At 38.3% G+C, this 113,240-nt stretch overlaps 7 protein-coding genes across 17 annotated transcripts; 3 read left to right on the forward strand and 4 right to left on the reverse strand.

Annotated features, from left to right (window-relative positions):
- Positions 1-9,096: 9,096 nt before the first annotated feature.
- Positions 9,097-19,551, reverse strand: bag5 (BCL2 associated athanogene 5). Of its 3 annotated transcripts, XM_079472494.1 has the most exons (6): positions 19,452-19,508; positions 16,165-16,314; positions 13,898-14,171; positions 13,267-13,695; positions 12,819-13,042; positions 9,097-12,414 (listed from the first exon to the last, which is right to left on the reverse strand). In XM_079472494.1, the coding sequence occupies exons 3-6, from the start codon at positions 14,132-14,134 to the stop codon at positions 11,889-11,891; spliced, it is 1,416 nt and encodes a 471-aa protein (XP_079328620.1). In that variant the 5' UTR covers positions 14,135-14,171; positions 16,165-16,314; positions 19,452-19,508; the 3' UTR covers positions 9,097-11,888. The 3 variants fall into 3 exon arrangements, with proteins under 3 accessions (XP_079328620.1, XP_079328619.1, XP_079328618.1); XM_079472493.1 differs by lacking the exon at positions 16,165-16,314 and having other exon boundaries at positions 19,452-19,551; XM_079472492.1 differs by lacking the exons at positions 16,165-16,314; positions 19,452-19,508 and adding an exon at positions 18,759-18,932.
- A 375-nt stretch (positions 19,552-19,926) lies between these two features.
- Positions 19,927-21,804, forward strand: coa8 (cytochrome c oxidase assembly factor 8). The gene is made up of 5 exons (XM_079472495.1): positions 19,927-20,355; positions 20,567-20,764; positions 20,958-21,021; positions 21,139-21,229; positions 21,319-21,804. The coding sequence occupies exons 1-5, from the start codon at positions 20,215-20,217 to the stop codon at positions 21,440-21,442; spliced, it is 618 nt and encodes a 205-aa protein (XP_079328621.1). The 5' UTR covers positions 19,927-20,214; the 3' UTR covers positions 21,443-21,804.
- A 640-nt stretch (positions 21,805-22,444) lies between these two features.
- klc1a (kinesin light chain 1a) lies at positions 22,445-48,830 on the forward strand. Of its 9 annotated transcripts, none has more exons than XM_079472987.1 (17): positions 22,446-22,825; positions 28,734-29,010; positions 29,132-29,197; positions 29,438-29,602; positions 29,685-29,763; positions 30,945-31,170; positions 32,427-32,514; positions 33,439-33,540; positions 35,571-35,744; positions 36,105-36,204; positions 36,759-36,811; positions 37,024-37,091; positions 37,211-37,319; positions 37,582-37,716; positions 43,862-43,992; positions 45,860-45,923; positions 46,668-48,824. In XM_079472987.1, the coding sequence occupies exons 2-17, from the start codon at positions 28,735-28,737 to the stop codon at positions 46,731-46,733; spliced, it is 1,902 nt and encodes a 633-aa protein (XP_079329113.1). In that variant the 5' UTR covers positions 22,446-22,825; position 28,734; the 3' UTR covers positions 46,734-48,824. The 9 variants fall into 9 exon arrangements, with proteins under 9 accessions (XP_079329117.1, XP_079329113.1, XP_079329112.1 ...); XM_079472986.1 differs by having other exon boundaries at positions 22,448-22,825; positions 37,582-37,743; XM_079472984.1 differs by lacking the exon at positions 46,668-48,824 and having other exon boundaries at positions 22,455-22,825; positions 37,582-37,743; positions 45,860-46,247.
- Positions 48,831-49,388: 558 nt separating this feature from the next.
- On the reverse strand, positions 49,389-54,898 carry ttl (tubulin tyrosine ligase). Its single transcript, XM_079473286.1, has 7 exons — positions 54,157-54,898; positions 53,594-53,672; positions 53,274-53,506; positions 53,067-53,202; positions 52,666-52,935; positions 51,901-52,044; positions 49,389-51,658 (listed from the first exon to the last, which is right to left on the reverse strand). The coding sequence occupies exons 1-7, from the start codon at positions 54,323-54,325 to the stop codon at positions 51,475-51,477; spliced, it is 1,215 nt and encodes a 404-aa protein (XP_079329412.1). The 5' UTR covers positions 54,326-54,898; the 3' UTR covers positions 49,389-51,474.
- A 420-nt stretch (positions 54,899-55,318) lies between these two features.
- On the forward strand, positions 55,319-58,562 carry fignl1 (fidgetin-like 1). The gene is made up of 2 exons (XM_079472489.1): positions 55,319-55,453; positions 56,441-58,562. The coding sequence occupies exon 2, from the start codon at positions 56,443-56,445 to the stop codon at positions 58,390-58,392; it is 1,950 nt and encodes a 649-aa protein (XP_079328615.1). The 5' UTR covers positions 55,319-55,453; positions 56,441-56,442; the 3' UTR covers positions 58,393-58,562.
- A 4,835-nt stretch (positions 58,563-63,397) lies between these two features.
- ikzf1 (IKAROS family zinc finger 1 (Ikaros)) lies at positions 63,398-83,824 on the reverse strand (the record flags this gene model as incomplete). The annotated part of the gene is given in 9 exon segments (XM_079472490.1): positions 63,398-64,868; positions 65,244-65,369; positions 65,911-66,036; positions 66,273-66,440; positions 68,647-68,922; positions 76,271-76,387; positions 78,785-78,838; positions 83,528-83,743; positions 83,746-83,824. Coding segments are annotated over 9 exon segments (1,863 nt in total). The 3' UTR covers positions 63,398-64,167.
- Positions 83,825-90,018: 6,194 nt separating this feature from the next.
- On the reverse strand, positions 90,019-94,631 carry spmip7 (sperm microtubule inner protein 7; the record flags this gene model as incomplete). The annotated part of the gene is made up of 9 exons (XM_079473463.1): positions 90,019-90,151; positions 92,385-92,486; positions 92,572-92,679; positions 92,799-92,840; positions 92,957-93,024; positions 93,098-93,236; positions 93,755-93,831; positions 94,197-94,243; positions 94,346-94,631. 9 exons carry the CDS (start codon positions 94,629-94,631, stop codon positions 90,019-90,021), a joined length of 1,002 nt encoding a protein of 333 aa, XP_079329589.1.
- Between the last annotated feature and the right edge of the window lie 18,609 nt (positions 94,632-113,240).

The raw sequence follows: 113,240 nt of genomic DNA on the forward strand, positions 1-113,240 counted from the left end.
AGACCCGCCTCCCAACACGGACACTTAAGTCAACAGCTTACACTATTCTTAGACCGGCAATTTAAAGAATATTAAAGAAAACCCTTGAGCTTGTTTTTGTGGGAACAGTGTGTGGAGATATGCTGTTGTGTTACTGTATGCAGGAAAGACAAAGAGCTAGAGACGGCCATATATACATCAGTGCCTTTGCATTGTCTCAAAAAGCGCACAAGTGTTTTAGGAAGTAATGTTTGTTAAAACTAATTCAATTTGCTTATTAAATGAAAGCCTAGTCCTGGTTTAAGCTAATCCCCATCCGGGAAACTGCCCACTATTGTGTGTGTGTGATTCATGTATTGTTGAGCTCCTCATGAGGAAGTGTGCTGCTCTGTGAAAAGGAAGATACACAAAGCTTAAGTTATGCATAGGGAAATGGAAATAAGAATCTTATTGCATATAGTTGCATGCAAAGTTTCTGAGTTTTATGCTTTGGTGCAATCATTAAAGGGATACTTCACCCAAAAAGGAAAATTCTGTCATCAGTTACTTTCCCTCAAGTTGTTCCAAATCTATATAAATGTCTTTCTTCTGATGAACACAGTAAAAGATATTTGGAAGTATTGCATAACCAGACATATTTTGCCCCCCGTTGACTACCAAAATAGGGAAAAATACAAATGTAGTCAAAAGTAATTGTCCCTACTATGGGAGTCAATAGGGAGTCAAGCATTCTTCCGAACAACCCGGTGAGTAAATGTTGATAGAATTTTCATTCACGTTAAAATGAGACTAAGTCTAAAATTGTGATTCCAAATGTGTGATAACCTCACTGTTCAATGTACTACGGTTATATCTGGTCGAGCGAATTCCGATCCCGATGCTAAATAGAAACAGATATGTTGAGTCTGATTCACACGTTTCTAAGGTGACACCGGAGCTAAAAATCTTTGCAGACAGAATGACTTCCATTAGGTTCCCCCTTTGCATTGAATCATCTCTGGTCCTCTGCATCATGCTCACAACACCATTTCTATTTGTATTCCTAAGCTTCCCTTTTATTGTATAATAATTGTATCCAATTCAGTTAAAACTACTCAACAGTTGATTCTTTGAAGAGGTCTACCTGAAGTTGTTTGGGCATAATAATGTTTGTTTGTTGTTACCGCTGAAACAGTCCATATATGGGTCTATGTTGTTTGTTGACTATTCTTTTATGATTATTTTATTTTGCATTCACATTTAACAATTTATTTGGCAATATCTGTGTAGTTAGTTGCCAACAGAAACACAAAAAAAATCCACTCTCTGTGTTGCAAAGAGACTATTGTCAAATGTGTGTTCATTTGTTATGCATGTGTTTGAGAGTGCTTAAGCTGTTTATTTGTCTTTTCACCTGTTTCAGGAATACTTTATCAACTCTCTAACATGGCACCGAGTTTGTCTTATCTGAGTCCGTGGAGCAGGACAGAAGAGGTACAGGCCTTTTATTGGCTGTTTTGAGATGTCACATTGACCTTAGATGTGGAGCGCTGCCCTGCTATCCAGCACAAAGACTCTCATCAGAGCTAATGCACCAACTGAAGTTCCTTTACAAGTGTCTCTTGTGTCTAACAAACAAACCCATTCTCATCAATAGCGTATACATGCCACAGCGTGTGTAATACCTGTATGCGTGCCAAAGTTCAATTGTGCGTGCATACAATACGCCTATTTTTGCATGCATATGATACGCCAATTGTAGCGTGCGTGCATATTAAACAGCAATTTATTATTAACTCTTAAATTATTAACCCTATTAACCTGCACCCAAACCCTAAACATAACAGTATTATTTTAATTCATTCAGTGTATCATATGCACGCACGATGGAACTTTGGCAAACGTACTACAAGATGTTGCAACAGCGTGTTATTTATATGCAGATCGATGAGAACGTTCAGAGCCAACATTCCGACCCATGATGTTCACATAATAACAGCTGGCTCGAACGTGGGAATTCTGATTATAGATCACAGTTCCTTTTCATTCCTCCCTATTCTGATTAGAAATGTATAAAATGCAACATAATGCAATTTCTTGCATTTCACTGCTTCCTTGAAGGTGTGTTGATGCTCTTTCATTCTGATTCTGTTTATAAGTTCTAGTTCCTTGCCAATGCTACCATAGATTGTGTATATGCAACTAAAATTGTAGGTTTGGTGTAGTGATAACCTTTACAATCTGTCTCTTCCTGTCTAAAAGAACGATAAGATTTGCTCATACATGAGACTGAGGTACAGTCCGTGGAATAATGGCGACACAGTTTTAGTTCTCAGTTTAGTTCTTCTTTTTTAGTCTGAGGAGAGAAGTCATGCTCATAAGTCTATGAATAACAATATGTACTGAAAATATATTGGAAACAAATGAGGGCCTGCTGGAATGACTGAACAATGTCTATGTCCACATTTTAAGGCTTATTTGGTCAAAATGTACAGCTACCAAAGACACTGTGTCATATCTCAATGTACTTTAACTCTCTGTGTGTTCGTTGTGATTCAGTGCAGATACTTAAGCAAATAAGATAAGAGTTATAAATGTGTGCAAATATAAAGCTTTGTGGCACAACCGGTTTGAGCCGTGTGACTCTTTATGGTATGATCTCATCCTGAATGATTTGAGCGAATTATGAAAAAGAGTGACTACGGATATAAAGTTTCAGCTGACTGACATTAAGATCATTGACTGTAAACGTCTGCTCGTGTAAAAGCACAATGAAATAACTGTATGTGTGCTTTACTGGGTTGGTGTGATATGTCTTGTGGTGTGTGTGCAGGAGTGCACGTAAACTTGCTGAGGCTAAAGTTCATGAGAACACAAAAACCCGCTGTTGCTTTTACAGTTTTGTTTTGTGTCGTAACTGTCATTTTGGTTTACAGGCACAATGCACTGCATGCAAAACGAATACAGGAACATTAGCTCTGTTCAGACAAATATACAAACACATAGTACAAATACCACTTAAGTTCACAACTAAAACAGTTGACCACATTTCAGAACTGTGTCACTTCCTTCTATTGGAGACGGGCATGCGGATCTCCATGACTTAAAGTCATTTTGCACATACTTTTAAACAGACTTAAAGACAAACATCAAAGGCCATTTATCATACAAGTTCCATCAACAAGACCCGTGAACATTCATATTACAATAATGCCAATGTCACAGTATGTCCATAGATATAAGCAGGGGTGTGGTTGTATTTCTGTGATTTTAATCCTGGGTCACTGCACAGTGAGTCATGGCACTAATTCTTTTCACATATTTCAACATATGCAGACCACATGCAGAAATGTGGAATGAGTCCTTGCTTTAACCTGCCCGCCCTGTCTGACTGCCTGTATTTACCCAAATTTGTGGGAGGCATGAGTCAAATGGTCCATGGCCGGATGAATCATAAATAACAACTGTTACACGTTTTCCACGCTTTCCCCCCTCTGTTATGTTGGGAGTCTTCTGTCAGGGATGCTCATTTTAATGATATTGTTTTATGTGCTCACTGAACATTCTCTTCATTTGTTGTTTAGCATGTTTTCTGCGTGTTGTTGTTGGCTGGATGAGAGAAAGAGGCAGACCGCCCTCTTCTGGACACATGAGGTACAATAAACCTGCTGGTAATGGAAACCCGGTGATGTTGTTCCCCATCAGCTGTTTGGTGACAAACATGTTTATTAGGTTCTGAATCAACCAACTTAAATATTCATTTAAGTTTTATTTCATATATTTTCAAACACGTTTTTAATCTTATATTAGTTGTCGTTTGGACACAAAACACAAGAGTGAGTCTTTAATACACAAGCAAAAACTTTTGTGAAGCGAAATCGAGGATGGAAGACAATAATGGGGTGTTATATGTTTTAATATGCATACTGGGCGGGGCGATGACGTACTTCTGCTAAAATCTTAGCCAGCTAAACCACTTCCGCTCTCAGAGCGCTGGGGTAATTTGTCATTAAGCGATAACGTTGTGTTTAGACAGAAAACGTTAATATTTGGTTGTCGATTTATGATCTATGATCTAGTGTTTGGGTTACTTGTCTCACGTCCTTGACTGTAATCGCATGTGAATCTTTAAACGCCATTGTTTCCAATGAACACTACGTGCACCGGATGTAACAAAGCTGGCTCCGTGTGCATATACCCCATTGCTTTTCCCAGCATTTTGAGTTTCATTTTATGAAAGTAAGCTATTTGATTTTCCCCATATATAGACACATTTTAGTCAAATTAAACAGAATACGTTTTAAAGCATTTAGGTCTCACAAACAGGCACAGATGTGCTTTCAAACAATGTAGGTAGTTTCTATACTGTACAACCAACAATGTAATCTTATTAACACATTGTAATGACTGTTAAAAGGTAATTACGAATTATTTGTTATTTATGAATAAATAACTGGTGTGAAAGTTTCATACGTTTTAATAAATGATTAAACATTATCAGATTTTTTTAATTTGATCATCTATTTAATTTGTATTTAGGGTGTAGGGCATAATCTAAAATCTCGCCATAGGCACCAACTGAACATGGGACGGCCTGTACATTTACATTTACAATTAGTCATTTAACAGACGCTTTAAAGAGTTCGGGCGGGGAGCAATCTGCGATATGTCATAATATCATAGGTTGTAGATAGGTTGTATATTTTGAAGTAGGCCTATAGTCTCTGGTTTGAGCGGGTCAAGCAGGTCATGTGCTGGTCCTAAGCTTGTCCTAAGCAACTAGCTGCTGCTCAGGACCATCACATGACCAGCTTAACCCATCTCAAACCAGCTACCATGCTTCAAAAAATACCTAACCAGCATATGCGTTTTTTTGTACAGGGAGCGATTCTGACTTTATAACTGTGTGTTGTAGGCTACACCTGTTAAACTCCGCGGACCCGCCGACGGGTCGAAATTACGTCATAAAAGTTTCCTCTTAACGTTTACAGGTAGGCCTATTTCTGTAACTCTAAACATGAGCAGTGGTGTAAAGTCACGAATTACAAACACTCAAATTACTTTAATTGAGTAACTGTTTTCAGGAAATGAACTAGTAGTAGTCTAAAAAGTATTTAAAAAACAATATACTTTTAGCTGAGTACATTTTAGTGCTGTATGGGCACTTTCACTGCTATTTTCCTCACATATCAATCAGAGGTTTGGCGTACTTGAAAGTCCAAAATACGAAGGTTTGTCCGAGCTATAGAGAAATATTGCGTTTCTGTGTCACTCCGTTCGCCAAGTGTCATCCAAACGGCTGTATCATGAGATAATATTGTCCATCTCTCTCCATAGGCTCTACATCAAGTGCTCTGCCTTTATAAGTGAGTAGGGAACATATACGATTTCGCAAACTGTTTAATTTCTTGCACAGATCAGATTCGCTTAAACAAGACGTCATTAATACATCGAAAGAAACCGCAGGGATTACTTTTATGCTGCCTTTATCTGTATTTTTAACTTTAAAAGACATGAACCTGTGGACTTTTTGTGAACCTGTGGCATTTTATGTAAAACCGTGGACCACAACTCCAGGTAAAAATCTTTATTGTTCTTCCTAAGAAATAATGTCCCATACATCTTGGGTGGCTTGAGGTTAAGTAATTGCTCAACCAGTTTCTCTACAGATATGACTGTTAATGCTAATCCAATGCAATTTAGGTAACAAATGTTTTGCATTTTTTGCATGCAGTATTTGGGGCTCTTATTTGTTTAGTTTCTGCTTTACCTGGAAAACATGATAGACTGACAGACAGATAGAACAACACATTGAATGGTTCTTTGTCTGAGTTGTATGTAATATGCTTTATCAGTAAGGTAAAGATGTGTTTGGTTAAAAGTAGCTATATTTACTATATTAATCTCCAAATTTGATTATTAATAATTATTCATTATTTATTAAATAACACTACTTAAAAAGCAATGAGTAACTAGGACTCTGAGTAGTTTTTGAGAGGACTCATTTTACTTTTACTTTTCGTAGTTATAGTTTGTGAAAATTTAAAAAATTATCAAATGTTGTTATAGTTTGTTATCTTGTAATTTCATTGTTTTTATTTGTAATAATGTTTCGATCAGTTTGTTATTTGCCGTAGTACATATTTAATAATAATCAAAAGTATGTCAGAAGAAATACTGAGACTGTGCATAGACATAATATTATTTATTATGTCTATGAGAATGTGTAGCTGACGTCATGCCACGCTGTGTAATATATCATTTTATATTTAATTATATTTTATTTACGATTATATGGCAACTCAATTACCTTACAATTGTAATAAAGTACTTTACAACATAAGTCAATGACATCGCATGACTTGAATGTGAGCTAAATGTTTATTTCATTTGATCAAGTTTACAGGTAGACATTAGAGGACTTTGTTAGTAAATGCCTTTTCCTTGTGAAGTCCTTGAATTCCCATTCAACACATGCTTTTTTTAATCTGTTGACTTCTCCATTGTCTTTTTCTCTTAAACATTTCCTCTTTAAATGAGGGCTCCCCCGGGGGGCAAAAATGCTTAAGGAAAAGGATTTCTTGCAACAAGCAACAAATACCGTAAAAGGACAGATCACCCAAAAATGTAAGTTCTGGTGTACAGTGCATATAATATAACCTGTACGACTTTATTTCTTCTCTAGAACACAAAATAAGCTAATTGTCTCAGACTTGGTTTAGTTTTTATACTTTAAAAGTCGATGGGGTCCAACACTGTTTTGTTACAAACGTTCCTCAAAAAATATTTTTGGTGCTCTGAAGAAAGAAAATCATACAGGTGTGGAAAGACATTAAGTAAGTTATGAAAAACTATCCCTCTAACCATCAGTGTTTATATATACACTTACTTATTTAAGATAATACTGTATTTGTTTCAGTGTCTTGTTATTCTGAAAACACAAGTACATTCATAAAAGCACATTTACTACTTTCTCAAAGTCAAAGTGCAGGAACAAACTGACTTGTTTCTGTCTTTTCTGTTGCAGGTTTTCTTTATTTCCTTAAATTATATATAGCCGTGTAAAAGATTAAGAGACCATTTATCATCATCATAATTATTTCAGTTTTTCAGAATTTACTATTTTTTGGTATTTGTTTGTAAAATCATTATTTTTGTTTATTCTGTGAACTACTTACAACATTTCTCCCAAATTTAAAATAAAAAGGTTGTTTCTTACAGAAAACGAAAACTGGAGAAACGGGCCAAAATAACAGAAAATATGCTTTTTTTTTGTCAGACCACAAATACTGCAAAGTTCATATGAAGAGCTTGGCTCCAAAATTAGATAACTCAAGTTTAAGAAAGATTAAAACTCATGATTTTATTAGGTTATCGTGTATTTTTTGTGTTTTATTGTGTAAGTTAGCTTTATTTTTTAGTTGTTATGGCTTATATCAAAACAAACCAACTGCAGTTGTATTGATAGCAACTAAAAAGTCATGATTTATGAACCATTTTGGAACCAAACTCTTCATATTCACTTTTAAGTATTAGAACAGTATTATTTGTACATGCATTTAGAAAAGTTACGTGATAACCTGGATTTTATCAAAGTTTTCATTTTGTCTTGTCAAGCTGTCAGTCTTTTACATTGCTGCAGTATATATACAGTGGGTACAGAAAGTATTCAGACCCCCTTACATTTTTCACTCTTTGTTATATTGCAGCCATTTGCTAAAATCATTTAAGTTCATTTTTTTCTCATTAACCCCATATTGACAGAAAACAGAGTGAAAAATGTAAGGGGGTCTGAATTCTTTCCGTACCCCCTATATATATATATACACATACAGTATGTGTGTGTGTATAATCCTATATAATATGCTCCCATTAACACATTTTTAAGTGGATTCTGATGATGAATTGGGATGTTACAGATAACATTTTTTACAAATATCTGCCATTTTAAGCTCATAGCTGCCGTATACTGTAAATATTTCCGATTTATGCAACACTGCACAAGCTATACTGACAAGTGTGTTAACTATGTTCAGCGGATATATTTAGAAAGCAATATACATGTGCTTGGATATTTCCTGTGTTCTGCGATGTGTGTGTTTCAGGCGAACCCAAATCTTTTATCACAGCACCTTCTATTTTGTGAGCATCGTGTCAGTAAGGGGTTTCCATGGAAACAGGTTGAAAGATCCCAGGCCATTAAAACTACCTCGGCGCAAACATGTGTTATTTTCAGATCAACAACTTTTATTTAACAATGTAGACATGTAAAAATCAAACAACCCCACCAATTAAAGCATTCACACGTCAGCGATAACAATCCGCAGAATCCAACATATAAACAGCATGACACATTTAGACAATCTCACAAGTCACCACAAAAACATCCTTGCAGACGTGTAGTCAGATAAGGAAAATGAAAAGCTTTATTTTGTTAAGTATTCCTTTCTTCTGGTTTGTAGTTACGGAGTTGCAGTGTTTATAAAGGTAACAGCAGTTCAAAACAGGAAAGAAGAGGCAAGTATTAACTTTGGTATTAAAAAAAGGTGGACATTGAAATTACATTTTTAATCTTGCAGATATTGTATAATGGGTTGGATTTTTATTGTGCGATAAACTTGAATTTGCATTCATAAAAACAGGTGCTTTAGCAACATGGGTTGCCAAGTCAAAACTAAGAGATTACTATTATCATGAAGTAGAAAAAGGACATGTGCAATGCTTTTAATGTGTTTTCAATGCCAACACTAACATTTAAAAAGCTGATCCTTTAATACAATCAAGGTAATATTCATATCAAAACAAAGAATCGCTTGTTGAGTATCATCCAACAACAGGAATGGATTTGATTTATGATTGTAACTATGGAGATGAGTATGACTCATACATCTGACAGATCAATGTATCTAACACATGTAAGCACAGCAGTGGAGGAATAAGTACTCTGGGAAGTCATGTCATCTGGAAATGTACTGACATAGATTTACACTGCATGGTAAATGTAAAAAAGGATCTTTATTTTATGCCAGAAAATCGAATAATGTAATGTTATAAAACCTCCGTTCACAAATTAAACTGAAGCTCTACGTGCGAGCAAAATATAGACATTTTAAAGCTATTTTGAACCAAGTTACCAAAGAATCTAAAATTGTTGTTCTCTGTAAAACATGGATGGCAAGAAACAGCTGGGAGCGTTTGCTGTTAGCTCTTTTAGAAAGAAATTCAGAATTATCAGCAGTTGACAGAAGCATGTATCGTTCATCCCAATGAAGTGATTTTAAACCGCATACTCTCTCTGAACCATAACGCGTCAGTCGCTGCTAGACCACAGGCCTGCAGGGGACAACAATCTTAAAATCTGTCACTGTGAGAAACTGCTTATAATAGCGCATATCTTACCTGTCGTCTCTATATGGATTCGGAACATGCTTACAAAACAAAACTACACCGACGCTTAGTGCAAGGTTGCTTGAAAGTGCTGTTAGTGTGTTTTCACCTTGACTGATGTAGAAGTCGCTGTAGGGGATTTCCACACAAAGCCATCTGATGACAGATTCGGGATTGATCTGTTCTGACCACGACCTCTCTACCCTCACTGCTCTCTGTATGCTTTCCAGCACACATCGCTTCTGGAGCCTCATCTTTCCATCTGATAACGGTGTTTGCTTCTGCTCCGAGTGCAACTCGTATTCTTTGTTGATAATTGTAGTGCTGCTTCATGATTGACAGTTGGGCTAACTTGATGTGCCCTTATTTAGAGCAGGCTAGTGACAATTGGGACATGGGCAAAAAAAAACCCACCAACATAAAAGGCCAACACTGTTCCACTTTCAGTAATTGAGGTTTATCATAAAGCCAGATTCACAAGAGCAGAGCTTGATATATAAATAACAGAATATCATATTATGCCTGAATACGTCCTTCTTTAAGAGAGTTATGCTGTTAGCTGTTATATGGCAGACATTTGGCCTCTGATTAACTATTAAACAATAGCACTTGATAATGTCGCCGTTCGTACCACAGACAAGCTTGGCCCGCACTTCTCACATAGTCTCTGAGGGATCTTTTAACAGGGACCACAAATCAAGCCAAAACCCTAATTCAGATTCTCATCAATTAAATTTTCTTTGTAAGAACTATCCCACATCCTCATTGTCCTAATGTAGCCCATACACAGTAAGATACCCTACATAAAAGATTTTGTATATCATATGATCAACACGCAAAAGTGATGTTGTGTAATAACAGATTTTGTTGTCAGGTGCTATTAAAATAATTTACATTCTTAATATATAAACTGGCAGATCGAACATCATTTGGCGATTTTGAGATCATCAGCACTGGCCAAAAAAGCTCACCTGGCAGATTAACAAAAGCCACATGCACTTCTGTTTTCAAACTAACTTAAAAGTAAACGGAGTAAATATGGTGTAATCAAAATATTAGTTCACTGTATTTGTATAGGTACAGGGACGTACAATATAACATGGTCTGTTCTGTTTGCTTTGGGGCAGGGTTCATGCATGAGCACCAGATTCAGTTTTAACTTGATATGTATAATTAGCTTTATATATTGGGGTCACGTTTCTCTTTGGAAGGTAGTCACTGTACGGTTTAATATTTTAAAAAGAAACACAGCTCTGATTTGTTGTTTAATCAAACGTCAAAAAATGGAAAACGTCTTGTGACATAAGGCAAAGTGAAGTCAACCTCAACAATGGGCCTGGACTGGGAGCATTTGCATTCATTCCTTGTTGTAGTGCAATTCCTTAATTCGTAACTGAAAATTTATCGTATCATATTCAAGCAATTTTTTGCTGTTCGCGTTATATTGAAAAACAGAACGGTCACATTTGAGAAAAATATATTTGGGTATATATATTCAACAGTGACGTACGTGAAGCCGGTTCTTGAGCACTCGATTGATAGTTTACCGCTCTTCTGTGCCACTCCAATGTTTTAGAATCCTCCTCTCCATTTTAATCACTCTCACAACCAAAACAGCACACACACGACTTTTTTCAACAACAAACACACTCACACACTCTGTTCCCTTGTGGTTTGCAGAAATACTTTTTGCGTATAACTAAAAGAAAAGAAACCCTGTGAACTAGTTTCTATTTTTGTCCTATATAGCGATACTAACAGGAAATGTCTCCACGGACAATACCTCTCATCAATAAAATCCAAAAGAACAGCAGAATGGGCTCAGTCATTTGAGTTTTCCATTCCTTTTGTTAAAAACATATTTTACGTCAATGTTTATTCTATGCCTCATCAGCCAAATACTCTTTTTATAACGTAAACTGGATCAGCTATTGTGGATGATGCAGGAAGTTGAATTGTTTAGGTCTGTAGCTGGAGGATCTGACTCAAAGTGCAATTTAAAGAAAATGATCCTAGAAACACTTTGTCACTGTGTGTAAAATAGTTTGTGGTACTACCTGTTGTGATCATAACAGAAGCCTCCAACAGTATAGCTGGACAGCGATGAAGAGTTCCCAATGTAATAAAGACTGCAGTTCTTAACACTGTGCTCCAACCAAGCATGTGGCATAGCAGGAAACAGACTTTGGCAGCACAACAGGGTTCAGCACCACAACACACCAATCAATAGCATAGATTCAACTAAAAAAATGGAATTATGATGAAAACAATGCTTCGTGTGCAGTAGAAAATAGGATTTCCTCTGCTTGAAAAAAGGCTGTTTTCAGGGACCTATAATGGACCAACAAAAGCAGCAGGTGCATCATGGGTAACAGTCTTGCTGCCCACAGCAATACACAAAGTCTTCTATATACACATAAAAAATCCCACATATGGCCTCCTGCACTGCAATATTTCGTCCTGATATGTCACACAGAGCATTTGCCTTTTCTTGCAGCTCTTTATTCAGTAAATCTCTCAAATACTGCAGTGTTTTACGTCCCTCAATACTCCCACTCATCTGTCTTCATATCCAGATAACTAAGGATATTCTGGGCGTGTTTAACCGCTTGTTTCCGAGCAACTTTCGTGCCCTGGTCCCCCTGAGGGTCCACGGCATCGAGAGCTAGAAGCTGTTTGGTCAGTAGCTCTTCCAAAACCATGTAGCTCTTGTCAGCTCTCTTCCCGTCAAAGCCAAACACTTGAGCTTGCAGGTCGGACAGGCTGGCTAAGACCCGCCAGACAGCTGCGTGAGACGGGGGCTCGTCTGGTATGGGGTTACGTTGCCCTAGTGCTTCCCGGAGGTCTAGGTAGGTTATGAGCGCCTGGACTTCCAACACAGCTCTGCGCCGTGCCTCTCGTATGCAGGGATTACGGCCCGTGTCTACCTGATCCAAGTGGGTAAGGAGACCTTGCAGCTCTGAGCCTTGTCTTATGGCGCCATACCGGAGGACCTCCTCCCGTAGAACTGAGACACGCCCCCTGATTGCCTCGATTTCACGAATCGAGTCGTTCTGTCCAAGATCATACCTGGAAATATACAAAAATGTATATCATTTTTTGTTATTTACGGTTTTCGACATTAAATCATTCTACATAATGTAATGTACATTCTATGAAAGTATGATCTTCATGTCTTTAATACTGACTGAGTAAGCCATGTCAAAGATGTGAAATTGAAGTCAAATTAGTTGTGGATATCAAAATTGGATGTAAACATTGTAGGATTTTAAGATTAGAATAGCAACACAAAAATACTAAAGAAATCAGAAGACTGGAAATAAGTGCACACATTTAGTATTTTATGTTGATTTCTGACTTTAACCGCTATGAACTAGGAAATGGAATAAATATTATTTTAAAATTCTCTTAACATGATAACAGCTTGTGGATTTAACATGAAAGTGATAAAACATTTACACTTATTTATTTACCTGCGAGTGTCATCTCCCTCTCCTTCTAAGTCAAGATGCTTCAACAGGCCAGTGATCTCCTCCACCACTTGTTTCCTGTAATTCCTGACAGCAGCGTTGCTTGACACATCCAGGGCATCCAATTCGACCAGCAGCTCTGTAAGGATCCTTGCCAGGTGGGCGCAGCTGTCACGCCCCCTGAGACCCATCAGCAGAGCCACTTCCTGGCACCGTGCACCACTAACCTACATAGAATCAATATTTTAGCAATTTTTATGTTCAAAATAATTTAGATTACAGTTAAACAACTGAAACACAGAAAATGATTTTTCCTTAGAATGAAGCCATTCAGTTATATTGATGTGCCTTGCCCGAACGCCCTGTTCTCAGCAGTCCAGAACATGTTGCTTTTGCGATATATTTTCATTGAACACCAAGAAAAGAAAATATGTTTCAAAACACCACTCACCTGTGCCATGACTTGATTAATACGCTGAACAGCCTCATGCGTGTCATCAGACAGCGGCAGCGCCAGCGCGTGAGTGCGCACACGACCCTCCAGTATTTCCTGTACGGCACAGACCCGTGTCAACGCCTTGTACCGGGCCTTCCTGAGCGGTACGCTCCCACCTGTCTTCACCTGAGCCATCCGCATGGCTACGTCCTGGACAGCCTCCACCAGTTCCTCGCTGATCTCAAATGCATCCAAAGCCTGGCCCTGCCGGAATGGCTGCACAACCCCTTCGTTCAGTAACCTCTGTGCCTCCTGGGTTAACTCCTCAATGGCCAGTCGAGATGGATGTGTAGCGTTTGCCTCAAGGTACCGAAGCAGACCCTCCACCTCTCCTGCCGCACGCTTCCGAGGCTGCTGGAGCTCGGGACGGCCCTCCGTCTCCACCTGGATCAGGGAAACAAAACAAGGCCACTTATTACCTTAAAGTTCCTTAAGGCAATACTTACAGTACAAAGCTGAAAAAAAACATGTTTAACTTTATATTAAACACATATCCAAACATTTGCTGAATCTTTTGTGTAGTGCAAGACATGTGCAACACTATGAATAGATTCTGCCCTTTACAGTCCATCTACTGTTTACTGACCTGATCAACCTCCAGCTGTAATCTGGTCAGCTCTCGCTCCAGTCGTTTGTATTCTCGGTCGTTCTGCAGGCCGCTGAAAGAGCACACCTGAGGACCCAGGGTGGCGATCTCCTTCTGCACTTCACTCAGCCGGAGCAGGGCTGGGTGCTGGCCAGTGAACGGACCCTGGGGCCCTCCATAACCTGGAAAGGGTCCTGGCATCTGCTGTGTCTGTGGCGACTGACTGCCATGATCCATTGTCCTCTTCCCACCATCAAAGGGTTTCCCAAACAGGCTGAGGGAGAGGGAGAGATGTAGGAAATACATTTTAGTACTTTTTTGGTTCTGTTTAACACAAAAGATGATGGAGGAATGTAGGAAAACAAACAGTTCTGGGGCACTTTTGACTATCATTTACACTTTTCCTACCACAGCAGTCAATGGTGCTTCAGAACTGTTGGTTGCTATTATTAATCCAAAATACTTCTCTTTGTGTTGAACCAAACAAAGACATTTACACATGTTTGGAAAAACTGGAGGGTGAGTAATTCATTACAGAATTTTCATTTTTGGGTGGAGTTTCACTTTAAGAGCACATTAACACTTCTGCAAGTTAATGTCCTTGGTTGTGACATCCATATGAAACTACTACACATTTTACACTGCATTGCTAATTCTTGTATAATAATTATTCAGTTTTTATTAAAACTATAACATTACTATGATTGTGATGTTGTTCAATAACAAAACCTTATGAGGGCTGGGCATCGTTTCAATTTTCGCAATTTCGATTCTGCTTATCGATTCCAATTCTTATCGATTCCTAGTGTCCATAGTTGAAGTAAAACATTTAGATATCAACTTGTATGGTCATTTAGCCTGCTTATTGACTGCTTTGCAATAATATATACATTTATGATGAGCAGCGTTTCGTGTATAATACACATAGCAACAATTTTTTTGTCTCATTTATTACAATTTGTATCACCATAGTTGAAAACATCATTGTATCATTAACTGTGACTATAATGAAACTATGGTAAACTTGTGGTTACTGTCCTTTAGTAAGCAAAGTGTTAACTATAGTATTTGCAGTATAGTAAAATTATGGTTAATTTTCATAAGGGCTTTTCTTGAGATATCAGACCACAAGTTAACATGTACATTTCAGACAGGAATTGATCAGAGGAATCCGATTCCTATTGTTTTTCGATTCTGATCCGATTCCTAACCTTTCGATTCCGAACTGTGATAGATTTTTGATTCCCAATGTCATTCTTATACAGCGGACCAAAAAAACTTGGGACACCTATTAATGAACTAAAATGCATTAAATAACATTATTTCAAACTAAGTGGTTACTTTTCTTAAACAAACGGTCCTTTTCTTTGACATTTTTGCACTTAAAACCAAGTGGTCCAAATATTATTTTTATACTCTTAAACAGTATGTATTATTTATTAACACATTGTGTTATATTAACACATTGGGTGTTAATTTTTCGTGAAATAAATAAAAGGGAAAATACACGTTCCGTTAAAAGGAACAACATTTTGTGTGTTGTTGTCCCTAACTGAACACAAAATGTGTTGTTTTCACACAATGCTTCATATGTCTGAAGCATGTCCCTGCAGTGTAACCTTAAACAAAAGCAACCTGGTTTGCGATCTAATGACATTTATACCCGGTTCAATCCTCATTTGGATTGTAGAATGCAAGTGAGTACAGGTTCTCTGTGTCGATGACAGGCAGACCAACCCTTTTTAACACCACCCATTATGGAAAACAAAAAACAAACATGGCACATGGTGTGCCATTAGGGGATTAAGCTTGACAGATCACAGGAAGGGAAACAAACCAGCAAAAAAAGTAGAAAAAATGAATCACATTTTAAGAGAATAACTGACAATACAAGCACTGTACCTGAATTAATAATCAAATCAATAACTGGAACTCAAGTATTTATCCATAAATGCCTCAATTTACCAAATCTGTCTTTCAGTAATGAACTCGCTGCTTGTTTGTCTGATCTAGAGGGCAAGATCCTGGTTTCCATCGACTTGAGTGTGGTCTTGTTTTGAATTACACATATGAATATCACAACTTACATACTACCTGGTGGTGTAGTGAGTCGTGACTCCATGTTGTTAAGTTGGAAAACAAACTATCCCACACTGCGATCTAAAGGTGATTAATCATCAACATCGTTGTGGCCCAACCCGTTGCCATGATGTCTGAAAAATCGGACTAGTAGATATAAAATAAACGTTTAGTCCAACAGTACTTACAAACCCAACTGCAGACTCTCTTCATAGACCACAGCCGACACCTCTGCACACTCAGCGTCCTAAGACAATATTGTTTTGGCAGTCAACTGCCGCTACTGCTATTCCCCAGGGAGGTGTCTGTGATGTCACAGAGAGGTCATATTCAAGGCCCTTAAAGAGACAGCGAGACATTTGCATCCTGTGTTTGATATATTACATTTCTTTATGTCAATGAACATGAGTAACCTTGTGGAAAATTTTCATGAACTGTAGGGTTTTCACATCCAGGTTTGTTATTTGTAGATTGGGCTGAATAATGTAATAAGAAGTGCACATGTCCTGTCCTGTCTTGTCATGGTCACTTTAAAGTAGGGATATTTTTTTACTTTTTACTCATATTTGACTTAACATTAAACATTTCTTTATTAAACTTAAAGTCTGTGCTGTTGCTATTGAATTATTTTGCTCAGAGAAGAACGTTGGGTTAGTCAGACATGCAACTCATTGCCTCCATGCAGATAATTAATAAACCATCGGTATCAGCATTTTTCATGCTATTGCAGATGGTGTTAAATTAATCAAATAGCGGCCAATTAATATCGGTGGCCCATACATCAGTGCATCCCTACTTTATAGTGATTTCTTTTAAGTTTTACATAATTTTAACAAAAAATTTGGTGCAATGATCCAATTTTGACAAATTCTAATAAACGAAGCAAAAAGATAATAAATAAACCTCTAAAACTAAAAAAAGATTCACCAACATGCAGGTATATACTACACAATTAATAGTCATACGAAATTTTAACTTAAGAGTTCAAATAAATATATCAAACAACAAATAAACATTCTGCCTACAATGTATATCTTCCCATAAACTTGCCCCGTCGTCTATTGCAAGTGTAGTATTTTTATTTATTACAAAGACACAAAGTTAATTTCTGATATGCCACATGTGCTGATGATAGCTCTTAAAGAAATAGTTCACCCAATAACTTAACTACACACATAAAACTTTGCTATTATGATGGTGAGTAAATTACGGATTCATATTTGGGTGAACTATTCCTTTAAGATCCATTTAATGCCTAGTAAAGGTTGAGTAAGAATGCAGTCACATAGAATTAAAGATATTATACAAATTCTAGAATTTCTTTTTGAGTTTTTATATAGGGGATAATGTACATAGAGCTGATTGTTATCACAGGAATAAACCCTGGTACACTGAAGGGGCTTCTTTTGCGATAACTACTGGCCGGCTGTACATTCCACAGCTACAGTACTAATGAGTAAATTATTGGCCACATAATTCTTCTGATATGAAATATTTTATTTGTCAATTCCGCAAAACGGAAGTTGCAATACACTGCTTTGCGAAAGTTGAATGATGTCATTGTGAAAAGGGTCTATTGTAAGAGAGAGCGGAGGCAGCCAGGGTCACCTGAGGATGAGTCAGAGCCATCGTCATTCCAGATGCCCCACCAGCACAACAACTGTAACCTCCTCAAATCACCCTGACAGCAGGGCTTTCGATTATAATTTGGGAGTGGTGAAGATGTCAACATGCCATCCATGCCAGAGCTTATCAGTGTGTACTGCTAAATGCGTCAATGGTTCTTTCACAGTTCAAAGATTGGTAAACAGTCAAATAAACACAGCTGAAGAATTAAATTATTATAAAATTCCTCATGGTCGTCCAAGGAATACACTATACCATAGTGACATGTTTCCCAATTATACTGAATATTATTCATCACTAACATGTTAAAATCATATGAATAAAATAAAAAACTATTTCTGTAATTTACCTATTCTGTAATTGTATTATAGATTCAACAAAGCTAAATCGAAATCTTTTTAATTTGACCTCTGGTTGGAACTCGATGCCATTAAGAACCTTTGCAGTTGCACTGTGTGGGAAAACTGGTGGTCTTAAAACTTCATCATCATCATCAACATTAAATGATGAAGAAAGCCGATATTCTGGAACTGTCCACTGTCCTGTGCATGCCAACACAGGTGCATTTGCACATCTCATCATCATCATCATAATCACCACAACACGGTATGTATGAGTGTCTGATTATCTCTGTCATATACTAAAGAATTAAACAGTCAGACTAATGTGACAGCTAGCCTTAAAACTTCAGCATCACCATTGCAAGAAGAGAGTAAAGATTCTGGAAAAGTCCACAGCAGCTATGATGCTGAGGACATGCTCAAATAAAACAGCAGCGCACGCGTCTCATCACCATTTGCACCATCGGGAAGAAGAGCGTCTTAAACATGTGTGCTGTAAAACAAAAGGTCGTATCCATGACAGACATAAACATCGGGATGAGTAGTTGACTCATGTTTTTCAGTCGATGATTCCTAAAAAAACTACACCGTTTTGTACCCGTGGTTATGTGCCTCGTGCAGCTATGCAATACAAATGGACTTGTATACATGCTCTTCCCGTCCTCTCACCACGCATCTCCCGTCATTTAAATGCATGAAGCGATGCCCACATATTAAGATTTGTATCGATGCTGAACAGCAGCCAACGCTATTTGACACGATTCAAGCACGCCTGGCAACCTCCGACGGGCGTAGTTACGCATGTTCTCGCTCACCTTTTCAACGCGCCGAATACGTTCGCGCACATGTTGAACGGGCTCCGTTTCCATCAGCTAATCCACTGAACCGTTTATTGCACTCCAGTGATGTCTGGATGGCAATGCTATGTTGCAGTGACACTGGCTGAGATTGGGATTAAGAGCGGCGGCAGCAGCTTCACATCGGTATGGACCGCATTCCAGCCCCTCCCCTCTCTTAATACACTGGGGAGACCATTCCTCACAAAAGGAGAGGATCCCCCTACCGTACCGTCTTCCACCTGGCTGTGTACACCCGATCAATGACACTTTCTTGCCGAGAGACTGACAGCAGTCACGTGAATAAAGCACGAAATCGACTGTTCCACATCGTGTCGCACTTCAAATAAGCGGATTTAAGTGGGAAGTCAAATCGTGAACTCCCTTACAGAACACAAAGTGGTTTCATCTTTAATGCACAGAAACGTCAACGAATTTGCTGTATACGTAGTCGCCGAGTTGTGCAAAAGAATTGAAAACTACACAATTGCTTGAAATGATCTGCCTAGCCTAGCCGGGTGTAACTAACTGTGCCCCTTAAAAGCGCACAAGACCGCCCTGGCTCTCTTTAAGAGCACACAGCAGTGGACGGTGATGTTATATATAACAAGGGCAAAATCATATAAAGACATTTCTTACTAAATATTATGTTTAACGGGCTGCCCATCCTACCTGCATAACCACCGGACAGCCATTGGTGCGCCTGTGTTTACAGATGTAACACAACGCAATTTTCCTTACCGCCGGCGAACATGTCTAACGACACAAACCTGCTGGCCAAACATAAACGCGTGTTAGGGTTCGAATGTCAAAAATACACATAAACGCTTTTACAATTAACATTGTGTCTAATCTGTGCATTATGTAACAACAAATAATATACATTCTTGTTAACATTTATTTGCCAATAGAATATAACAATGTCCAATGATTCATGTAAAATGTATTTAGCACAAATATATATATATAAATATGTATTTATTGTTAAACACTGTGAGAAACAACATTTATAAACACGTTTTATTTAATTACTTTTATGTGCTAAATAGTAAACAAACATTAAGACATATTTAAAGGACAAAATGCTTTCTATAACCTTTGTTGTTGTTGTTGTTTCGTAACTCGTGAAATGCTTTGGTCGTCCAATATGTTAAAAAGCGGAAGTGGGGAAATGTGTGCGTCCTTAGTAGTTTACTATTTTAATTGTGCATATTGTTTCGTAAAACAAAACGACTCACTTATACAACACGAAATTGTAACGATGTTTGTTTTCAAATATATACCATCTTCTGCCCAAAATGCTAATACATAAGTGCCAAGACTTTTAACTTGTTATCGTCCACCATGTTGAAACATACATAGATCATGCTGCATAGACCTCGCTGTATTAATCGTTCATGTGTGTCGCCAAGGTACATAACTTAGTAAATCGAAGATGAATAGAAAGACGGTAGGTTGTGTATTGTTTAGGTCCTTAAGTCCGTGGTACATACCCGCTCCCCTGTCATTAAGGAGAGAATGTCTAGGTCATCGACAAAGATCAAGCAAGGCAGCAAAAAATGAAACGCGAGCAGAGGTTGGTAGTTTGGTTCCTTTCTCAAATTGACTTTTTTACTTAACTATGCATTTTCATAATCTTAAATGTTTATGACATCTGTTAATGCCGTCTATTGTGTTGTGATGTCATATTCATCATACAATGCAAGGGCAAAAATAGTTTTCATGTTTTGAAATTGTCTACAGCTACCATGTGTTAATTTTAGATGACTGTTGTGATTTTTATGTAGAGGTCTGGATTCAGTCCAGCAGCAACATCAAAATATGACTGGATCGGTCCACCAGACAGACTGTCAAACCTGAGGCCGATAATATATCACATCCCAGAAAATGAGACTCCACTGGAAAGGAAATTAAGGCATCTGAGACAGGGGACAGAGGACTGGAACCATATTTTTTGGGCCAACCAGAACATTACCTTTATTAAGGTATGAACCACAAATAAATGGTTACATTTGTTCAATTTAAGGCAACAAATGCTTTTTCACCATTGTCACCGGTAGGGGGCAGCATTGTATTTAAGTTTTTTCTTCAAAACAATATGACTGTATCATGGTCATAATTGCAACAAGGTTTTAATGGTCTGTTTGAATTAATTAATTTTATACTATTTTATCTTAGGAAAGAGAAGAATATGTACAGTCACAACTGAATGCAAAAGGATTGTCCGAAAGAGATGAAGCAGGTTAGAGGGATGACCTATGCCCATATTCATTTGTGTTACTAGTTTGCATATATCAAAGTGATATACTGAATGTCTAATATGTACTCGGGTATAATTTGTCATTTATTTCTGATCCAGGAAGAAAAAGGACTTTAAGCAGTGAGGAAATGGCAGTGTTCTACAAATATTTCTTAGACGAAAACATTAAAAGGCATACCATTTATAACAGGTAGAAGTCAAACAATTTACAACACTATTTTATGTCCTTTAACTATTAAGTCAATTCTTTTGATTCTCTCCAAACACTTTCTTTATTAGGGAGTGGTATAGACGGAATTTCACCATAACCCTTCTAATGGCTAGAGTAGCTGTACACAACATATGGAGGACTCTGGCTGGACGGAGGAGGGGAATTGGGCGAGACAAGTGCAAACCTGGATAAAACTCAAATAAAGACTCTGTCACTGTGGACAAAAAACAGTTACACCGGACGCGACCGGCACAATGTAATGAGACACGACAAAAGACAATAGAAACGCATTAGAACCCATTATAATTGTACATTTTGTCCACACTGGAAGCGGCATGATGCGACAAACCCATTAAGAACAAGCAGGTTGACGTTAGTGTTTAGACACGGTGTTAGACCGAAAATTGCATCAAAACCTGGAAATGTTATGAGATCCAAATTATGAAGATGATTGTATTCCTGTACCTCGACAGGGTGTCAATAAATCAATGTAATATATTATTATATATTATCTTTTTTCTCTGCTGTCAATAAACTTTATTATTTTATGAATTTTCTGACAATGAGCCAAACCTGATTTAACCCATACGGTGTGTGAAGCGATGCGATGGACTATAGCAGCTTTGTAAATCCCAACAAGTTCCAATGAAAGCTATAGCTATCTCTTAGGTAATCCTATTATAACCATGACATTCATACAACTGTAGTACATTTATTTTTAAAGTTTAAAACCTTATTCCTTCTAGAGAAATGTCTTCTGTTTAGGGGGTATTAAGGGAAGGGAAAACAAACAACACGAGATAACACTTTTTTCAACTGTATATGCTTTTGTTGGAATCACAATAGTACACATAAAACTATACATTTCAACGTTTTTATTAAATATGAGGAACATAGAAACCAAAGATTTCTATATAGAGATACAAAAATGTATAAACTTTCAACTGTTTTGCATATACAATAGTCTAGATTATCAATTATTTTAGGTAGGCAATAAACTCGTTGTCTTTTTAGCTTTTGTTTATGAAAATAACTAATATAATGATATGCAAGTAAATTAACTGACATTCACACACAGACTGGTGCCACATCTCTGCAGCTAATATTAACAGAAAAACCAGAGATGAAAGAAAAATAATCCGATGTAGCAGTAAACTTTAAACCAATATTGTCTTTCATTCCCTGGATGACATCATCACGAGGAGGAGTGAACCTGCTGGAGCAAGATCAACACAACGCCATTTTCACCGTCTACAGCCCCGGACACATGCCTCTGGCCTGAGATGCAACTCCTGTCCTAAAGTCTCTTATATATATATATTATTATAATAATGTGATAACATTTTTGCGTTGGGCTGCTCTGTGCTTTGTGATCCTGCTCTTGAAATCAGACCGCCACTGGCAGGAACTTCCCCCGTCGCGCGCCGGAAGACACAACCGGTCAGACTGTCCGATCAGAGTCTCGAATCATCGCGATAAGTTCGATAAACATTATATTAACGTTGAGTGTGGTGGTGGGAGACGAAGAAACAAACCCTCTTACGCTTGTGAGTGATCTGGATGTTCCGCAGAACGGTAAGATTTGCTTATCATGCTAACCAGCTAACTGGCACGCTTAGCATACTGGGAGTGTCAGTCTACCTGTCACCTTACAATGTTTACATCGCTTTTAAACGGGACGGATGGTGTTCCCTCTGGTCTATGGGGTTGACGGATGTTTAGAGGTTCGATGTTGATATTCAGATGTGTGATATTAAGAGGATGTCAGAGGACACACAAGCCCAAGCAGGCCATGACATGCTGCAGACCAGTGTTACTCACTGCACCAAAGAGCTGTTAGTCATTCCACCAGAGATCTGTTTGTGATATAGCCCTAAACTGACCAGAACGTCCGGGTTAGATCAGTATGATTTCATTGTAAGAGAGAGCTGTCTGTGATGTAGGTTTAACTCGGGACATCTGTGTTAGATCAGTGTTAGTAACTGCATCAGTATATAACACACAATCTATATAGTAATTGAGTGTTAAACTCAGATGTGATTATAAACTAGACATGACAGCCCTAAAATATCAAATAAGCCAAATCCATAAATGAAAATGATTAGAAATGTGAAAAAAAGATTGAGATGGATTGATGTCATCGATAGATGCGTTGTGGTCTTCTCTATTCTTTTCAAATGAATGAAAGTGGTGAAAACGACATAATATGAGCTTGTCAGACCTGTTATGTGATGAATAGCATCAACCCAAACTATGTGCCGTACGGAATTTAGTGTTATTATTGTAAATTATACATAGTTTTATCATTACTTGCCTTTATGCACTTTTTTCACTAGCTTTCCTGAGTGTCGCATTAGGGTTTGGTGTCATCTGTGGCCAGGAGGTGTCTGGTGTTGTAGCTTTTGAGATTTGTATGCAGATGGTTCCCTCTGCTCCGCTGACGTACCGTTTGTCTTTGCTCACTGAAAGCTTTCTGTTTTGGTGGAGGGGACGCAGTCTCTGAGCAGCGAGTGTCTGGATGTGCCGCCAGCTGCGAGCTCGGGGTCCACTGCAGTAGCCTCTCAGCGAGAAGGTGGCTCGTTCCCCTGTGATGAATCAATGGGACGGTTATAAATTTGACTCCACACATGAACACAAGCACGATTTATAGCATAGGCTTGTGCTGTAGCGAAACTGTCAATAAACTTATGATTGCGCTCTGGCATGTTATGCTGAATGCTGGGATAGACTCGGGGGAATGGATTGATATTATGCTAAACACGCCACTCTGTATAAAACTGTGGCATCTGACGTCTTCGTGATGTAAGTGAGACAGTGTCTTGTTGTATTGGCCTATCGGGTATATATTTTCATCTACATAAAGAACTGTTGTGGTTCAGGTTGGCTGGTATAGATTTTACATTAGATATAGATGTAATAACGTGGTTGATATAATGCTTAATAATACAGTAAATTGACAAGAAGCTGAAGTTGAACGTGTCTAAAGGCTTTTTTTCATTTAATTTACCAAAACATTTAATTTAATCCATTTTACTGAAATTCATACCGAATTCAAATAGAGGCATTAGTGGAGACAGACCTTGTTTTCTAGCAAACTAGACAGTCGTAGCATTGTGACTGTTATTTATTCATTTTTACTTGCATACACAGGTTGTTTCTCTTCCTCGTTATGCTTTTGCTTAAAAATACACATATTAAAGATACTTCCTTAAAATGACAGAGGAACAGAGGAAAGTTTAATGGTAACATCATAACATTAACAGTGAAGTTAAGTGGGTTTGACTGGAGCGTCAGAATTATCAGAGCTCATTGGAATGAAGCACTACACAATTCTATTTCTCATGGCTGAATCTATCCCACTGCAAAACAACACACCGAATGCAGTGAAAGACACGGACACGAGTTGCTCAGTTTTAAGATCAATGATTACAGTTGTGCCATCTTAGATTGAAACTTTGAAAGAAGTTAAACAGTGCATAATAGAGTCTAGAGAATAAAGACGCTATTCTGAAATATCTTACTGCAATACCATACTACTATTACCTGTTTAATTTAGTTTATTTTGTGTCTACTAGGGGTATCACAATATTCAGGGGTGTCGGTAGCCGTGATATTTATAACCGTGATTATTAACATCAGGTTGTAATGCACATTTATAATTTCATAAATCATTTAGCTCTAGTATTTTCTTGTAGCTGTTTAACATTTTGTTTTTTAGCCACGGTAATTGAGTCTGTTTTGGCAAAATCTGATATTGAGACATGTCTTGTGTACCGAGCACAGTATGCAAATGTATTGTTATGCATGAATTATTATTTGGATGGCCTACTACATTTGCCCAAATATGCAAAGTTCAAAAATAGGATCACTGGGTTCTCTATCCCACAAAGCAGAGAATTAAACTTATTTTATTGCCTATATTTTTGTTTTTATAACTTACATTTTTTGTCAAGATGAGATCTAAGTTAAACATGCCCTTGTGAGTAGAGTACAGCCTCCTACAATTTGAAAAGACTATTTGTCTTATTTACCAAAAAGTAGACATTAATTATGCTTTACATTCTAAACTTAACCGGAAGTTAAGCAGATAAATTCCATTACGATGTGTTGTCAGCATGATCACTTCCTGTGACTTGACAGCATGAATGTTGTTATAGTTACATGCATGATGAGTTCGACCCTTTTTCCTCTTGAGGTCACAGGAGAATATTTTCACTTTGACAGGGTCATGACTCATAAATTCTGTTCAATCTCTTCATCTCACTCTTTTTAAATCAGACTTCATTCTTTACAGAATTCAGATTTGAGTGTTGAGGATTCATTTGAGTATTTAGGATTCCGTGTTTGCATTGATTTCAGATGATGAAATCGGATCCATTCTTTCAAGCCTTTATTTTCGTAAAAGTTATTTTCATAAATATTTAATGAACACAATTGATAGGAGCTCCGATTTGCACTGTACACTTCAAACCTTTCAATTGGCGATGCACTAGTATCGGGCCCGATGCTAAGCTCGTGTACTTGCACCGATACAACAGACCGATACCTCGTGACAGAACAGAAATTTCTTGTTCATTGTAACTATGAAGCTATTCCTAGTCTCACTGTGTTTTAAAAAGTTACGGGCATCAATACAGGCATCGGTATCGGTACTTGTACTCGGTCTTGAAAAAATTGGTATCTGTGCATCCCTACTTTCAAGCCTCAATTCCTCTGTTCATAACCACTGCTGTTTCCATAATATCTTCACTTGTGGTTTTTGTGGATAGATAGCAGGAATAATGTATAGCCTTCTCCCATAAGCTTAGTGCTCAGTGCTCTCCACTTCCATCAGCTCAGCAACATCAGTGCTCTCTACTTCCATTATTCGCCAGTTATTATTACTGAACGCAGATTAGATTACCTGTTACCTTCTAATATACAGTTGTAAGTGTTTAAGGGGTTTCTGTGCGCTTTGAAGAGAGATAACATAATCCCAGAGCCAAGCTTTAAAGCAGACATTTACACTTCAAACAGAAGCATGAAATCTGCATATTCAGCTCCGCTTTCCTGCTCTCTCTCTCTCTCTCTAAATCATCTGACAGCACATCATCATAAAGAATAGGATCTCAACAAGCTTGAGATTAGGGCCTTACATTACACTGTTTAACTAGGACAGTTTATAAGTGTGGTTGTTGGCTGTTTTATTTAAATATGGACATGGCTCATCCATTTCAAATGCTCTGTTTTTGGAGCAGTTAGCGTTTCACTTCCCAGCATGCAGTATTGTTTCCTGCCAGGTGGTTGTCACATGACCGACGACTAGCTGCTTTATAGGTCACATGAATCTCCGTCGTCCACTTCCTATCCTCCCTCACAGGAATACAGCACAGGTCCGCCCATTCTTGACATTAGGATCGCATGCTTGCTTGCACCAGAGCCAGTACTCTGACCGGAACAAGAACCTTTGAACATTCATTCCAATGGATAGACTTTCCCATCCTCTTACCTCTACCCTGGATATATTGCATTTGAAAGGACAATAATACCAGGTTCTCTATTCTTTTTTTGTTTTCCTAACTCCCTGGGGGCGTGTTTCATCATCTGTTTTAGCAACTGAGATCTGTCTTACCAGGTGAGGTGTGTCTTGGCAACAACAAGGACAATTTGCTTTGCGTCATATAAGCTATTCTGTGTTATACTTGTTGTCCTGTTCTTGACGCAGGTTTGCATTGCATTGTCAAATTCATAGTAAATCATACTTAACTAATAAGAAAATTCTGATTAATGTTTGCAAATGTGAATCTGATAGCTGGTCGCGGAGACATACGCTGTTTTTGTTACACTATTTGTTATTTGTTGACTTAAAAAATCATCGACTTAGACTTGAAGATGCAAGAGACTTGATAGCGGTCTCTGTTGAATGCTTTTAATGCTTTAGTAACCACTCAGATCACCCCTACAGTCACAAAACAACACATTAAAAACAAGCAATCTAGTTATCTATGTCTGAGATAACACCGTCCTCAATGATGTCCATTCATTGGCGAATACAGTTAAGTGAAGTGGTCATTGTTACAGGCTTTGCAAGTGGACTAAGTAAGCAGATTTACTTCATACAAGCCATGCTAGAAGGTCTCACACTCATTATCCTGTTTCATACAGGTAGATAGACACAGTCTTAAAATCTTCTTATATTCATTATATTTAGTTTCGGGATATACACTAACAGTATTAAAGGTTTTATGTAGCATTTGAACTTTTAAAAATGAATCCACAAATAAATGAATTTACTGACTTCATTTGACTTGACACTGTTATATGTGTCTGCTGTTGAATTGGATGTCTCCACTGGAAGCTTCAAATACCAGATAGAAAATTACATTTGCTAGCAAAGCTCTTTGTGATTTATAGATGACGTATTATGCAGTGGATTTACATTTCTTTCCCGTGTTGTCAATAAATATAGCAACACTGTTTCATACAAATGCAATTGGTGTCATGTACCTTTTCATTTATTGATTGCATTGAAAAAGGTATAAATTCTTCTCGTTTTAGATTGAGAAATTGTGCCCCAAATATATTGCTTGAAATTTGCATTTTGAATTGGTAACAATATTTTGGAAATAAACCAAAATGTATTTTTGAATACCAGCATTAGTCTACATACGTGTGTGAATGCAACATTAAAGCTTGGGACAGGGAGCATATGTATTAAAGCGAATGAAAGAGTTTGAAAAGATATATAGATGTATGGTCCAGTTGAAATGGTCACAGTGCGTGTTAGGTCCAGTTCACCATGGTGTTTTATGGTAGTTGGTCGGGAATTCATTCTCTTGCCCAGAGCATTGGACGATTTGTCAAGTTATTTCTTTAGCTCACATTTAGTGTGACTTTTTCTTCAAAGCATGAGAAGAAGAAAGAGAATAAAGGTCGATGGAGAATGGAGTTACTGATACATTATATAGACATTATAAATGACTATTGTGAATGTGTAAATTCAGGTAGGCGTATAACTGTTATGTGTACAGCCAGTCAGCTATTATACTGTTGCACTGACTTCTAAGTTAATTTTATACATGAATAAAAGTTATGGTGATTTATTGACAAACCATCAGTAAATGGGTCCAAACTCATAATTTATTTAGAATGTGCATCGTTTGAATGGATAGTTCCCAAAACATGAGATTTTCTTACCTTCATGTCATTTCAAGCTATGAATTTCTTTCTTCTACAGAACACAAAAGAAGATATTTAGAAGAATTTTGGTAACCAAACAACACTGACCCCCATTGACTTCCATTGTATGACGCAAAACCACTTCTCACTTTTGTTCGACAGAAGAAAAAGTCATATACAGGTTTTAAATGACATGAGGATGAATACATGATGACAGAATTGATATTTTATCTTGAACCATCCCTTAAATTCATATCGCTTCAGTTGAGCATGATCATATTTCAGACTTCACTGTTCTCAATCGGATTGTTTCTGTGTTGGTTAGGATGCGTGAGGACATGTCGAGCGTGGTGTGTGTGAAGGAGACGGAGGGTCAAGGGGACCCCGGTGAGAAGCTGTCCCAGGATGAGCTCCTGTGTCGGACCCGGGAGGTCATGCAAGGGCTGGAGGCTCTACGAGCAGAGCATCAGGTCATCCTGGACGGTCTGATGGGGACCCTGCGCTGCCTCAAACAGAGTCAGGAGGGTCGTGCTGTGGAGGAGAAGACGACTATGATCCAACGCTCACTGGAGATGCTGGAGCTGGGTCTCAGTGAGGCACAGGTGCATTGTGGGAAATATTTTAATGGTTCCCAATTAGATTGAATGGTGGAGGTAAATGCTTTTTATTAAGAGGTGAAATTAATGGCCATACCTTTTGTTGTCTTTAATATCCATTGCGCAGGTGATGATGGCTCTGTCAGGGCACTTGAGCGCAGTGGAGGCAGAGAAACAGAAGCTTCGAGCACAGGTACACACATGCACACCTCACCACATTCAAATTTAAACATGCTCTCAGGTTCATTGTGTCAAATTCCAGATAACACGCGTGAATAAAATGTATACCTTGAAAGGGCGGGACAAAAGTGTCAAATGTGTAAATGTAAATAAAAATGATTTGGCCATAGTTTATTTGATTTATGCATCAAATGCCTTTGGGTCTGCACCAAGAGCTTCATGCCCTAAAGCTTCTAGGTTTTGTGCTGTTTAGGTGCGGAGACTGTGTCAGGAGAACCAGTGGTTGAGGGATGAGCTTGCAGGTACCCAGCAGCGGCTGCAGAAGAGCGAGCAGAGCGTCGCCCAGCTGGAAGAGGAGAAGAAGCATCTGGAGTTCATGAACCAGCTTAAGAAATATGACCAGGACCTCAGCCCATCTGTAAGACTTGCTGCAAAGTTTTTCCCTCTGTGGGATGTTTTTTTCTGTTCGTCTCACTCTGCTCTTCTCAATCTCTCATCAGGATGATAAGGACTCTGATTCCAGCAGGGAGACACTGGATGATCTTTTCCCAGATGAGCAGGATGAGCCGGGGCCTGGCAGTAAGTCATTCGCCCAAAAATCTTTAATATGTCTTAAGTGTTTAATATGGCAAATTAAGAGCAAAGAAGTTTGATATAAAAGTCATATTCATGTCCAGTAACAAGATACATTTTTACAACGGTATTTTAATGCCACGAAAAAATATTAATGGACCGTTTCAAAATCATATTTGTCCAAAATTCTAATTAAACTATTGTTTCTGTTTGCATTTATTATCAGAAAAAAACCGTAATATTTTTACATGTATTTACGGAAAGGTTCAATTATGTGGCTTTTATTACAGTTTTCATGCATCTTGTCATTCTGTCAGTCTTTCACATTGCTGTTGGATCACTTTGTCACATTGCAATTGCAGCAATTTTCACACATTTTATGTCACAAATTAGCTTTCATTAGATTAGTGATTTAGCGAAAATTGAGAAAGTGGAAGGAAGGAAACAAAGGAACGTCTAGCAAAAGAAAATATCAGAAGGAACTGTCATTCTATTAGCGTTTTCCATGGCGTCTTTAAAATAATAAAAATTTGAAGCACATTTTAGCCAAGGAAAAACAGTGGAAACTAAAGGTTCGGTGGGTTGCTGAAAGAAGAAAATGACAGTTCCTTCCGATATTTTCTGCTAGATGCTGTTCCTGTCTTTTATTTAGTTTCCTTCCTTCCACTTTCTCAATTTTTCTGTCAGATAATTGCTGCGTTCACTGCGGTGCAGGATCAAAGGCTAGCGTGGATTGTGTCATGGCTAAAAGTGTCTGTTTCAGCATCGTGTGTCTCGGGCTGAATTCCAAATCTGCTTAGATTAGCTCTCACACTGACACACGAATGCCAGACTACTGTTTCACTGTCAGTGATGAATCCCTACAGAAAAATCATCTCCAGCAGGGGTTTTCAAAAAGAAAAGATGGAATTAATATCTTCTCCACATTCCTAAAGTGGTCGGGACATGATCCTCTCACTGTCTTCGCTTTGCTCTGCTGCTTTGATTAATTCTTGGTGGTTTATTTATTGAAGTTTCAAATCAGAGTTTCTGGAATTGTCCAGTGAAATGATAATGCCTCATTTGAAATAATGAAATAATAGTGCCAGAAAGTTGGGTTTTGGAACATACTATAGCAAAGTTCAGTTTTGACCATGTAATTTGAATTGTTGAATATAAATAAAAGTAATCATACTTCCCCTCTTCAGTCCAGCCTCCTCACAGCAGTGCAGTAGCAGCGGCGCAGCAGGGTGGGTACGAGATCCCCGCTCGTCTCAGGACCCTCCACAACCTGGTGATCCAGTACGCCTCACAGGGGCGCTACGAAGTGGCCGTCCCTCTCTGCAAACAGGCTCTGGAGGATCTGGAGAAAACCTCTGGCCATGACCATCCAGATGTAGCCACCATGCTCAACATTCTCGCCCTCGTTTACAGGTCAGTATTATGCTATAAATATGTCATATAAAATGATATGTAATTTTAAAAAGGTTAGGTAAAAGTGTCTGATTGTAGAGACATTTATTTTTTTATGAACACCATGTTAGACATAATTTTGACAGGATAGTAGTGTACTGACAGTGTACTTAACCCCCAAATTACTTCAGGGTTAGGTTCTGGTGTGTCTGGAACACAGTAAGTACTTGTAGAACAAGACTGTAAAATATACAGTAGGTTATGAACGATATGAAGGTGAATAAATGATGACAGATTTTTTTGGGTGTACTGTCCCTTCATAGGCTAGTAAGGCACTGTTAATTCAATTCGATTTCACGTTATTCTTGGAATGTCTTCCAAAATTTGTCTTGCGTCCCACAGCGCTTGCCGTCCTACAGTAAATCATGTCCATACATTAATACACATCCCCATCACAACACAATAACATAGACAAAACCCATAGACCCATATTCAGCCTAGTGTATGGTACTCAAAATTTTCTATTTGAAAGAAGTTGGTATTCCTTGTACAGAATATGGGAAGGATCATCCATGATTTAATTTATCCCACATGAAATCTTTTTTTTCTCATACAACTAAGTAACACTTACATTTGACCCACAATTCTAGATCAATCTGACCAGTCTAGTTTAAGTTCGGACAGAAAGACAACTAAACCATGCACAACAACACTGTATGACACTTTGTATCACCAATTGAAAAAACAAAAGAAGGATTTTTTTGCTTGCGCCAGAGGCTCATTAAAATATATTTTCCTAGTTTAGTGCGTAGAGACAAATTTCAGTATGTCGTTTGTAGATTTAGTCCTCAGAAAATTGTGGAACTGTCAAAGCATTGCTATATTTGTTTAAGCCTTCCACACAACCTGACATAGCAACATTTGCTCAACCAGTGGTGTAAGTTAGGGACAGCGCTATTTGTTTGACAAATGAATGGTGAGGGAGTGTTTGGAAACCTGTTCGAAAACAGTCATGATATGATGGCATTTGGTGATGCAAGTGGTGTAGAAAATGACTTAATACCTCAATACTGTAGGTATCTTAAACTAAATTATGGTGGTGTCACAAAATGCTTTAAACCACAGCTTGCTTTGTTTCATGTCCTGTTTGCAAACTGTGTTATGCCACCACCCTGTTCCCATGGAAGCAGGTTTTTGTAAGAAGGACCTTAGCAACTACCCTTTGTTGCATAACAAGTACCAATAGTTTTACGTCAGAGTATTTTTCTGCTCTTCAGGGACCAGAATAAATACAAAGAGGCTGCAAACCTCCTCAACGATGCTCTGGCTATCAGAGAGAAGACATTGGGCAGAGACCACCCTGCGGTAAGAACCAGTCCCACCCACATCAGCAGTTTGTCTGCTGTGGTGTGTATGTGTGTATTCTGTCTATAGTTTGTATTGTAGTTTGCTTGAGTAGTTCTTAAGCTGTGTTTGCTATCATGTGAAGCTTGTGTCTCACCCTCTCATCAGGACCAGCGTCCCACAATTCTCTGCAGAGGTTAGATGCTAAACAGCTCTTGAAGAGCAACACACCTCCCGTTCTTTTTCTTTCTAGCTTTTTCTTAGGGTTGGGTCATATATTGGATATTTGACAGATATTTGGTATACTATTCAAATATTATTGAATATATTAAAATTAGCAACATTGTAAGTCAATTAATGCCCTTTTTTGGGGCCATTCTGTTTCCTAAAGATCCTTGAGCATTAAGACTGAGATTTTAATAGTGTACCAATAAAATTTTGTAGCGTTACTGTAAAGACATTTCTGTAAATTGTGTCAATTCTGAATCATAGATGAATTTCCATCAACACTCAAAAATGTTTTCAGAAGTCTCAGTGTGGCATTTTGCATAATTATGTTAAAACTAAATACAGTATAAACGTTTTTTTTGTCTAAAGCAGCAGATAAATGCGGGGATATATATTAAATATCATTAAAAGGGAAAATAGTGAGATGCTATATTGCCCAACCCCTTTCCACTTTCTGTCCATCTGTCACATGCATGTGGCTAAGATGCACAAAGATCAATCAGAGTTCAATCAAACACAGGGTGCTTATATGTATTAGTCCGATCATACAGGAACATTCTGAATCTTAAGCAGATTTCCAGTACGTAATCGGTTTCATTTTGCTGATTGTAAATATGGACGATTAAACCAAGAATCTTCAACCGATTTGTCTGATTGTTATGGAAAGTTTGTATGATTTAAATGATGTATGTGTGCATCTGTGCATGTCTTCTGCAGGTGGCTGCCACACTGAACAACCTGGCCGTTCTTTATGGCAAGCGTGGAAAGTACAAAGAAGCAGAGCCTTTGTGTAAAAGGGCGCTGGAGATACGAGAGAAGGTGGGTCAGACCGTCGATGTCATCCTGAAGCATCGTTGCAGTTTTCCAAACGGGGCTGAATATAATCACTGCGTTTCTATTGTACAACATTACTCTCTTTCTGTGTTCTGTACATCACTGAGGACATAGTGTACTAGTGTAACATCTCCACGCTTCCTCCCTGTGTCCTTCAGAGACTGCAGCCGGAATAAACCAGCCTCAGTACCTCTGATTTATCCCACCCTTTGTTAATCTCTCTCCTCCTCGCTGTGTCACAGTTTGATACAGACCTACAGTAGAGACTGTGTGATAAAGCTTTTACTGAAAGTCTTGTAGTTCTGCCGCTCATGCAGCGCTGAGGAAAAGAGCTTAGACAATCTGCTGAATCCAAACTCAACTTTTCTACAAACTTATGATAAAGTGAAAATTGTTATGATTGTGATGGCACTTATTTGTGCATCGTGGTGTTTTTGCTCTACAGAGCGCATTTCGTAAAAATGTTAGCGCCTTCAGCAAAGAAGTGAAAATGTAACGACACCTTGGTTCTGCTTCAGCCACCGTAGCGCTTCCAAGGAGAGGGGTGGGATGAACCGTTGGTTGCAATTCACAACCTCGCTGCTAGATGCCGCTAAATTTCATACACTTGATCTTTTAAGTCTTGCGAGTTTAAAGAACACGTATGTGTATTCAAACTGTTTTAAATTACGTTTACTGTAAATCAAAGGGACTTTTTAACAACAATGGCGTGACGATAAGTGCAGTCTACAGAGTCATGTTTACCAGTAGGACTAGCTAAAGCCAGGGAAAGCTAGAAGAACGACAAAGAAGAATTTAATATACTGTAAAGAAACAGTGTTAGATTTTAGAAAAGCTGACAGTTAGGGATTAGTCACTAAACATTTTAATCCCTATATAATTAGATCGTAATGATGTTAAGGGAGTTATCTAGTTTCTTTATACACTGTTTTGCTTTGAAATTTGCGCTTGATGAGACATTAGCCCGTTGCCCCCATAACGTGTACTGCTTCTTTTGAGATCGGTGTACTTTTCTTGACTAAAACATGCAGACCCCTGGCAGAGCAGTCTAGACACCCGCAGAGACGGAGAGAAGTATAAACAGGGAGTGATGTTATGGGTAGGTGGTAAAGAGACATCAATGAAAAAGATCAGGACCAACCTCTCCTCCACCCAAGCGTTCTTTCGGTGCCTACAAGACTGGAGGCTCTTCGCTAATGGTGTGCCTGCAGTCAGAGGAGAAGAGAAAGAGGAGAGAGATGTGTGGTGTCTTCCTGTTGGATAATAAGCACATTTTTGTGCACAATATGTGTTTGATTATTTTTAAGGAATAATGTAATGCAATACTGTAACAATAGCATTCCACACAATGTTTTATGTGATTCAAATTAATCTAGTGAGGGAAAAACCCGTAATGACTCCTGCTTCTTTGTGGCTTAAGGTTTTTCCTTCAGACTTAGTCTTAAAGAATATTTCTTAAAGGAATAGTTGACCCAAAAATGTTTATTCCGTCACCATTTACTCACCCTCTTGTCAAACCTGTATTTCTTTCTTGTGCAGAACAGAAAGAAGATTTTTTTCAAGAAATTTGGTAACAACACAGCAGCAAAACGCCCATTCACATCTATTGTGTGGACACAAAACCAAAGCAAGTCAATGAGTGCCGGTTGACAACATTCTACAAAATATCTTAAGTGTTCTGTGGAAGAAAGAAATTTCAGGTTTGAAATGACAGAAGGGAAAATAAATGATGACAGAATATTCATTTTTGGGAGAAAAATATCCCTTAAAATTAAATCCGGTAGGAAACAGAGAAACAAAATGTTTTTCAGGTCACAAGCTGTTGACAAGTTTGATAGAGGGTTAACTATAAACCCATAAATGCATGCCTCAAAATAACGTAAAAAATCAATTTAATCTCTCAAAACAGTTGAACAATCTGAATTTTGTGGCTGGGTTGGTGTGTACTGCCATAATCATTGTTGTTTCCTAAGCAGATAAATTACACGGTCTGTGTTTTTGTGTATGTGCTGTAGGTGTTAGGAAAGGACCACCCTGATGTTGCGAAGCAGCTGAATAATCTGGCGCTGCTGTGTCAGAATCAGGGCAAGTATGAAGAGGTAGAATACTACTATCAGAGAGCCCTGGAGATCTACCAGACCAAACTGGGCCCTGATGACCCCAACGTGGCCAAGACCAAAAACAACCTGGTATGATCAGTTTGTATCATTCACTCATTTTTCAAACAATCATTGATTTTTAATTCTCATAGATATCTACATGCGTCTGCTTTAATAGATTAGATAAAAGATGAATTTATCAAATATGCTAAAATCCTTTTTTTGTGTGTCGCCACAGTTTCCAATGTACTATATCTTGTGCTGTAATGCATCTGTGTGGTGTTTTTAGTAATGTTATTTACTGCAACATTTCTGCTCCCTCAGCAAATTATACACAGCAGATGAATCATAAAGCTTTTAGTGTAATAGAAGAAGCTTATAGAGTGAAGGCTCCTGCTCGGGCTTACACACATAACAGCAGCCTGAACCCCTACCCTCTCTCTCTCTCAGGCATCATGCTATCTGAAGCAGGGGAAGTTTAAACAGGCAGAGACTCTATATAAAGAGATCCTCACCAGAGCCCACGAGAGGGAATTCGGCTCTGTAGATGGTAGGTTTTCAAGACCCATATGATTCATTATTTAAGTATCTTTGGAAATGTACTTGTTCTGTTCTTGTACTCAAGCAGCAGTACACTGGATTTCGACCAAAACACAAAGTCAAATTAGCTTTGAATTGGCATCATTTGGTCACCCCACTGTTGTTCCAAACCTGTAAACATTTCTTTCTGTATACGTTCTGTTCTGGCTTCCAAAAGAAGATATTTTAAAGCGTGTGGCAACCCAAATAGTTCTGGGGCACTATTGACCGCCATAGTTTTCATTCCTACAATGGTTGTCAATGGTGTCCCAGAACGGTTTGGTTACAAACATTCTTCCGAATATCATTCTCTGTGCTCAGCAGAGCAACACAATTTATACGCGTTTGGAACAACTTTAGGTTAACTACGATTTTTCACTTTTTTGAGTGGTGAACTATCTGTTTAACATAAACCATAGATAAAACATTATTGGTGCATACAAATTTGTCACTTAAAATGTTATGTGCATGTCCGAGCTATAAAGGCAAGTGCATTTATTTATTCATTCGCGTGCTCTGTTCCAGATGAGAACAAACCTATCTGGATGCACGCAGAGGAAAGAGAAGAACAGAGCAAGGTGTGTGACGCTCAACAAGTGTAACAATGAGCACTTAAACCATTCCCCTATCAGTCAAACAACTTTGGGGATTTACTTAGAAACACTGATATCACTGCATTGCTTATTGTAGTGGTGTCTTGGCTTTGAACATCTTTAAGTGATTATAATAGTATCATTCATTCTTTGGTAGTATTTTGAGTGTTTCTGAGATTGTGATTGTTTTGTTTAAGGGCAAGCAGAAGGATGGCTCTCCATTCGGAGAGTATGGTGGCTGGTACAAGGCCTGTAAAGTAGACAGGTCAGATATTCCCTCACCTAGACGTATATCACAATCTTCCCAAGAGTGTAATTCGTTACGTAACTTGAATGCAATACAGGATTACAAGTGTTTTCCTGTCTGACCTTTAACCCCTGCAGCCCCACAGTGACGACCACACTGAAGAACCTGGGAGCTCTGTACAAGCGACAGGGAAAGTTTGAGGCTGCTGAGACTCTGGAGGAAGCGGCTCTGCGCTCCAGAAAACAAGTGCGTGTGTCTTGTAGGGAACATAATCAGGTTAACTGTTCATTGAAAGTTGCTGCTCAAAACACAGTTTTACAAGGTTTGCAAAAGGTTTAACATTAATATTGACAAATGCCATTGGCTGCGCCTTGTCACATGATCCATCGCAACACAAGCGACTTATGAGCGTTTTTAAAATAGATTTGTTAGCCGCTGCTAAATTACTGATTTAGATCTTATTCGTGATGTTCCATGCATCAGTCAGGGGTCTTTACTTTGTCTGCAGGGTCTGGACACGGCACATAAGCAGCGGGTGGCAGACGTTCTCGTAGATCCTGACGTACGAGAGAAGCAGCGTAGCCGCGAGAGCTTGAACTCTGATACGGTCAAGTATGAAAGCGGTCCAGACGGAGGGGAGGAAGTGAGTATGAGCGTGGAGTGGAACGGGGTAAGTGCAGCACACACCGCCCAGGCCCTCACACAGTATTTTACTCATGAGTGTATTTCAGGCATACATGTATAGAGGGGGAATAGTATAGCAATAATTATTGTGCATTCAATTTCATAAAGATTACAAATTTCTACTATTTTTTTATTCTTTATTTAAAATGTGTAACATGAATCAATCCAAGCAAATCACACTTCCAATCAGCCAATTAAATGATCTCATGGGTTTAGAGGACTATTGATTGGTGACATTGGCTTGTATGGAGTTCAGTATCAAAAGTATTAAAGTAACAAGTTAATGCAACACTGTTTCACTCACAAGACCCCCGGGAAGTCATTTCCAGCTTGTGTTTGTGAGAATCAAACTGTGTTGGATTGTATTTACTTTGTATACTTGCTATACACACTGACTTGATACATTGTTGCAATCATATTGAAGCTTTATAGCTCTTTTAACTCTTTCCTGCCTAAATTAACTCTGAAAGTAAATTTCCTTAGTTTTAATGCAAACGTTTCATATACTTTTGTTTCATAAATCAACGTACGGCATATATTTTAGCATATAAATGTTATGGTCATGTTGCATACATGATTTAGTAGATCTATAGCCATGGAAAAAATTGAAGAGGCCATTCCAAATTGTATCATTTCATTTGATCATTTCTAGATGTATTGTGGACATAAAGTCATCCAACAGCAATGTGAAAGACTGACAACATGACAAGACGCATGAAAACTGGCAAAAAGTCCACGTTATCACATAAAAATTCACAGAATGAAACAAAAATTATAATTTTAACTTAACAAGTATCTCTAAATAGTAAATTGACAAAAACTGTAAATCATTTTGACATGGTCTCTTTATTTTGTTTCCGCAGCTGTATATGCCTTTTGCCGTGCATATGTACTATATTTGCTATATATGTGAATGAAACCTTTAAACATTGATATAAAAGCAACCTGTGCTTTTAAAATCAGATAAAATGGATAAAGATGCAAGCAATGTCAAGTGTGCTGCTTATACACATGCAGTTCAAAGCATAGCTTCCAGATGTCTCATAATTTTATTGTTTTAGAATAAAACGTTTCATTAACCCTGCAGTTACCTTGAATCACCATATTAGAATTCAAAGAATTAACCTCTCTTCTCTTAGCAAGCCGTTCTCTACTTTAAGGCAGATGTTTTGTAACTGCTGTTTTGACACCATCACACCTCTGCTGTAGTCTCTATGCAATTCTGAGTCACAACTGCCGTAGCAAAAGTAACCTTAGCCCCATGACAACCAATCTGCATCCTTCTTATACAAGAGCCCGTCCCCATTTCAGAAAATGGGAGGCTCCCTTCCGATTCATCGAGCTGGTCTGAAAGTTTTCCTCCTCTGTCTTTTGTGTCTCTGTCACTTTTTGTCTTGCTCAATAATTCATTATATGTCACACTCAGTCTCAGATACTAAAAACCTCTCTTTGCATCATGTTTTTTCCTAAATACATGCTCACAACATACTCGCACACAGTGTACCATGAACAGGGTCTGTCACATTAATGTATATTATTGTTGGGGTCACACACATGTTGGCGTGGGCTGTGTGTTCTGTACTTATGGTGTGATTTCTAATCTGTCTTATTGAATGCATAATGTGCTCTAATTCTGTAAGTGTGTTTGTTGGTTTCCTAATGCTTTCTACCTCTTTCCTTGCCAAGCAGTTTTCGTGCTTATTGTTTTCATCTATTTATTTCTCTTCAGTCAAATCTGACATCTATAATATAGAAGCTTGCATGGCAGTTGAGGGTTGATATGTGTGATATGTAAACAGCATGTGACTTTGGTTTCGGCATTCAATTCTGCACAGAAATTTCACTAAAAACGAGCACAGGATATTTTTTTCATGTGCTGATGGAAAAGTGATCACAGCAGCATGTTTGTTTTGCGGTTTTGGTTTCCAGTTTTAGCATTTTAGTTCCTTTATGTTTATCTCTTCACTGAATACGGGTAACTTCTTTTTCAGAGCATCTCCTTGTATCCAAAAACATACTTTTCACAAATGTTTGATGGATGGCATTGCTGACGCACAGTGTATTTTTGCATTTCAGTTAGCCAGTGCTACTCATAGACTGTTTAAAACATGGAAGTCCGTTCCGTCACCGGTAGGTTTCTGAGGAGCTTTCTTAAAGCTTAAATGGGGGGGAGCCGGGCGTCGCCATCTTAGCAGCGCGTCATCAAAAATGGGCAAAGAGGCAGATTCGTGGTTGGAGCTGAGGCACCTGGTTGCTGAAACCACTTGTCACTCAAGTGGCCAGCACATAATTAGCAAATATTAATCATTTAATATAAGTTAAACGGGTGAGTTATAAAAACAATTCACCCTCCTAACAGTAGTCATGTAGGGTAAAATTTGCTATATGTACCTGGATGTAATCTTGCTTTTTTACTATTGTAAAGTTGCCCATTTTAACGTGGGGCTCAATGAGATTCTGCTCTCTAAGTTGTTGGCTTCACCAATGAGATCGAAAGGTTGCCGCTTGATGCTCATGCTGCTATAGCGCCCCTTGTGGCAGTGCTGATAATGCAACATGCGCTTGCGTTACGAAATTGCGTTCGGAATGCAATGCCAAGCGACATTGTGCATAGTATATTTTGAATTTAACATCTCATCTTTGTTTTTAATTAGCTTTTCATGGTCTCTCTCTTTTTTCTTTGTACTTACAATTCAATACAAATCTCCCTAATAATGAAATTTTCTCTGTTCCTTCTGCTCTATAACTCTCTCGCCTCCTTGTGTACTTATTCTGCTTCCTCTTGCATTGCTCTCTCTCTCTCTCTCTCTCTCTCTCTCTCTCTCTCTCGTGGTTGGCAGGTGTAACTCCAGATTCCTTGTTGTGGTTAATGAACTTACCTTCTGCATGACGGACGTCCTCCTCACCCTCCCTCTCCAGCTTTGCTGTTTCTCGTCTCCTCTCTCCGATCGGCACCTTTCCTTCTCCTTCCTTCTCCTCTGGGCATAAACAGGCTAAGGCCAGCCACGTTATTTGGCCTTCGTGTCAAAACTCATCTTCTTACTTCTCTCCTGCAGCACTCTTATAATAAATCTGATATTAGTCTGTAATATATCTGTAGAGAAATCTGTCCGTCACTCTAACTGTCTGTGTGTTATTCAGGTATATAAGATGTCACTTTGTCTGTATGTCTATAATTAACCTTCTGTAGAGCTCCTCTTGTGTAAAGCTCTCTCTACTCCGTCATAGTAAACAATCTGTTTTCCTGCTTTAATACTCCGGTGGAACCATCCTACGTTTTCCTTTCTGATTTTTCTTATATTGTTTTAATATCTTGATACATTAAGTGTTAATGGAGGGATGAGATCAAGAGATTTAATTTGACACAAATGATGTTTGCGAGAGTTAGGAGTGCACTGGAAAACAATTCTTCCTAACCATTTTTGTTGTGTTTTCTCTCATTATTCTCGAATCAAGACACATTCACTTGACAAGGAACGTGACGTTACGTTTTAAAACCAAACAAGACTAAATATCTTGGACTAAGAAAAAATCTATTTGTTTTAATCTTTTTTTTATGTCCCTAATTCATGTTTATTATTCTTGACCTATTCACAGTTTTAAAACTTAAACTTACTTAGTTCTTATATTTTAGTTCATAAAAGGAATATTACGGTCATAGGCGTCTTGATTTAAGAATGTTTATATATTTGTGCTAGAAAACTAGACAGAAATGCTTCGTAAGAAATACATTTTTTCAGTTTGTTGTATAATTATGCACCTGTGTGTGGACCATTGTTATTAAAATAATGTTTCACTATTTTCCAAAACCTTTAGATCATAAATAAACTGAAAAACATAGTAAAAATGAGCTGTGACCCAAAACTGCACTCCTGTTCCTCACAGCATTCTTGTCAAATAAAATGTGATGTGTATTGTGACTTGTTGTGAATGCTGTACATGATCATTTCTTTGACGCTCCAAGTTGAACTTTTGTGGCCTAATGTCGATTTCAATGAAAATAAAACATTCAGTGTTAAACATTTTGCCACAAACACTGGAAAACAAGTTCAACTTGTATTGAACCTGGAGCATTCCGACACACTGAACAGATCCGTGTGGTTTGCTCTTTGAGTTTTCACCTCGATGAACGCTGACTTCTGAAAGCTCTGCAATCCTGTCTGTTTATGTCACTTCCTGTACAGTGCATTATTGTGGCATGATTGTGTCGTTCAGCTTCTCTATAAACCAACACTTACTCTCCACACTCGATATACAGTGGTTTCACAATAATGGCCAATATGTGTGAGTAGGAGGTGGAGATGGACAGATGACAAGAAAGAGAGGGATGGGATGAATAAAAGCATGTCTATAGGATCTTTTTTCTTTCTTCTACTAACATGTTCTCTGGTGTTGCTGCATCTTGTGTCTTTCACAACTTCTAATAAAACTGACTTTACTCACCACAGCCCCTGCCTGTGTGCTCTTACTCATCTGAATGCGTATGTGTTTTTGGTGGAGTGTCCAGGGCCTGTAGTGCAGATGTGTGTGTGTGTTAGATGTTATAGTGAACTTGTTGCTTTGTTGGAGTTGGTAGTCATCATCTGGGTCAATGTGGAGTTTTCTTCAGTCTCCTCCTTCCATCCCTCTCCATCATGTCCACCTCTCCTTGCTTTTCGGAACCCCTGGATGAATAGCCAAGGTCAGAAGTGAGGGGTCACAGCAGAAGAGACTGCAGCAGAGCAGAGCGTGGTAACAGGAGACAAAATATATCAGCAATATCAACACAGAAAAAAACGATCACAATATCCTCTTCACTCTGATGTTTTTAGACACCGAGAAACAGCTGGAAAGAACACACTTGCTAAATTAATAATTCGGCGTTTAAGAATAGAGTAACTGTTTTTTTTTTGTTGCATAAAATCAACATTTCAGTGAGTTTAATTTTATTCCATTTTCTATTTTAATATAGAACTAAAGTTTTATATTCAGACAGAAACGTGACTAACTTAAAGATATAGTTGACCCAAAACATAATTGTCTCCTATAATCCTAAACCTATATTGGACTCTTTCATCTCGGGACACAAAAGAAGATATTTTGAGAAATGTCTTGGTGGTTTTGTGCCATACAAGTGAAGTCGTCATGATTCCGATCGGGTTTAGTTATCAACATTATTAAAAATATCTTCATTTGTGTTTTCATGTAGAAAATAGTCACACAGGTTTGAAATGATATGAGGGTAAATAAATGATGAAAAAATAAAATTAGGCACACTGTGCTTTTAAGCTTAAACATTATATCGCAGCATATTTGATCTTTGGGGTAAATTACATTATTTAACACATGTACAGTTAGGGCTTTAAATATTGGGACAACGGCATATTTTACTTTGGATACTGTGTACCAAAATGTATTTTATTACAGTTTTATAATGGATATTGTCTTAAAGTGCATACTCTCAACTTTATTTAGAGTGTATTGACATCCAGATTAGCTGAAGGGTTTAGGAATTACCGCTCTTTTATATGTAGCTCCCCCCTTTTTCGAGGGACCGAAAGTATTTGAGGGTACTTTTTCGAGGGACAGAAAGATCGCAGGAACATTAATAGTGGGCAAATCAACATTTTGAGAAGAAAACAACACGCCTGTGCCCTCAGCAACAACACAACCGTGGATATCTAAATAGGATAAAAGTGGGGGATGACGACATTATCCTCTCCATGATAAAGAAAAACCCCTTCGCAATGTCCAGACAAGTGCCTGCCCGTACACTATTCTACTGAGGATGTTGTCTGCTCATGTCGTGAGATATAGAAATAAAAGATATGGAGAAGTTTTGGAATTAGTTGGAAATAAGTTTGGTCCCTCGAAAAACAATATCCATTATAAAACTGTAACTTGAATACATTTTGGTACACAGCTAAAATAACAAAAAAGGTGTTTATACACCTATCTGTATATTATCAGGTAAGTGATTTGTGCTCGAGTGTGTTCAAAGATGAGCATGGATGAAATGCAGATAACTTATAAGCAGATGGTGTTTTACTACAAAGTACAGATTTGTATTGTAGTTGTACCAGATTGACTAGGTTTAGCTAACGCTGTAGTCTTTCTCTTCACAGGACGGCTCTGGGTCACTGAAGCGCAGCGGTTCCTTCAGCAAACTACGGGCCTCCATTCGACGCAGCAGTGAGAAACTGGTCCGCAAGCTCAAGGGAGGTGGCTTACGAGAAAACGAACCGAAAAATCCTGGGTAACTATCTGCACTTCCCTTTTTAAGACACGTTTACCCCTTCCAACATCAGCCCTTCCCAAACTGGACTCAACAGTGTTAAAACAAGCATGTGACTATGATCAAACCAGAAACATCAGCATTGAAAACCGGTGGGAAGTATTAAATGCTTTATAATATGTGCTTTTGAGATGAGAGTATGACAGTTATTGAAGTTACAAATGAACTCTGTAGAATGAACAAATGCTTTAAAATCCCATTGGGACACAACTGCAATTTATATAGCATGATCGATTTCAGAAATGATGTCGCTAGATGTCCTAAGAATGTTTATAGGAGCGGTGAGAGTCAAAACACTGTATTCTTTAAAGTGCTTACTCTGCTCTTTGGTCCTCCAAAAGAGAGCTTTCAAAAAAGGATGACGATACTTTTAAACAATTTTTATTCTATAGGATGGTGGTTTACTACATAGGAAATACGATTTTGCGTGCCATCAAAGTGGAGGAAAGTTTAAACATTGACAGTATATGCAAAGTGGATGGAGGGCTTTCTTGCTCGATTAACCAGACTGTACTTTTTGCACATGTACAAACCTACCTAACCATGAATTCCATGAAGAATCACGTATATATCTAACACAGTGGGTGACATTATAATGCAATGCGTTGAGGTTAACTCACTCGTGTTTGTTACTCTGGGTTACTCACACAAACTGAGGCTTCTGATTGGCCGGATGTGACTAACGTTTTCTGACAGCTTTAACCCTGTGAAATTTCATTTGGTTTTATTTATTCCCTGCATTTTAACTTTATTTTCTGACGTGTGTTATACTTGATTCATCTTTTATGCCTTTTTGCTTGGTGACTCTCCTGGATGCATTTTTGCATCTGCTTGGATCTTTGTTTTTTATTTGAAAATGTTTATTTCTCTGTTGTACATTCTTTTGATGAAATAAACATTTCCATGCCAATTTGCTGCATGCCTGTTTCTCTGTTTTCTGTCTTGCCGTGTAACCCGGTTTGTATTTTTTTGGTTTAAACTCTCCTCATCTACTCTTACCCTCTCTCCAAAAAACCCTTTGCAGTGCATATCCTTAATGGTCCATTGTGAGGATCTATTGACAGAAATGCAATAAAATAATCATAATCATGTTCAGAGGTGTATAAAGACCTTGCATTATGAAGCGTTATGTTTTACAATTTTAGAATTAGCAATTACTATCTGCATATTATTTGAAATTCCCCACACTTGTTTGGTCCCCTTACATGGAGTTCTCCATGTTGTTTCTACAATGGCCCTTAACGCACAAACTGGCCTAAAGAGCGCATTTCGTAAATACATCTGCAAAGATGTAAAAACGTGAAGACATCTCAGGTCTGTGTCTGCCACCGTAGTGCTTCGAAAGGGAGGGGTGGAGCGGGCCATTGTTTGCAATTCGCAACCTGACCACAGGATGCTTCTAAAATCCATACACTGGACCTTTAAGTCTGTCTTTTTATTATTTGAAATTCCCCACGTCTGTTTGGTGTATGCAACATTTGTTACGAGTGCCGTATAGTTCACCAAAAAATTTCAGTTATGTCATATTTCTCCCATGCTTTTTTCAAAACGCACCAAACAATAAGCAGTAATGGGACCGAAAGAGTTCAATAATAGTGATGATGAACAGTATGATTTGTTCATGAGAATAGTAAGCTGTATAGTATGCACAATATGTCATTGCATGTTTTTATCATCACGTTGTGTATTAACATCAACTTGGGTGAAGTTGCATTAACAAGTTTTAACCTACCCATTCCCATCCCACACCTCACCTCTCTCTCTCCCCAACGTGACCCCCTCACCCCTGACCTTTGACCTAACTTGCATGTGGCTCTGTCGGATACAGCCTGAAGAGGGCCAGTTCTCTTGGAGTTCTCAACGTGACGGATAAACCTGTGGGAGAACTCGAAGTAAGACAACGTTCTTCTCTCTCTCCTGGCAGCTCTTCACTCAAGCTTTCACTCAATCTGTTCTTGCAGTCGGTCCTTCTATCTCCTATGTCTTATTTCTTTGTTTGTGTCGGACCTTCTGCTGTTCTCGTGGCGAGTATTCTTTGTTTCCATGCCCATCTGTTTGTCATTTCATTGTCTTTCAGTGTTATACTCTGACTCTTTCATGTTCATATGTTATCATCAACCCACTCACAGCTCTTATTGTTGTTGTTATTATTATTATTAACACATAAATGAATGAATTGTAATCGATTTGAAAAGACTAAGGCATGTCTTATTGTGTTTCCTAATGTCCACAGGATCCACAGATGATCCAAGTTAGGAAAAAACAAATATCACTTGGCGTATTTTTATTTAGATTTTTTTATATTTAGGTTTTTATTGAAAGCTTCAACTTATACTGTACAAATAGGTGCAGTGTATATTTACATTAAATTAGAAATACTTATGCATAAATATAATTAAATACACCATATAAATTCAATTAAATATATAGGTGCATTCTCCTTTGTGTTTCACATTAAAATCTACAATATTGTCTGTCGTGATTTCTGTTTCAGGAGGTTTATAGAATATGTATTACTATTTAGCCTTAATGGTCAACTTTTTTCATGACTAATAAATGTTGTACATTTTTTGCTGAAATGGTCTGGCATTATTTTCCTTCAAGAGCTCTTTTATAAATCTACTTCTTCCTGACAGGAACGAACTAATCGTCTAAGGAAAGGACGGGACCTGAGTTCCAGTCAGATTGATCTGGTACATTGAAGGTCTGCTTCTGGATGTGTGATGAAGAGAGGTACTAAGAGGTCTCCGAGTTCAGAGTTTTATACAGAGCTACCTTCTCTGGAGGTTCCTTTTGTTTTCAAGGCTTTGTATATGCATTTAATATCTCTTGACGCTTTTACAGCTAGCTGTGAAAATGACTAGAAACTGTCAAAATCTCCTTGAACCAAAGTGCACAACAAATTAGAAACGCATTCGAATGCTATTCAGGCTTAGGTCAGTTTGGACTTTTCGCTGCTTTTTTCATTTCTTTTTCCTTCAGGGGTGGTGGGGTACTTTGACTTTTACGTTTGTTTTATGACACTGTTGTTACGAAGAAGTGTGCATCTTTTTAGGGAAGTCACTTAATGTTCTGCCACTGACAACCTTGTTTATATTTCGGGTAACATCTAAGGACCATGACGCTTCTTTACTAATTCCCTTTATGAAACGAGCTACATCGATGTTTTTGAAGGTCAATGTTTACATGAGTGATGATTCAGTGATGCACATTTTATTGTTCTACTTTTAAAAAGTGGGGTCCATGCCTTTATTTTTATCTTGCTTGGAAAACAAGACACGAGAAACAGTCCTTCCTAGAACAGTGTTTTACGCCCCTTGTGTCTGAAATAATAGATGTTAAAACAGTGGATGAATGCTTTCTCGGGACTGAAAGAGCAGATTTGGTATGCAAAGTAACAATGCACTTTGAACAATCTCATAGGATTATGTTACATTTAAAAACCCTTTGCCTGTTACAAGACTCAATTGAATTGTTTACCTCAGTTTTACAAGTTGCATTTGGTTGATCTGTGGTTTGGTGGATATACTTTTGACTTAGATGTTTTGACGGACTAAATCTAGATACATTCACTGATGATGTCTATAAACTGATTTAAAATGGAAAAACAATGACTGCAGGAGGCAGTTTTGTCTTCCTGTCACCTCATTTATCATATCACTACATTATCTCACATGGAGTTGGAAGCACTGTTGCTCCAGATTAAAATGCACTGGAATAAATTATGTTTCCATATGTTACACTATATCACCTGTTTTAAAGCGCTCTTATGAGTTGAAGTGGGTTTACCGGTTTTGAGTGTATGACGGAGCAAATTGAACTAAGGAAAAATCACAAAAAAAATGTAAAGCCTAATATGTATCAATGTATGATCGTATAGGATTTATGCTAATATATAGCAGTGATGCATGCTAGCCTATAGTCTCAAGCAGAGTTCTACTTTGTTACATGTTGCATCTATATAGTGACTCTTATAATAACCATTTTATGAAAGTAAGAAATGATTTGTAAATTACACCGTTCATCTTTCACTCGATTTGTGCTGGCTGAGATTGATCTTTCATGTAATGTTTTCTGACAAAAGCTGGAATATCTGATTGGCTCTTGTATCAATGTATGATGTACATTTTCTGTACATAAAATATCCATTTGTTTATGCCACTAATTTAAGCTTTGCTTGTCATATGCTTGTGGGACTTAATGTGCTCTGATTCTCAGACTGTTTCAGGATATGCTGCAATATTCTCCTTTTTGGCTGTTGATCAGTTTGTGTTAAATTGGCTTGTTACAGTCGCTGTTATTTGTTGTCAAACAGGGTTATTGACATGTCATTCTGTTCCTGAATTCAAATGCAATTGTATTGCATGTTTTCTTTTCAAATACAGTTGGTTGCTCAAGGGTGTGTTGTCTATCATGTGGCATTGCAATGTGTCACCAAAACTACAATTTCAAAACCGTACACTTGTACACGAATTGAACTAACCCAGTGTGGACTTTTTGACCTGTATGATGTAACCCTGAGATATTTATTACTGTATTTGGGTGTATGATGTTGCATCTCTACTGTGTGTTCCTGTGTTTTGTCTTCTACCATTTGTGTTTATTTTAAATATTTTGTTTGTGTGTACAGTATATCTTAACATGCGCACTGGACTTGTGTACCATTTCCCGTTCTCAGGCTGCCCGCTGTGCTGGCTAAACTGCATATTTGTGGTGATGTGTTTGGCTTTATGAATATTTTATGGTGTAATGTACATACTTGAATAAAGGTAACAAAAGTAGGCTACATCTTTAAGATTTAAGATCTGGTGTTTGGTTCCCCCTGCTGGTTAGTGCAACACTTTTGCCTGTTCTTTATGTAGATGAGATATAGATGTCTGGGTAGTTGATGAATAAACCGACATTTACATTTAGGCATTTGGCAGACGCCCCTTTATCCAAAGCGACTTGCATTACATTATACTATACGTTTACAAATGTGTCCTATGGTGTAGAAAACAATTTGGTAATATTACATTGTTTTATATGATTAATATTTGTCATTCTCTTCATTGTTAGTTTTTTCAGATATTTGCTGTCACTCCATAGGACGAATTTGCATATTCATCTGTCAACTACCCAGATGTAGTTTAGAATTTCTGTGTAGTTTAGATAGAGATGTCATTTAAATATTCGATTCTTTATGTAGTTTAGATACATATTAAATTGCTGAAGTGTTTAAGTAAACATTTTCAGTGAATTATTTACTTTAAGTGAAAATACTAATATGCATTAAGTAAACAACGGATGCATTACAGTTATAGCATATCAATATGTTTACCATTGATGTTCATACTTTTGTAGTAATGACAATGTTTGGTATTTAGGAAAGTAATTTATTGCACATAATGGATGCTGATTTGAATGACAAACACTTTTGCTAAATCAGAATAGTGTTCTATATGGTCTGAACAACAGTAAAAATACAAGCAAATCTAAGAAATACAACATTGCATTGTTTTCTTCAGGCATACAGGAGAAAACTACAGCATTCCACAACTCAAACATATCAGTTATGTTCATTACAATAATCACACTGATCTTTGGTTAGATGGAGATGTTTTTCTTCATTCGGGCTACATTCAAACTCTTGCCAGCGTATTGTTAAATATAGCAAACTCGAACTGTACGGCAAAGTCAATGCAAAGAGCCGTTACAGATATATCACTTCAAATAGATATAATACTTTTTAACCTCAAACATAAATCCTTCCTTTTCTGCAGATAAGACACTGTTAATACTGATGATTCACTGCTGCATTGTGACATCTGCTCACATGCCTCAAAAACACGTACAGGTTAACTCCTTAGAAGCTGCTGCTAATAACCGGACTGGAGACAAAGTAACATCTGACATCAGAAACCTCCTTTACAAGGTGTGAAGTTATCAGAAACGCTAAGAGTCTTTTTGTGAATGCTGCCTTAGACACATTGCCCTTTACATACATCAACCAAAATATCGGTCATTGTCATATTCTGCGCTACAAAAACATTGTATTTTTTCCTTCATTTTGGAATGTAAAATATGACAGATTTCAACAGTTCGGAAACAAAACATTGCCTGAAATTATGTATTCATCTTAGCATACAATCAAAAGCATTTTTCTTTTATAGGAGTGTAAATTGTTATCTTGGACGAATCTATTATACTATGTATAATGTATAAAGAATGCAGCATTCAACATGCTTTGACATGCAACACCTAAATGCATTTACTCATTCGGACAACAAAAGATTAAAACTGGTGGAGGAATACAGGCTATCTGATGTCACCTGCTTTCATTAACCTAAACATATGGGGCGGTCTCCCAGACATGGCTTAAGTTTAAGACTAACTTAAATGTGAGAGATGCCTTAATCGAAAAACAACTTGCACTGAAATATCTTAATATATCACTGCTATTGTTTTGTCTCAAGATGATAGTATTGTTTTTTGTGTAAAGTATGTTTTTTAAAACAACTTAATTATCCTAATTTAACTAAGGCCTAGTCCTGTGTTTAAGCTTATCCTTGTCTGGGAAACCGCCCCGTAGAATAACAGCTGATGCTTTCCCAATGCTCCATACAGATGTAAAATGTGATTGTATGAAATAGAACCAATGGACGTTTAAAGACAAACCTAATATACACATCTGGTTTCTGAAGACAACAGTGTAAAACACAACACGAATCTACTATTTCAACAAATACTTCTTGTGGACATCGTAACTATGTACTGTAAATGATATATATCCATTTGTAACGATAAAACCATTCAATGCACATTGTGGCCACACACACACACATCAGAAATATCAAGGGATAGCTGAGCAAGATGAGCTTGTGTCGAGGATGTGCGTCTGTGAATTCAGTTTGTAAGGCACTAAAGTCTCAGGAATAAAATGTAAGTCCATCCATGGTTACATCAAGGTGCCTGGAAAAGTCCTGAGGAGTCTTGTTGACACAACAGAGATCTGAAGCATGAGGGCTCAAGGCTCCTCTTTGGTTCTACCTCCTCATTCAAATGCGTGCTTGCCATCCATTTCTTTTGAGTCACATTTTGAATCTCCAAACATTCATAGCTTCATTTGCAAGATAAGTGTTCACAATTGGCTATGGAAGGGAATCACCCTTTCTACGGGAGCAGACATACCAGGTATGTGTAGGATTCTCTTGAATCTTTCAAGTGCTTTTTATTCATATATGGACTATGGGTTTGTATTATAGATGATATATGGAAGCAAGTAGACATGGCTGACTGTTACAAAAGTGCCAGAGGAATTACACCGCTTCGCCTTCATTCATCCGTGAGACCAGGTGTACACCAATAACCCTCATGGAGAGACACACTGGCTGATGTCGTTTTCGGGGGGGAGGGACTTTGGGTGGGTGGACATCACATGGCGTCAGGAGCATCCTGTGATGGCTATAGTTTGATGAATGGGCCGAAGTAATGGGGTGCTCTGATTTTAGGTGAGGAGCAGTTACTGGAGGTGAGAGATGGAGAAGTGGAGAACGGAGGAGAGCATGAGAGGGCATCAGCAGTCAGAGAGAACACTGTAGAGATGGCCACATCAACAATGCCCTGACACAACTCGGAGTAGAGTTTCCTACAGGAGAGAATAACAGCTATGTCATTACTGTATAATACAGTGTTATACAGTTACGGTTTATGAAGAGAAAAGGCCAACGCTTGCTAAAAGCCAAGTTGGTTTTCTTAAAATAAATTAAACAGCAAAAATAGACTAATCAAAAACAAACCTAAGGCCATTAGTTCTGATTTTAGTTTTTTCACAACATTGAGATTGAAATGCAACAAAGCACATTCAACGAATAAGACATCAGTACTGACTGTGCACAGGCAGGCGCTCCATTGATCTCGATTAGCCAGACTTTAAAACTCTCGTCCAGCATGAAGTCAAAGCCGAAGAGCTGAAAGCTCTGGTAGGGAAGATGTTTAGTTGTGATGGCTTGCTCAATGCATGCGAGACAGCTCCTGTTGGGACAAGATACAGACGTTAGAAGAACCCCACAGGTACATGAAGCGCAGCAATACCTGCCAACACATCAGTGAGTTCTTTGATATGATCTTTGATATGAACTACGGAACAACAGCTAATATGAATTTTCATCTGGTTAAATGACGCTTTATGAGGCTATGAAATCAAAACTGCGGTTCTCTTGCAAGTGGTCCAAACAGATTTGAAATGCCAAATTTCCTTTTAAAGTATTATTGAAGTAATTACAAATGAAAGGTCGCTGGATTCATATAATTAGATATCTAGCTCGGTGCGAGCAATTCCTCCCATGTTATATCCATGTGAATAAGCTTTCTAGAATGAAAAACAAATTAAGGCAGAGACTTGTTTTTGTCATATTTTGTTATCTGTCGTAACCCAATTGTTTTCTGAAAACGAAATTGAACGGACAGACATTTAATTAGCAAAGGATGTGGAAAACTTTGTGGGCATTTCAGTTCGTTGGAGCTTGTGTTAGAGTTTCCGAATGAATGTCACTCATTTGCAGGCACAGATTACAAGCAGTCAGATTTACGCAACGCAACATTTTCTTTCTTCGTGGTGAATTTAATAGAAAAACATCGGAGGCGAGGGTGCACCTGATGATATGCTTGATCTGAGGTAAAATGGACGTTTCCATGGAAACATTGTGTGTGCTCAAGAGGTACTGTCTGAACTCATCGAAGAACATCTCGTTGCCCTCTTCGTAGTGGCCGTAGTTTTGAGAATGCTCTTTCTGGATGCAGTGATTGGTCAGGTGACTGGTCAGATCCTGAAGATCCGAGCTGTTGTACGGGTCAGAAGACGTCCGTAACACACCCTCACGATACAAGTAGATATTATACTGATGGTCTACAAGCACCCAACTTCTACAAGAGAGCCGGAAAGAATATGGATTTACTTGTGACTTGATTAAGATCGAATATTCTTATTACATGCTTTCCTAACTGCATCAAAAGATTCAGCACCGGAAAGTTTAAACGGCTACGGCTCTTCTTACCTTATATCAAATTTCCGAGGTCCTGGTTCCAACAGCAGTGGTTTTTCTAGATACTTCTGAATGACATGCACTTGACCTTGATTATCAATGAACTCCAGCAACTGGTTTGCATCATGAGATATCAAAATGCCAGCACCTAAACAACAAGAAGAACTTTACTGAATACCAAAATGACTATTTTATCCATTTTCTAAATTTGATTCATACCTTTAGCACCTGCCGATGATTTGGCGATCCACACCGTTCCCTCACCGCTCTCTTTTCTCGACTGATACGAGGCTAAGAAGACCTCTCGCTCATCTGTTTTAGGGTTGCTCTTCATGTGACTGATGCCATTGGTGGCTGGAGCTACTGGGGTGTTGAGGTTGGTTGGGTATATGATGTAAGATTCAGGGAACCAGCTACAAGAGTCCTTCAACTCCGGACTGGTTTTGATAATCCTACACATTAAAGAAGAACACGGTTAGAGTACAAATAAAACAAAATCAATTAACGTAAAGCCAGGACCAGATAAGGTAGCAACATACTTGACCAGTGATGCTTTGCGGCACAGTTTATCAGCTCCCCTGTAATAATTCACCAGCTGCATCAGTCCTGGTTCATGACCTGTAAAGAGCACAGATACTTGACCAGCTGTCATGTGATGGCACACGTTGTACTTCTAAATCATCTAAATCTAGATTATTTTAAACAATTTAAAGAAGTAGTTCCCCTTGAAAATAAAAATGCTGTCATCATTTACTCGCAGTCTCATCATTTCAACGTTGACTTTCTTCTGCAGAACACGAAATAAGATATTATGATAACAGAACAGCACAGTCCCCCATTCACTTCTACTGTAACTCATGCAAGTGAATAGAGGGCTGTTCACAACATCAGCCATACAGGTTTGACAAGAGGGTGAGTAAATGATGACAGAATACACATGCATTCCATTAAAAAATAAGCGTTTTTGACATATTTAAAGAGAAAGATATAGGCCTACTGCAGATGATGTAGACAAAGGTTTATTATGCACTAAAATAACTTCAATTTGTGAAGGACATACAGTTCACTGTTAACAATACACGTTTATCTTGAAATCTTTTACCCAGTCGTCCAAACGGCAGTCGATTTCTCTCCCCCAACATTAAATTAAATCGAGGATTGTCCTTCTTCAGTCGTTTCCATTTTCCAGTCGCGGTGAGGATCTTTGCGACCTCGGCATAAACAGTACTGTTGTCATCTCGCAAAACAAACGTGTACGTCGGTGAACTCATATTCCTCTGTAACAGTCCGACGCCAAAAGCTTAGAGAAGTTACGATAGATCAGACACTAGCTAACGGGCTAACGTTATCTATCCTCCAACAGGGTGGACCGTAACTGGACATGCATGACTTCTATGATGCTACTTAGTTATTTTATATGAAGTTATTCATATGACAGACAGAAATCGGAAGCAGCCCGAAAGCGAAATCCTAAAGGAAAAGCAGCTGTGGGCATCTGTATTCACATTCGTGTGGCCGATAGCAGGATCTTGGAGATTAGGGTGTGTCGGCGTGACTCCTTGAGACCGCTTCACCCGAGGAACCGGAGAGAGGACGATTCGGCTTCTCGATTCACGCAGCTAACACTCTCTGCTAGCTTCTCCTGTTTCCGTGACTGCGCACACACATCAAATAGACTTCAAAATAATAGATATGAAGTCCAGCTGCGCACGTAAATCTCCGCTTTCTGTGACTCGTCTAGACGGCAGTTTAAATCCCCAGTTGAAGCCTCTTTATCACAGCACGCTGTCATGATGTGACGTACCGCTGGGAGTGACTCGGGCTCATAGCGGGTCGCCGCGCACAGGCTTAGGGGTATTGTAGTTCTTTTTGAGAGAAGGCGCAAGCAACCAAATACGACGGTTTTTGGAAGCGTGAAACAATTTGCTCCAATATTTTTACCAAACATTCAAATGGAATCATAAGTATGTTGTCATATTTATAAGAATTGTCTTTGTATGTTTAGGAAACACTATATCTATGACGCACGCACGCACGCACGCACGCACGCACGCACGCACGCACGCACGCACGCACGCACGCACACACACACACACACACACACACACACACACACACACACACACACACACACACACACACACACACACACACGCACACACACGCACACAAAACGCATACGTTTAAACAATTGTACATGACGGTTTGCGCCAGCAGATGGCGCTCGCGATCTGATTACTGCGCACCGGAAGCCGGAAACTGCCGCAGCAGCCGGACGGAAGCGTCATATAGGAGGCGGGAGGTTCAGTAAAGGTTGTTTTGTCTCACAGCGTTGTTGTAGATTTATAACTACTTCTACACATTGCCGTATTTACACAAGAAATATATTTTATCCAGAGGTAGGTTGCTGTTTTGCTCACCCAAAGTAAAATGAAGTCAAAAGTGTTTTTTGCTGTTTGAGGTTCACGGTTAGTTTTGGTCTGTGTTACACTTTTAATTCTGACTGTAGGTCGTTTATTGAGCTCTTGAAGTCCCATAGTTATTTGCCTACTATGACAGTTATTTTGGAAGTTTTGTTATGCCCCTGATAGTGATAGACAGTAAAAAGCATCGTGTCTTAAAGTTTCTTTTAATATATTTTTTAAAGAATTGAAGGGTAAACTTGGTGTAATATGGGTTTTGTCTCCTTACATTTTGAGTGAAGTATACATGAAGTTATCTGTTAGTACAGTATCAGTCAAAACTTAATAAAAAAAGTTAACAGAGCAGAGAGTTTATCCTCATATGTGTATTTTTTGTAATGTTGATCTAAACTGAATAAAGCCTTTCATTGCTTTCTTAAGATGTAATTTATATACTTGTTTAATATGGGGTGGGCAATATAATAAGAAATATATTTCTTCAAAACATTTTCCCTTACCTTTGCACAAATTAAACACCTGTCTCGGATTTTTTTCCTTATATTCGTTTTAAAATGTGAGTAAAGGCAAAACACTGGAATGACTTCTTTTTGTTTACCATTATATCAATACCTGTGATCTTTTTTATTATTTAAATCTAAAATAATTTGCACAAGTTCTTATTTGAGCAATGTAAACAAACCAAACGATCATCAAATCTGTATTGAAATTACTTTATTTTAATAAAGTCTAAAAAAAGAAAGGATATAAAATGTAATCTAATTACATGGTTTTAAATTAGTTTAATGCCAAATATAATCTTAAAAGTCTTGAAATCTTTACATTGTTGCGTCATTTTATATAATTATGATGAAAAATGTCAATATGATATTAAAATGTGTCATACACTGCACTACAAAAGAGTCCATGTTATTGTTTTGTTGTTCTACATTATTAGTAATATAGATTATGTGCGCACTTCTTCAGGCATGAGCAGCGCACACCTGGGCGAGTGGCAGAGGAGGTCCTTTGACATTTTGTCTGGCTCCTTTACACCTGAACAGACGGCCGATGCTTATCGGGCACACATCCTCTCCATTCAGTATGCATGGGCGAATGCAGAGCTCTCTTCGGCCGGAGCTGCCAGCCTGCTGAGGACCTATTCTGAGCGCTACGCCTCAGTCCTGGACTCCGATGACCCACGCACAGGGCTCAACAACTATGCAGAGAGTGCCCTGCATCTGGCCCGCAATCAAAAGAACCATAGCGACAAATGGGAGTCGTCCCTGACGGTTGAGAATGTGTTCAACCTGCCGTGCGTGCAGATGATGATGCGGGCCGGGTCGGAGGATGGCACGCTCCCTGTAGATCTAGCGGATGTTAACATCACTGTCGGTGGTGTGGTCAGCAGAGGTGGGGAGAATTCTTCTTCTGCTAAGCAAGACACTCACAGGCCTGCCGTACTGCCACACAGAGCTGATATGGGAATGGGGGTTTGTAAGCCATTTAACAACGCTGCTGAGAGTACCAGGGGATGTGAAGCTCGTCCACTTCTGGCTCAGAATCCTACCCCAATCTTCAGCCATAATGATTTTAATTCAGGCAATGCTAGTTCTCTTCCCCAATCTAATGCGAGTTACACAAGCGGGACTAATGTGCAAAATCAGCCTGTGTTCTTTTCCTCTACAAACCCCTCCAAGAGGAAGAACTTCTACGGCTCAGGAACTGAAAGCAACAGAAGCTCATTCCCATCACAAGCAGAGCAGGAACCGCGAGGCGGGGGACGGAGTGGAGAGGAGGGTGTCAGCACTAACTTTAGAACGGCTCGAGAACAGCTGATTGTCGACCAGCATAAAAAGAATTCTCATCAGGGCCAGCGAGCGTCAACTGTTAATGTTGCTACAATCACCAAAAAATCCCTAGGGGCAAATCGGTCTCGTGGGGCCTGCTCCAAATTTGTGTCTCCCATGCCGAAACAGGACGAGGAGACTACCTCGAAAGACAATACGCCACAAGACATGCAACCTATTGATGAGCGACTGAAAAACTTTGAGCCCAAGATTATAGAGCTCATCATGAGTGAGATTATGGACCATGGTCCCCCGGTGATTTGGGATGAAATTGCCGGACTTGAGTTCGCCAAAGCCACAATTAAAGAAATAGTAGTTTGGCCCATGCTGAGGCCTGATATCTTCACCGGTCTCCGAGGGCCACCTAAGGGCATCCTTCTATTCGGGCCACCGGGTACAGGTAAAACCCTCATAGGCAAATGCATAGCCTGCCAATCCGGAGCCACTTTTTTTAGCATAAGCGCTTCGTCCCTAACTTCAAAGTGGGTCGGGGAGGGAGAAAAAATGGTGCGGGCGCTCTTTGCCATCGCTCGTTGTCACCAGCCGGCGGTTATCTTCATCGATGAAATTGATTCCCTTCTTTCTCAGCGTACAGACGGAGAACACGACTCGTCCCGTCGGATTAAAACCGAATTTCTTGTGCAGTTAGATGGTGCCGCCACCTCAGCAGAAGATCGTATCCTTGTGGTCGGAGCCACCAACCGCCCACAGGAGATTGACGAAGCGGCCAGACGACGCTTGGCCAAGCGTCTCTACATCCCTCTCCCAGAGGCTGAGGCTCGCCGGCAGATAGTGACCAACCTTATGTCCCGTGAGAAAAGCCATCTTGGAGCGGATGAGATCGAGAAAGTGGTGCTGGGCACAGAAGGGTTTTCAGGAGCCGATATGACACAGCTGTGTCGTGAGGCAGCGCTTGGTCCCATCAGAAGCATTTGTCTAAGTGACATCGCGACCATCACAGCTGAACAAGTGAGGCCTATACTGTACTGTGACTTTCAGGAGGCTCTTAACACTGTACGGCCCAGCGTCTCTTCCAAAGACCTTGAGCTCTATGAAGAGTGGAACAAGACTTTTGGCTGTGGTCGCTGAACAAATGTCCTCAGATGTGGATTGACTTTGATATTTATTAATATCACATAATATTAAAAATACATTTTCAGAGAGCTGAAAACAGATAGTTAATACGACACTATATCACAAATGTTGCTGTTTTGTTTCAGATATGTACAATATATTAATAAATTTGATGTACACGACTCAAAACTGAATATTTGTTGTCTCAAAATGAACATACTGCAGTTCTGTGTTCCTGAAAACAGTTTCATCACAAAGTAGAGCTGTAACCGTTTTCCCTGTAATATAGAGGAAATGTGCCAAGTTAGCACTAAAAAGGAACATGGACTCCTATTATCTCCTTCTGAAAGCACTTTCCAAAGGAGAACTGTCAGCTAGTAAAATGTTCAACCAGCCCCACCTTCTGCGTTCACAGAAAACATTTAACGGTTGTCCGTGTTTACCTGCTCTCGGTCCTGTAGAGACAAAGCTTTAAACACCTTAGGGCCAGCTTTCCCATTGTGTTGTGTCTTGGTGAATGGATTTGGAGGGGAAGTTGGGCAACACTGCAGGCATTCTGGTCTTATGATAAGAGTTACCCACAGATCAACTCTTGCAGTGCTCTTCCTGTCACTAAGGCAATGCGGTCTCGGACCACGTCGGGCAAAGGAGGGGAATGGCTTTGTACCTAGGAGTCTCGAAGATAGGATTTAAAAAGTCCTGCTACATTTACTCAACCTCTTCTCATTTTAAACCTGTGTGACTTTCTTCTACAAAACACAAAAGAAAATATTCTAAAGGAAGTTTGTAATCGAACAGCACTGGCACCCATTCACTTCTGCTATTTGGACACAAAACCAATGAGTGCCATTTAACAACATTCTTCAAAAGATCTTCTTTTGTGTTCTGCAGAAGAATGAAAGTCATAAAGTTTGAAAATTAAGGATGACAGATGTTTTATTTTTGGGTGAACGATCACTTTTAAGAGCCATACTTTTTTGTTCATTTAAGCGCAAACCAAAAATTTGAAAATTAAAGTGTTTTAGTTTAATGTCAGTGCAGAACGGTAGTCGAAACCAGCAGAAATGACATTTCTGAAGAGTTCTGTTGTATGCGGGGGCTTCTCGCTCAGACATAAGCCATGAATCTCATAAAAGTTATTTTGTATTTTAGACAATAAGAAGATAACAACTGTGAAAGTATATAAGAGTATTGTTAATGGATGGAGGGAGCATTGTGGAGATTGAATTGTGTGGCCACAGATGGCACGTGGAATAAAAGTTGCTGGTCCAGTGCTGAGGGAAGTCACCCAGGCCAAATCACAAAGCAATCTGATTTTTAATATGAATGGGTTTTGGTCGGGCTACAAAATATCAATCACTTTTCCCCTCAATGTTAAAATGCTGCAGTTTAAATGGATTGTTTTGTTTAAACCCACTTCTGTGATTCCTGCCTGGATTTTTTGTTACACTTTCAGGTGGTTTTCAGTTCTTTCACTTCATTTGTTTCATTTTCCCCCTGTGGTGAAAATCAAATCAATGTTGTTTACATGTCTATACAGTGTTTTTAATATGCTTCAAGAAAATCCATGTGCAAGCTCATCATTTTAAATCATAACCAGGTTATTTCTCCATGAAACTGGAGTTTAAGCTCTGCTTCTCCAACACAAGCCATCGCTGCTCACATGTCAAATGAGACGACTATGTACCTATAATGAGCTCACACTCTTGAATGGGGTGGGGACTAATACATTCAAGTCATTTTAAGGCTATTTCCATTGTCAAAGTATAACTGATATGCTACAGTAAAAGACAAGGTCTGTAGGATGTGAAACCTGATGACTGCTGTCTAGAAAAATTGAAAGAGAGATGACTGATTGATTTATTTGCTTCTTCTTTGCAGCGGAAAACCTTTCTTACAAGAAGTCAGGCTGAACTGTTAATACACTTCAGAGGGTGAGTGGGATTTCAAAGTCTAATTCACATCTAAACTCTTGAGTTGTTTTCATCTGCAGCAGAGGTGCCGATTATAGATTGCGCTGACATGAAATGAATCAGTCATGTAATTTTCATGATACACTCTTAGAAAAACTGGAAGCCCATGAAAAAAGGGTGTCATTTATTTTTCATCTTTTTGTCAAGCGGGTTAATGAATATTTTAGGTTTGTGTGGTTGGCCGGAGTGTTGAAACTTTGTAAAATTAGCCAGCAGTGCTAGTAGTGAGTCCATCCCTGAGGACTGATGGAAGTCTGTCAGAACAGCAGGGGTTGCCCGCAGCTGGAGGACAGGCGTGTAGAATTCCTCTGGAACTAGGCAAGACTTGCTTACCACTGTATCTTCTAATGGGTCCACCCACTTCATTTAAATCTTAAATTATGGTCTTGCTGCCTATATATTGTTTCATCAGCGTATCGATAAAATAAAACTTTTGAGTCTTATCTGACCCATATGGATTTTTAGAGGCCCGATGCTATAGGAAACCAATTTTTAACCGGGGGGGTCGATGGCCAAGCCAATATAATTTGTATTTTTCCTAATTCTTGATACTTAATTCTAATGATCGGACATTTTGCTGTAAGTAATGAAATGTACATTAATGATGACCTTACATTATTGCTTACATACAACGCATTTGAATGCTTTAATACCAAGTAGGATTTCCACAAAATTGCTGACAGCTTTGTATAAAGAACCTGTTAAACCTATTCTTCTGCGGTTCTTCAGTGGTTCTTTGGGGTGGTTTAGGTGCTATATAGCACCACTGCCATACAAATACCCTCTTAAGCCCCTTTAAAGGTTCTTTACGAGCCAAAGAACCACTGTTGGTGTCACCATCTTTATTGAAGAAATATAAATTATATGGCACCTATATGGTTCTACACGTCACCATTTGACAAAGGTGTTGTAAAGCACCTTTAAAGATATGGTTCTATATAGAACTAAAAGTGGTTCCCCTATGATTACGAGTCAAGAACCACTTTAGTGCTATATAGCACCATTTTTGTGTATCCTATTTTATGGAATATTCATAATATAAAAGTTGCAATCCTTAGCTTTATTGGTTAAAAATAAACAAAACACAATTATTAAGCAAGTGCATTAGGAATTGGTGTTGAAAACTGTCTTCATAAGTTAACTCGATTCACAACAGTAAGCTTATAATAATGATTTATAAATTGAGTTGTTTTGAAAAGTTTCTTAAAAATTTTGCAGGAAATGTCTGGTTAAAAATGAATTTAAGTAATCTGCAATTTTATGTTGCAGACAGATTTGGGAATATATATTAGTGGAACTTTTTACTGTGAGTATATTTTATTTACTTGTGTCCTTGGAATATCTCAAATGGTTCCAATAGTCCATTTAAATTGATTTAGCAGATTTATTTTAAACAAAGCGACCTATACAAATGCTTTTTATCTAAACAATAACTGTAGCTTTCCAAACCATAGAAAGTAATCATTTAAATCTGTGTTACTCCCCTTTTGAACGCCTCAAAATAAAATTGTATTACCGTTATAAACTTGATAAAAACAGTACAACAGTAAATATAGAAACGTGAGGATAATGTTGATGTCATGTCCACGTTATTCTCACGTTTCCATATTTACTGTTGTGGAAATCATACGTGTGTTTGACTTCTTGAGCATCTGCGTATCCCAAGAGCGATTCGAAATCTGTACTATCAATTCACTCTCGCGATACTTTGTCGTAGGACGATTATGTTCATCACCGCATGCAGTAAAACACACCTCATGGCAAAATAGTTAGTCACGTGAGAACACATAGTAGTTGTAACCCTCTAGTACACCACTCTGGTGTTTTTATCATGTCCCTTTGTTGGTTTAGGTTATAATGGTAATAAAATGTTGTCATTAATGAACGTTATTTGTGAGTTTTGTCGGATTCAATTAGCAATGGAGGTGAACACTACAACACCCATCATTCCACACTCCTTCCCAGCATCATCAAGCTACACATTTGTTGTTGTTTTGCTACCTCTGGAGACAAAAGTTACATACTGTGCCTTTAACATAACATGTCACACATTGCCAAAGCAGCAGATTTTTCTAATTGACACAAGGAGAAGGCATTACCTTTGTAGACATGATGACGAACACTGATAATCTTTCAGTTTCTCTGACTGGGTGGAGTTTATTTGTGCAGCGCTGTCATAAATCGAAAAGGAAAACAGAAGTGAGATTTGGGATTGAGTCTGGTGGGGGTGCTTGCCAGATTATCCCTCTCATGCAAATGCACTCTCTCCACGGTTAGGTCCCAGCGAGTTGTGGGGGGCGCTGAGTTGGCCACAGCTGCTTCCCGTTTCCACCCAATCACACAGCAGCCATCTGGATGTGTGTAAGTGTCGTTGCAAAGAGCTGATGAGCTCTTGGGCCAGGTTCACTCTTGTTCTCTAGATATATCTTCTCTCCTCCCGTTCACTCTTTATGTGTTTGTGGTCATTCTGCAAAGTCTTCAAAGGTCCTCACTATCATTTCTTTTTAGATTTTATCAGACATATCATTGCCTTGGAAATATAAGGTTCTATCTGCATTCGGATCAGTTTAGAAATAACCCTAAGCTTAAAAGTTTTTGCATTTCACTTGACTTTATAGATAAAACTTGTTAGTTTTAAAAAAAAAGTGATAAATATACAGAATATACAAAAACACCACACTGTAAATAAATTGTCACAGAATATAAATATGTTACTAATTCTAACAAAATTGTCAGACAGAACCTTATTATTCCAAGGTGACGATGTGTCAACTGACGGACACTTTTTACTAATACTGAAGTGCAATATAAATGCATTCTTTTATTTAATGATTTTGTTTGTTATATTCTGCAATGGTCATACTTAAATGAATTATTATAGAAATTAATATAGATATAATTACATTAAAGACTACGTCAAATGATCCAAATGCATGACATCTGTTTAATGAACCCAAGCCTTTTCTCTTCTGCATTATTTAATGGTTAATAATTAGATATGCATCTGTATTTAATGTGTTCTAACTAAATTGACTCAAAACATTAGCAGAGGTTGAACAACTGTAAAATATCCTTTATTCATAGTTTGCAGGCATACATATTCTGGGATGTTGGTGTACGAGACAAATGCTGAAATACTGTACTGTTAAATAAAACTCGAGCCTAAAAAGAGCATTAAGACATCTAAAGCACAAAGGTACAAATATGTTCTGTTATATGTCTGGTTCATATAAAACTTGACAAATGGGAGCATTTTAAAATGTAAACAAAATGAACAACTATAATTTCACTGTAAATAAATTATAAAACAATATGCACTTGTTTACACTGCTTAGATAATATAAAAATATTTATATTTAAAATCCAGATGAGAAAAATAATGGCTTTTATAAAACAGTTAAAAAAACAGAATAGGGAAACAGAAATGAATCACTACTGGATCACAATACTGTACAGTAAGGATATAAGGTACAATGTATTGTTATTTTTAGCATTACTGTTATTTTCTATAAGTTCAGGCCAGCTAAAACATTTTCATTTCTTATTACTTGTGACTGTTGCATTTGAAATACTTAATTTCTATTTTAACTTACAGTAGGTACACATATAATATTTAGCCTGTGACCAATCAAAAAAAACTCACACCATTGTAGAAAAATAGACAAAACAATGAAATATATAATGTATATACATATGTTCAAATCAACCAATGTGAAGAGAAATTTCTGAAACAAATTACAAACATGTGTACAGTGCTGGGACGGAAAATTTTGGAATTCTGGAAGACCATGTGTAAGTGTTATGTAGGTGGAGCGACTCAGAAGCGATGCTCTCCACGCGTGATGTGCGAAGAGAACTCGTAACGGTCCTGACTACGGTATCCGCACAGGTTGCACTCGAAGGGGTCTCGGAAACCATGGCAACCCATGTGGATGGTGTACATGACGTGGTCCAGGAACAATACCCTGCAATGGACGCAGCGGTACGCCCTCACCTCTTCTCCCTCTCCGGTCAACACCTTAAATCCCTCCGACGACGCCAAACTCAGCTCCATACCTGCGGCGCGCAGGGCCTCGAAATGCCGCTGCTGCTCCTCCTTGACCATGGGCAAGCCTCCGTTACGCATGTGATTGGTCAGGTAGATGAGACCGCCTGCAGCTGCAGCCCCGGCAGCCCGCTCTTCGTTGTTGCTCTCTGTATCAGTGGAATCCTGGCCACTGTGGCTGGGGGAGCCGTCCTTCTCCACGGAAGCCGACTTGGACTTGGAGAGCAGAAGGAGGTGCTCCGCGGCGCTATCCTTAGCTGACACACCGTTGCCTTCGACGGATTGTGTCTTGTGGAGATTGTAGATGGGGCTAACAACTATGTCGGAGGATCCAGGCGAGGTCTGAACCAGAGGTCGCAAGGACTCTGCTCCAAGGTAGCTGATAGCGCTGTTGATGGCCTGATCAATCACGTGAGGCTGCATGAGCTCTCCTGAGCCACCCTCAAATGAAAGCTCTGATAAACGGTTCTCTCCTGTGGTACGAAAGAGACAACAGCAAAGGGTTTTACTGATCTGCGGTCTGCATGTGTAAAATGAGAAATTAACAGCAATGGATCTTTCTTTATATATATATATATATATATATATATATATATATATATATATACGTTTCGAGTCATGGCTGGGTATAATACGGACACACTGTTGGGTTAAGTAAACCTAGAAAATTTCCATAATTTACCCATCCGTGGGTTAAGATATTGATGCCAACCTTGATTTAACTTTTTTAAGCCCTGGCAACTTTCTGTGCCTTAAAATGAATGTGTTTAAGAATGTTCCCTATCTTTTTACAAAGTATGCTTGTACTAATAACCGCGTCAAAAAAGAAAACAAACTTTAACTCTTACCCACAAACCTCTGTGGCATAGAACTCTTACGCTTTGCTACATTGTTTGCTATCCTGTCTAGCACCATGGCTCTCTCAGACGCAGGCATGTCCTCCCTCTGCTCATTCTGGCTGTTCTCTTCCTTCACTATGGAAAGCAAGACAAAGAGACCACGTATAAGATTCAAATGCCCATCGCTAACCTGAACTCGTCTGATGAAAAGATTCTTTAGTAGTGTTAAATGGACTTTTCACATTTCAGATGAGCCTCTAGTCATGTTTTGGCACAGACTACAGAGTTTTCTATTCCACTGACTTAAGCTAGTTCTGTTTTTTCCCAAACTACTAAAAAGCCTATAAGTCGTGTGTCTGTGAGGTTTTGGTTACAGTTTTTCTGAAAACCTGCATGGCAGTGTATATGCAGCGTCACCACAAAAGAATATCAGAATGTTGTTTGAGGGTAGTTGTACTTCCACTATTGACCTCAATTTGCAGCAATTGTGGATTGTGTGTTTTGTAAGGTACCAATAAAATCAATTAAAATAAAGCATAATCCAAACAATTCTTGACAACCATGACAGATAAACAATGGGTCACAAGCCACATTTCCATAGTATTTGGTATGATAACTTGTAATAGATTGAGTGTAAATGTACGTGAGGAATTTTTGCACCCTGTCATGTACAGACCTGTATAAATGCTATTCTGGAGGCCCATGCACTGCAGGTAATTGTGACATCTCTCTTTATGTTCTTCCAGAGAGCTCCGCTGCTTGTAGCTGCGCCCGCAATACGCACACTTATGGGGCTTTCCGACTGTCAGTTCAAAAGGTAAACAAAATGTGCTCAGTTAATATACAATAAATTCCAATAATTGTTTTTTACACAGATATGACACATAAATAGTGTAACGATTATTTTCTTAATTTAATAATCAATAATAGGAAGTTTCGGGTAGTGAAGAAACACATGCATGTTTATGAAACATATAAATCACACACAGTACGTCACATCTGAATAATCTCAGGTTTTTTGACAAGACCATGCGTTACCTGAGTGAGTGCGCAGGTGACCAGTGAGAGCGTCTCTACGGCGACAGGCATAGTTACACAGGTGGCATTTGAAGGGTTTCTCGCCAGAGTGCAGTTTGATGTGTCGGAGCAGGTTACCCTTTTGAGTGAATGAGGCACCACACTGGTTACACTGGAATGGCCTCTCACCTGGAAGAAATAAAAATAACATAACTTACATGCTTGAACTGGATCAAGAACAAAAATATTTGTTTGAGCAGTACTATGCAATGACATTTTTCTTTACTTTACAGTAGTCTTTCAGTAGGCCTAAATACTTATTTTGGGGGAGGTTTGAGTTAAATAAAGTGCCCCTCCAAAAAAAAACTTTACATTTACTAAATTGTCTCTAATAGATGTTTGTTGGCTTACAATGATAAATGATTAGATGCTGTTTAAAACAGGCGAAACTTTTTGAACACTTGGTTGTCAAACTGTATTTAACGAACAGTTCCCCCAAAAAGAAAACAGTGTCCTGATTTACTCACCCTCAAGTTGTGCCAAATCTGTATACATGTCTTCGTTCTGATGAACGAGAAAGATATTTCGCAAAATGCTTGTAACCAAACAGTTCTTGGCGACCATGGTAGGAAAAGATTATTTGTTCTGTTGAACACAAATGAAGATATTTTGAAACCGTTCTGTGGAACATTTGACTACCTTGGTCATTTTTCCTACTATGGCAGTTAATGGTGGTCAAGAACTATTTGGTTACAAGCATTCTTCCAAATATCTTTCTCTGTGTTCAACCAAACTGTTATACAGATATAGAACAACTCAGGGGTGAGTAAATGATGACAGAATTCAAATTTTTGGGTGAACTGTTCCTATAAATGTGAATAACTATACCTGTGGTTAGAAACCCCATTAGGATACTGATATACATTTTTATTGAATCATATTAGACATACAATACTGACTTTAGAATTAGTGATATTGAGAAAGAAAGAAAGAAAGAAAGTATATATTAGTGTAGGCTATAAAAGAAACTTGCATTTACAAGCAAATGTAAGGGGACAATGACTCACTGTTCTACAACTTTAACTGCCTATAAACACCTGTACTTCTATCAAACAGTATTTCATTGGAACTCTGAACGTCAACTACATATGGCCATGTACGTGTTGATTGCCTAAGACACCACCATATCGCCCCTATGGAAGCAAAGCATGCGCTTCTGTAGCGCTATTACTCTGTGAATGCAGGGTCACTGTCCTACACGACTCCGGCGCGCTATTACATCCTCAACAACGCAACGCCTCGCGCCAAAGCTCAATCAAACACGCGGGCAGAATCTCGCACGTGAGCGGCGCTCTCCGCTTCGCTCGCGCCGACTGGGGCCCTGATCGAACAAGAGGCTTTCAGACTGCGCCTGCCAGTTTCGTAATGCACCACTGCCTGGGTCAATTTGATCTGAAAATCTCATTTTTTCCTCTTCTTCAGCTCTAAAATAAGAGCGGCCCATCACAATGCAAATGCAGACCTCATTTAAATAAAGTGAAGGAAACACTTTGTGTTTGAGAGCCAGTCTTCCTGATCAGCGCCCCTGGAATAAACCAATATCCAGCTCCTCCGAATGTTGTGGCATTCTCCACGCATGCTATTAATACGGCGCTCTCTTCAAAAGCCCTATGAAATAACAGTCACCAGTGAAGCAGCAAAAAGACGGAAAGAGAAACTCATTAAAAAGGCATTTCAGGAGCACGATACCTCCTGCGAATATTTGTATTTAAATAGGGAGCACTTCATTATATCTTTAATGTACGTCCTTTTCTGCATTTACATCAGCCCGCTGTTGCTTTCTTCCGTTTTGAGTTTCATTAGTTCGTCAAGTGCAGAAGGTAAATGCCTTTTTGAGAAATGTTCTCACCCACTGGTTTTGGGTTCATTACGGTGGAATATCAATTTGAGAAATAGAGAAAATAACTAATACTGAAGGAGAGGTAGACTCTTCTTGGTTTGTTGTTGCTTTGTCTTCATATCTGTCATAAACAAATGTGATTTTCTGTCCTCTTCTGAACCTTCTTTTTTAATCAAAGACTATCATCAAACTATATACGTTACAATTAACAATCAACTTTTGCAGCGTAGTCTAGTGTTCTAAAACCGCATTGCAACAACATGTGAAAGTACTGTGTGCTGTTTTATCCGTCATCAACATACATTTCTAACCTCTCAAGTCGTACCATACAAAACTTATACACAGCTTGCTTGTTCTGCCTTCTGCTAAAGAAAAGGATGGTCGACACATCCAGCTTCAACCTACCCAGCCCTGCACCCTGTGAGCTCTCTAGCTTTACTCTAGCCATGCGTGATAGCATATAAGGATTGGAGAGTAGATGGCATGTGTGCTTACCCGTGTGACTTCGCTTGTGCACCATCAACACATTGGGCCCAATGCAAACTATCCCACAGATATCGCACTTCAGCTTCCCGTTGGGGAGGCGGATGCCCCCGGCCATGGGGTAGGTGGGCGGCTTGCTGTCAGGGCCCGTGTGAGAGCCGTTCACTTTGGCCCCCGAAGCATCGAGCACGCGCAAGTCCTCGGCTGCACATTCCTCTTCCTCTCCATTCATCTCACAGGCCAGCCCGTTCTCCTCGTCACTCCGAGCCTCAACTTTTATATTGCAGGCTGGAAAAGAGGGTAGTGGGCCGGTAAGTTAAGCTCCAGGCTGGGTGGTTATACTTCGTCTGACTCTGTAACTAGCAGCTGTCTCACAGTGCACCTGCAGAACAACTAGTTTTCTTCTGCTCATCACCTTAAACATGTATTCAGTTCGCAGACGCTTACTGTACATTCAAGCTTATGCATTATAGTAATTTGCGAATCAAAGCCATGACCTTAGTGTTAGCACTATGCACTACAGATAAAACACATTTCTGAAACATCCACTTGACATAAGAGACCATTTACTGCATTTGTGACACATTGCTGTGTTTGCTATAGCATAGATTGTTAAAGAACAGTGTTAGTGTTGTGTTCTGCATAAATGAAATGCGGCGTCAGAATGGCTTTGTCGTTGTCATGCGCGTCTCGCTTACTGTCGGCTGTGTGAGTCGACAAATGGTGTAATGCATTGCCTTCACAGTGTACATAAAAGAGGTGATGAAGGACTAAATAAGTATGCACTCACAGCTAAATATGCAAATATTACAATCATTTAAAGTAATAGTTCACAATTTTTTTACCCTTATTCAATTATTCACCTTCAAAACCTGTATGACTTTCTTTTTTCTTCCATCAGGACACAAAAAAAGATATTCCGAAGAACGTCAACCAAACAACTTCGGCCTCAATTGACTTCCATTGTATGAACACAAAACCACTGAAACATTTCTCAACATATCTTTTGTTTTCCACAAGTACAAGAGTGAAGAAATGATGACAGAATCTTTATTTTGGGGTGAACTATCCCTTTAACTGTGTTATGGGTTATATTTAGAAAATAATTTAGAAGGTATTTGTAAACTTTAATCTTGAATGTCCTCAATATCGAATTTACAAAAACAAAAAAACTGATCTATAATATAAGTGATACATACAAATAATAGATGCTAAAAGATGCTATAGAAGAATGATTTTGTTTGTATGGTTCCTTAAAAAATCTTTAACATCCACAAAATCTCTCTATTTAACAAAAAATATTTTTTTTTAAATTAAAAATAAAACAAAATAATGGTTATTTTTGTAACCTTTGACTGAATGGTTATTTGGGGAACCAATAATGGTTCTTCGATGGCATCTGTGTGGAGAACCTTCTGTGGCACCTCTACTTTTAAGAGTTTATTCTTAATATAACAAACCAACATATTTGTAGAATATTTACAAAGTGGCGCCTTGGAAGTAAATGCGTTCTGTCTCAACACTTCTGAATGATTATTCTATAATAATCTAGTCATCATCGTCTCGGCTGCCAGCTCACAAATAAGGAAATCTAAACTCCAATCACCATCTCATTCACCATCACACTTCTCTGAAACAAATGACTGATAAACAGGAAACAGAGAGACAGGAAGTGCTGTGAAACTGAGGACTCTCAGCGGTGTAAACCAGACCAACAAACCGTGGTAAACACGTACACACACTCACATACATGTCAACAGAAGCATGCAAAAAAGACAATGTACGAATTAAAAATAATGAAAAACAAACATGTTTATGTGTGTTTCGTAATTGTTCAGATTGTCTGGGCTTAGATTATTGTATAGACAGTTGTTGAGCAAGAAAGGCATCAAGCCCGTTTAGTCTCTTTTTTCGGACGGTTTGAGCTCAAGGACCTGTGGTTAGCAGCATGTTGTGGTGCCAGGCTGATTTCCTCATGCTCTAGCCTCTGTTTGCACAGAGTTAAGAGGAAGAGGTCGAAATAATGAAATATGGGAATCTGAGGGGAAAAGGGGAAGCGTTAGCACCCGAGCCGGCCCAACCGAAAAAAAGGACAAGAGTTATGGAGAAGTTACAGAAAGGGAAGAACAGATAGGGAATTGTTAAGCACAACAAGTGAAACAGTTTTTCTTCTCTGAGTTCAGACTACAGGGACCAGCAGCTGAAGCACATGATTGGTCTGGACAGTACCCGTGGCACAACTGCTCTCCGTCTTCCGGTTAATAGGCATGAGTAGAATTCTTGTTACCGTGTTTCTGAAATCTGAAGTAGCTTTATCATCAAATGAAAAAGTGTACAAAAATCATCACCAGTGACTAAAAAATAAAGGCCAAACCAATCGTTGTAGGCGGAGAAAAGTAGTTATAAGAAAAAACTCTCATTGAAACTAACAGAAGACTAAAAACGGGATTAAAGTTTCTCTGTAAAGTGGTAAACTATTTGATCTATTTGCTTGGATCTGAGACCTAACTCTATTTACTTTCTTAAAAGGATAGTTCAGCAAAAAAATTACAATTCTTTCTTCTTTTATTCACCATCACATCATTCCAAATCTGTATGACTTTCTTGCTTTTGTAGAACACAAACCAAAACAACTTTGTTCCCCATTGACTTGCTTTGTATGAACACAAAACCACTGGGAAGTTTCCTAAAATATCTTCTTTTGTGTTTTACAGAAGGAAAGTGTATGAATTATGACTAAATGTTTATTTTGGGGTTAAAATGAAGAGTTTGGTTTCAAAACGAGATAATTTAAAAATCGTGGTTTTTTATTGTCCATTCCAATTAATATCAATCAAACTGCAGTTGGTTTCTTTTTATTTAAGCCATAATAACTAAAAGAATACAGCTAACGAACACAATAAAAAACATAAAAACACGATAATATAATAACATAGTAAAAAACAACTAGTTTTGGAACCAAACTCTTCATATGTATGTCAGAATGTAAAAAAGGATTCTGCTTGCAAATGATCTTTGATTTTCAATTGTCACCACACATGGTACTTTTCAAGCCCTCATTTCCAATCACCTGTCTCCATTTAGTATATAATGCTGAGAACATGAGGCTTTTAACAGTAGTTGAAATGGAAGTCTGTCTCGATGGCTGAATGAATTACAGCACTTAATAGACGCTCATTGTGTAAAACATAAAGTCAATACAGGAAAGCAATCTCCCATCCACTCCCTTATTAGGATGTTTCTCTTCCCCTCACACAGATCCACTGACAACCTTTCTGCTTATAATATGATGATTTAACCAGTGAGATGTGACCTGGGTTTGGCAGAGGGAACTACTGCAGGCTTCTTGTCATGATATGGTCTCTCATGGATCTTTTGGGGAAGTTATGACTAAACCGGGGATGGGAAGAGGAGCTTTTACTTTGTATAACATTTGTCACACATCCTAATTTACCCATTTTGGGAAGCAAGCGTCCAAACCACATTCAAGGACAAACAAAAGAGCCATACATAGAACAGAATGACTTAATAGGGAAATCTAATGCCTCAGAATGTATTCAAATGTGAGGGTTTTTCATAACCTCTTAAAAATAAAGGTGCCTAAAATGTTCTGTACAGCAATGCCATAGAGAAAAAAAATTGGATCCCCAAAGTACCATTCAGTCAAAGGTTCTTTAAAGAACAATCTCTTTCTTCATTTATATAATCCGAAGAATCTTTTTTCGTCACAAAGAACCATTTTATGAAACAGAAAGGTTCTTCAGATGTTTAAGTTTCTTTATGGAACACAAGGTTCTTCGATGGCAACAAAAAACCTTTTGAAGCACCTTTTTATAAGAGTGTATTTAGGATAACCTTTGAGATATTTTACCATGGCACTGTTTAAAAAGCTCGGTTAGTACAGTTTGTTTAAGGCAATGTTCCAGTCAAGGTGCTGAAAATAACTGCATCGCTTATTCAAAGCTCCAGGACTATATGCATGTTAACCACACCTCTGCAACGTGTGTTTCAGTATATATGTTTGAGCATGCATGCACATGTAAAGTAAAGCCTTTTTTCATCATTTTTACATTATTAGGAACTTGTAAGAGAAATTAGATGTTGGCCTCTGATAAGCAGCAGGTTTGAGGCCAGGCCCTCTCCCTCTTACATACAAAAAGAGGAATTACATGACCCCTGCACCATAAAAACTGTCACTTGACTTCACTGGAGAGTGTAGTTTGACATGCAATGCTATAAAAACATTTAACAGTTAAGCCAAAGAGCACACACTTCTAAAGACAACAGTTTACCAGCATTTAAAGTTGAAACTAGTTTAGTTTAGTCTAGTTTACTTTATTTAATGTACATCTAGAGTCTTAAGGAGAATTATTTATGTTGCACGTTTCTTCAATAGCGTTCCTCTAAAACAAGTTAATTTTGGACATCCCTTAACCAACACTTTACAAAAAGTTTTTTTATTAAAGTATTTGTTAACATTAAATGCATTAACTAACATGAACTAACAGCAGTTAATCCCTTAGGTCAATACATTTACTGTATTCATGTAAGTTCATGATGCATTAATTTATGTTCACAGTGACAAGGTTTGATTTGAATAATGTCTTAAACGCCTAAATTAACATGAACTAAGATGAACAAATGCTCTAGAAGTATTGTTCATTGTTAGTTCAAGTTAGCATTGACTAACTGTTAACAAATAGAACCTTATTGTAAAGTGTTTCCAAAATATTTTAAGCAATTTTTTACCTCCAATCTTGCATGGAATTCTCACCCTTTAGTTGATTTCCATCCTACAATGTTTCTCACTAGATAATCATTTAGAAATATGTTGCATTACAGAAAAGATATGTTGCAAACATCAATTCACATTAACACTAAACCTGTTGACATTTAGGGCTGTCACAATATCAGATGTTTTTCATAAATAAAATTTGTGTCCAAAATAATTCTTGGTAACGATATTATCACAATATCTATTGACATTTTTGTTAGTAAGGCTGTTATCCAAACTCATCTTTAATTAAATGTATTTTGTGTTTTCTCTCTTTCTTGGCCAATGAATCACAAGCGTTTGTAACTGTTATGGCTCCTAAGGCACAATTTGAAATGGTTGCTGAATTATTTACATTATTATCATATTTGTCACAATATTGGCAATCATGGCTGTAAAAATCACATTTATTTTCAACTCTGATGGTATATTGTGACACCCCTCTTGTATTGTGACTGGAATAGCCAGTAAATCATTTGAGCAACAAATCTTTTCATTTAGTACTGCACACAGATCTTAATTTAATAGACTCTATATCTATATTTTAACGACAAAAGAGCACAACGTGTATTTCTTCAAATATGAATATAATCAAGGAGAGTGTGTGTTTGTCTTCCTAAAGTTCGTAGTCAAGCGTGTGATGTTGCATTACGCCTCAGCTCTGCACAGATAGCTGCAACTTTCTCTTGATACACTTCAGCCTTAATCAGAGAAGCAGTGATGCAGTGTGAAGATATAACACTCACATCCTCTCTCACACTGCCTGATATCATCTACAGGGACAACTACAGCCAGACATAAGCACGCACTCTCCACTAGTGCACAAGTTAAAAATGCAGTTCCTGGTTCCTCAAAAAAATATTTTCTGGCTATAAAAAAGATGATCAACTAAATGATTTTTGGATTTTTAGAAATCACATAAAAAGAAACAGTACACGCTCGGTTTTGTCATCACTTTATCGATGCAACTTTTGACTCGTGACTTCATTAACAGCTTTGAAGTGGTTCTTTTGTTTGCTCTAGATGGCTTCACCTTAACAATATAAACCGCATGAGCACTTTTGTTATCCCAACTGATCTGTCGGTACACATTCACAAACAAAAGCCTGTAGATTGTTTCTGATAACAATCAAAAGAAACGGAAAAGAACCGTTACTTGGCTAAACTTGCCTCTCCAGTATTTTGAATCTTGACAAAGATACCATGCTCAACCGCTAGATGTCAATGCACGATACGGTTTGTTTAAATGCGACCGAACAACAAGTCATTTATTTAATACAATATTTAACAGTAAATTAATAATATAAATTAATATTTACGAAAAGTAAGTGAAATACACAACCCGGAAGTTAACTGGGTGTCTGGCGCATGCACGTCCGATGAAACGGTCTATAATTTATCGCATCCATGAATTTCAGATAAAAGACCGTAGTGTTGTTGGTCTGAGGATGCAAATCCAGTCTGATGCATGACTAGTAACGTGTCATAGCGAAGGAACGCCTGCAAACCTTAGTCAAAAAAGCATAACGGCTAATGCTAACACCCTGGCTTCAGCGGAACGCAGGTGACCGGATGCTAGTTTTTGGAATGGATGTCAATGGGTTTTGTTAGCCGTTGCGGGTTCTCCAATTGGAAGAATTACAGACCCTCTCGTCTCTATAATAATCCCTGGTTATAGGTAGCGTGCTATCAAGACTCCAGTTTTAGATACCTGACTGTCACATCAAAAAATAAAGATCTGAAAGTGCTATTTTGAACACAGTCACAATTTTTTGATGAAGCATGACATTGAGATGCATTTGAATACGGGTGGGTGTGCATGTCTTGGCAGTTGAAGTGAAAGTATGGCGTACGGTGCAGGTGCAGTCTTGTGCACATATGTCTGTATTTTATGAGGGAGAGAGCGTGCTTGCATCTGTTGAGATATTGCGACTATCTTGTGTTGCTCCTGAACATTTTATCTCCCCGAGTGAGTGTTGAAACTTGAGTTCTTCTTAGGAAACTCTTGCCTATTTCAATTTCCTCTACATCTCTCTCTCTTTCTCGCAGTAGCTTCAATGGGACCGTGTCACAAGTCCAAGTTAATCTGGAACTTCTGGAAGGGAAAATTCCAAACTAAAATACATCAAGATTTAAAAGAGGCCATCTGTTAACTTCTGGTTAGCCAAATTTATTCCCACCCTTTTTTGCTTCTAGTTAACCCACTTTGTATTCACACGTCTAACACTGTCGGAGTAGCTCTACTGACAGAGTAGCTAATTTAAAGTTTCTGTAAGTAAACCCTTTCATTTTCAATGGAAAGTTGCATGATTAAATATAGAAAATGTGCTGGTTCGTAATTTGAAGGTATATGTTTTGTATTTTGGGTCATTCTTTCCGTAAAATATTTTTTCAGGTGAGTGGGTTAAAGAGTGATTCATGGAACAACTGCTCATGTGTGGACTGAGTCAATGAACATGCCATGTATCAGTAGGCCTATTTTAGATTCTTCTACATATGTCTGCATCTCCAGCAATATTCAGAAACTCTCTAGACATTAACTTTTAATTTATCTAGAGAGAAAAAACCCAATTTATGGCATTTTCTTATTTTCTTTTTGTACCTTTTCTCTACAAGTGCCCATAGGAAAAGGAAAGAGCACCGTCCTATTACAAAGTATGCAGCGTGCATCACAAGCTACGTTATCAACTGTGATCTCGAAGCGGTTTATTAACAGGAGTAAGCATTTTAAAGTTTTGTGTGTCAGGCCGAGCGTATACGAGTGGGCTGCAGTTAAAGACAGAGCATTGCATCTAACTGCGGTGGGTAGTTGTAATGAGGTAGTTGTGTGGTTGTGTCCCAGCTTTGGCTTCTCTGACTCACCCAGCGGTTTTTCTGTGCGGTTGTTTTGGAGGCCTGTGCTAGCTGACAGGTCCTCAGGAATTGGCATGGCTTCATCTTGGTCATCTCCCCCCTCATTGGCAGTAGGGCTGTCCCTTCCTGAACAGAGAGTAGAGAAGTTACCAATACAGACACAAGCCTGCCGGGTATCCACATACACCACAAATGCTGTTGAAACATCCTTACTCCATTCGGTTTTAAATCTGACATGAACATTTTTTATTGGAAACATGACTTTTACTGTTCCATTTCAAAATGCAGGCAGTCAGCGCACATTGGTTCAACTGTTTGTCCAACAATGGAAGACCAAAATCAAATCGAATTTGCAAACTTGTTTGGGGAACCAGTTTGAAAATGGTAATTTTTGCAATTACTTCTGGTGATACTATGAAACAGAAATTACATCCTTTACTGAGAAAAACAAGCAAACAAGCAATACTCAGCCTGTGACCCAGCATTGACACATTCCAGCAAATGTTATAAATCCGGAGCCCTTGTGAAAGTTTCAAAACTTTATTTAGTTTTGGAATTGCAGATGGCGCACAAATGCTGACCGTATCACTGCAGAGTGTCAAAGTGTCTTCCCTTTTCCAGGTTTCAATTTTCCTACAAAAGTGCTTGTACTGAAAAAGGGGCAATTCAAGGAATTTAAGTATTGTGGAAGTTCTGTGAAATATGTCTTGCTTTAGTTGCAATAGGTTGTGACGTCAAATTTTGTTCAAGGGACAATAATTAAAAATGTAGTCTATAGACTGAAAGGTTGTACATTTAATCAGCCTCATTTCAAACGAATTACTTTCTTTTTTCTGCAGATCACAAAATAAGATATTTTGAAGAATGTTGGTAACCAAACAATGGCAGTACCCATTCATTTCTACAGTATGGACACAAACCAATGCTAGTCAGTGGGCTGCTCCGTGTTTCAGTTTCCAACATTCTTTGAAATATCTTCTTTTTTTTCTGCAGAAGAAATAATGTCCAACAAGATTGAAATGACAAGAGAGTGATTAAATGATGACACAATTTTTGTTACTTTTGGATGAACTATCTCTTTAAAGATGGAATAACAGGACAAACTAAATGAACTGCTGCCAATAGAAAACACCTATGACTGATCTAACTCAGCCAATTGGGAATCAAATGGAGGAAGCCGAGCATTGCTGTCCAATCAAATGAAAGAAGGCGAGTGTTGCCTTTGACAGAAGCCCAGCTCGATGTCAGTTTAACTGTGAAAGAGGGCAATGTAAGTACAGTAGCTGAATGTTTTATCCTAGAAATGTCAGGCGTAGTTCAAATGTCGCGTCTTAAAACGCCTGCAAAACGCTGGCTGCGTCACTTTCTTCCTCTTTCCACAGCTCTCGGGAGTTTGCACGTACGTGGTGTCGTTTACTGTGGGCTCGCTTGACCCGCGTCAACATGGTAAATGACCGAATGTTTAATCCAGTCATGTAAACCAGGGGTTCCCAAATGTATTGGCTTGCGACAAAAAAGACTACTATTTTTATCTTTTGTTACACTAAATGATAAAAAACACTATTCCTAATAGTAAAACAAATATTTCTTGAAATCATCATGCCTTCCCACCCTCAAGGCCTTGCGACCCCCCGGGGGGTCCCGACCCCTAATTTGGGAACCCCTGATGTAAACTACAAAACGCTGAAAGCATTATCACGTTTCAGGTAATTTCAGTGTGACAAGACAAAAACATTACTAGACCTTCACTAGTTCATGCTAAAGCGCATGGCTTACTCGTGGTGTGTTAAAGTTGTGGTTAAAACGGCTATTTTTGCAAATATTTCAAATGCATAACTAAACAAATTATCATTCTTAAATTCTGTTTCTATATTCTTTAAGTGTTACCTGTTTTAAATGAAAACCCCAAGTATCTGCAACTTTTGTAATTGGATGTCTATGTTATTAATAAAATAATTTAAGGAAAAGTTCTCTCACAACTGGACATTCTGTTAACACTGTTATTTACCTTTATGTCATTTCAAACCCAAATACTTATTCATGAAACATAATTGTATAATATTTGTGTAAAAATATTGACCATGACTTTTTTACTGATGCTGATAATCGTGAAAATACAGACATGGTTGTACGTTAGCTATTGTTATCTAATTTGCACTCTAAAAGTCTTAAAATGGATGTATATTCTGTAGATCAAGGAAGTCAAAATAGTTTTTGGACATCTGTTTTCCTAAAACCCTGCGTACTGCATTGGTTGTCTCTTCATATACCCTGTAGGCCAGCATTGATTGCAGAATCTGCACCTCTTCTGTGGCTCATTTCTGTTACGAACCTTCAAAATGTGCATAAAACCAGAGTGGAAACCTGGCTACATTATAACACAGAAATACTACTTCATTGAAGCTTTAACATTAGTCTGATCAAACAGACCTTTGCAGTTTTCATGTAGCCCATCATTGAACCGTCAAATAACGGTGGTCTTTGTTTTACTGTGGCTTTGAGTGTGTAAGGTGCAGTTTGTACCTGCTATCTGGGACATTTCCTGTGCCTCCTCGGTTTCCATCCTGTGCAGGTATTCTAATAGGATCAAAAGCGAGAGAAAGAGAGAAAGAGAGAGAGAGAGAGAGAGAGAGAGAGAGAGTCATCAGCACACATGCTGCCTCACATATAGCCCACCAGAGCAGAGGTGGTAGGTGATTAAAGGAAAATGGCCTTTCTTTGTGTATCTCCATCACCCCGGCAAGAACAGCCCGATTCCACCCGCATACACCACTGTCTTCCACATTACATCACAAAGAACTACAGACATTTTCATTACCTTTCTGACAGACGGGGCCATTGGAGAGAACGCATTTGAGACAGCACGGTGAAACAGGATGGGTTGGGCGGTCTCAAAAGGAGCAGGCTTTCAGACCACATTTGTTATTTATTGTTAATTTCCTAGCACATAATCATCCAAAAATGCAAACTGACTGCCGCAAAATTAAGCAGAAAATTAGATGGCCCCGGGTCATGGAGGATGCGGGTGTTTGGCATAGGCAGCTGATTGGTGCCCGTGTTCATTCTAATTTACTGAGCATGCATGGGTGAACCCCGCAGCCTAACTCTTTTTACATCTCTCTGGTTCCTCTTAACACGCGCACACACAAACACACGGATGTGACAGAAATAAGGAGTGAGATGTAAAGAAGAGCAAAACAGAGAGGCGCAGGTAACGGAATGAAACATTTTTAAATTACAGGAAGTTATCAAAGGTTTGTCTGAAACAGGAAATGAACACGAAATAAAGGAAAGCTTAGGGGGAAATAAAAGAGTGAGTAAAAGAGAGTGAGTAGGACGAGATGAAAATGGAGGAAAGAAGAAGTGTGATGCTGAGGGCCATGATGAGTTTTTTTTGCACTCAGATAGTTCGCGGTGAGCACTTCCTCAGGCCAGGCCTGCATATCTGAGAAGTCACCAGCGCTCGTGGCCCCATTAATAATGAAGCGGTCACTTGGGTCCGCAGCAGATGGGCACAACAGTCTCGGCCTTGCTGCCACTTCAAGACATTCTCGCTAGGGCCCCGCGCCCGGCCGGCCAGCCACACAGGGAGAAGGGGGTCCTGAAAATAGCCGAGCAAGCTGAAGAGAGCACCAGGGAGAACGTGGGCCTTCCTGTTTTAATTGACAGATGGCTCCACACATTTGGAACAAATAGTGGGAAACCATCGGCCTACCGTCTGTCGCAACGTCCCGGTCATCATGGGGTTTAGCTCCTCGGAAGACCGGTTCGTACACCTAAAACCCTGGTGAGAGCTCATTGTGTCCGACGTAAGATGTGTGCATGAGTCTGTGTGTGTGACTGTGTTTCTTTGTGTGAAATGGTCACGAGTGCTTAAACGAATGTGGGTTGGGCATTAAGTGTATTTAGGTTCTTTAAGATTTTGTGTTCATATTCTGTGTCATATCTATATATTGAACCGTTTGTTCATTTGTTATTAAACAAATATGTTAGGTATTCAAATACATTTCATATTGTTCAGTTTGTTAAATCATTAAAGATGTTGCTTAATACAGGGTCTTATTTTATTATATAAAATGGGACATCGACAGTATACAGTGCTTCAACTGGCCCCTTTGAGAGAGAGACATAGAGACGGAATGGCATGTAATTTTTCCACTTTTATCTAAACGTTTATATTTTATTTATAACATGTATTAATTTATATATTTCGGGGGGGTAATATGATTAAGAATTTAGTTTAAATTAAAAATGTATCATGCTGTACAGTATACGATGCTTTCATTAACTGTTTCTGACTGCTTATGCACATTACACAAAAAATATCAATTTTGAATCTCCTGTCTTTGTGAACATTTTTCACATGTGTTGGCGCTGAAAAGCGACTTGTGTGTTTAGTGGGTAGAGGTATTCCCCTGCGCCCCTTTTCTGGGCAGATGTGAGTGGGGAAATAGTAATGGTGCGTATAAAGACGAGAAAGACAAAGCATAAATAGTCATCAATGATGAATCTGAAGGAGTTTTTTCATAATTCCATATATAAAATATGCATAAACGCCTCTTGATGATCTCCTGGGGGCTTAAGGTTTAGTTTAGTTTAGTTTAGTTTAGTTTAGTTTAGTTTAGTTTAGTTTAGTTTAGTTTAGTTTAGTTTAGTTTAGTTTAGTTTAGTTTAGTTTAGTTTAGCTTTGTCTCGAACTATCATTTTGTACTTTGCTTCAAACCTCAGTATTCGTGAGATGAGAGGACATTGGTCATAGTAAGAGCAAAAGATTAGCATAGTCAAGCATATTATCTTAGCGGCAGGAAGAGCTCTGTGGGTTTTAAACACCATTAGTGTTTGTGTGTGTGCGACAGGAAAGAAAGGGAGTGTAAAGAGTATGAAAAGGTTTCAGAGATGGGTGGAGACTGAGTGCTGCAAAACCGTTAAACAGACAAAATGCCATCGCTGCATTCAGAGCCATTCATAGGTGAGTATGACTTGACTAAAGAACTACTTGCAGCAAGTGTAGTTTCATCATTTGACTCAGAGATGTTAACATAAATGTAATTGCAATGAGTCAAGAAACATTCTTCTTGTGCCGATGGAGTTTTTGCTTTTGCATGAAAAGAGCAGTTTTCTAAAAGTATGAAAAACCCTGTATTTTTTAAAAAGATTTACATAAGCCCTATTTACTCTCTAAATATTGTAATATTTATTATTTGAGAAAGCATTTTGAGACATGTTACCTTTAAACAATAATATTTATAAATGTTGTCTTCTAAGTTTTTTTTATATAATAAAATCATTGAATGATTTGTCATTTTTATTGTTCTTTATTCGTGTGATTCTTTTATTTCAATGAAAATGTATTCTTACATGAGACAAATATAATATTTTTTCTTGGGGGCATGTGCAGAATTCTTTATACTCCATGTACACACCTATACACATTATATGTTATGTTTACCATCACAAAGTAACTTAACATACAAACTAAATATGTAACTTATTTTATTAATCTCATTTTGTTTAACAGCTGTCTGTAGTGATAAACTTAAAGAACGTATAATCAAAATTACAAATAATAACCAAAACCTTACCTCTTTTAAATAATCTTAATAATAATCTTATGGAATAATTTAATTGAATAAATAAAATAACATAATATTGTTTTAGCAGTTACACGCTGTGACAAGAATTGTTTCTAATTAGAAGAGTTTGTGTAAAGTTGGAACTTTATACATAGTTTGTATCATATATATATATATATATATATATATATAATATTATACATTTTTAGCTTTCTTTGCAAATTTTTAAAAATAGGACATCCATTGAACATCAGTTAGAATTTCCTAACATTTGAGGGTGTAAGATGGAGTGATTGCTATATGTGAAAGATGATGTGCAGGATCTGGGGCTTTCACAGAAATAAAGAAGCTCACTTCACTTAATTTACACTGGCCACACTTCACTGCACTGACATTGAATGTAATTATATTATACTCTTCATATTTCTCTCTTTCTCTGCGCATATTTTAATATGGCACACTAAAGTGTACAATATGTTTCACCATATGCACGGCACAAATTGTATGGAGAGAATTATTCCAGACTGTATTATTCTCTGGAAATAGCACACAACCAATACCCAGTAAAAATGCAGGTGCACGTTTAGCGGTTCTAAGTTGAAGACACAAAATTACAAAAGTGTATTCAACACGCAAGTAATGATCTGTAATTAAATATAACTAAATGTGATTCTTTTCAAATGGATTGCCTACAAATGCAATTATTGTTTTCGTTTGAAGCAACATTGTTTCTGTATAGCACCTAGTAATAACGATCAATGTATTCTATCAAATAAATATGAGAAGTGTTTTCATGGCTCTTGCTCGCGGTATTTTTACACAATCGGTTCATACAACTTCTCATCTGTTGCCCCATATGCCTTGCACCGTGAGCACAGGAACGAGTGTAAATGAAACCAAACAAGCAAAGGAGAAGCTCGCCTTGCGCATCCGTCACTCACGGAAAAATGAACAAAAAAGCCTTTAAAATAGAAACTTGAATTTGTGTAAGTCAGTTTACTTACTTAAATAAGTCAAACTTAAACAGTTTATAAAATAAATACATATAAAAAATTTCATTTATGGATTAAGGATAGGCTTAAATGTCTATGTAGATTTGTATACATCTGTGAGAATAAATGAATATAAAACGGACTTATTCAATTCTAATAGATTTTGGGCAAATGAATGTTCAAAAAGGATAAAAGTGATTGTCATGTTGAGCAACAGGTGCCTATCGAAAAACGATTGTGAAAGTAAGTGCTAAAATTGTATTTACACAAAATCTTCACGGGATAAAGTGAACAAAATATTATATATGTTTAACCTTCGTTATTCGTGAAATCACTGGGAAAAAATTCCACCCGGTTCCATGTTTGGGACGTCGGGAAACTTTTTTCCATGTGGAAAACAGGAAAAGGTAATGAACTAAATATCTATAAATTAAAATAGATACATTTCAACCTTAATAAAATACAACGAAGACTTTACCAAAAAGTAAACGATTTAATGAAGAGTAAGCGCGCATTTCGGCATTCAAGCGAGCGCGCGCCTGAGAGGATTGAAGCGGCGCTCTTGCACCTGCTGCAGGACCAAATTTCCATTACGCCTGTTCTCGTCACTTTCACGGAGAACAATCCTGTACCTCTACAAACTTTTAAACCCGTCAACTGTATCATTTCTGTCACTTGGAAAACACTGAGCATGAATGTACCTGCTATTCCTTGAGTTTGTAGTATGAAGCTCTTCCAGCTGTCCCCCGCCGCTCCATGTGCAGAAGTTCTCAGTAGCGCGGCAGCACTATGGAACTCTGCGCGCGGTCCCTCCCCTCTCCACTGCACTTCCTCCTTCCAGCCCAGCATTGCTGTGTCTCTGTGCTCATACGAGACATTTTGCAAGCTTTTATTCCAGAGGCCGAATCTGCTGGGGGATCGAGGCAGCGGACCTTGGCACTTCGCTTTGTATTGTGCCAATAAAAGCTGACACCCAGTAGACCATCACTGGCAGCCATGCATGAGATGGGATGAGGCGGGTTAGGAGAGAGGACCGATCGTTTCTTATTTATTTATTTCTCTCAGAGGGTCTCTCGTTCAGTGTTTTCACACGTTTAAAGATAATCTTTTTTCTAAATAAGAAATGATAGCTGCTAAAGAAATACTGTAGAAAAGTGCATTACTTGACCTATCAACATATTTATAATATGAGGCTTTATTTGAAAGTTTTTGAAAATAAACCCGTAAATGATTGTCCATAAATGCATACAATTGATATGAGGTATATTTCAATGAGGTTTTTTAAAACACACTCCCCTTTAGCAGATGTTGAGATGAAACATCTACTGTCAATATGTAGATGGTACCTTCGTGTTTGGAAAAAAGCAGCAAGACTTGTACTGTAGCAAAAGCTTTAAAAGTGTCCTGCTCAATATTTCCATTATTACTTTATTGAAATATATCATTAGACACAGAATGGATAAACTGAAACAACCTGCTAGCAATCATCGAAAGACATATAATTTTTGCATTAATATTTATAGACATAGTCAATAAATAATGAGTTAGAAAGCAATATTGGCTGCAACAAATAGGGTCATTTGGCTCATTCCAATATTTTGCCATAATATGATGTTTCTGGTGCAATGCCTCATGAATGTTATAAATAAGAGTCTTTTTGCTCCCAGTGATCCAAATGTTCGACCCTTCAGGTAGTGGTATCTCAGGAGCTTGTGGTGCAGGCTGGGACGTGCTGAGTCATGTACAGTAGGAGGCCACTCTTATCTCCCCTCTCCAGGAGAACTTCTGGCAGTTGGGTGTGGGGTGAAACGGGAACCTTGGATGATGTTGACTTTTTCTCTCCGGACAACCTATTGTTTGTGCAAGGTAATTACTGTCAGGACAGCTTTTCAAATGGCCATCTTCTGATATCTCAACAAACAGAGCATAACCTGGCAGTGACATGCGATGGTGGGACAGTCTGATCTCCAGAGATTGAGTTGAGGGAATGCTTAGGGCGTAGTGTGACTCGGCAAACTGTGTTTCAGCTTCAGTCAACACCAGCGGCCTACGAAGTTAATTTGAGTTCCCCTAAATAAGCACAGGACTGGTTTATTAATACTCACTGACTAAATCATCTGTTAAAACCAAAGTAAAAGTGTAGCAGTTTATTGAAAAGGTATAGACGGTTTCAGTGGCAGCAACATAAACAATTTTGTAAAAACTTAAATGTGGTCGAAATTTAACTTCTGGTAGATCTCCATAAAGAATCAATAACTGTTGAGTAGTTTTAATGTAATTGAATATAATTCATATGCAATAAAATAATAATATCAATGAATATGTATAAAAAAATTGTTATATTAAAACCAAACACAGACTGGAAGTTAACTCAGGGCCTGCCTGGCACGTGCGTCCGATGAAACCATCTCTAATAGATGTTCATAATTTCTGGTTTGTTTAACATAATCTGAAAACCTTTATGCAAAGCGACTTGAAATAACCTGTATTAATAAATGAATACAATCAAATTTCTGTGAAGTTTATGTTTTATTTATTTGAAATTTAGACATTTAAATCGATAAAGTTATTGATATGTAAAGATGTATTTGGAGACTTTCTAGTAAACTAAATGGGTAAATATTCATCTGATGTAATATCACGCAACATTGAATTCTAAATAAAATGTGTCATCATAAAACTTTTTAAAAGTGACGTACCATATTAATTAAAAAATATTAGGTCCAACGTGTATTTTTTTGGAGGATCTATTGACAGAAATGCAATATAATATACTGCATACATAACTATATGTGTTCATAGGCGCATAAAGACCTTACATAATGAAACGTTATGTTTTTATTATCCTAGAATGAGCTATTTCTATTTAGATACACCGCAGATCCCCTAACATGGAATTCTTCATGTTGTTTCTAAAGTAAAAGATCAGATAAAAACAAAGCACCTATATTTGCTAGATCTTGCTTCCTATACAAAATTTGGACTTCCTTTTAGATAGTAGTATGAACAAAATTATCACACTGTTGTTTACAGTCCAGCAGAAAAAAAAAGGCCCGTTAAATTGTATCCAGTACAGAAACGAGTGAGAGAAGACAGCAGTCGGCGTATTCCTTATTTCATGGACCCTTAAGCAGCTTTTACACCCTACAATTTAGAACCTTAACAACATGTAATCCATAATTTGTTTAACTACCTAAATAAGTCAGAGATGTTCAAGATAGGTAATCACGTTAATAGCTAGGTGTATTAAAATTCGTAATCTGGGGCTGAAAAATCTCTCTTTCTTTGGGAATGCATTATGCAGGCGATGTCGTAGTAAATTAAATTCCCCTCTGCACACTAAAGCATCAATTTCCTTATGGTAATTATCTGCAGGAATGGATGTGTCACTGGAGGGAGTCAGGCATGCTTGACATTTAGCCTCTTTATGTGGAAATGACGAAAAAAAAACTAAGCGGTTGGGGGGAAATTAATCTCTCGGCCGAGCGAGTATGGTGAAGACCTTAAAGGACTGTCGCTGAATCAGTCATTATGTTTGTTACTCCATCTTGAAAATTGAGCCCATGATACAATGTAGACAAGAAAAAGACTGAAGGCACAGAGAAGAGTGGCGAAAAGTTTTGCTGCAATCACACATTTACAGTTTGGGGAAGCGGATATGCATATTGGCTGAGACAGATGCTGTTGGCTCTACATGAGCAGTGATACCTGCACCTACACTGGACAGAGGTTAAAGGTGCTGTGTGTAATTTCTTGGAGGGTCTATTGAAAGAAATGTAATATAATAAACATAACTATGTGTTCAGAGGTGTATAAAGACCTTACATAATGAAGCGTTATGTTTTTATTATCTTACAATGAGCTATTTCTATTTAGGGGGAGGGGTGAAGTGAGCTTTTGGTTGCTATTCGCAACCTTTCCACTAGATGCCGCTAGATTTCACTGACTGGTCCTTTGAATGTCACACCAAGCCCGGATTGGCTAATCGGTAGGACCTGGAAGATTCCCGGTGGGCCGCGAGGGCCAGGGTTGCTACACCACTGCAGGGCGATCCGCACATGCAAACGCAGCCAGACGGACATATTAGAAATTATGACAGCATACCCCCAAAGCCATGAATTTGGAAGAAAATTACAAGATCAAATTTAACCAAATGTACATGTACCATGCATTCAAGTACAACAGTTTGGCATTTGTATTGATTTATTACAGGAATTGAATCAAGTATACAGTACACCCAGCTAGATTTCTGAAAACAACTGTCAATTCCATAATCCCTTGCATGATTTCTTAGCGTCTATAAAGAATGAACTGTCCACCCCGACCTGATCCAGTGGACAAATGGAAAAACTGAAATTCGAAATCAACCCCACTCAATGTCTTCTAGAAGGTTACAGTACCTTGAGTAATTCACATACATGTGCACATACACTCACGTAAATTGTGATTTCAGTATACATTTTTTGAAAAGGTTGTGTGAACAACTTCTTTTGTCCTCAATCGGTCTCACAGTGAGCCCAGTGTGAGCCCAGCCACATCTCTATCTCTATAAACCCCACAGACACGAGTGTTTCCCACCATACACTCTTAAAGATAAAGGTGCTTCACGATGTCATATAAGAACCTTTTTTGTCTAAATGGTTCCATAAAGAATCATTAACCTCCAACGAACCTTTCTGATTCACAAAAGATTACTTGCGGTGAAAAAGGTTCTTCAGATTGTAAAAAGGTAAGAAAGAGATGGTTCTTTATAAGAACATTTGACTCAACGGTTCTTTGTGGAACCACAAATGGTTCTTCTATGGCATCACTGTGAAGGACCTTTAGGTTTTTAAAGGGGGCATGCAACAGTGCTACAGTATATGCATTTTGACTTATTTACAATGTTAAACATGCAGGCTTCTCATGCTTAACATGGTCAACTTGTCAAAAAAGTAGTTGGATGTATGACGTAGTATTTCTGTGCTTGAAACACACCCCCAGCCATCCAACTTGTTTTGGAAAGTTTTTTATAAGTCTGGATCTAAACAGGGTTTTGTAACAGGGATACTGTTCCTTTTATTTGAGCCTGCTAACCATAAAGATTAGCTGCGCTGTGTCAAGATGGGCTGCGCTGTGGGCCTAAAGCAGCTTGTTACTCTTAGGTTTGTCTGTTTGCTGGTGGATATAAGGGCAGTCGTGGCCTAATGGTTAGAGAGTCGGACTCCTGACCAGAAAGTTGCCAGTTCGATCCTCAGGGCCGGCAGGTAACGACTGAGGTGCCTTTGAGCAAGGCACCTTACACCTACTTGCTCCCCGGGCGCTGCAGTGATAGCTGCCCACTGCTCCGGGGGTAAACGTGTGTTCACCACTGGTTCACCATAACTGACAAATAGGTCACTTTCACTTACGCATGCGCTAAGTGAAACTAAGTCATATGTCTGTGTTTTGTTGGCCATCGTCACGTACGTGCATAATGTAAACAATACGAACTTATAGGGAATCAACAGTCATGCAGGGATGATGTGATGATGTAGGCTATGGTGTGCTTGTGATTTACGTAGTTCCTCCACCCCGCACATCTCCAGGAGTTCGTATTTATCTGGAGATAATCGTACAGCTGTAGTCTATCTGTCTTTTATAAATGTGATAAATGCGATCTTTGGTGACATTTTTATAAATGTCACCAAATACTCTTCGAAGATACGAAGTTTGCAATACTACTCTAGGTACTCAAGGTTAATATGAGATTGGCAAAAACTGCGTTATGTTTAAGAGTGTATAGATGTCTGAAAGGAACTGGAAAGTGCCCAGAACAGTTAATGGAAATTCTGGCACTGTTTACTCATCCTCGTGTCATTCCACACCTGTGTGATTTTCATTCTTCTGTGGGAATAATAACAAGATAAATAATCGTCTATGTTACCACAGCTTTTGAAAAGTAGCATATAAGAAGACCATAAAACAGTTCTCTGTGAGGACCAGACCACAATGATGACATATTCCTGGAGTAGCTGTTCAACATCTGCAACCAGATCAGTGAGAACATGATCAGTCTCGAGAACCATTTGTTTAGAGCAATTTGTGAAGATCGTCACAAAGAATCAAAATGAGTAAAAAAACATAATTTTGTGAATTGCAAGAAAGAAGAAATCTGAGTTTGGCATGAGGGTCAGTAAATTAAACCATTTAAACTTGATGGTCAAATTGATAGTTGAAAATTTAAATTCTGTCTTCATTTAGTCACCCTCTTGTGTGGAACACAAAAGAAGATTGTTTGAGAAATGTCACAGTGGTTTTGTGTCTATACAATGGGGCCCCAATGCTGTTTGGTTACCAACATTATTCTAAATATTTTCTTTTGTGTTCTGCAGATAAGAGAAGTCATACAGGTTTGAAATGACAAGATGGTTTTGTTGACCTGCCCCTTTAATGCTGTTTAAGTGGCTTAACTTTAGGTATTTGTAAAAAACAGATACTATACATTTTAGCAAGTTATTTTCCGTTTGCTCCTCTGTTGTCCCCAACAAAACCAGCGTCTGATGTGAAGTTCAGCAATATCGACTTTTAAGCACTTTCTGTTATAAGTCTTTCGGTGTATTTTTACTGGTGGGTTCAACAGAGCTGATTCCAAAGCTACTGTTTTTAACACAGAAATGCAAAGACGACAAAGGGGGAAACAGGAAACCAGCACGTTCCTATTTCCTGTAAGCAGGTGAAGCTGCACTGGTATTCTCTCGTTTATTCTCCAAACCACAGTTCTTGGTGTGCAAAAGCATTTCAGAAATTAAAAGAAACAACAACGTTTTCGATCTGCACAATGCATTGCTGCAATAAGCATGAAGTAGCTCTTTCCACAAGCAGTTTGTGTGTTTGATATGTGCTGTTTGAATGTGCCGAAGCAATAAAGTACCCAGAAAAGGATCTGTGACAAAATGATGCACTCATTTATCCACACGGACACACAATGTGTGCAAAGACTTAAGCACCCACAGAATGTTTAAGACAACCTCCACATTTTCAGAAGCACTCATCTAAATCAAGGAAAATTGTGCTAATAAAACATCTCATTATTCACGAATCAGTCAATGACAGAGCATCATTATAGATCTATTCACAAACACAGATTGGATTTCATCAAAAGAAAGTCATTCATTTTCCACTCTTTTCAACATTTATTCTTCTCTTGTAGGAAGTATATACATGCAGTGCCTTACACATATTTAATGGAAAGCTTTGGGTCTTGAGGATGAAGGTAAGGGTTTCCCGGGGTTACGGTGGTGACCATTCTTGAAAAAGGGGCTTTATGTCCATAGACCGGGGAGTTCAGGGTACCAGGACTGCTCCTAGAAACAAAATGATTGTATCTTTAGATATCCCTGTTGAAAAAACAGCATATGCTGGTTAGGTAGCTTTTGAAGTAAAGTCATGTGCTGGTCCTTAGCTGGCCATGAGCCGGTCCCGAGCAACTAGCCACCAGCTCAGGACCAGCTCATAACCAGCTACGGACCAGCTTAAACCAGCTAAGGACCAACACATGACCATCTTAAACCAGCTCAAACCAGCTACAATGCCTCAAGACATACCTAACCAGCATATGCTGTTTTTATTCAACAGGGATCTTTAGATAAACCTTCCTGAAGCTTCAACAATGAAATGTTAACAAGAATATGGACCTAAATTGGAATCCGTCTCATGATTGATGGTTACCAAAGAAGCAGAGGAATAAAAACAGTTTGGAAACATTAAAGTTATCACGTTAAAAGGAAGAGGGGAGAGTTAGAGGAAGTTATTAAGGTGCTGTAAGGAAAAGAGACAGGGAGGCTTGTTTTATCGGCAAAGGAAACAGATTTCACAGAGCCGGCGACTCCAGGAAAATGGATCTGGGTTGAGCAAAAACCACGATTACCACCGGTAACAAGAACGGCCCTGCTTTGGATAGGGCCATCTGGAGAGGTCTGCTCCAAAAAGACGGTAAACCAGCTACTCTGGGGCCCAGCAGCTAGGAAACACGTTTTCAAAAAAACCACCCGGTCCCTGGGTGAGGAGTTTGGTTTTCCTCCAGTGCTTTTCTCAAACGCCTCCTCCTCCTCGTGCTTCCTCTCTGCTCGAGCTGCACATGCCTCATTCCTACTCATTCTGAAAGCTGAGGACGTTTGCCGATGCATGTTGAGGGTGGAGGAACGCTGATGCTTTTCCAGACAGTGCCTTTGTGAATTGACTCTTCAGAAACCCACAGAAAATAACAATTCTTGTCAATTTTACCATAAGTATTCCTTGAACTCAGGCCGAGAACGCGTGATGGGTGAAAACTTGACACGTCATGTTTGGGTGCTGTAAATCGAATAAGCGGCGCTCTGAGATGCTGTTCGCACACCTCCAGCTAGCCACACGCTGCAGTTAGAGAGTAGCAAATGTAGGGCAGAAGCAGAGCTGTGTTCCTGACATAAGCAGAACATGCAAGACAGTAATAGAGAAACAGACGAGAGAGACAGAGATGTTCAGATCGATGGCTGCAGTGACTGATCTGATCATATAACATACTTAATGCTTAGTGCTTCAGCATAACTGTATAAACTGACATGACAATAATTTGTGTGAGAAATCGCTCCCCTGTTACAATGTACTGGGTAATGCCGTTTGAATTATGAGTTAATGTCATTCCTTATAGTCATTCAATATGGCTAGTCTTCAACGTGTTTAACGCTAACAAATCCTTCTAAGGTGAACTATATGTAAAGTTTACTATGAAGAAATAAATGTTGGTGATATACAGTAGTGCACACTTGTTTTGCAATCTACAGAAAATGAACTCTATGAACTTTCTAAATACATAGTGATGCTGCCACCTGCTGAAGAAACGTGGTATTACATGCACGGTCAAATGAATAAAACAGTTCACCCAAATATAAAATTCTGTCATCATTTACTCACCCTCTTATCATTTCAAACCTGTATGAATTTCTTTCTTTTGCAGACCACAAAAGAAGATATTTTGAAGAATGCTGGTAACTGGCCCTCATTCACTTGCATTGGTTTTGTGTCCATATAATAGAAGTGAATGAGGGCCAGTTCGGTTTCCAACTTTCTTCAAAATATCTACTTTTGTGTTCTACGGAAGAACGTCATGAAGGTTTGAAATGACAAGAGGGTGAGTGAGTAAAAGATGAAAGTATTTTCATTTTTGGGTGAACTATCACTTTAACATATTTTTTTATTTAAAGAGATCGCTCGCAAAAACAGATAACTTATCTGAAATTATGTATTTTTAATTGTGCATTCTTAATATCAATATCAAACTGCAGTTGGGTTGTTTTAATTCAATAATAATAACTAGAAAAACTACATTTAAGATATGTTTTTAGATTTGACAGATTTTTAGAATAAAACATTCACCACAATAAATAACATTCTTTTGTGATAGGAGCAATTTGATTGGTGAATAGTGCAATTTAGATTAGGTCTATTTAAAAATAACATATAATGCAATTATTAGATAATTCTGTTTTGCACCAATGGTAGTAATACATTAAATAACATTATAAACTGTGTATTTGTAATAATAAAAAAGTGACTTACCCTGCTGTCTGTGCAGTATACGGTACAGAAGGAAGACTGACAGCTGAGGTCTGGGGTCTGTCAAACCGGGCTTTTCCAGTGTAACCAGGTATAGTATTTCGGCTACGAGAAAATACAACATCTCCCTTATGAATAGTTCTGGACGATGGTATAATATACAACTGCTGTCTGATATCCAGAATCATACTAGCTTGTAAGTGTTTGTGGAGGCACTGTGGTCCGCAGAAGAGTCAGAGGTATAAAGTCTTCATCTGTAATGTCCACACTATCCATGTTCTCCGAGCCCACTGTTCCACTGTACAGTGGACAACATCACTTAAAGCCTAACACTGGCAGGTCTATAAAATTAGGATTCTGTAACAGACAGTATGTTTTGAGGCACATTTGTATAAAAATGTATCTCCATCTGCTTACCAGTATAATGGTATTTGGCCTGATTTTTTTGATGGGCTGCAGCTGGTAATAGACACGATTACATTCAAATGTTATTCAATTTGATTGAAAATATTTTTTAAATATAAAAGTGGAAGACAATCTCTGATCTGTATAAATGCTTGTACATTGGTACTTACAAGCTTATGGGTTTTCTAGGGTCAAATGTGGCACGCAACTGATGTTTGGTCCAATGGGATCCAATGTCCTGAAAGCAGGTAAATTTCTCTCAATGTGTCGAATGCAAAATCGAACCGTCACTCACAGTACAGAAGACACACCTGCCAGAGCTCAGGTCTGCTGTGATATCTTTTCAGCACAGAATGTTGACTCACACGGTCGGCCATTTTCTCCAGAGTAGTCGTGGGAGGTTTGTGACGAGGGGGTAACTTTGAGTCCCAGTCCACATCTTCATAACCTCTGTACATAGCACAATACGTATGTAAGGGATCATTTTTGGTCACCACAAAAACCCTAGACAGTAATATGGACCCTGATGTGAAGCAGAGGGGCCTTGTACCATGTAGTTTATTTTAATTGCTGTACTTATTATGAGATTGCTTGTCAAGTCAATAGACATGAAATATTAATCCGAGATGAAATGATGTTTTGAGATATCTGTGGAATCCTACGAAAGACATTAAAGCAAAGACTTATAAAATTTGTCAATTCAACTTCACCGCCAAACAGAATGTTGTGAATGAGCACTCAGAATCACATATCTATTTTTCACTTGCACATTCAACCGGTAACACTGACAAAATGTACATCTTTAATGCACTACACATCAATTTGGATGAAAGCACCTATCAAAAGGCTAAGCAAACAAGTGCTTCAGAGTGCATTTATAAAATGCAAATGAGCAGGTTTGAGGTATAGTGGTAAATGCATAGCAGTCGTTCTGCTGTTGAGAAACCTTTTAGAGGAACTGATCAAACCTTTGGGCCATAGAAGTGTAGATGAAACGTTGCGCTGCCTTCTCTATACTATCAGGTAGAGCAGACAGACAGGCCTCCTATAAAAGAATAGTAAATCAAATATGTATGTGCAAAGGGTAAACTCAAATATGCCAGTACTACATGAGAAAAAACAACAATCTCCATAGGCAAATTTTCAAATAAATAATGTATAACATAAAAGTAATAAGGTTTAAACAGACAACATTTTTTTACCCTCATGTCCACCTATATGGCAGCTATATGAAATGCTGGTAACCAAACAACATTGGCCTCCATTGACTACCATTCTATGAACCGAAAACCATTAAGACATTTCTCAAAATAACTTCTTTTGGGTTCACCGAGGAAAGAGTCATACACAGGTTTCAAACCATTTAAAATTATGACAGAATTTTCTTTTTTTCCAGTATTAGTACAATACCATATTCGTTTCACTGCTGCCCAGAATGGTGGGCACGCTTGCCCACCCTGAAAAACAAAGCAGACGGGAAGACTTACTGAATATCAGAATGTAATAGTGTTAAACAGTAAATTACGTTTGCTACAGTAGAAAGCAAAACTTGTTTATACCTCCGAGTTTCGGCCTAGAACTCCACCTGTTGCGGTCACGCAGAAGAGCTGATGGTCTCATTGGAGGAGTCTGGGGTCTGTCTCTCGCCCCAGGCGGAACCCACAGATCGGACGGAGGGTAAACTCTATCCACAAATGGGGTTCTAATCTTTGAGTACAGATGCACTCGTGCCGCCGCACTCAGTTGACCAGAGCACGGATCTATAAGGGGCATGTCGTCACGCAAAGGTGCAAGAGGTGCATTTTCATCCGCAGGATTAAACGTACGTCTGTTTCTCTCAACCATGCTGTCAAAGTCATACTCCCCCCGGGGACCTCTATCGCAGGGCACATTCAGACTTCTGCTCAGCCACCTGCTCACTCCTTCTGAACTCACAGCGGGCGTCCTGAGAAAACGCACGCGATAAGGAATAGATTCCCTGTCCATTAAATTGTGTATGAAAGAAAACGGTTAACTAATGAATAGAAGCGTATTTTATAAATGTTGCGTGTCTCTTCTGTGGCAGGCTATATGGGGTTTGACGGAGGCTGCTGGTGTCATCATCAGCGTTAGTTGTTGCCAAGGAGACCGTCGTGAGTTGTCATTTGATGGCCTCCTGTGTCACAGAAGACTGCGGGGGTTAAATTACTGCCATGTCCCTCTGACACACACACAAAAGTCTTGAAGTGAGTACAGGGATTATATACTATGCATATACTTTCTATATTGAATAGTATATAGCTATGCGTGCGTTGTCCTTAATGTAGTAAAGAAATGTACAGGATATATGAAAAACATCATATCTAAACGCAGTAACAGGCTGTTGTCACTAGATGGTGACAGATTGTCATGCATTGGGTAAATTAACACTCGTGTTTTTAATGTTCCGGCATCCCTTGGATTTTAGTTACTTTATAATAGGCACCTTACAGCGACTTGATAATCATAATAATACAATGTTCAATGTTTTATGACTGTTGTTGTCTTTCAAGGGACCAAGGGACAGATCTTCCCAAACTGTTTTTTTTAGCTTGCACTGTCTGGTGACATTGGTTACGCATACAGATATTGTTTTGTTATAGAGGGGCCTAAACCGCACGATTATGAAAAGTGTACTTGAAGGAAACATGAATCATTTGTGTAATCTTCTTTCACGCCGCTAGATGGCGCGAAGGTTGACTGCGACATCGTGTGTGCGCGAAGAAGGTTTTGATCCTTGCTGAAGATGAGCAGGTGTTATAAAATAGCGATTTATTTGCTTTAAGTTTGTGCAGTCGATGTGAAGGATGTTTTAAAAGCAAGTGAACAAAGTGGAGGCTATATACATTACAGGTGGGCCAAAAGGCATAGCTGGGGCTACAGAATTTTTGTTTCTTTTTTATTTCGGTGTTCTTTGAAAATGTAGAATTAGGACATACAACCGGTAATGTGCAATAGGGAAGTCAACATTGTTTACGTCGTAGTGGGTCAATTGATGCCAATGTTAAACGCCACGTATTGCTGTTATTACGAGATGACAACTTGTGTATTGTTGCAAGAAACCTAGTTGTGACTAGAAGGGGATACAGCTACGGCGATTTGGGTGATGTATCCCTTTAAACTATGCACTATGCAACAGCGAAGCACACACGTTTTCCATAGATAACAGTAAAATATGACACGCAAAACATAAGATCAGATCTATAAACAAACATGGACAGTAGGTGGCGGTATGTCCTCTTGACACAGGCCAGCCTGCCTGCCATAAAAGAAGAATGCGTTCAGTATCAGTAAGTAAGCGTGCATTAAATAGCTTTAAACTACCGCCTTTAAGACATCAGCATCCACCATAATCGTGTATTTTATACATTATGAGAATATAATGATAAATACAATAATAAGATGCTTGCGGTATGGTTATTTATTCTGTATTTGATTGATTGATATTGATTTAAGGTTCAAAACATTTTCCACACACCGTGCATGTTTGTATCTCCTCTTTGCCCCGCCTCTCTGAAACGCGATGACTTTTTACAAAGCTCAAAAACAAAAAGCGAGGTGTGCTTTGATTGGCCAGTGCGTAGTGATTGGTCGAATACTGCAAATGTGTGACGGAAATGTAAGCCTCTTACCATATTTGGAACATCAGGTTTCAAAGTAATTGTACTGACAGGTACGCCCACCTTACTGGCATTTACATTTGGGCGGTCTCAGTCAAATCATACCAGGAACTGACGTAGTTTTGTGGGGGTGTGGTAACACGAGGCGTTTCAGGCAGGTCTTGGTAAGCATTCGGTTTTAGATAGAATGCATATTTAGTTCCGACACTTTAATTTTAGCAATTTTACATGCATGGCCAACTTATAACACACCAAAGACATATGACCCTTTGAATAGAGCAAGTGTTTTGTTTTAGATCATTGGATGAGGCTTGACCGTCTGTGTCTTTGAAGCTTGTCTGATGCCAGCTTCCTCTGAGGTACCTTTATACACAAATTGGTGCTCTGCTGCTTCTGTTTACCATATTTTAAATATTTTGTTTATTCAACACTTGTCAGAAATGTGAGCTCAGCTATGAATATAAATGCTATGGAATGGCGCAAAATGGGACCTTTAATGTACAGAAATGTGCATTGAGATATTCTTACAGTGCCATCTACGTACAATACATAGTTCAGTTGTTTGTTTACACACTTTAAAATTGTGTTTAAGAAATTTTTTATTCAAAGGGGTACACAAAATTCTGTATGTGAACATTTTGGCAACTGAATATGGTTGGATGCACCTGATGACATCTGGTTTATTAGTTAAATGTGATCCAAGTTGACCGTTGCACATTCCAGTGAGGTCGCTGTCTCCTCATATAACGGATGCGTCCTTAGCTGCCTATGATACCACACAATCCTTTACGTGAAGGTCTGCGGTTAGGGGAAAAATCAAATGTCAGCTGTGTGATTGAAAGGTGTAGTTTAAAGTACGTATCCATTCAATGAGATCGCATCTTCTGATGCGGAGTCGCGGGGAAAGTCAGGATAAAATTCCCTGCGCACACCACCAAGCGAAAAGAGGTCACGAGCTCTAAACGCGCATGACGTTGACGTCATTTTTCCCGCGCTGACCTTGGTTTAGCCGTTGAAAGTCGGAGGAGGCGCCATGTCAGCCGTTTGGAGGTTTTAAGATAAGCGATGATGATAAATGTAGAGCAGACTGCAAACTATACTCCGCTAAATTGTCAAGAGGAGGGTGAGAATAGCTTTAACACAAGCAATTTGATTAAACAGAACCAGCATAACGCCGGGTTCAAAGAGTTTGCTAATGCTAGCACCGGGAAACTGCAATAACCAACTTTGCAGCAAACGCTGGAGAAGCGAGAGAAAATTTCCAACATTAAGTTACGTGCTTGTCCTTCAGACACTTGAATGACTGATTAAAAATATGTAAAAAACGTTTTTTGTTGTTAATATAATTAATTCTGAAGAAATATTCTCACCAGTGTTCAATCAGCTTTGACATATTTAAATCTGCACATTTGTGATATTTATTTACCTTTTATAAAGGGTATTTTCCATAATCTTATTAAATGTAGGCTTTGCTTCAGCTTTCAGTTTATATTCTTAAATTTGATCAATAAATTGAATTAGAATAAGACACTAAGGCTGTTACCAATCAAATTAAATAATTTACAACACTGACACATTTCAACTTCATTAAACAATGTTATGACATGAGAGAATGAACAAGTCATTATTAAGTACTCGTATCGGTACTCGGTATCGGCAAATGCCCAAATGTAAGTTCTTGTGTAAAGTGGTATCGGTGCATCCCTAACTAAATGTTCGCTTAGTTTGATCTAAGCAAAGTTTGTTTTAGATCAGTAGAGCTTCGCCTTCATGCTGCCAATGAAAATGTGGCTTATACCATGAAATAAAGTGTTTGTTTTCGAGTTTTGGACTGTAATCTACATACAAAGAAATGTTCTCCAATGCATAATATTGAGTGTATTGTTGTGTTCAATGGACTGCAAGAGATGTGTTTCTGTATGTTCACTGAAGTGTATCTCATATAGTCTGCCTCAGTGAACAAAGATTAGGGATGGTAGGCTTGATAAAAATGGTCAAATTCAATATTCTTCTTAATAGCAGGCTTGAAAAACAACTTTGTCATTAATGTAGCTGTGTCTGCTTGCGTTCTTGATGAGAATGCTCTTGTATATCTGGGTAGTGCGATCCGGTCCTGATGATGCTGATAAATGTTGATGGCTGATGTTAAACACAGGCCTTCTTTAACTTAAAAACCCAATAAGCATTCAGAGAACTGTGCGGCCTGAAAATGGGGTGTAAAAATAGCCCAATTAGAATTATTTGACAATTGTGCTCCACATGTGAAGAAACACCTCCTCCTTCCTCTGTAATTATGTTGGGAAAATGTCGTAGTTCTGGTTCAGGAGAAAACAAAAAATGAAAAACAGTAACTCAGCACTGTTTTCTGTGGGGGTTTAGACTTTGCCTTGAATAATTTACACCCTTTATAGCACTTGCCTTGTTTCTAGAGAACTGAAGGTGGGAAACTGTACATCTCAGACTTTATTGCAGGAAACATCCTTTACATTTTGTTTGACTCAATATAGCTGTAAACATTAATCATGTGTGAGTGCAGGTTTTTCTAAACTTGCCTTTTGAAAAGCTTTGTACTGTTGCACACCTCAACTGTACTGTTTTAGTACTTATACTTAGTAATAATAGTAATGTTGTTAAATGTTGCTTTTATCGGTCACACCACATAATAAGTAGTCGTCATTGACCCATATTCACCCCATGTAAATACATTTTTGGGTGAACAGTTTCTTTAATTTAGGACAAAACAGGGATATTCACAAGCATCACATAAACATGTTTTTTATGGGACCATAGAATGAGAAACAGGGCCTAGAAACATCAGATGTTACAAAATATACTCAATAAGCTACAGATCTAAATGTACGTTGGTAAATGTCCAGGCTGGGGACGTTTTGTTTTGCAAAAAACCAAAGTCAACTTTAGTCTCATCAGTTGATAGAATCGTTAACATGTGCAAACAGCTGTAGTCAGTTTATTCAGTTATGCAGGCAACGTTTCTTTAGTGTAATACTTTTCCTTCGTGTTATTGGTCTCTAGGGTTCTCTTCTTGACCTCTACACTAAGAATGGTCCCACAACAGTTCAAAATCTCTTTCATATATCCATACTACTTTTTTGAAACATACATTCTTTGTTTTATTTGCACTTTTTCTTGCCACTATCAAATGTTTTTTTTTCTTTGAAACTCTGATTTCTCAGATTCTTATCTTCACTGTTGTAGCTGGTGTTTAGTGTGTACTGTTCTGCCAGCTGAGCACCAGTGAGGGGTCTGTTTCTTAAACTAGACACTGATCTACTTTATTTCTTGTTGTGCAGCAGGGTCGCCCACTTCTCTCACCGTCCTGCTTAGATCTAGTTTGCTTTCTCCTTCCAGAAATGCAAGGACTGGCCTTCATCTCTCGAAAGTGCAATGCACTGATGAGTTCTTTAAGTACTGTTTTTAAAGCCAAATTTAAAGCCAACATTTGTACGGTGTATTCCTGCAACAAGCCGTTTTATTACAACTTGTAAAAATACGTAGAAACTTTTCAACAGTGATGTAGTAAAAATGTTTGATGACCAAATTTGCATCAGTCTTAAAATGCCTCAATCTTTCAAAAATGTTTTTAAAAATTAAAGTTCTGTCTGTGCTTTCGTTCGAGTTGCAATGGGTTCTGTAATAAGGAAAAACGTAGGGCAGGGCTTAATTTTGTCCTCTGGGATTTTATTGGATCATTGGAAGCCTGGCCAATGGACTATCAGTGTCAGTATAGTCCCACCCCCAGGCAAAGATATACGTAATGCCAACCTGATCTCACAGGAATTTGTAACAATTTTAGGCGGTGGCTAATTCGTATGAATTCTTACGATGTGAATTGTACAAAACAAACAATCACTTGAAAAAAGCAGCACTGAAGCCCCACCCCTAACTATGCCCCTAAACACGAAACTGCCTCTAACCTCACTGGCGCGAAAGCAAATCGTACAAAATGTACGAATAAGATCATGCAAAGTCAAAGAATTAGGCAAAATTAGCCACATTGTAAAATAGTTAGGTTTTTGCTGTGAGATTGAATTGGTAATGCAGAGATGAGATGTTGTTTGAGGGGAGGTTTTCGATAAAAGATTAAAGTTTTAAAGAAGCAATGACCTGCACAGATAGATCATTTACAGTATAATAACACTGGAGTATTTCATATATATCCGTTTTGATTTCGTGTTTGACTTTAAGTGTTCATGTGCCTATTTATGTAAAAACAGATCAAGATGCTTTAAAGTGTTAATTGAATTATTCGGGCAGTTGACACTCATTTAATGGCCATTTATGTTATTTATGCTTCAATTTGCATACCGTTACAGTTTCCCTATGTAAAGCGCCGCGTCGGAAGTATGTAATGTTTATTTCAGAGGGTAAAAACAACACCCAGTCATCAACAACTTCAATGGTGTAGTGGGTAAAATATGTGACTAGTTATTTTTTACACCATCGCGTTGCAGGTTTTGATCCAACTTTAGCTTGTCTACATTTTCACATATTAGATCATACAGGCAATTATGAAGAAACTATGTGAAAAATGCCTTTTAGGTGTTTAATAATAAAGTGTATGGTAAGGTAAATATCCGTGCATCTTTTGGATAAACGTTACCTGTGTTTTCATCCACAGATTTTGAACCTCGCCGCTACTTATGCAATAAACTTCACTGCGACAAGGTAAGACATGTTTTATTTTTAATCCTGTTTGGTGTTAATTGTTTGGTCTATATTTTAGACTTTTAACCCAATTAACGTTGTCGTTGGTGGTTTTTAATAGCAACGTCTGGCTGTGGGTTAAGCGATTGTCACACACAGTATAAATGGCAGATGGTTTAGTAGATATTTTGTTGGAGTCGCCCTTTTGCTGCAGAAATGAGAATTTCTTTTTTTTACCACAGCTTTAAAAACCACATTTTTTAGGGTTTGTTATCTGTAAGTCTTGGTGCATGTTCATGCATTCATGCAGTTTCGTGGATTCTTGTACACGTTATGTTTCTGTTTCTCCGTAATGTCGTTCTTGTATTGCCAGAAGAAATGTTGCCATACCCTACCTAGGTTTTGGTGAAACGCCGCCACTGGGAGAGAGAAGAGAACAGGAGCAAGTAGCTGCTGTTGGTTAATTATATTGACTCGACAAAGCCGACAGTACATACTGTTATTGTACAACTCAGGTTCGATTTTTTTCAAATTCCCTGAGCTGAGACCACAATTATTTTAGAGATTTCAACCCACATCCATTTACTTGTCACAGACCGTCACTGTTTTCTGCTGTATCTCTTCAACCAAATGAGACTTTTTATCCTGTAGGTGACGATTAAACATTGCCTGCGCAAATCCCATTGACTTTTAATAAAAATGTCATGTTCTTCTTTGGTGATGCAGCTTTAAACCTTTCAGACAAAGGTCCATCAAATTATTATCAACTTTCTCCATTTTTATTTTTGGGATATGATTGTTTGTGTTCCTCTTGGCCGGGGATCATTGTGGCTCTGTCTTGTTAATTAGACAACAGGCATGGGATGGATGCTGACCCACAATGACGCCTGAAACTGTGAAAAGAAAGTGGGAGTTTGTTGGTGCAAGAGTGAGAAAGAGCAAAAGAAGACTGCAAATATTGCTCACTTAATGTGTTTTTATTCTGTCTCTCATGCGCTGTCTACTAGAAGAGCTTTTCAATGTCTGCTGAATTTAAGTATATCAAGTTAAACTAGTAATTGTGCGCTAAAAGCGATTAATTTAATAAATTGGGGAGACTGTAATTATATATTTATTTTCTAAACGAAACGCACTGGCATATAATGTTGATGACTCTGAGTATAATCCAGTCATTGTTATTGGCAAGTGTTTTCTAGTGTGTACAGCAGAACACTTACTCTAATGCATTGTAATGCTGAGGTTTTAATAGTTTTCCCAAAAAATCTAACTAACAGTTTTCCTCACCGTCGTGTCATTACAAAGCTGTACGCTGCTTTTTTAACATAGAGAATACATTTCGATAACCTTGGATATCTTTTAGTCTTAAAGTGATAATTCGCCCCAAATCAAAATTCTGCCCACATTTATTCAACCTTATGTCAATTATGACCTGTATATGATTCCTTCTTCTGTGTAACAGAAAAGTCTCAGTGGGTCCGATGTTGTTTGGTTATCCACATTTTTCAAAATACCGTCTTTTGTGTTCTGCCAAAAGAAAGAAAGTCATACAGGTTTGGAATGACAAGAGGGTGAGTAAATGATTTTCTTTATTTGTGGGTAAACTACCCCTTTAAGATTTCTCTTATCTATATTCAAAAACTCACTGTGACCCAATTTAGTCCACATGAATCATGAATTCCAAATACTTTGATGAAATACAAAAGTTCTGTGTAATGAATAGACTAAAATGTAAGATACGTTTACTTCTTCACTGAATATTGTCCATCTGCCACAGCTCTTAAGTCTCTTCCTTGAGTTAATTCTATACAGCTAGCTTCAAAAAGCTTTGACTTAAAAAGATTTGAAGTATACAGTATAAGTCGTTTCAATTTTTTTAATGGTATGATGTTTGCATTCAGTGGAAAAAAACATAGGCCTATATCACATAAAGGTAAATAACAATAGCTATGTTTCCATCCAAACGTATGCGCAATTTTTTGATGCATGTGAAGGACTTTTTTAAGTAAATGTGTTTCAGTCTTAGTTTTTTACGCATTTCAATTACGTTAATTGTATTTATGTACACGCAATTTATGCACATCTTGCCGTTGCCATCCCCATATCCCAAAATGTGCAAAAGAATAGGTGCATCTTTCACCCATTCTCATTTTTGGTTGAACTATTGTTTTAAGAATTAAAAAAGGTAGCTCACATCCAATATAACTCTACATTATTACTTCTCAACAAGATACTGCATTGTACAGTCTAATGAACAGTCGAGTGAAGCACATGCAAAGCCCATAAGCTCATTGTTATGTATCGCTCCGCACATATAGCCCCCCTCCATGTTCCTCTTAATGCATCCGTGCACTCAGCGACACTTAATGAAACCAAATGTTTAGCCCTGTTTATGTCATGTTGCCGTGGGTTACAGCCCCTGGCAGTGACCTCGCTATGGCTTGTAAATCTGAGTGATCACTGGCCTTTCTTCCACTCCAGGCTTACCAGGCCTTCTGGCCCCGGCATCAGTGCTCTTCCAAACACTACTCATCCTGTGTGGCTCCCATAAGCACCTGGGGTGAACCCGTCCATCCAATGTGGCCTTTGGCAGCTTCTGTGTGTTCCTGTATATGGCTCTCTGCCTGTCACACTAAATTAGCCCGATGGAGTAACAAATCTGCCGCTCTATATTTTTCATTAGGGAGCGGACAGATATCTGCGCGGCATCATTTGCTCTAGTATGGAGATGTTTATAATCAGCGTGTGTATCTCCTCAGATGACAGCGTTTATTCTGCTGTCTCATTAGAAATCAATGGAAATCTACGGCTCGAATGAAAATCAGTCAAAGGCAATTGACGTTTGAGGTAGAGCGGTTGGGCTTGTCACACACGCATAATCTGAGGCAACCATTTAAAAAGGGATGAGCAGACAGACTCCTCAGTTGTCAAGAAGAAAGTGGAAATGGAAAAAACAAAGGCGGAAAATGATCATATACGAGGCTCGTATTCACAGATTTATTTACTGGAGGGGTTTTGTATGATCAGAAGGCTAAGGATCTCTTAAAATGATGCTTCCACCTTAAATTCTGTTTAATAGACATTCATAATCAGAGATGTGAACTAAATCAGATGAATTTTGATGGAAAATTAAACCTGACAAGTTGCTAAACTCCATGATCGGGATGATATATACAATGAGTGAAATAATTATTTGATCCCCTGCTGACTTTTTAAGTTTGCCTGCTTGCAATGAAATGAAGTGTCTATCATTTTCATGGTAGGTTTACTTTAACTGATAGAAAAAATCAGGAGAATTTTTTTTATGTAAAGGTTATAAATTGATTTGCGTTTCAGTCAGTGAAATAAGAATTTGATCCCCTACCAACCAGCAAGATTTCTGGCTCCACACATTGTGTATGTGCCTATAAGGACCACAGATTAGTCCTGTCACTTTAAGAAAGTACTCCTAAGTCAGCTTGTTATGTTTGTAAAAGATGCCTGCCAACAGAATCTGTATCTTTCATTTCAACCTATCCACCACCATGGTCAAGACCAAATAGGTTTCAAAGGATGTCAGGGACAAGATTTTAGAACTGCACAAACCTTGGATAGGCTGCAGACAGAAGCTTGGCGAAAAGGAGAAAACTGTTGTTGTGATTATCTGGAAATAGAAGAAATACAAAATAACTATAAATTGTCCTTGGTCTGGAGCTCCCTGCAAGATTTCACAAATGGGTTAAAGATGATCATGGGAAGAAGCTTGTTAATGATTTCAAGACAGTTGGACACATTTAGCAAGCAAACCATTGGTAATTCGCCATGCCAGAATAGATTGAAAGTCCTTTTGCACAAGAAAGCCCGCCTGGCTTGTCTGAAGTTTGACAATGAACATCAAAATGATTCAGAAAAGGCTTTTTGAAAAGTGCTGTGGTCAAACGGGAAGAAAATTGACTCCTGTTTTTGGAGGGAGAGAAATGCTGACTATGACCCCAAGAACACCATCCCTACAGAGAAGCACGGTGTTGGAAACACTGATTTAGGGATTTTTCTCTGCTCGGGTACAGGATGACTTCATCCGCATTGAGGGGCTGAGGGACGGGCCAATGTACTGCAAAATATTGGGCAAGAACCTCCACCCCTTAACTAGATAACTGAAGATGTATCGTGGATGTGCCTTTAACATGACAAAGACCCAAAACATATTGCCAAGACAACCAAAGAGTGGCTTAAGGAGAAGCACATTCAATGTCCTAGCCAGTCTCTAGACCCTAGTCCTATAGAAAATCTGTGAAGGAGGCTAAAACTCCAATTTGCTGAGCCACAGCCAAGAAACCTTAAAGATTCACAGAAGACTGTACTTATGTATCCTGACACATGTTAAAACCTGGTGACCAACTATCAGAAATGTCTGACCTCTGTGCTTGCCAACAAGGGTTTCTCCAGTAAGTACAAATGTATGTTTTGTTCAGGGATCAAATACTTATTTCACTGACAGAAATGCAAATCAATTTACAATCTTTATGTACCATTTTACCCCTGTTTTTTTATATTCTGTCTCTATCAGTTAAAATAAACCTACCATAAAAATCATAGACCCTTCATTTCTTTGTAAGCAGGCAAACTTACAAAATCAGTAGGGGATCAATACATTCCACACCCCCACGAATGTATGTCAGTGCGTGGTATGATTTGACTAAGACTGCCCAAATGAAAATGCAAGTAAGGTGGGCGTACCGTCAGCACAATTACTTTGTAAACTGATGTTTCAAATATGGTAAGAGGCTTTACATTTCCGTCACACGCTTGCAGTATTCGACCAATCACTACGCACTGGTTAACTCTTAGCACACCTCGCTTTTCAGAGTGATGAGCTTTGTAAAAACTGCAAGTTTCAGAGAGGCAGGGCAAAGAGGAGATTCAAACATGCACGGTATTTGGAAAATACCACTTTTTTAAACCTTAAATCGTATATACACATTGCATTACATCTAAAACAAACGATAATATTAGTTTTAGCCGTGTCATATTACCCCTTTAAATTTTGAGTCTGAGGCCTGGGTAGGGTTGCACCAGCCATTCTTGAGAACGTAAAGTCCACACTCGAGGCTTAGTAACTACTAGCCTAGTTTGTAACTAACTCTGTACGTTATTCGGTTGCACCATTTGCAGAACGTAGCTTGTCGTTCATAAGTAATGCGTAGTCTCATAATATGACGTTTACCTTCAATAGTCCAATAGCAGCCTTTAAATTTGTAAGGAAAAGTTGGATTGAAGTGTTGTAAAATTATTTGACCTCACATTATAACAGTAAAATAGTTTTTATTAAATATAATACTACCTAATCATGAATAACATACTAGGTGTTCTATTAAATATTTAAGTTAAACAAAGTTAAAAAACAAATGCTGATTAAAAATAATACAACATTCAAAATCATAATAAATGACATTTCATTTTACTGCCAATGGCTAAAGAAATAAAAAAGATGATTTTATTTTGACATGCACAACACAGGCAGATGGATGCACACATAGAGGCGCTAGGACGGGTTCTTGTTAGAAAAGCTAATAAACAGAATTGTAATCACATAATGTTCTGTGTTTTATTGGTACGTGAGTGTAAATTCAGCATTATCATACATGTTTAAAGTTTTGATGAATGTCAAGTGGAACTAGTTTATTTAGTTAGTTCAGTGATCCTGCAATTTTATTCAGTAACTCCTGACGGGAAGCGTCCATAAATATTTAGTTTGTATGTAACGTTGAGCTTCAACTAAGTTGAATGGTGCAACTCAAAAATAGTATTAGTAGTCCGTAAGTTGCGACTTAGTGCTCAAGTAAAAACTAGGCTAAGTTGTAATTCACAGCAGGTGCAACCGGCCCCTGGTGTCTGATGCCGTTGTAACCAGGTGGAGAACAGATCCACATGCAGTGTAGCTTTTTTTTAATGACATAATACAAACCAAGGTACTCCAAACACTAAACAAAGCATAAACCAAAGACCGACAACAAACAAAGGATTTAGGGTTTAATACACTGGACTAACAAAGGAAACAAGAAACACCTGGGGAATTAATTAACAAGAAAAACTTCAAAGGACTACAAACATGGCACGCAACAGGAAATAAGATAAAAGTCCAAAAAATTGGGAACACAGACTGGGATCTTGACAGCCGGAAACCTTGCACACTTTCATGAATTCAGCGGTTAGTCGATTGTGATGAATTTTTAAATTGTAACGGATGTTAACACGAAATAAACCAAGTTAAAGATAAATTTGTCTTTTTAAGATACATTGCATTAGATATTGCAATAATGTTGTTACCATGTAGTGAAAATCTGATATCCTAACAGCCCTATTGTGAAATAACATAATAATTAAATAATGGCAAGTGGACCCCATCCCAAATAAATCTGTCATTATTTTCCTGACCCTTAATGACCCCTAATCCAGAAAATGCACTTTTAAATGTTGTTTTAACATATCTGTGTGTCAGGAGTGTGTGCACAGAAGCACCCTAGGGTGGTAAAAATCCACACATTCATTTTTTTTAAATCCCCAATAAAACTTGACTGTCCTCTCGAACGAGCTGTTGGCATTCTCTGAGTAACCCGACGTCACATTGATTGAGCCCTCCCCATGACTGCTGATGGGCTCTGCTGTTTTCACCCTCCTGGAGTTGTACACTGTCCACCATTGTTTTCACACTGGACTACTTACAGTAGATAAAAGAGATTTTGGGGGGGATTCAAGACTGAACATTTACTCTTCATTTACTCCCGACATCTGAGCCTCTGAAGACACTGTGGTTTATTTCTCAACAGAATGTGCAGAAGACATCCGGTGAAGTCACGTTACACCGGGATGCTTCACAAACGAATGTTAGTAAAACGCTGGATTCATAATGGGTCATGTTTTGCATTTTTTAAACATCTGACGCGTTTGTCCCGTGTATTGTCACTTATAAAAACAATGTACACGTTGTAAAGACATAACGCGTTTGTGCATTCACTCATAGAGAGCATGTTTTCAGTTTTTATAGATCTTGTGCGTTTTTCATATGAACTTTCACTTATAAGAGCAATGTGCACGTTGTGACATAACGTGTTTGTGCATTCACTTATGGAGAGCATGTTTTCAGTATTTATAGATATGATGCGTTTGTACCGTATTTTGTCACTTATAAAAACAATGTTAAAACAACAACAACGTTGTACATCTGCAGTCACCATTATAAACAGTTTTTGAATCCAAAATAATGATATTTTTGTGTCTGTGAGTTGAAAAAAAATAATTGCATATAGGTTTGGGTCATCATCTGCGTGACTAAATAAATCTTATTATAATTATATAAAAATAAGTTTAAAATATGGTAATTATTATGTGTGGTTGGAAATCATACGACATGGCTGTATCATCTGCTCCATGGAGCTGCAACCAATTAAAGTTCTTTGGTTGTAACAAGGTGCATCTTATTAAACAACAATCTTCTTGCTTATTGTAGCGGTTTTGGCTCTCTAACAAGCATCTTTTTTCAGCAGAGATATCTGTTGCAAAATAGAAACAATAATTCTGTATGTGTGCAACCTGGTTTTCATATTATTCTGTAATGTTTGCTCATCCATACCTGCTCATTCATGAAGATTTATCTGTTTCTAAAGGACAAATATTGTAATTTGTGTATGGGTGGATTGGTTTAAACGCCATTGGTTCTTAGACTTCCTATAATATGCTGCTCTGAGTTGAGCTGGCATGGTGGTCGTGTCCTTATTGGAAAGATCATGCTCACTGAAGCTTTGATATTTTTAGATCCGTCACTGCCGAAGGTAGCAAAGAAGACAAGGCACCCGATTTGGGTGTCTGCTATCCCTCCCCTCTTTCCTAGAACCCGTTTCAGTGTGTTTCTATCGACGCAAAAATACTCAAAAGTGTTTCAATTAAGATCTAAAGGCCCCATACGGTAGGCAACACAGAGGGTAATGGACTTTCTCTGTTGCTTTGTAAAAAACATGAGCTTGTCCCTTGTGACAAGCAAGATTCCATTATTATGCTGGCACACAATTGTGAAGCCAACCTGTTTTCATTCCCTAAGACTGGCTCGAAATTACCTGGACCAGAGAAACGCCAACAGAAAGAGACGTTTGAGTAAATGGCTTTCTCTTAGCACTTTAATTGCTGTCAACTGCCTCGACATTTAATACCGTCTCGTTTTTAAAACGTCCCGAAACAGAACTTAAATGGGGCTCGGTGTTGCTTCCATCCACTCAAGCAGAAGAGACAACCGCTTTCTAACTTTTTTAAACAGATGTGATTTGTAATCTTAAAGCCGAGGTGTATTATGTGAAGTGCAGAATATTTTTGTGCAGCATCAGCTATGAGCCATTTATAGGTTAATTGTGGCCCTGTCATAACATTGACTGTTTGTATCAGCATCTCGACATCCCAATATTGGCTCAAGCGATGGTGTGAGATTGGGGCGGGGATATCTGTTTGTCCGAGCCAATTGATGATAGAGAGAGTGGTTTGGAAATGTCTTTGCAATTTTATTGGTGCTGGCAAAATTTAAAGTGGAAGAATTGAGTTTTAACAGTAAGATCTTCCCATTAACAAGAACTTGCCAGCTGCAAACAAACATGAATGAAAGACACTTAAATACCTGGATTTTAGCATTACTTGAAGCAAAGAGAACAGAGTGGTTTGCTGTGTGTTAACATGACCTCACGCTCAGACAGCTTGATATCTAGTTATGCAGACATCCGTATCAAAACAATGCTCTGCCAGGCTGAACCAAGACACACTTTGTATTCAGGTCACAGCCGAGAGAGGATTCAAGGCATCTCCCCAGCACACTAACTCCAGCAAAACAGAGGATGAACAGGATTAGCCATCTCCCCAATAAACCCCCATTCCCTTCATCCATCCATGCATCCATCCATCCACACACACACACACACACACACACACACGGTTCGATCAATAACACACTCAAGCGAGACTCAACAGGTGGTTGGCACAACTTACAGAAACAGATCGCCAATACTCATCTGTTTCCTGCTCTTCTTCTAATGAATGGAGTGACATGTTTTCTCTTGTATAATCTCGCCCGACATGAGCTGGGAGGTGGAGAGTGATGTAGGACTTGTGATGTTGGAGGCATGCCGGCATCTTATGAGACTACATCACACCTTTTAATGTAGCGTTTCCATCTGTTGCATTTGCTTGTAGGCTGGTGACAAACAGAATCATGACCAGTAGAGACCCGCACCTGAGCTACTATAAAACAAAATGACCGATTAAATATATTTACTACAGTGGAGCCTGTCAAGTGTTGTTTAGTTTTATGACTATCATGAATGTGGACATAACATGTAGAAGTTAAATATTTGCATGTTAAACAAATATATAAAAAATCAAGGGCTGTCAAACGATTAATCAAATACGACATTTTTTCAAAGTTTTTGTTTACATAATATGCATGTCTGTGTACTGTGCATATTAATGTTGTATTTACAAACACATATACATATAAGCTGTATGTGTATGTGTTTATAAATACAAAATAGATATGCACAGTTCACATACATATATTATGTAAACAAACTTTTATTCTGGATGCGATTAATCGCGATTAATTTGCCTTAATAAAGGCAAACTGGCAATATTGTGTGTGAGTTACACTAAATGCATCTCTTGATTTTAAAACTGTTGATGAAAGAAACATCACACCAGACATATGTTGTACTGCATTATTATCAATAGACAAAAAAACAGCATTTATGCCCATATTATGTATTATTTAAAGGGACTGTTCACACCAAAATGTTTAAAAAATTTCAGAAAATTCCATCATCATTTACTCACCGTCATGTCATTTCAAACCTGTCTGACTTTCTTTCATCTGCAGAACACAAAAGAAGATATTTTGAAGAATGTTGGTAACCAAACAACACTGGACCCCATTGACTTTCTTTACATTTTTCACAATGAATCAAATTACGAGGCCCGCTGGATGTTTCTGTTTTATAATGAACAAACCTGTAGCTAAATAAATTGAGTGCCATGTTTACGTTTGAAACCCTGCTATCATTTAATTGTGACTCCGTGTGTCGAGACCTTGAGAGAGCCATGAACCAGAGTGTGAAATTTCTTCTTTATCTGGTTAGACGCAATGTGGACATTTTGTTACTGGAACACAGCCAACCATGTACTGTTCATTTTATACCTGCATGAACACATCACTAAATCCATTATTTATGTAGAGGGCTTTCTGTTTTCCAGAATCCGTGAAAACTACAATTAGATTATTATAGTCGGGGTCCAGCGGATATAATCACATGCAGATTGACGGACAGATTTAATGGAATATTAACCGTGTATTTGGCTACAAGCCAGAAAAGAATGTCATTACTTGTTAAGGGCAAAACATTTGCTATTATTTAAATGACCCAGGACGATTATATATTAGAGACACTTGAAGATCAGCAGCAAAGGGTAATAGGTCTGGGTTTTGTGTAACAGATTCCCTCATTAAAAGTTTCCTTTGAAGACAGACGGAGAAGGTTGGTAGTAAGACACTTTGCGAATTCCATTTCAAAGGCGCAAACTAATTTGTGTTACCCTCAACCGTGTAGCCCTTAGAGTTAGTTTTAGTAATTGAGCTCTTCTAGTACACAAGACAAGACTATAACAATAACAACATTTCAAAAACAATAATGGGAAAACTTACAACAGCTGAAAATACATGTGATATGGCCCTCAATAAGAGCGCTTATCAAGGTCATGCTTAAAGAGGCAAGACTGAATAATGTAAAACTGTTTTTCTCATCTTACTGATGGGTAGGCCGATGAAGGAAGGGTTTAGCAATACTGTGAGAAAGAGAGTCTTTAATGGCAATTGTGTAGACGCAGCAGGGCATCACACCGCACAATAGGACACATGAAGAATTCCATGATTCCAGATCCTTTGAGACCCCCGGCTCACAAAGACAAGAGTAAGAAAAGAGACCTTGGAGGTGATGAGAGTTGTAGGAAGGGATAGATTAAAGAAGAGAGAAAGAGATGCCGGGGCGATCAGCTCTTCTGTCATGTATGTGCACTGCACGCATCCGACTTCATTTTCCAACATTCGGCTTCGAGGCACGTTTTGTTGCTAGAGGAGTACAGTGGTTGTCTGGCAACCCTGGTTAGAAGACTGGGACCACACAGAGGTCTGGTTTGGTAGATTTCCCTTTTAAAACGGATTATTCCTTTTCATTGCGTAATCTTGATATAATTACGTTGTCTAATTTCACACTCTATTTATTGATCAGGACTGTATTGAAGGTCCAATCTGTAGGATTTACTGATAGAAATGCAATATAATATACATAACTGGATGTTAAATTAGTGTTATGTTTTTATTATCTTAGAATGAGTTATTTCTATCTACATACACTGCGGATCCCCTTACATGGAATTCTCCATGTTGTTTCTGCAGTAGCCCTAAACTGAAAAATTACTCTACAGAGCGCATTTTGTAAATACAGGCTTAAGTCGAAACAGACTGTGAAAAATCTACTGGCGTTATGATCTTTATAACTTTGAGTTAGCGCCAGAGCTCTTGACATCAAAATGAAATGCATTTAGGAGGTGACATATGGCAATAAGAATCTGATTGAATTACTTTGATGCAAGATTTAACTTGTGCTTCTTTGATATCACACCTGGTGGTGGAACATATTCCCAGTTGCATAAAAGTGTCAGCTTCACTCCGCGCCTCTCACAACTAATTAGTTTTCAGTATTTTCAACACAAGTTGTTTGTTTAATAAAAGTCACAGTCTATGTGTGCTCGTGGTGTTTTACAATCGTGTGGTTTTGGTCACGTCTTCTACAGTTGTGCACAATTCAGTCGTCATTTACTCACCCTTCAGTCGTTCCAGATCTGTATAAATGTCTTTGTTCTGATGAACACAGAGATAGATATTTAGAAGAAAGCTCAAAAGTGCCCCAGAACTGATTCCTTTCCTACATTCTTCTAAATATCTTCTAAGACATTTACAAATACTATGTTCCTCTTATGGCAGTCAATGGTGGCTAAGAAATGTTTGCTTACAAGCATTCTTCCAAAAATCTTTCTCTGTGTTCATCAGAACAAAGACATTTATACAGATTTGGAGCAGCGTGTTTTGCTG

This window comes from Barbatula barbatula (genome assembly GCF_947034865.1).
Source record: "Barbatula barbatula genome assembly, chromosome: 14".
NCBI classification, from domain to species: domain Eukaryota; kingdom Metazoa; phylum Chordata; class Actinopteri; order Cypriniformes; family Nemacheilidae; genus Barbatula; species Barbatula barbatula.

Excerpts from the sequence above, each read along its gene's own strand:
- bag5 (XM_079472492.1), bottom strand. The coding sequence starts at position 18,790 with ATGTGCGCGAACGTATTCGGCGCGTTGAAAAG. Across the intron at positions 13,696-13,897 it reads TACAGCTGGAGGTTGATCAG|GTGGAGACGGAGGGCCGTCC; the intron begins GTCAGTAAACAG and ends TCCCTGATCCAG. Across the intron at positions 13,043-13,266 it reads TTAATCAAGTCATGGCACAG|GTTAGTGGTGCACGGTGCCA; the intron begins GTGAGTGGTGTT and ends GATTCTATGTAG.
- coa8 (XM_079472495.1), top strand. The coding sequence starts at position 20,215 with ATGAATAGAAAGACGGTAGGTTGTGTATTGTTTAGGTCCTTAAGTCCG. Across the intron at positions 20,765-20,957 it reads AGAACATTACCTTTATTAAG|GAAAGAGAAGAATATGTACA; the intron begins GTATGAACCACA and ends ATTTTATCTTAG. Across the intron at positions 21,022-21,138 it reads GTCCGAAAGAGATGAAGCAG|GAAGAAAAAGGACTTTAAGC; the intron begins GTTAGAGGGATG and ends TTTCTGATCCAG.
- klc1a (XM_079472984.1), top strand. The coding sequence starts at position 28,735 with ATGCGTGAGGACATGTCGAGCGTGGTGTGTGTGAAGGAGACGGAGGGT. Across the intron at positions 29,764-30,944 it reads GGATGAGCCGGGGCCTGGCA|TCCAGCCTCCTCACAGCAGT; the intron begins GTAAGTCATTCG and ends TCCCCTCTTCAG. Across the intron at positions 37,092-37,210 it reads AAGGCCTGTAAAGTAGACAG|CCCCACAGTGACGACCACAC; the intron begins GTCAGATATTCC and ends TAACCCCTGCAG.
- ttl (XM_079473286.1), bottom strand. The coding sequence starts at position 54,325 with ATGAGTTCACCGACGTACACGTTTGTTTTGCGAGATGACAACAGTACT. Across the intron at positions 53,507-53,593 it reads CGCAAAGCATCACTGGTCAA|GATTATCAAAACCAGTCCGG; the intron begins GTATGTTGCTAC and ends TTTAATGTGTAG. Across the intron at positions 51,659-51,900 it reads GGAGCGCCTGCCTGTGCACA|GAAACTCTACTCCGAGTTGT; the intron begins GTCAGTACTGAT and ends TCTCTCCTGTAG.
- fignl1 (XM_079472489.1), top strand. The coding sequence starts at position 56,443 with ATGAGCAGCGCACACCTGGGCGAGTGGCAGAGGAGGTCCTTTGACATT.